General features: G+C 41.7%; 1 protein-coding gene and 1 long non-coding RNA gene across 2 annotated transcripts; both read left to right on the plus strand.

Moving 5' to 3' along the window:
• Positions 1-38,832: 38,832 nt before the first annotated feature.
• Positions 38,833-118,476, plus strand: LOC120066563 (zinc finger protein 609-like). Its single transcript, XM_039017989.1, has 3 exons — positions 38,833-39,122; positions 116,818-117,698; positions 118,291-118,476. Exons 2-3 carry the CDS (start codon positions 116,949-116,951, stop codon positions 118,474-118,476), a joined length of 936 nt encoding a protein of 311 aa, XP_038873917.1. The 5' UTR covers positions 38,833-39,122; positions 116,818-116,948.
• A 10,426-nt stretch (positions 118,477-128,902) lies between these two features.
• LOC120066085 lies at positions 128,903-132,533 on the plus strand. Its single transcript, XR_005478732.1, has 4 exons — positions 128,903-129,925; positions 130,060-130,122; positions 130,552-130,924; positions 132,133-132,533. It is a non-coding gene; the product is annotated as an uncharacterized LOC120066085 (long non-coding RNA).
• Positions 132,534-144,179: the final 11,646 nt, after the last annotated feature.

A 144,179-nucleotide genomic window follows, 5' to 3' on the forward strand; every position in this document is an offset into this window, starting at 1 on the left:
GTCCTCGGGAGCAGGCTGCATCTGTGGCACTGTGTTATCCTCAAAGCGGGCGAAGAAGTTGTTTAGCTTGTCCGGGAGCAAAATATCGGTGTCCGCGACGTGGCTGGTTTTCCCTTTGTAATCTGTGATTGCTTGGAGTCCCTGCCACATACGTCTCGTGTCTGAGCCATTGAATTGTGACTTTGTCTCTGTGCTGACGTTTTGCCTGTTTGATTGCCTTATGGAGGGTATAACAGCACTATTTGTATTAAACCATATTCACAGTCACCTTGCCGCGGTTTGGATAGGTTTTAAAAACCTAGAGCTGCCGCTTTCAAGTAGTGGGACTCTAACACAGAACCCAAACCGGCTGCGCGCGTGCGCCATCATGCGCAATCGTGCATACATTTATTTTGTCCCCCTACACCAAACGCGATCACGACACGCAGGTTAAAATATCAAAACAAACTCTGAAACAATGACATTAACTTGGGGACAGGTCGAAAAGCATTAAACATGTAATGCAATTTAGCTAGTTAGCTTACACTTGCTAGCTAATTTGTTTTATTTAGCTAGCTTGCTGTTGCTAGCTAATTTGTCCTGGGATATAAACATTGAGTTGTTATTTTACCTGAAATGCACAAGGTCCTCTACTCCGACAATTAATCCACACATAAAACGGTCAACCGAATAATTTCTAGTCATCTCTCCTCCTTCTAGGCTTTTTCATCTTTGAACTTATATGGTGATTGGCATCTACACTTTCATAGTATTACCACGACAACAGGCAAAACATTTTGTCTTTCAATCACCCACGTGGGTATAACCAATGAGGAGATGGCACGTGGGTACCTGCTTCTATAAACCAATGTGGAGATGGGAGCGGAAGGACTTGCAGCGCGATCTGCGTCAGAAATAGGAATTACTTCTATTTTAGCCCTTGGCAACACAGACGCTCGTTGGCGGGCGCGAGCAGTGTGGGTGCAATAATTGAGTAACATAGATTCCTAAATTTATTTTGCAACGCTCGCGACCGCGACGTGAGCGGTGTAGTCAGGGTATAACCCTGAAGCTTATAAGAAATCCCGCTATGCCTTCCAACAAACCATCAAACAGGCAAAGCATCAATGCAGAACTAAGATCGAATCGTACTACACCGGCTCTGACTCTTGTCGGATGTGGCAGGGCTTGCAAACCATTACAGACTACAAAGGGAAGCACGGCCGAGAGCTGCCCAATGACACGAGCCTACCAGACAAGCTAAATTACTTCTATGCTCGCTTCGAGGCAAATAACACTGAAACATGCATGAGAGCACCAGCTTTTCCGGAAGACTGAGTGATCATGCTCTCTGCAGCCGATGTGAGTAAGACCTTAAACAGGTCAACTTTCACAAGGCCACAGGGCCAGAAGGATAACCAGGACGTGTACTGCGAGCATGCGCTGACCAACTGGCAAGTGTCTTCACTGACATTTTCAACCTCTCCCTGTCCGAGTCTGTAATACCAACATGTTATAAGCAGACCACCATAGTGCTTGTGCCCAAGAACACTAAGGTAACCTGCCTAAATGACTACCGACCCGTAGCACTCACGTCTGTAGCCATGAAGTGCTTTGAAAGGCTGGTCATGGCTCACATCAACACCATTATCCCAGAAACCCTAGACCCCCTCCAATTTGCATACCGCCCCAACAGATCCACAGATGATGCAATCTCTATTACACTCCACACTGCATTTTTCCACCTGGACAAAAGGAACACCTATGTGAGAAAACTATTCATTGACTACAACTCAGTGTTCAACACCATAGTGTCCTCAAAGCTCATCAATAAGCTAAGAACCTGGATCCTGGACCTCCTGACGGGCCGCCCCCAGGTGGTAAGGGTAGGTAACAACACATCCGTCAGGCTGATCCTCAGTCCCCTCCGGTACTCCCTGTTCACTCATGACTGCACGGCCATGCACGAGTCCAAAACCATCATTAAGTTTGCTGATGACACAACAGTGGTAGGACTGATCACCTACAATGAAGAGACAGCCTATAGGGAAGAGGTCAGAGACCTGGCCTTGTGGTGCCAGGACAACAACCTCTCCCTCAGCGTGATCAAGACAAAGGACATGATTGTGGACTACAGGAAAAAGAGGACCGAGCACATCCCCATTCTCATCGACGGGCTGCAGTGGAGCAGGTTGAGAGCTTCAAATTCCTTGGTGTCCACATCACCAACAAACTAACATGGTCCAAGCACACCAAGACAGTTGTGAAGACGGCACGACAAAACCTGTTACCCCTCAGGAGACTGAAAAGATTTGGCATAGGTCCTCAGGTCCTCAAAAGTTTTTACAGCTGCACCATCGAGAGCATCTTGACGGGTTGCATCACTGCCTGGTATGGAAACTGCTCGGGCTCGTACCATAAGGCACTACATAGGGTAGTGTGTACGGCCCAGTACATCACTGGGGCCAAGCTTCCTGCCATCCAGGACCTCTATACCAGGCAGTGTCAGAGGAAGGCCCTAAAAATTGTCAAAGACTCCAGCCAGCTAGTCATAGACTGCTCTCTCTAGTCATAGACTGCTACCACACAGCAAGCGGTACCGGAGCGTCAAGTCTAGGTCCCAGAGACCTATACGACTCCTGAACATCTAATCAGATGGCTACCCAGACTATTTGCATTTGCATTGGTTAGGGGCTCGTAAGTAAGCATTCCACTGTAAGGTTTACACCTGTTGTATTCGGCGCATGTGACTAATAACATTTTATTTTATTTATTTACCTTCAGAGGAATGTATCAAACCAGTTTCTGTGATAAAAGTTTTGTTGTTGTTGTGCACTCTCCTCAAACACTAGCATGGTATTTTTCCACTGTAATAGCTACTGTAAATTGGACAGTGGAGTCAGATTAAAATAATTTAAGCTTTCTGCCCATATAAGGCATGTCTCTGTTCTAGAAAGTTTGCTGTTACTTGCAACGTCATTCTAGTCACATTAGCACACGTTAGCAAGAACCGTCAGGGTATAGGGACACCGTTCCTACAGGATCCTTAAGAAGTTTTGAATATTCACAATAAGAGCAACATTCCCTGTTGACTTCCTGATGAACTCAGTCACCGTGTCAGTGTATACGTCAATGTTATTCACAGACGCAACCCGGAACATATCCCAGTCCGTGCGATCAAACAATCTTGAAGCATGGATTCCGATTGGTCAGACCAGCATTGAATAGACCTTAGTACGGGCACTTCCTGTTTGAGTTTCTGCCTACAGGAAGGGAGGAGCAGAATGGCGTCGTGATCAATCACCCAACCTCAACCCAATTGTTAGGGTTTGGGATGAGTTGGACGGCAGAGTGAAGGAAAAGCAGCCAACAAGTGCTCAGCATATGTGGAAACTCCTTGAAGACTGTTGGAAAAGCATTCCTTGTGAAGCTGGTTGAGAGAATGCCAAGAGTGTGCAAAGCTGTAATCAAGGCAAAGGGTGGCTACTTTGAAGAATCTCAAATAGAAAATATATTTGTATTTGTTCAACACTTTTTTGGTTACTAATAGTTTTGATGTCTTCACTATTATTCTACAATGTAGAAACCCTTGAATGAGTAGGTGTGTCCACACTTTTGACTAGTACTGTATATACTGCAAAGTTGCTTAGGAGCTAGAAGCAGAGCTACCATGTCTGTCGGTGCCATCTGTTTGTTAACCAAATTCGACACTCTCTCATTGACCTCCATACAAACACTCCCAGGTTGGTGAGCGAAGAAAAAAAAACACCTGCTAGAGAACACAGATTTTGGCCTCAGTTATCCTTCTCGCTTCGCCTTTTTCTCTATGTTAAAACAAAGGCTTCAACGGAGCTCTGCCACAGTCTCCCAACAAACGTCGCTTTCGCTGGGCCGGCCACACCTCAAACAAATGAAACAAAGGTTACAGGGACAGGGAAAACAAGAAGCCAATCACGTTACTCAATAATTCAAGCAATAAACAAGCGCAAGAGCTCATGGGCTGAAGCATGCATAGTAATCAAGGCGGATTCGTCACACCAGTGACATGTCAATGACATCATGAACTTTACCCAGTACCAGGACATTATAGTCAAAAAGCCTCTGCCAGGAGGCTGAAACTTGGCCAAAAGTGGATCTTCCAGCAAGACAATAACCCCAATCACCCATCAAAATCCACAAAGAAACAATTTGCAATGGCCATCTCAGTCTCCGGACTTGAAACCCATTGAAAATCTGTGGTTTGAATTGAAGATGGCATTCCAAAAGCGCAGACGAAGGATATCAAGGATCTGGAAGGATTCTGTCAATTTTATGAGTTGTTTTCTCCAACTCTTAAAATATTTTCGAAAAAGGCTCAGTGCCGTTCTCCTCGAAAGGGGAGTTATTGAAAGGTATTGAAAACAGGGGTGTCAATCATTTTGTAAACCTACCTTAACAAATATATATATATTACTTGTTAAACAAAACGTTTATTTGAGCAATTGTATTACTATAAAATAATGAAAAAATGTTTAACAATTAAACATACTACGGGTTGCACATGGTACCCGGAGAAAAAACCAGCCTGGCGCATCACACAAACAATTCCACACAAAGACATGGGGGGAACAGAGTGAATATATATGTAGTGTGATTAGGGAATGTAAACCAGGTCTGCGGGAAACAGGACAAAACACATGGAACAATGAAAAGTGGAGCGGCGATGGCTAGAAGGCCGGTGACGTCGACCGCCGAACGCCGCCCGAACAAGGAGAGGAGCCGACTTCGGCGGAAGTCGTGACACACATTCAAGCATCTGAGCCGTTGTGGTCTTGAATCAAGCTCATAGATCTGTCATCCAAATGACTGATTTACAACTGTAAGTAAGGAAAATGTGTGCTCCTGACACAGCCTGTTAATTTAGGACTGCAGCCAGGTTTGCATGACAGACAGCGTGGCTCTGAGAGCAAATCAACAGTGCTCTGTTCCCTCGCTGGGCCGTCTGCTGTTTACCACTCAAACCAGGGAGAGAGGAGACATGGAGAGAGAGAGAGAGAGAGAGAGAGAGCGAGAGAGAGCGAGAGAGAGAGAGAGAGAGAGAGAGAGAGAGAGAGAGAGAGAGAGAGAGAGAGAGAGAGAGAGAGAGAGAGAGGGAGAGAGAGAGAGAGAGAGAGAGGCAGAACGAGAGAGAAAGAAAAAAAACAAGTCCTGCCTGCTTCAAAATGGAAGCTGTTCCTGTGTGTGGATGAATCGTAAGCCAGTGTGAGTGCAGTGTGCACAGAGCGGAAGAGGCGATGAGAAAATGAAGTGTCGACCCTGACTGCAGGCCTCACTATGTGAAAATGATCCCATTAATTCAGTTTCCCCTGGCCTCCCTGTGCCCACTGCCTCGCAGAGCCGACAAGATGATTCCCTCTGTCATGTTAAAGGCAACATGATCATATTCTTGTTGCTCGGATAACCAGCTCAGAATGCCTCTGTGGAGTGGGAAGAGCGAGTATCATCCCTCCTCCTTCCTGCTTTTCCTCCCACATTACAGAAGGAGAGTAAACACGAGAGGTTATCTCTGCGCTGCTGTGTGACAAATAGCATGACACGTTTGCTGTAATATGCACTGGTTCTCCCTTTCCTGCAGCTGTTGGTTGGTGTCTCTCTAATAACAGTGTGCTGCCCCCGCCATTAGCCTCTAACACACACTGAGTGAGCACTAACACTATCACCGAGGCATGGGTAGACCTTGGACAGCCTGCTCATTAATAAGGCTTTTCTGCTGGCATTAAAACTGGCAAGATCTGCCCTCACTTCAGCGGCTATGTCAACTGTAAAAATGAAGGTTAGAGGATTATTATGTGTGTGTTAATTTCGACCAACCCACCCAACTAAAAAAATGGTCCATCCCATCTGGCATTTGCCAGAATTGCCAGATAGCCAATCCGCCGCTGCACACACACACAAACACAGACACGTGGAGGCTGGTGACTGGGCGACCCTACTTTATAGGTGCAGACCGCACAGAGACGACAAGGCGTTTCAAAAATCATCAAAGACAAATCATTTTAACCTAAAACATTTAATAAAGACATTTATGGTAAACTATTATGGGGAAGGCTACTTGCAGGGTGTTGAGAAGGGATCACAGCAGTGATTGAATGAGGGTATGAGGCATGAGTTGAGGTGTTCAGAGGCTTGACTTCAGTGCAGGAAAGAGGTTGAGGGGTTCAGAGGCTTCAGTGCAGGACAGGATCCATCACGGTGGATGTGCTGGAGAAGAGCTCAACTCTTCCACTGATGGCAGGACAGGATTTGACTGGGAAGACAAAAACAATTACACAGTTACACAAAAGAGCTAAGAATGAGTTTGTCCAAATTGACTCTGCCATAGAGATCCTATTAAATTAGTGCAGATAAATTCTTCAAATTCATTATTTTATTTTATCTTATCACAGCACTGGCAAACCATGGTCGATCAACTCCCTGACCAAAATGGCTGACCTTTATTCCATCATAAAAAGGTTAATGTCCCTTCTAGTATTCTAATTCTATGAACTCTACATACAGTAATGAGAGAAAATTGACAGGTCTACTCACAGTGCTTGGAGAGGAAACATTCAATGTGCCAGGGGATGAGAGGGAACATGAGACATGGCTTCAGTTCATATCAGGAGAGAGTTCCCAGCTAACTACAAACGTTTAGAGAATGTTCCCTTAAAACTTCTTCAGGATTGGTGGGTTCCCTGTGGGACGGTTGAGCTAATGTAGGCAAATCCGATTATTATGAGGTTGTAAGTAACAAGAAAATTTCCCAGGACATAGACATATCTGATATTGGCAGAAAGCTTAAATTATTGTTAATCTAACTGCACTGTCCAATTTACAGTAGCTATTACAGTGAAATAATACCGTGCTATTGTTGGAGGAGAGTGCACAGTTTTGAACATGAAAAGTTATTAATAAACAAATTAGGTACATTTGGGCAGTCTTGATACAACATTTTGAACAGAAATGCAATGGTTCCTTGGAACAGTCAAAAACTTTGCGCGCACACTGCTGCCATCTAGTGGCCAGAATCTAAATTGCACCTGGGCTGGCATAATACATTGTGGCCTTTCTCTTGCATTTCAAAGATTATGGTACAGAAACAATATAAAAAAAGTTGTTTTTTTCTTTGTATTATTTTTTACCATATCTAATGTGTTATATTCTCCAACATTAATTTAACATTTCCACAAACTTCAAAGTGTTTCCTTTCAAATTGTACCAAGAATATGCATATCCTTGGTTCAGGGCCTGAGCTACAGGTAGTTAGATTTGGGTATGTCATTTTAGGCAAAAATTGAAAGGGGACAATTCTTAAGAGACTTAAGAGTCTCATTAGGTCATTAACTAGCGTTTCCAAAGGAATGTTCCTATGATGTGCAAGGAATGTTTCCAAGGGACCATTCCCTTAATGTCAAATAGTATTTACCCAGAATGTGGTTACCAATTTCTCAGAATATAAGATATTAATGTTCTAGGCACTATAAATAAGAACGTTGCAACATTCATGTGTCCAGTTCTGTGGGTTAGGAAAATATTCCATCAACGTCCCACAAAACATACACAGAACATGATTGCCATGTTCTCAAAATATAAGATATACATTTTCTAGACACGTTTCATGGGAACGCTGCAAGAACATTTGTGTCAAAATAAAAATTCATTACAACTCTTGTCGACCCAATCAAGGCCCTGATTGGATAACCACTGATCCACTGTGTGAGAGTAGGGTAACTCCCTTAGCCTGTGTTGAACCCAGGCCACCAACACTAATGACAAACACCCTAATCACTGTCCCAATAAGGGATATCAAATCAATCTGTATTTGTCACATGCTTCGTAAACAACAGGTGTGGTCTGCTTTCTTATGGGCCCTTCCCAACAATGCAAAGAGAAAGAAAATAGAGAAATAATAGAAAAGTTAAACACGTAATAAGTGATAATAGATACACAATTAGTAACGATGACTTGGCTACATACAAGGGGTACCAGTACCGAGCCAATGTGCAGGGGTACGAGGTAACTTAGGTATATATGTACATATATAACGAGGATTAATGTGACAGACAGTAAACAGTAGCAGCAACGTATGTAATGAGTCAAAAAGGGTCAATGCAGATAGTTCGGGTAGCTATTTGGTGAACTATTTAACTAACCATTTAGCACTCTAATGGCTTGGGGGTAGAAGCTGTTCAGGGTCCTGTTGATTCCAGATTTGGTGCATCGGTACCACTTGCCGGGCAGTAGCAGAAAGAACAGTCTATGACTTGGGTGGCTGGAGTCTTTGACAGTGATGTACTGGGATGTCTGCACTTCCCTCTGTAGTGCCTTGCGGTCGGATGCCAAGCAGTTGCCATATTTGAGCAAATCTTTTCTGAAGAGAAAGATGCGTTGTCTTGCTCTCTTAACAACTGTGTTGGTATATTTGGACCATGATAGATCCTAACTGATGTGGATACTGTACTTCATTACACCGCTGTCTATGTGAATGGGGGTGTGCTCGGGCCTCCGTTTCCTGTAGTCCATGATCAGCTCCTTTGTCTTGCTGACGTTGAAGGGGAGGTTGTTGTCCTGGCACCACACTGCCAGGTAACTGACTTCCTCCCTATAGGCTGTCTAATCGTCGTCGGTAATCAGGCCTACCACCGTCATGTCGTTGGCAAACTTGATGATGTTGGAGTCATGCACGGCCACGCAGTCGTCGGTGAATAGGGAGTACAGGAGGGGACTAAGCACACACCCCTGAGGGTCAACGTGGTGAATGTGTTGTTGCCTACCCTCACCACCTGGAGGCGTCCCGTCAGGAAGTACTGGATCCTGTTGCAGACATAGCTGAAGTAGGGATGCTGAGGGTAAAACATAAGAAATTTCTTCACAAAAGTAATGCACTGGGGTTTTACTAGTCCTGTATTAGCGGACCGATATAGCTATCTGTAGCACGGGTCAAAAATAATAATCTGCGCCTGCCCAATTCTCATGATAAGGGTATATTTTGACTGTATAGAGCAAACATACTATGGATAAAGCCACATAAAAAAATAACAGAAACCAAAACCCAGAAGTTACAGAATAAGACTATAGTATGATATGTCAGGAACTCTGACCAGATATATTCATACCTATGCCGTCTATGTTGCAAGATTGCTGTAATTCTCTCCACGTCAACAAACTCCCCGCATAGACCTAACCATATATCTTTTGAGGGTGTATGTTCATTTTCCCGGCATTTTGTTACACATTTCCTTGCTGCTGCTGAAAGATAACCTATTCATTTCAGTGGAGAGGATTGGAGTGTATCCACAAGAACAATACTGATAAGGAGATGACATGGGTCTGGTGGAATAATAATACCTGTGATGTCATGTATAACATGTAGAATTTCAGACCAAAAAGTGTCGGAGCAGTCTAAGGCACTGCATTGCAGTGCTAGAGGTGTTACTATAGACCCGGGTTCATTCCCGGGCTGTGCCGCAACCGGCCGTGGTCGGGAGTCCCATAGGACGGTGCACAATTGGCCCAGCGTCATCCGGGTTAGGGGAGAGTTTAGCCGATGGGGCTTTACTTGGCTCATCGCGCTCGAGCCACTCCTTGTGGCGGGCTGGGTGCCTGCGGGCTGACCCCGTTCGCCAGTTGAACTGTGTTTCCTCTGACACATTGGTGAAACTGGCTTCTGGGTTAAGCTGGCGGGTGTTAAGGAGGGTGGTTAGGCGGTTCATGTTTCGTAGGATGCATGATTCCACCTTCGCCTCTCCCGAGGCCGATGGGGAGTTGCAGCGATGAGACAAGATCGAAAATTGGGGAAAAATATTTTTTTTTATAGAAAAAAATAATAATAATTGTCCACACTGCCTCCAACACGTAGCAGATATTTCTTTGTTAATTTCATACATTTTATTACGGCTTATAAAAAAATTATCTGGAACTCCCTTATTCGTTTACATGTAGTAGCTTTGTATAGTGTTTTCTATACCCTTACAAAAAAATCCTGCAGGAATTTGACCCTTTGTGAAGGATGTCGTGTCTCTGCTATGGTTAAATGAGATGACATGCTATTTTCAAATCGATTACCTAATGTTTAATTGATTACATGATTGAATTAAACCATGCAACAATTAAACCATTAATAACCTGGGGCACCACGGAAGCATTAGTTTATATAGAGCGGCTATCTCCCGAATCCACTCTTAAAGATCTGAAGATCTTTTATATCAATAGCAGTCAATCATTAATTATGCTTTACCTTCTATCAGTCTCATCTGAATGTCGTAAAATTCTTGGTTATCTGCACGAACCCTAGCATAAATTATGAATCAGCAATATACAAATTGGCTTAATTATTTATTTAGTAACTAACTAAATAATCACAGAAATACACAACAAACAAACAGTAGATATTGGTTACTAACAAGGATAGGAAAGTCCCAAGTGGGCTAAGCCGATATGATGGCTTGGTAGACAAAGGGAAGGGGGTGTGGACTGAGAAAGAGCGGGAAAGACAAATGGATTCATTACACACAGTCTATAATTATATTAATTGAAATGCTAATCCTTTGCCCATGAACAGCCGCTCATTCTAAAAGAAATTGCAATTCAAATTCACGCCCGGATGTCGTTGTTGTCTTCTCTTTTGGAATCCGGTCCGTCTGCTGGAGAGTTCATCAGTCTCTTTGGTTAACTTTCAGTGAAGTCACAAAGCGGTTAGAATGGATACCCCAAAGTACCATTCAGAAATGTCTAATAGAATAATTGCTTCGGCGGTTGTCTGTATTCTCGTCCTAGGTTTGTGTAATTTCTAGCTGCAGACTAGTAATTATACGGCTAAGACTTGCTCTTATTCTGTACGGATCGATAGTCTCAGAGTTGAACCATTTCCAGCCGTGTAGCCAATGCTCCACGTGGCATAGTCTTGTCCTTTAGTAGAGTTGTAGTTTAAACCACTTCACACACCAGCATCACCCGGCATGTTTTGGTCTTAGAAATTCAACCATTTGCAACCTTAGGTTTGAGTGGTCTGGTGTGAATTTAATCCAGAGTGGGTTTTATACGTAACAGTGGAAAAGGGTGGTCCATGACTCCTAATGTGATGTCTGGGCTCACCGGGGTGTGGCCACTGACTAGTTAATCTTCATATGAAATCCATACTCTCATTTAGAAGGTTAATATCACATTACATCTTTTCACAAATAGTTCATGTTTAATCACATACTTTTCACAATATTTAGATGTAAACCTGACAGCTGGGAAATGTATACTTTAAGAGATACCGTCATGTGTGTTTCCTGTTCTTCAGGAGATCACCAAATGAAACACTCGTCATAACTGTCCCTTAAGTGTCCACGGACTATTCCCACATTCTCAAAAGTAGCAATATTGTTTAATTCTCCCATTTTGGGGATTAGGAGTTTGGCCAAGTCTCTGTTCTGGGAGACTCTCTCCCTCAATACTGCATGGTCATTTCTACCTGGGATTTATGACCGGAGGTAATAAACCTGGGTGAGGTGAGGGGGGGGGAGAGTGAGGGGGGGGGAGCCATGATCTACACCCAGAAAGGGCCACGTCATGACAGTCCGCCCCTGGTGGTTTAAATTGTGTGATTATCCTGCAAGTTACAAACCAACATAAAAAGAATGACCACGTGATGTCGTGGTTGTAGATCATCATTGCAGTCCCCCTCTGGTGGTTGACCTTAGTAGGCTCTCTGAAAGCAGAGCGGTCTACCACTAGGATGGGCAGTGGATGTCCGGTTGGTGATCGCCGTTGCAGATTTATCTAGTTTGGCGTTGACATCATCGTATTTAGTTCTGGCTGTAGAATGCGATTTTGTTCCTGTAGAAGAAGATTTTGTTGAAGTTTGTCGTCATATGTTTTTGCAATTACATTTAATTGTTCAGTTTTCACACACAGTTCCACAGCTTTTCCCTGTTCTCTCCACCTGTCCCTTTATGTCTACCGTGTCCTGCTCGTGCTTCAGCTGTGCAATGCGGTATTGGACCGATGCCAATCTTGGATGGCAAGACATCAGGGCTAAACTGGAGAGAACCTTTACAAGGCCTACACCCGATGGTTGATTTTGGAGAGCGTTTGTCGCAATTTCTACAGTTTTTCCGCTAATGGCATAATTAGGGTTGGTATCGCTGCTGAGGTCAGAGATCAATCCTTTAATGGGGGAGGTTTCACTAATTAGCAGGGGAGTGGGGGGGAACCATGATCTACACCCAGAAAGGGCCACATCATGACAAGGAATTGTGCAGGTGTCCTGCAGGAATCCAGTAAGATTGGCAAAATCCTGAAGGAAAGGTCATTGATGCTCTTACAGGACTTCTGCAGGAGTATGACTTGTCCTGCAGATATTTTGAAAATCCTGCACAACCAAGTACATTTCTGCAGGAATCCTGCAGGACCAAAAGCTGCAGGATTATGATATTCGTACAGGCAGTGGTAGAAAAAGTACTTGAGTAAAACTGTCATAATTGAATAAAAGTAAAGATACCTTAAAATAGAAAATGACTTAAGTAAAAGTGAAAGTCACCCAGTAAAATATTTATTGCGTAAAAGTCTAAAAATATTTGGTTTTAAATATACTTAAGTATCAAAAGTAAAAGTACAAATTATTTCAAATTCCTTATATTAAGCAAACCAGATGGTGCTATTTTTCCCCACATTTTCCTTCGGAAAGCCAGGGGCACACTCCAATGCTCAGACATAATTTACAAATGAAGCATGTGTGTTTAACGAGTCCACCAGATCAGAGGCGGTAGGGATGACCAGGGATGTTCTCTTGATAAGCGAGTGAATTGGACCATTTTCCTGTCCTGCCCTGCTAAGCATTCAAAATGTAACGAGTACTTTTGGGTGTACTTTTGTAAAAAGTACATTATTTTCTTTAGGAATGTAGTGAAGTAAAAGTTGTCCAAATTATAAATAGTAAAGTAAAGTACAGATACCCCCAAAAACTTCTTAAGTAGTACTTTCAAGTGTTTTTACTTAAGTACTTTACACCACTGCGTACATGATATGGCAATACCTGCAGGACCAAGTACATTCCTGCAGGAATCCTGCAGGACCAAAACCTGCAGGATTTTGATATTCCTGCAGGATATGGCAATTTCAAGCTAACTGCAGGATTTGAGATACAGTATGTTGTGACAACAGAGAAAAGAGACTTTTGAAATATAGTTCATTATCAGACATTTCAACTCAGCAGATGTGAGAAATGTAATAAATGATGAAGTTAAACTGTTCAACCTTTTCTCAGTCTACCTCCCACTTGTTGGGCTGTAAACAGATGTAGTTCCCTTGTACACCTGGGATGTCTTTCAGGTAAACACAGGTGGTACGGATGTCTGTGCCTTTGATTAACTGAACCTCATTTGAAATGCCAATCTCATTAAGAATCCCAGAGGCAGAGCCTCCTGTCTCTTGGTCTCTTATTGTGCATCTTGTTGTCATCATTGGGTCTATAGCAAACTTCACTCCCAACGTCAACAAAAGACCTGACCATCCTCAGTGACTCATGTTGTGTGACCACTACATGGTTTACTCGTTTCGATAAGGTACTTCCTGTTTTGGAATGAATGCGATCCCCATTAACGATCACTCTATGGTGAAATGTACATGGTTCTTTGTAAGTAACGTCTGACTTTCCAAGGAGAAAAGCCTCCCTCGATGTGGGGTTCCGTGCAACAGGATACCCTAGTAAAAATACACTCTTCTTTTTTTCACATTCGTTAGCTAGTTTGTAGCCCCTTAACATTTCTTCAACAAACCTCTTGCTAGCTTGGTTTGATTCTGTGCTGAATGTAATAGTGAGTTGTCTCGGGATGCGTTGGTAGATAGTGAACATTTCCACTATTTGGTCCTGGTAAACCTTGAGTGCCATGGAAGAGTTTACCGAGTCTCCAATAACCACTTTCAAAGATTAATGCACTTTGAGCCCACAGTCCCCCAGTTTCGGACAAATTTACATTACATTTACATTACATTTAAGTCATTTAGCAGACGCTCTTATCCAGAGCGACTTACAAATTGGTGCATTCACCTTATGACATCCAGTGGAACAGCCACTTTACAATAGTGCATCTAAATCTTTTAAGGGGGGGGGGGGGGTCAGAAGGATTACTTTATCCTATCCTAGGTATTCCTTAAAGAGGTGGGGTTTCAGGTGTCTCCGGAAGGTGGTGATTGACTCCGCTGTCCTGGCGTCGTGAGGGAGTTTGTTCCACCATTGGGGTGCCAGAGCGGCGAACAGTTTTGACTGGGCTGAGCGGGAACTGTACTTCCTCAGTGGTAGGGAGGCGAGCAGGCCAGAGGTGGATGAACGCAGTGCCCTTGTTTGGGTGTAGGGCTTGATCAGAGCCTGAAGGTACTGAGGTGCCGTTCCCCTCACAGCTCCGTAGGCAAGCACCATGGTCTTGTAGCGGATGCGAGCTTCAATTGGAAGTCAGTGGAGAGAGCGGAGGAGCGGGGTGACGTGAGAGAACTTGGGAAGGTTGAACACCAGACGGGCTGCGGCGTTCTGGATGAGTTGTAGGGGTTTAATGGCACAGGCAGGGAGCCCAGCCAACAGCGAGTTGCAGTAATCCAGACGGGAGATGACAAGTGCCTGGATTAGGACCTGCGCCGCTTCCTGTGTGAGGCAGGGTCGTACTCTGCGGATGTTGTAGAGCATGAACCTACAGGAACGGGCCACCGCCTTGATGTTATTTGAGAACGACAGGGTGTTGTCCAGGATCATGCCAAGGTTCTTAGCGCTCTGGGAGGAGGACACAATGGAGTTGTCAACCGTGATGGCGAGATCATGGAACGGGCAGTCCTTCCCCGGGAGGAAGAGCAGCTCCGTCTTGCCGAGGTTCAGCTTGAGGTGGTGATCCGTCATCCACACTGATATGTCTGCCAGACATGCAGAGATGCGATTCGCCACCTGGTCATCAGAAGGGGGAAAGGAGAAGATTAATTGTGTGTCGTCTGCATAGCAATGATAGGAGAGACCATGTGAGGTTATGACAGAGCCAAGTGACTTGGTGTATAGCGAGAATAGGAGAGGGCCTAGAACAGAGCCCTGGGGGACACCAGTGGTGAGAGCACGTGGTGAGGAGACAGATTCTCGCCACGCCACCTGGTAGGAGCGACCTGTCAGGTAGGACGCAATCCAGGCGTGGGCCGCGCCGGAGATGCCCAACTCGGAGAGGGTGGAGAGGAGGATCTGGTGGTTCACAGTATCGAAGGCAGCCGATAGGTCTAGAAGGATGAGAGCAGAGGAGAGAGAGTTAGCTTTAGCAGTGCGGAGCGCCTCCGTGATACAGAGAAGAGCAGTCTCAGTTGAATGACTAGTCTTGAAACCTGACTGATTTGGATCAAGAAGGTCATTCTGAGAGAGATAGCAGGAGAGCTGGCCAAGGACGGCACGTTCAAGAGTTTTGGAGAGAAAAGAAAGAAGGGATACTGGTCTGTAGTTGTTGACATCGGAGGGATCGAGTGTAGGTTTTTTCAGAAGGGGTGCAACTCTCGCTCTCTTGAAGACGGAAGGGACGTAGCCAGCGGTCAGGGATGAGTTGATGAGCGAGGTGAGGTAAGGGAGAAGGTCTCCGGAAATGGTCTGGAGAAGAGAGGAGGGGATAGGGTCAAGCGGGCAGGTTGTTGGGCGGCCGGCCGTCACAAGACGCGAGATTTCATCTGGAGAGAGAGGGGAGAAAGAGGTCAGAGCACAGGGTAGGGCAGTGTGAGCAGAACCAGCGGTGTCGTTTGACTTAGCAAACGAGGATCGGATGTCGTCGACCTTCTTTTCAAAATGGTTGACGAAGTCATCTGCAGAGAGGGAGGAGGGGGGGGGAGGGGGAGGAGGATTCAGGAGGGAGGAGAAGGTGGCAAAGAGCTTCCTAGGGTTAGAGGCAGATGCTTGGAATTTAGAGTGGTAGGAAGTGGCTTTAGCAGCAGAGACAGAAGAGGAAAATGTAGAGAGGAGGGAGTGAAAGGATGCCAGGTCCGCAGGGAGGCGAGTTTTCCTCCATTTCCGCTCGGCTGCCCGGAGCCCTGTTCTGTGAACTCGCAATGAGTCGTCGAGCCACGGAGCAGGAGGGGAGGACCGAGCCGGCCTGGAGGATAGGGGACATAGAGAGTCAAAGGATGCAGAAAGGGAGGAGAGGAGGGTTGAGGAGGCAGAGTCAGGAGATAGGTTAGAGAAGGTTTGAGCAGAGGGAAGAGATGATAGGATGGAAGAGGAGAGAGTAGCGGGGGAGAGAGAGCGAAGGTTGGGACGGCGCGATACCATCCGAGTAGGGGCAGTGTGGGAAGTGTTGGATGAGAGCGAGAGGGAAAAGGATACAAGGTAGTGGTCGGAGACTTGGAGGGGAGTTGCGATGAGGTTAGTGGAAGAACAGCATCTAGTAAAGATGAGGTCAAGCGTATTGCCTGCCTTGTGAGTAGGGGGGGAAGGTGAGAGGGTGAGGTCAAAAGAGGAGAGGAGTGGAAAGAAGGAGGCAGAAAGGAATGAGTCAAAGGTAGACGTGGGGAGGTTAAAGTCACCCAGAACTGTGAGAGGTGAGCCGTCCTCAGGAAAGGAGCTTATCAAGGCATCAAGCTCATTGATGAACTCTCCGAGGGAACCTGGAGGGCGATAAATGATAAGGATGTTAAGCTTGAAAGGGCTGGTAACTGTGACAGCATGGAATTCAAAGGAGGCGATAGACAGATGGGTAAGGGGAGAAAGAGAGAATGACCACTTGGGAGAGATGAGGATCCCGGTGCCACCACCCCGCTGACCAGAAGCTCTCGGGGTGTGCGAGAACACGTGGGCAGACGAGGAGAGAGCAGTAGGAGTGGCAGTGTTATCTGTGGTGATCCATGTTTCCGTCAGTGCCAAGAAGTCGAGGGACTGGAGGGAAGCATAGGCTGAGATGAACTCTGCCTTGTTGGCCGCAGATCGGCAGTTCCAGAGGCTGCCGGAGACCTGGAACTCCACGTGGGTCGTGCGCGCTGGGACCACCAGGTTAGGGTGGCCGCGGCCACGCGGTGTGAAGCGTTTGTATGGTCTGTGCAGAGAGGAGAGAACAGGGATAGACAGACACATAGTTGACAGGCTACAGAAGAGGCTACGCTAATGCAAAGGAGATTGGAATGACAAGTGGACTACACATCTCGAATGTTCAGAAAGTTAAGCTTACGTTGCAAAAATCTTATTGACTAAAGTGATTAAAATGATACAGTACTGCTGAAGTAGGCTAGCTAGCAGTGGCTGCGTTGTTGACTTTGTTAGAAAGTGTAGCTGGCTAGGTAACCTCGATAGCTAGCTAGGTAACCTCGGTAACTGGCTAGATAATTAGTCTAAACTACACAATTGTCTTAGATACAAGGACAGCAAAGACAACTATGTAGCTAGCTAACACTACACTAATCAAATCGTTCCGTTGTAATGTAATAGTTTCTACAGTGCTGCTATTCGGTAGAAGTTGGCTAGCTAGCAGTGTGACTAGGTAGGAGAACGGCAGCGCGGCGGACGAAAATAGCTGGCTAGCTAACCGATAATTACTCTAGACTACGAATGTAATAGTTTCTACAGTGCTGCTAACACTACACTAATCAAGTCGTTCCGTTGTTCCGTTGAATGTAATAGTTTCTACAGTGCTGCTATTCGGTGGCTAGCTGGCTAGCTAGCTAGCAGTGTTGACTACGTTACGTTACGTTAAAAGAACGAAAATAGCTGGCTAGCTAACCGAAACTGGCTAGCTAACGCAACTATCTTAGATACAAAGACAGTAAAGACAACTATGTAGCTAGCTAACAATACACTAATCAAGTCGTTCCGTTGTTCCGTTGAATGTAATAGTTTCTACAGTGCTGCTATTCGGTGACTAGCTGGCTAGCTAGCAGTGTTGACTACGTTACGTTACGTTACGTTAAAAGGACGAAAATAGCTGGCTAGCTAACCGATAGTCTAAACTACCCAATTATCTTAGATACAAAGACAGCAAAGACAACTATGTAGCTAGCTAACACTACACTAATCAAGTCGTTCCGTTGTTCCGTTGAATGTAATAGTTTCTACAGTGCTGCTATTCGGTGGCTAGCTGGCTAGCTAGCTAGCAGTGTTGACTACGTTACGTTACGTTAAAAGAACGAAAATAGCTGGCTAGCTAACCGAAATTAGTCTAAACTACACAATTATCTTTGATACAAAGACGGCTATGTAGCTAGCTAAGATCAAGCAAATCAAACCGTTGTACTGTAATGAAATGAAATGAAATGTGATACTACCTGTGGAGCGAAGCGGAATGCGACCGGACAGCAAGGTGGAAGTGGTAGGCAAATGTAGGTACTTGCAAAAGTATGTGGACGTTGTAGCTGACATGACATTTCACATACAATTGTTTAAACCTGATAACAAATTCTTGAAAGAACATCTAAGCCATATCAATGTCATGAGAGGTAACCGTGTCATTCAGTAGACAATAGGTACCCTGCACCAGTAGCAGCAAATGGTGTAAGTACTGCCTGGGTACAATCTCATTTAAACAGGGGAGGCTATAGAACAGCAGGAAGTGTCGGAACTCTGTGGCTTTCCAATATTTGAGTAAATTAATTGGTCTTGTCATATTTACAGGTGGTTTTGTGGCAAGCAATCTTTTGTTCATGCGCTCTATTTCTCTTCCAATGTACCAGGACTCAAAGTGTCACGTTCTGACCTTAGTTCCTTTTTTATGTCTTTATTTTAGTTTGGTCAGGGCGTGAGTTGGGGTGGGCATTCTATGTTGTTTTTCTATGTTTTGTTCTGTATGTTATATTTCTATGTGTTTGGCCTAGTATGGTTCTCAATCAGAGGCAGGTGTCAGTCGTTGTCTCTGATTGGGAGCCATATTTAGGTAGCCTGTTTTCTATTGTGTTTTGTGGGTGATTGTTTCCTGTGTTAGTACCATATGGTACTGTTTTGGTTTTCATTTGTTCTTTTGTATTTTGTATTCATTCTCTATTAAATTATATTATGGATACGTACCACGCTGCATTTTGGTCCTCCTCTCCTTCCACCAACGAAAGCCGTTACACAAAGGGTGATATTTGGACCAAGTAAGATGCAGTGCATGTAATCAAAAGCAAAACTTCCAATCATTTCGAAAATATTACGGAACATTGAAGAAGATGCATCCTTAACACCATGTATGACATTCCCTGACTCCACCACCAAGTCAACATCTCTGCGGTGTTTAGTGTCTGTGCGAGGCTCTGGCTCGCTCTCAAGCGGATACACTCTAGTGAACCCATTACCCTTTTCTACCACTTCTCCTTTGTGATAGCACCAGTTGCACCCATGTGTCACCATTGAATTGTTTGATATTCTGTACTTTGCAGCGAGCAGGGGAATTGCAAATACATAGTAAACTGTACACACGTACATTTGTGGGCGTCCCTCTCAACTGGCATGTCAAGCCCTCCCCCTCAAGTGAAACACACCAATCCACAAAGGGCTGAAGGAAATAATTCATTTCTGGGCTCTTTGGCCCAAACCACAGCCCCACAAGACAGATGTGCTTCATTCTTAAGTTCGGGGGTAGTTCATTAACTGTGACTTTTAGGGGCAATATGTGAAAGGGAGAGAACTTGAATATTGGAACGCCTTCCAAATTCCATGAGAGTGAAAGGTTCATTAAATCAGTGTCCTTACGGGCATCTATTGTACAGTGCACCATTATACAGTAAATGTCATCTATACTATCTGTGCTGCTCTTGGATGTAGAATACTTATATTCGAATGCGTTGCAGAATTTGGGGTCTGATAACTTTTCCTCTAGTTGTTTTTTGACTGACAATTTCATGAACACTGATCAACTCTTGACAAGAGATGACATATCCCCAGGGAGGCAAGCACATGATATGCAATGATCTGGCACTTCCCTCCCTGCCAAAGAAATACTGTCATGTTGGACAAATATACTGCGTTTCAAAAGTGTCCTTACAGTCAAAAGACTTCATACACCTGTAGAGACCATTGGGATGTATAATGTCTAATAAATCACTGAGAGCTATCTTGGTGGTTGTGTCTTTGAGCATAGCAGAGTATTGAGAGCAGAGACTCATCTTCAGACATTTTTACATTTGGATAGATTTAGACTTTTCTCACCCCACCCTGTCCTCCAACTTGATTTATGATGTCCCTGCCTTGTCCATCTCCTTTTTGTCCCTCTTGGGAATGGTGTACGTTCTTGGAGGTAGGCCTTCAATTCCAAGACTACGCCTATAGGCTAGATTAAATTAATGGGGTAGAATAGGTAAGGGGGAATTGAAAAGGAGATGAAAATAGCTAACCAAGATACTCAGAACAGTGTTTCCCCTAGGATGGTAGTAGGCGTGTCCAAAGACACCGTTTTAGAGGCCCTCTAGGCCGCAGAGACAACATTTTGCTGTTTTAAAAGTTTCCTGCAATTTTACACATTTTCCCATGTGGCGGAGAGAATGTTTTTAAGGTTGTTTCCTGCAATTCCACACATTTTGTCATGGCTTACTGTATGTCGTGTTCTTATGCTATTTACATTTTTTGTCATTTTTCAGGCTCTTATCCATTTCAATGATTTTACTGAGTTACAGTTCATATAAGGAAATCCGTCAATTGAAGTAAATTCATTAGGCCCTAATCTATAGATTTCACATGTCATGGGAGGGGTGCAGCCATGGGTGGGTTTGGGAAGGCATAGGCCCACCCACTTGCGAGTCAGGCCCAGCAAATCAGAATGAGTTTATCTCCACAAAAGGGCTTTATTACATACTCCTCAGTTTAATCAGCTATCAAGGTAGCTGGTCTCAGATGATCCAGCAGGTGAAAAATCTGGATGTGGAGGTCCTGGGCTGGCGTGGTTACACGTGATCTGTGGTTGTGAGGCCGGTTGTACGTACTGCCAAATTCTCTAAAACAACATTTGAGGAGGCTTAAGGTAGAGAAATTAACATTCAATTATCTGGCGTGGACATTCCTGCAGTTATCATGCCAAATGCAGGCTCCCTCAAAACTTGAGACTTCTATGGCATTGTTGTGTTACAAAACTGCACATTTTAGAGTTCCCTTTTATTTTCCCCAACACAAGGTGCACCTGTGTAGTAATCATGCTGTTTAATCAGCTTCTTAATAACCTGTCAGGTGGATGGATTATAAACATTTGAGAAATAAGCTTTTTGTGCATATGGAACATTTCTGGGATCATTTATTGCAGTTCATGAAACATGGGACCAACACTTTACATGTTGCGTTTATATTTTTGTTCAGTATACAGTATATATATAAATAAAATCAGTTCCCTCTCCTAAATGCATATAGGGGAAACACTGCAGAAATAACTGGCCTATCAGGCTCTGGGTTGAGACAGAGAACAAAAAACAACCCAACATCACCTATCCATTTAGGCTCCTATCCATTGAGGTGATGTTCCCTTTTGAGCCTATAGGGAAGAAGAGTAATTTTGTTTTAAAAATAAAACGGAGGAGTATAAGTATATATATTTTTTCTTAATTATTATTATTTATTTTTCTCATATCCAATTGGTAGTTACAGTCTTGTTCCATCGCTGCAACTCCCGTACGGACTCGGGAGAGGCAAAGGTTGAGAGCCGCGCGTCCTCCAAAACACAACCCGCCAAGCCGCACTGCTTCTTGATACAATGCACGCTTAACCCGGAAGCCAGCCGCACCAATGTGTCGGAGGAAACACCGTATACCTGGTGACCGTGACAGGGTGCATGTGCCCGGCCCGCCACAAGAGTCGCTAGAGCGCGATGGGACAAGGACATCCCGGCCTGCCAAACCCAGCCCTAATCCGAACGACGCTGGACCAATTGTGCGTCGCCTCATGGGTCTTCTCGGTCGCGACACAGCCCGATATTGAACCAGGATCTGTAGTAACGCAGCTAGCACTGCGATGCAGTGCCTTAGACCGCTGCGCCACTCGGGAGGCCGTGTATAAGTATATTAGCTAGCTAATTAGTATTTTCAGGTTATATCCCTACTCTTAGCTAACGTAGCTAGCTACTTAGCTAGCCTGCTATGTCATGGCTGTGTTTGCTAGCGTTAGCTAGCTAGCTACGTCATGACTGTGCTAGCTAACGTCAGCTAACATAAACACACCCCAGGCTACAATGAAAACGAATGGGACTGTCGTGACTGTGTTGGCATCAAAATCCGGGGTGTGAACTACGTTTCGATTCAACGTTGATTGACATGGTAATGGATTAACAGTATTGGAGAAAATATGAAAAAACTGACCCCTCTGACGCTGTACGTTACATCATGACGTGTCACTACGTAAAGTACAGCGCGTATTTGAAACTCATTTTGTGCCGTGCAGCCTCTTTCCACCAGGGGTAGCCCTTCTCTCGCAGATTAAAATCATGCTTTAAACCTCTTAGCACTAGGGGTCAGAATTAATTTTTTTCTTAAAATAACATTCCCAAGGTAAACGGACATTTTCTCTGGCCCAGATTGTAGAATATGCATATAATTTACAGATTAGGATAGAACACTCCAAAGTTTCCAAAGTTTCTCCAAAGTTTCCAAAACTGTCAAAATATTGTCTGTGAAACGTATTCAAAACGTATTCTGCAGATGAAAACCTGAGAAAATCTAACCCGGAAGTGATATTTGAAAAAGAAAATCTGTGTTTCCTGGACCGTCTTTTTTTCCATTTAAAGGGGTATCAACCAGATTCCTTTTCCAATGGCTTCCTCAGGCTGTGACCAGGCTTTAGACATAGTTTCAGGCTTTTATTTTTTTTAAATGAGCGTGATTTTTCAAAAGTAGTCAGGTGTCCTCCGAATAGTTCATGCGCGCGCGAGAGGAGCTCTCCATTTTCCTTTTCTCTCTTAATGAATAGGTTATGGTCCGGTTGAAATATTATCGATTATGTTTGTTAAAAACAACCTGAGGATTGATTATAAAAAACATTTGACATGTTTCTATGGCCATTACGGATACTTTTTGGAATTTGTCGAACGGAACAAGGCTTTGGTTTTCTGAACATAACGCGCAACCCAAATGGCGTTTTTTTGTGATAAAAGTAATATTTATCGAACAAAAAGAACATTTGTTGTGTAACTGGAAGTCTCGTGAGTGCAAACATCCGAAGATTATCAAAGGTAAGCGATTAATTTTATTGCTTTTCTGACTTTCGTGACCAAGCTAACCAAGCTAATATAAGGCTAACTGTTCTAGCATTGATTGCTACACTCACAAAAGCTTGGATTTCTTTCGCTGTAAAGTATATTTTCAAAATCTGACACGATAGGTGGATTAACAACAAGCTAAGCTGTGTTTTGGTATATTTCAGTTGTGATTGCATGATTATCAATATTTTTAGTAATATTTTTTAATCTGATACGTTTGGGAATTTTCTTCTTCCTTTCAGGACCGGAACGAGGCTGTAGTTTTCTCAACATAACGCGCAACCCAAATGGCGTATTTTTGTTATAAAAGTAATATTTATCGAACAAAAATAACATTTATTGTGTAACTGGGAGTCTCGTGAATGCAAACATCCGAAGATTATCAAAGGTAAGCGATTAATTTGATTGCTTTTCTGACTTTCGTGACCATGCTAATTTGGGGCTAGCTGTTGTAGCATTGATTGCTACACTCATAAAATCTTGGATTTCTTTCGATGTAAAGTATATTTTCAAAATCTGACATGATAGGTGGATTAACAACAAGCTAAGCTGTGTTTTGGTATATTTCACTTGTGATTGCATGATTATAAATATTTTTTGTAATATTTTTGCATTTGGCGCAGTGCAATTCTAGCGGTTGTTTAGGAAAGTGATCCCATAAAAGGGATCCGTAGCGCAGAGAAGTTAACCATATACACTTGTAAAAAAGCTTCATTATTCATGATTTTTGTCTAAATTAATATAATTATTGCTAATATTAAACTAATATTTCATGACTAGGGTGCAATTGCATTTTTTTTGCACGTCATTACTGCGAGCCATCATGACATTCAAAAGCCGGAACAGCTGCAGTTCACTTGTGAGGCTAATGTTAGCGCAGCCCTAAATCCCTCTTCAAATTCGACAACAAACCTTCAAACAGGTATGTGATGAAACATTACATAAACTCTTTGTTTTATTTACATTTTAAAGTTGATTAGTTGGACAAATCAGGTGAAAAAACCTGTTTCTTCACACAACATATTTCCCCCTTTCAAGATCACTTCGTAGCCTTCTTCTTCATTTGAGCAGTCCTGGAACGCCTCTTGGTCAATCACCTGTTCGTCAAGACGGAGAAGTGCGAATTCCAGGGAATTTCCAGTATCCTTCCTGGGTTACCAAATCAGCCCGCAGGGACTGAGGATGGAGGACAAGAAGGTAGATACGGTAAGGTCATGGCCAGTCCCAAACACCATCAAGCGGTTACAACGGTTTCTGGGGTTTGCCAACTTCTACCGCCGCTTCATCAGGAACTTCAACGCCGTTGCCGCCTCTCTCACCTCCCTCCTCAAGGATGGGCCTCGTAGGTTGGTATGGTCTCCAAAAGCAGACGAGGCCTTTCGTCTCCTCAAGGGGCGTTTCACCTCCGCCCCCTTGCTAAAACACCCAGATCCCATGCTACCTTTTGTGAGGTAGAGGGGTGGGGGCAGTTTTGTCACAAAGACAGGGTAACACATTGAAATTGTTTCCTTGTGCTTTTTTCTCTCCAAGAAACAAATCTCCTCAGAGAGGAATTACAACGTTGGGGGCTCAATGCGATGAAGTTGGCATTAGAGGAGTGGAGACATTGGCTGGAAGGCGCCAAGGAACCATTCGTCATCCTCACCGACCATCGGAACCTAGAGTACATACGGACAGCGAGGAGACTGAATCCGCTCCAAGCCAGGTGGGCACTTTTCTTCACCAGATTCGACTTCACGCTGACCTATCACCCAGGTTCTAAGAACATCAAGGCCAACGCTGTCTATTATCTACGATTCGGGAGAGGTTCCTGTCCAGAGGACACCCATAATCCCATCCTCCCGAGTTGTGGGTCCAGTGGTCTGGGACATAGATGTGGACAGCTCTAAAGAGGGAGTCTGCACACAGGAATTGACCTCCCGAGCGCATCTATGTTCCCACAGGGATAAGGGATCGGCTGCTGACCTGGGCACACACAGCTGTTGTTGCTGGACATCCAGGTATTTCTCGCACCATCCATTCCATCACTGAGAAATACTGGTGGCCCACCTTGGTGCAGGATGTCACTTGGTATGTCAACTCCTGTTCCGCATGTGCTCAAACCAAGTCCCCTGGAATGCTCCTGCAGGGAAGCTCCTGCCGCTTCCCGTGCCTCAGCAACCTTAAGTCCCATCTATCCATTGACTTTGTAACCGATCATCCCCCATCTGATGGTTTCCAAGTCATGTCGATTAATCCATCTTCCTGGTCTCCCCACTGCTCTCCAGGTTGTTGAGGCACTCTTCCAGCAGGTCTTCCGGCATTATGGCCTTCCGGAGGACATCGTCTCCGACCGTGGCACCAAATTCACATCACGTGTTAAAGGCCTTCTCGGGGTCACGGTCAGCCTTATTTCCGGGTATCGGCCTCAGTTCAAAGGGCAGGTGGAGAGGATGAACCAGGAGCTGGGGAGGTTCCTGAGTAGTCCCTGTTGGGATCGGCAGGGTGAGTGGGCACGATTCCTTCCCTGGGCAGAGTACGCCCAGAACTCCCTAAGTCACTCCTCCACTGGGTTGACCCCCTTCCAGTGTGTTTTGGGTTTTCAACTGGCCCTGGCCCCATACACCCTGGGCCAGACTGCAGCTCCTGCGATAGATGAGTGGTTCTGGTGCACGGAGGAGGTGTGGAGCGACACGCACGTGAGACTCCAGCATGCCATCCATTGTCAGAAGGAACAGGCAGACCACCACCGCAGTGAGACCCCTGTGTTCCATCCTGGGGACTGCATCTGGCTCTCTACCAGGAACCTCACACTCCGCCTGCCCTGCAAGAAACTGAGCCCCTGGTTTGTGGGGCCGTTCAAGGTTCTCCGGAGGGTCAACGAGGTGACATACAGGTTACAATTACCCAGTCACTACCATATCTCACCCTCTTCATGTCTCCCTTCTCAGGCCGGTGGTTCCTGGTCCCCTAGCTGATACTGTCCCCCATGACACACCCTCACCCCCCCTGGACATTGAGGGGGGTCCGGCATACGCTGTCAGATCCCTACTGGACTCCCGACGTCGTGGGGGCCGGCTCTAGTATCTGGCGGACTGGGAGGGGTATGGCCCAGAGGAGCGGTGTTGGGTTCCAGTGGAGGACATTCTGGATCTCAACATCATCTGTGATTTCCACCTCGGTCCTCGTCATCCCTCTGATCGGCGTCGTCCTGCGGCTGGAGCCGCGCGTCAGAGGGGGGGTACTGTCACATCTGCTCCTCCCCTCCGGCATACGACGTCGGCAGAATACTAACCGCCGGTCCTGGGATTCATCATTACACACATCTGTTAATCATTATTATTCACACATGGACTTCATTACCTTCATAATTTCCTCCCCTTTATATGTCACTCCCTTATGTTTTCTCACCAGTTGGTATTGTTCTTGTTTACTGGCATGTAGCCTTATGGAATTGTCTTGTTACTGGGTTTGTTTTATTAAACGTTGCACCTGCTTCCCGACTCACGGCTCGGTTATTACAGGGTCACTGCCCAACAATCAGCCCCTCGGGTTACTACCCAACCACCAGCCCCACAGATAAGTGCATAAGTGCCTTTCAAAAAGTGTGTTTGTCATCTTTTAATGTTGGACAGTGCTAAGATATTAGTATATGATTATTTTAACAGCTAGGACCATCGGCAGAGGGGATGACTCCTTTGGGCATAACAAATGCCACGCTGCAGGCTTGCAGTAAAGGTGGCATCTCCAGCCAACACAGCCATGGTGAAAGACCTGGCTGTGGTTGTGTTAGTCTCGGGAGGAGATTGCTACCCATATCTGGAAAATTGGGAACGCCAATAAAGGAACTTCAGCAAAGCCGGCCCTTAAAACTGGAGAGTGCGTAATTCAAATAAATAATCATAAGAATTATGGAAATTAAATATTAAGGTACATATAATTGTCTTATATCGGCTGAAAGATTAAATTCTTGCTAATCTAACTGCACTGTCCGATTTACAGTAACTACAGCGAAAACATGCCATGCGGTTGTTTGAGGACGGCGCCCCACATCAAAATATTTTTCCACCGGCACAGGTTTCATACATTCACAAATAATTATTAAATATTCATTCACTTTTGAAAATCTTCCTCTGATTTGTCATCTAAAGGGTCCCAGCTATAACATGTAGTGTCATTTTGTTAGATAAAATCCTTCTTTATATCCCAAAAGGTCTGTTTAGTTAGTGCCATCGATTTGAGTAATCCACTCGTTCAACATGCAGAGAAATTAATCCGAAAATCTACCCCTAAACTTTGTTTCAACAAGTCAAAATACGTTTCTGTTTACTCCTCAGATACCCTAAAATGTCATCAAACTACAACATTTCTTATGGAAAGAAGTATGTTCAATAGGAAACCGATTTTAGCAGGTGCGTCCTGTCTTCATGGCATGCGCAAACACGAATTTCCAAGACTGTGTCCCTCTACTAAAACTGATATTTCTTATTCGTTTTTGAAGTTACAAGCCTGAAACCTTGTACATAGACTGCTGACACGCTGTGGAAGCCATAGGAATTGCATCCAGGGAGCTAATTTTCAATATTACCTTTTACTTGCCTTTCTAAGAGGATGGTCTCTCAAAAACAAAAAATTCTGGTTGGTTTTTCTTTGGATTTTCTCCTACATTATTTTAACATTTCTACAAACTTCAAAGTGTTTTCTTTCCAATGGCATCAATTATATGCATCAGGGCATGAGCAACAGTCAGTTTACTTTGGGCTCGTCATTCAGGCGGAAATGGAGAAAAAAGGGGCCTAGCCCTAAGAAGTCAAATTGGGAAAAGTAAAATTGTTAATTGGTACGGGAAACGTTTAGACCGTAATGCTGCCCTAAAAAGTTACTTTCAGTGGCAAAACCAATTTATTAACTTATAAAATGTTTTACTTTGACCCGATTTGTAGAAACTGTGCAGAGCAAGTTTCCAGATATACCACCTCCCCAAATTCATCTGCGCAGCACTGAGTGAGAAGATGAATGATGAGCATAAACTTCACATCAGGTATAGGTTTACATACTTCCTTGTCAATGTGTAGGTGTGTTGATTGTTAATATTAAAATGTCTGTGGTTTTCAGACAATACGCAACCCGTAACCCTAAATGACCCCTTTTATTCAGTTAATAATATATAATATAACCCCTCTTTCACTTCCTACTTTTCCTGGGGGGGGGTCAGCTTTTTTTACTTTTCATCTGGAACGATGAGTGAAAACTTCACATCAGGTATAGGTCTATGCTGTTGTGTCACTTCAATGAGGCCATTTTCATGGTTCGGACCATGGTTCAGACGCGAGATGCGTTTTTTATTTTATTTTAGCATAGTGAGAAAAGATAATCAATATTTTTTTAAAGGAAAAAGAAACTTGTATTTTATTACGTAGGCTAATCATTACCAATGTGACTGAGTTGACAGCCTATTAGTAATAATGCATATATGGGCTTAATAACGTACAACCCCTTTCATTGAGTTGGATTTAAGATGGTAAGTACTATTCTGGTGAGTATATCCTAACCGTTACTTGTTATTTCCTTTGTCACACGCACACACACACAGTTTCTGTCGTTACATCCTATGAACTCTGCCCCTTATCTCTCTCCTCTCTTCCGCAGTTAAGACCGAGCCTATGAACAATAGTGAGACAAACTAACACAGGCAGCAGCACTGGACATCCATGCAGGCAAAGGTAACACAGCACACAGTTTCAGCTGTTATATACTGCATCCTCTGTCTCTCTCATTTCACCCATTTCCTAACTAGTTCAAACGGGGCCACGCACACACTGAGAGTTTCTGCTGTTACGTCCTGTGAACTCTGCTCCTCTCATCTCTCTCCTATCCTTCTCAGTTAAGACAGAGCCTGTAAATAACAGTGAGACTGACTACCACAGAAGGCAGCACTGGACAGCCATGCAGGGGAAGGTAACACCACACAGTTTCAGCCTCTCATTTCTCCCTTTAAAACGGAGCCTAACACACATGCATACTCAAAGATGTTGTTGGTGTACCAGCCATATTAAAACTATCACCAAGTTTACCATTGCAGACATTCCCTTCACACCAATGCACGTAAGCTGTTCATGTGATGTTACCATTACTCTCACTGTTGTTAAATAATATGCTTTGACCATATTTATTCAAAATCTCATATTTTCTCACTCCTAGGAATCATATTTTATTCAGTGCTGGTGAAATGGATAATCAAACATGTCGGCTGTTGCTTCATTGGATAATACAATGTCATCTTATATCTTGTGCAATCTGTCCATTCTTTTGAAAGAATGTGGATTATCCTACATTAAATTCTTAATGTAGGCCTTTTAAAATGATAAACTTGGATTAGCTAACACAACGTGCCATTGGAACACAGGAGTGATGGTTGCTGATAATGGGCCTCTGTATACCTATGTAGATATTCCATGAAAAAATCTGCCGTTTCCAACTACAACATTCAAATACAACATTAACAATGTTACACTGTATTTCTGATCAATTTGATGTTATTTTAATGGACAAAAAAATCAGCTTTTCTTTCAAAAACAAGGACATTTCTAAGTGACCTCAAACGTTTGAACGGTAGTGTGTGTATACAGTTGAAGTCGGAAGTTTATATACACTTAGGTTGGAGTCATTAAAACCTTTTTTTTCAACCACTCCACAAATGTCTTAACAAACTATAGTTTTGGCAAGTCGGTTAGGACATGTACTTTGTGTATGACACAAGTCATTTTTCCAACAATTGTTTAAAGAGTGCTGACATATAACTACCCATAAACAATATCCCACCTGTGAAAAAATTACTACTACTTAAATATGATCCCCAATTAGAGACAACGATTACCAGCTGCCTCAAATTGGGAATCATATAAATCACCAACATAGAAAAAAAATAAAAATAAAACTAGAACCCCACATAGAATATATAAACTAGACTAACCCCCCAGTCACGCCCTGACCTACTCCACCATAGAAAATAAGGACTCTCTATGGTCAGGACGTGACACCTCCACAAGTCTGGTTCATCCTTGGGAGCAATTTCCAAATGCCTGAAGGTACCACGTTCATCTGTACAAACAATAGTATGCAAGTATAAACACCATGGGTCCACGCAGCCGTCATACCGCTCAGGAAGGAGACGCGTTCTGTCTCCTAGAGATGAACGTAGTTTGGTGCGAAAAGTGCAAATCAATCCCAGAACAACAGCAAAGGACCTTGTGAAGATGCTGGAGGAAACAGGTACAAAAGTATCTATATACACAGTAAAAAAACGAGTCCTATATCGAGATAACCTGAAAGGCCGCTCAGAAAGGAAGAAGCCACTGCTCCAAGTCCACCACAAAAAAGCCAGACTACGGTTTGCAACTGCACATGGGTACAAAGATCGTACTTGTGGAGTAATGTCCTCTTGTCTGATGAAACAAAAATAGAACTGTTTGGCCATAATGACCATCGTTATGTTTGGAGGAAAAAGGGGGAGGCTTGCAAGCCGAAGAACACCATCCCAACCGTGAAGCACAGGGGTGGCAGCATCATGTTGTGGGGGTGCTTTGCTGCAGGAGGGACTGGTGCACTTCACAAAATAGATGGCATCATGAGGCAGGAAAATGATGTGGATATATTGAAGCAACATCTCAAGACATCAGTCAGGAAGTTAAAGCTTGGTCGCAAATGGATCTTCCAAATGGAAAATGACCCCAAGCATACTTCCAAAAGTTGTGGCAAAATGGCTTAAGGACAACAAAGTCAAGGTATTGGAGTGGCCATCACAACGTCCTGACCTCAATCCTACAGAAAATCTGTGGGCAGAACTGAAAAAGTGTGCGAGCAAGAAGGCCTACAAACATGACTCAGTTACACCAGCTCTGTCAGGAGGAATGAGACAAAATTCACCCAACTTATTGTGGGAAGCTTGTGGAAGGCTACCCAAAACGTTTGACCCAAGTTAGACAATTTAAAGGCAATGATACCAAATACTAATTTAGTGTATGTAAACTTCTGACCCACTGGGAATTTGATGAAAGAAATAAAAGCTGAAATAAATAATTCTCTAATTCTCTACTATTATTCTGACATTTCACATTCTTAAAATAAAGTGGTGATCCTAACTGACCTAAGACAGGGAGTTTTTACTTGGGTTAAATGTCAGTAATTGTGAGAAACTGAGTTTATATTTATTTGGCTAAGGTGTATGTAAACTTCTGACTTCAACTGTATATACACACACTATTATATAACAGTTATATGATCTACAGCATGGTCAATCAAGTTATTGTTTCCGATATTTTCGGACTACTAAACAACCATTGATTTAGAACCACTGAGAGTTTCCGCAAGTTCCGAAGAAAGCAGGAGTTGCCTCCACTATTCCAGCACCATTTCAACTTCAACATTCCAACATCATCAAATCACCTATGCTTAGTTTAATACAGTGACAACTAAAAGATAACAAAAACTATTTAGTCCAATCAATATAAGCTAAATGTGAAGTGGCTCTCCATGGTACTGAAATGTGTGTGTGTGTGTGTGTGTGTGTGTGTGTGTGTGTGTGTGTGTGTGTGTGTGTGTGTGTGTGTGTGTGTGTGTGTGTGTGTGTGTGTGTGTGTGTGTGTGTGTGTGTGAGTGTGTGTCAGTGGAGGCTCCCCAGGGGCGAAAGGGGAGGACCATTTTACTCAGTAGATTTCATGAAAATAATGAAACATTAAAAAATTCATCCGTATTAGATACAACTATACTAAATATATTCTCCTGTCAGCACATATCCGATTTAAACACACTGTTTTGCAATGAAGGCCTACAGTAGTCAGTCAATTAGGCCCGAATATATGGATTTCACGACTGGGAATACAGATATGCATCTGTTGGTCACAGATACCTTTAAAAAAGGAAGGGGAGGGGATCAGAAAACCAGTCAATATCTGGCGTGACCACCATTTGCCTCATGCAGCGCGGCACATCTCCTTCACATAGAGTTGATCAGGCTGTTGATTGTGGCCTGTGGAATGTTGTCCCATTCCTCTTCAATAGCTGTATGAAGTTGTTGTATATTGGCGGGAACTGGAACACGCTGTCGTACACGTCAGTCCAGAGCATCCCAAACATGCTCAATGGGTGACATGTCTGGTGAGTATGCAGCCTATGGAAGACCTGGGACATTTTCAGCATCCCGGAGTTGTTTACAGGACCTTGCGACATGGGGCCGTGCATTATCATGCTGAAGCATGAGGTGATGGTGGCGGATAACTGGCACGATAATGGGCCTCAGGAGGGGCTGGCGTGGTCACACGTGGTCTGCGGTTGTGAGCCCAGTTGGACGCACTGACCCCCTTTTCTAAAATGACATTGGTTGTGGCTCATGGTAGAGAAAGTCATATTAAATTCTCTGGCAACAGCTCTGGTGGACATTCCTGCAGTCAGCATGGCAATTGCACGCTCCCTCAAAACTTGAGACATCTGTCACATTGTGTTGTGTAACAAATCTGCACATTTTAGAGTGGTAATGATCATGCTGTTTAATCAGCTTCTTGATATGCCACACCTGTCAGGTGGATGTATGATCTTTGCAAAGGAGAAATGCTCACTGACAGGGATGTAAACTAATTTGTGCACAACATTTGAGAGAAGCTTTTTGTGCATCTGGAACATTTCTGGTATCTTTTATTTCAGCTCATGAAACATAGTACCAACACTTTACATGTTGCGTTTATATTTTTGTTAAGTATAGCTAAATATAGCAACAAAGTTGCTAAATTGTCAACACTGCTAGCTAATGCTAACAACAACATAGTGAATTTTTTGTTGAAGAACCCCGTTCATTGCACAAACTTCTGGGTTAAAGCCAACATCGACGAACGGCTGCTTATTCGAACTGCACAACACAACGAGAAGGTAAGAAAAAACAGGGAAACTGCATTTTGGGGCATGTAAGAGCTTTTACTAGGGGGCACGTTGCTTCTTCCTGAGAATTGTAATTGTTAATAATGGCTCATTATTTAAAATTAACAAGGTCGACTACAGGAGCTTGCAGAGGTAATTGCACGTTACGATGCTTTCCTTATGGACGTTTCTACTGTCTTCTCTGGGATGCCGAAATCAATTCAAAATGATTTGATAACTTCCATTCCATCATCCATTAAAAGTGAGATTAAAAGAGAGGTTGACGCAGCAAATGTCTCTGCATGGCAAATGGATGAAACCACAGACATCATGTATGTGGATGATCAGGGCTTTATTCAGGAACATTCCTTGGGCTACTTTGAAGTGTCAAGTGGGCGAGATGCGCCGTCTGTATTTGACTTTGTGAATTCTGAGATGTCTGAGTTTAACTTCATGGAGAAAATTGTTTCCGAAACCTTCAGTGGTGTGTACTCATATTGTCACACCATACCTGTGTTCTTGGGTTTTGTGTTGCCAGTTCGTTTTGATCATAACACCTACCGACGTTTGTTTCCCTGCTCCTGCCTGTTTTCCTGGTCCTGTTTTCCAGTCCTTCCCGGTTTTGACCGTTCTGTCTGCCCTGACCCTGAGACTGCCTGCCGTTTTGTACCTTACCCCACCGTTCTGGATTATTGATCCTTGTCAGCACTGAGACTGCCTGCCGTTCTGGACCCTTTACACCCTTCTGGATTACTGACCCCTGCCTGCCTTGATCTGTCGTTTGCCTGCCCCTGTGGTTGTTACTTCTACACCATCTGCATCTGGGTCTTACATAAACATGATACATATATGCCAAGGGAAGCCAATCTTCGCTAAAAAAATGTACTAATCAAAAAATCTAAAACATATAACAATGTATATTTTGTCTCTCTATGTTTCATAATTTTCCTTCAATTCGCAAGAGGCTCAATGTAAATGAGAACTTGTTCTCAACTTGCCTACCTGGTTAAATAAAGGTGAAATAAATCAAATAAAAATAACAAATAAATAAATAATAGAAAATCTGCGTTGAGCTAAACTAAGTGAGCTCAACTGTGAATGGTCCTGGTGCAACAAAAAAAAGTGTCAAGGAAGCCAGTTTGGATTTGGCTTTACACCAATCACATAAAGAACATAGTTTACAGGAAAAAAATCTATTTTTGTCATTGTCCTCCGGTGAATGGCTAGCTAGCTAAAATTGGCCCTTTCCTAAATTAACCAATAATGGAGATAGGGATTCGGACTTGTGGTTTTACTTAATTCTCCATACTGGCCAATGATTATAACAGCGATTCTTATCCAACCATAAATTCATACATTGTGCCCCTGGCCTGAGAGGATGGAAGTTCAATATGTAGCTAGATGTACTAGGTTAATGTTAACTAGTTGGTCAGGCACATCGTTGCCCATGAAAGAAAGTTAGGCTTGCGAGCAAGCAATTTAGCCAGGTAGACAACAAAAACTAAAAGCGTGTACTATATGACAGTCACAGACCGTTTCGGCAACATGAAAGATTGGGGCATGTCATTGACATTTCTCTACAAGTAGGGTGAGTCAACATGTTTGTTCTACTTGCACATGCACACACACACACATACTCCCACACAGGTGATCCGAGTGGCTGCTTTTCTTTAACAAGCTTGTTGATTTATCTGATCCCGTTCTCCCCACCAGGTACAATGTGTCACATTCAAGCATCTGAGCCGTTGTGGTCTTGAATCTAGCTCATAGATCTGTCATCCTAATGACTGATTTACAACTGTAAGCAAGGGAAATGTGTGTTCCTGATACAGCCAGTTAATTTAGGACTGCAGCCCTGTGTGCCTGACAGACAGCGCGGCTTGAAGCCTCCGATCTCTGTTCTCTTATTGTGTAGTCTGCTGTTCAGCACTCAAACCATGGTAAGAGGAGAGATGGGGGGAGAGAGAGGAGGGGGAGAGAGAGAGATGGAGAGAGAGAGATGGAGAGAGAAAGGCGAGAGAAAAAGGTGTGATGATGAGTGAGAGAGGAGAAAAAAAGGCAGAATGAGAGAGAAAGAAAAAAACGAGCCCTGCCTTCTTCAAAATGGAAGCTGTTCCTGTGTGTGTGGATGAATCGTAAGCCAGCATGAGTGCAGTGTGCACAGAGCGGAGGAGGCGATGAGAAGATGGAGTGCCGGCCCTGACTGCCGCTCTCACTGTGTGAAAATTATCCCATTAATTCAGTTTCGCCTGGCCTCCCTGTGCCCTCTGCCTTGGAGAGCTGCAGAGATGATTCCCCATAGAATTAGGAATTTGAATACTAGAATACACATGAACCTTCTTATAATGGGATAAAGGTCAGCCATTTTGGTCAGGGAGTTGGTCAACTATGGTTTGCCAGTGCTGTGAAAAGATATTATGTAATAATAATAATTTATTTTAGGAATGTATCGGCACTGTATGTTTGTTAGCTAGCTAGTCAGACAGTTTAAGAGGAATGAATCCATTATCATTCATAAAAAAGGGAAAGTGGTTGCAATCCAGCTTCAATCGCATCTGTCATCTAATCCGTTGTACGAGGTTTTCCAGTCTGGCTTCCGGCCCTTGCACATCACCAAAACAGCTCTGGTCATCGTTACCAACAACCTACAAATGGCTGCTTTGTCAGGATCTTCTAGCATTCACTTCCTCTTAGATATCAGTGCTGCTTTTGACAACGTAAACCACATCATCCTCCTGCTGCGTCTCAGAGAGCACACTGCTGTCTCTGGAACAGCTCTAAACTGGTTCTCCTCCTACCTCTCCAACAGGAAGCAATACATCACTATTGTAGAGTCCAGATCGGAGGAGTCTGCAGTCACATGCGGTGTCCCACAGGGGTCAGTGCTGGGGCCTATACTGTTTTAAACTTGCATGCTTCCTCTTGGCCAAATCCTCAGAGATTATAATTTAAATTTCAACTGCTATACTGACGATACCCATGTCTACATTAACATCAAACCGGACATTATCTCTGCCCTAGCTAAACTCAGCAGCAAGACTAATGCTATGTTTGTTGCGACACCCAAGCAGGTCATCGGTGCTGGAAACATCTGCCCTACAATCAACAGCCAGGCCATCCACCTGTCCTGTTTCATCTCCAACCTAGGAGTTAAGTTGGATCCTTCTCTGTCCTTCGATGCCCAAATAAAACAAATATTTAAAACATAATTTTTCCATCTTAAAAACATTGCCCGGGTCATACCATCACTCTCCCAGCCAGATGCAGAGAAACTCATCCACACCCTCATCTTCTCTCGGATTGACTACGGCAATGCGCTGTTTGGGGGCCTCCCAGCCAAATCACTACAGAGGCTCCAACTAATCCAGAGCAGTGCTGCTAGGGTTCTGGCCAGACCACATCACCCCGATCCTGGCCCAACTCCACTGGCTACCGGTCAACTACAGGATAAACTTCAAAATTCTCATGCTTGTGTTTAAAGCCTTGAATGGATTGAGCCCCATCTACATCAGCGACTTCATCTCAATCAGCAAACCACCCCGCACTCTCTGCTCGCCACTCTCTACTGTTTCAAGTCCCCGAGACACATCTCCAAACTATGGGGGACTGAGCCTTCTACCACTCGCCTATAGAATGCTCTTCCTGACCATCTGAGAGCCGCTCCATCACATTGAACATTTAAAACCGGCCTTAAAATCCACTTTTACAGACTGTAATTTCCGTAGTCCTAACCCCAATCTAAAATGGATTTAGCACCTAGCCCACTATTGCTATTTTGGTAACCCTTTACTTGACACCCAGTGCCATAACACGTTATGACACAGTCATAACCATGTCATAATATGTCATAACAGCTGACATAACTTCTCATAATATGGTTATAACACTGTCATGATACACATATTTAGACCTGTTGTGACATATATTGCGTTATTTTATGGCTGGTTATGACACCTACATAAGAGTGTCAAAACCCAAAAAAACTACCACACAAGGCAAAACATTCCATTACACCATAGCCTATTTGTCAACAGTATAATGTTATATAACATTTTCTGAAATTGACCATATTAAATTATCATTGTAATTGCGCACACATTTATGTCAGACATGCACCTACCTCAAATGCTTTGTTTCTTAAAACTGGGTGAATGCAGGAGCAGATTTCAGGTGCAGGACAAGACACCCTCTATTTGACTGATGACTGACATAAGGGTAAGTACGTGATAATGACACCGGACGGTCATAATGCTTCTTGAAAGTGTCATGAAGTTATTTAAAATATGATGAAAACAAACATGACTGTAAATAATTAATTACAACAACAACAATGGACTTAAGAAACTTCTAGGCAGGGAAAAAAGACATTTGAATAAATTATGGTTTTGACACTCTTATGTAGGTGTCATAACCAGCCATAAAATAACAATATATGCCACAACAGGTGTAAATATATGGGTCATGACAGTGTTATGACCATATTATGACAGGCTCTGACAAGTTATGTCAGATGTTATGACATGGTTATGACTTTGTCATAACGTGTTATGAAGCTGGGTGTCAAGTAATGTGTTACCGCTATTTTACATGCCTTGATTCTAAATGTATGTTGTTTTTATCGTATATATATTATTTATTTTTTCTCAGTAGAGCTTTGTAATGAAACTGTAATGAAAAGTGCTATACAAATTAAATATATTATGATGATTATTATTATTATTATAAATTTTTCAAATTAACTGCCAATATGCAGTTCAAACAATGCAGTAAATCCACAGCCATACACTGGATGAAATCAGTTGATGATAGGACTTAGACAAGTTCTAAATGCAACAAGTACTGATATTGTATCATATAATAAAACTCACAGCTTCCCAAGAAAACTAAAATTGAGACATTTATGGTCTGTTTACATATACGTAACCCTGCACTTTGGCTCAGAACTGGTACCCCTTGTATTTAGCCAAGTTGTCGTTACTCATTGTGTTTTTATTCCTTGTGTTATTATTTTTCTATTATTTCACATTTTTTTCTGTCTCTGCATTGTTGGGAAGGGCTCCTTAAGTAAGCATTTCACTGTTAGTCTACACCTGTTGTTACAACGCATGTGACAAATAAAATGTGATTTCATTTGTACTGTTTTTGGTATTTTACACAATCCTTGGTATCCATAGCTGTACTATCAACCCGAGGAAAGAAACATAAAGACACAATTGCACTCTGCGTACAATCTATAAAGTTGAAACAGAATTCTGAAAATCTTTTTTTTGTTGAATTTATTTGAAACAAACTCAATGTGGATAATATTGTATAAAGTTATATAAAATCAGACATCAATATTTTTTATTTTATTTCTTGTTATTTGTATTTCAACTAAATATTTTGTAGCGTTGCCTTGTTATCTCATATCAAGCACAACATACACGTGTGCATTTTGACAGCCAATTATCATTAATGTAGCTGTGTCTCTTTTTGCTGCCACGTATTTACCATATATATAACCATACTGTTCCTGTCATGCCAATAATCAAATTATCGGAGAGTCATTCCCCAACATTGGAGAGTCATTCACCAACATCCCCAATCCCCTTTAAACTCCAGTTCCGGTTCTTCTCAGCTAGTAGTGTACCTCCCCTAGCGGTTCATTCCACAAGGCTCTCATTCCTGAATTTGCAAATGACTCGTTCTGCTTGTTGGTTACATTGTATTCGCTCCCCTCAGCATTGAAAGATAAACAGCAATTAGATATTAGAGATTCAGCGAAATCAAGTCCAGTAATAAAACTGGTGGAAACCACCGGAATATCGGAATTTACAATTCGGACTACAGAAAGGATGTGCTATATTTCCAACCAGGCTTGAAACTTAATTTGAAATGCCCATCGTAACCGGTATATTTCAATTTTTAACAGGATCTCAACGTGTGATGATGGCTGCAGTCCAGTGAATTGGCATTTCCTTTTCTCTGCTGTTGGGATTTCTTGGGAGCGCGTTGATTGATTTGTCTGTGAATTTTAGCACGTTGGGGGTCATCAAAGTGGTTTTACCTTTACTATCAGGATCTATGGAGTGTACATAAACATTCGTTGGATTGGTGTTGGCAAGTGGGGTAAGTTAACAACATTAAGTTTATACTAGTGTAGGAATGTTTTCTATAACGTTACTTTAGAAACGCGGGACGTAACTAGCGCGCGAGCTAGCTTCCTTAGCTAATGCTAACCTGGAAAGGGCGCTAGCTAGCTAACAGTTAGCTTATCTGGCTAACAACTGCTTTCATGCATTGCTTTGGCGAACCCCTCTTTGTCTGAAGACCCAGGAGGAGCAGCTATTTCAACACAAGCACCCACGAGTTATTCGGCTCTTGTCCTAAAATGGTATTAGCTAACGTTCGCCATAGCTAGCAAATTATTCTAAGAAGTAGACATTTATGAAATGTCCTAATGCAATGTGTGCATTTTAGGGAATAATGTTTAACCGCCATCTATTTTCATCTTAGCCATTTAACAAGCCGTTTTAAAGAGTAACGTTAATTGTTAACATTAGCAACATATATAGCTATTCCTTTCAATTTGCTAGTATGGCTATTCTATGCCAATGCTTGTACACTTGTCCTCTGTTTCCCTAGGAAGTGACTTGATGATATTGCTATCCAACATTAGTTGGCTAACAGGGTGTCTATCTTAAACCAAGCTAGTGTGTGCTTTTAGTAGGTTGGCTCAGCCTTTTGCCAAGAACTTAATGATATGCAGTGTGCGAGAGCATATGTCACAGTATTTGCCTGGACAGCCATGCTACCTGACGCTAGAAGGGCCAGGGTAAGTGGGTTCCTACTTAACGTGTTCCTTTTAGTCGCCTTCAGACTTCTCTATATTTGATTGGATGACTCAAGTCAAGAGGCGTGGTGAAATCGCAATCAACCATCACATTTTATTCAATGCTATATTTTTGTGATAACAATGCAAGGCAATCTGGTTATTGTTACAATCCTGGCTCTCCCAAGGGAACTAGCTTCCTTGTAGCAGTGCTTATGGTTGCAGATTTGCTGTCCTGAGTTTGAGCCACACTCATAGACGTATTTCCCGTATGGTGGGGTTAGTGTAACGAAGCTGACATTGATAAGAGTGACCAATGACTGTTCCCCCAATAATTTGGCCGTTTTTTTTTAACCATTGGCCACGGCTGCTCGGGTTCGTGGCACTCATCGTCTCCCCTGGATTTTTACAGTATAGCGGTGCGTGGGTAAAATCACTGGGGAAGCCAAGCCAGGGGAAAAAATGCCATATTACAACCTATGTGTTGTGGTAATTGAGTTGTTTGCTCTAGAACCTGTTAGTTCATATGCCTTGCCACTATGATATATAGGCCGAAGGCTGAGACAATAAGAAGACACAGTGGCAGAAGAAATTAAACCACACCTTTATTTCATCAAAAACACATAGAGCATCAGAATCAGGATCAGAATCGCCGTTATAATCTTTGACCAACACGGAGAATTAAGTAAAACCACAAGTCCAAATCCCCATATCCATCCATGGCTAATTTAGGAAAGGGAACAATTTAACTAGCTAGCTATCCACCGGACACTCACACACTCAATTACACTCACTTACACTCACGCATACAAACATACAGAATTGATCTCTCTTCTCTCTCTACTGTCGAACTTACTATAATTCAATATGTTTTTGTGTATCTTGGTCTACATGTTTATCTATGTTTCCAACAAGCAATAGGAAGATGGCAGAACGGGGATGTTGGGGAATAATAACATCTTGTACGTGGTCTCGGTTTCATAATCATGTGAAACCTCAATTAGTATGGAAATACTGGGTTGTGTTTTTCTATTAAAATGATGTTTAATGCAACTGTGATGTTGATACAATGTGGATTACAATTATCATCCTGACTATTAAGACTACACTCCCTTCATGTTACACACAGACACTCAACCAAGCAAATTGGCTGGGTTATTATTTATTTGCACATTATAGTCTTGCTCTTAATCACATCCAATATCACACACATCAACCTACTCCGATCTACTACACACATAATATCCTGACTCAATTTTCTAACATCTGTGGCATTGGCTCAACAATCTAATGTAATATATTACAAAAAAATGAAGCAAACTAGATGGAATATGGAGAAAAATACACCAAATTCATCCTGAATCTTCAACACAGGAACGCTATCTAAAATAATTTGCAGGAACTCATTATTATTTCATAATAATAACAATAAAAATGATAAAGTTAACAAATGCACAAAAATATCAGTGCGAAGGCCGAATTACAGAGGAATAATTTGAGGCTATTAAATCCTTTCAGTCTGGAAAATCCAATTTTATTAGTCACGTACGCCGAATACAACAGTGAAATGCTTACTTACGAGCCTCAAACCAACAATGCAGTTCCAAAAAATATGGACAAGAATAAGAGGAAAGTAACAAGTCATTTAAGAGCAGCAGTAAAACAACAATAGCGAGACTATATACAGGGGGGTACCGGTACAGAGTCAATGTGCGGGGGCACCGGTTAGTTGAGGTGGGGGGGGCAATGCAAATAGTCTGGGTAGCCAGTCTTATGCCTTGGGGGTTGAAGCTGTTTAGAAGCCTCTTGGACCTAGACTTGTCGCTCCGGTACCGCTTGCCGTGCGGTAGCAGAGAAAACAGTCTATGACTAGGGGGGCTGGAGTCTTGGACAATTTTCAGGGCCTTCCACTGACACTGCCTGGTATAGAGGTCCTAGATGGCAGGAAGCTTGGCCCCAGTGATGTACTGGGCTGTTCGTGCCACCCTCTGTAGTGCCTTGCGGTCAGAGGCCAAGCAGTTGCCATACCAGGCAGTGATGCAACCAGTCAGGGTGCCCTCGATGGTGCAGCTGTAAAACTTTTTGAGGATCTGAGGACCCATGCCAAATCTTTTCAGTCTCCTGAGGGGGAATAGTTTTTGTCGTGCCCTCTTCACGACTGTCTTGGTGTGCTTGGACCATGTTAGTTTGTTGGTGATATGGACACCAAGGAACTTGACGCTCTCAACCTGCTCCACTGCTGCCCCGTCGATGAGAATGGGGTGTGCTCGGTCCTCTTTTTCTTGTAGTCCACAATCATCTACTTTGTCTTGATCACGTTGAGGAAGAGGTTGTTGACCTGGCACCACGCGGCCATGTCAATGACCTCTTCCCTATAGGCTGTCTCATCATTGTCGGTGATCAGGCCTACCACTGTTGTCATCAGCAAACTTAATGATGGTTTTGGAGTCGTGCCTGGCCGTGCAGTCATGAGTGAACAGGGAGTGCAGGAGGGGACTGAGCACGCACCCCTGAGGGGCCCCTGTGTTGAGGATCAGCGTGACGGATATGTTGTTACCTACCCTTACCACCTGGGGGCGGCCTGTCATGAAGTCCAGGATCCAGTTGCGGAGGGAGGTGTTTAGTCCCAGGGTATTTAGCTTAGGGATGAGCTTTGAGGGCACTATGGTGTTGAACGCTGAGCTGTAATCAATGAATAGCATTCTCACATAGGTGTTCCTTTTGTCCAGGTGCGAAAGGGCAGTGTGGAGTGCAATAGAGATTGCATCATCTGTTGGGGCTGTATGCAAGTTGGAGTGGGTCTAGGGTTTCTGGGATAATGGTGTTGATGTGAGCCATGACCAGCCTTTTCAAAGCATTTCATGGCTATAGACGTGAGTGCTACGGGTCGGTAGTCATTTAGGCAGGTTACCTTGGTGTTCTTTGGCACAGGCACTATGGCGGTCTGCTTATAACATGTTGGTATTACAGACTCGGACAGGGAGAGGTTGAAAATGTCAGTGAAGACTGAAGACACTTGCCAGTTGGTCAGCGTATGCTCACTGTACATGTCCTGGTAATCTGTCTGTCCATGCGGCCTTGTGAATGTTGACCTGTTTAAAGGTCTTACTCTCGTCGGCTGCGGAGAGCGTGATCACACAGTCTTCCGGAACAGCTGGTGCTCTCATGCATGTTTCAGCGTTATTTGCCTCAAAGCAAGCATATAAGTAGTTTAGCTCGTCTGGTAGGCTTGAGTTACTGGTCAGCCCTCGGCTGTGCTTCCCCTTGTAGTCTGTAATGGTTTGCAAGCCCTGCCACATCCCATGAGCGTCAGAGCCGGTGTAGTACGATTTGATCTTGGTCCTGTATTGAAGCTTTGCCTGTTTGATGGTTCGTCGGAGAGCATAGCGGGATTTCTTATAAGCTTCTGGGTTAAAGTCCCGCTCTTTGAAAGCGGCAGCTCTTGCCTTTAGCTCAGTGTAGATGCTGCCTGTAATCCATGGCTTCTGGTTGGGATATGTACGTACGGTCACTGTGGGGACGACGTCATCGATGCACTTATTGATGAGGCCAATGACTGATGTGGTGTACTCCTCAATGCAATCCGAGGAATCCCTGAACATTTTCCAGTCTGTGCTAGAAAACCAGTCCTGTAGTTTAGCATCTGCTTCATCTGACCACTTATTTATTGATCTAGTCACTGGTGCTTCCTGCTTTTATTTTTGCTTGTAAACTGGAATCCGGAGGATAGAATTATGGTCAGATTTGCCAAATGGAGGGCGAGGGAGAGCTTTGTATGCGTCTCGGTGTGTGGAGTATAGGTGGTCCAGAGATTTTTTTCCTCTGGTTGCACATTTAACATACTGATAGAAATGTGGTAAAATGTATTTAAGTTTCCCTGCATTAAAGTCCCCGGTTACTAATAGCGCCGTCTCTGGGTGAGCGTTTTCCTGTTTGCTTATGGCGGAATACAGCTCATTCAATGCTGTCTTAGTGCCAGCCTCTGACTGTGGTGGAATGTAAACAGCTACAAAGAATACAGATGAAAACTTTCTAGGTAGATAGTGTGGTCTACAGCTTATCATGAGATACTCTACCTCAGGCGAGCAATTGCTTAAGACTTCCTTAGATATCATGCTCCAGCTGTTATTTACAAAAATACATATTCCTTGTCTTACCAGATGCAGCTGTTCTATCCTGCTGGTATAGCTTGTAACCAGCCATCTGTATGTTGATAGTGTCGTCGTTCAGCCACGACACCGTGAAGCATAAGATGTTAGTTTTTAATGTCCCGTTGGTAGTTTAATCTTCCGCGTAGCTCACAATGTTATTCTCCAAAGATTGCACGTTTGCTAGCAGAATGGAAGGAAGTGGGGGTTTATTTGATCGCCCTCGAATTCTCTGAAGGCAGCCTGTCCTTTGGCCCCTTTTTCTCCACCGCTCCTTCACGCAAATCGCGAGTATATGTGCCTGTTCCTGAGAAAGCAGTGTATCCTTCGCTTTGGGCTCTTCAGAGTCGTGAAAGGGGAAAAAAAGGATTCTGCTAGTCCATGGTGAGTAATCGTAGTCCTGATGTCCAGAAGGGATTTTTGGTTATACGAGACGGTAGCGGCAACATTATGTACAAAATAAGTAAAAAAATAAGTTACCAACAATGCAAACAAAAAAACACAACAGATTGGGGACACGTAAAACGTCTGCCTTCCTCTTCGGAGCCATCTTACAATGGCTTGATGGCGTGGAGGTATATCAAGGCTTTTTTGATATACTCAAAGCTCCGTTATTAGCTTGTTTTAACTACTCCTATAGAAATGGTTGTCTGTCAGGTACTCAGCAGGAAGGTCTTACTTCACTATTATTAAAACAAGACCCGGGTGATAAAGATCCAGTCCATCTAAAAAACTGGAGGCCTGTTATAGATCAATGTTGTGATGTAAAAATTATACCGAAATGAATAGCACTCAAAATGTTTTACCAGGTATTGTTCATCCTGATAAGACATGTTTTTTTACATGGACTTTACATTGGAGATAATATACGACAACTACTAGAAATAATAGACAAACATAAAACATCTAAGAAGCCAGTCCTGGTGTTCATAGCAGATTTTGAAAAGGCCTTTAACCTTTTCAGACGTAAGTTCCAAATATCTCTACTGGTCGCCCCAACGTGAGTAGTTTTATGCACGTGATGTCATAATGCACTCACTGTTCCAAAATGTGATTGTTACGCAACAGGACAGTTAATCCGTGCTGCCTGCTAATTAACTATAGGCTATGTTTCAAGTTGTCAATTTCAAGTTATTTTCTAACAGTTTCAATTTAGGTGTGTTCCTCCTCCTCATTAATTCACATAGAAGTAGCACATTTCACTATTGTGGACAGTTTATGTTTGAGGCTTTACTGAGCCGGACAAACTTCTCTCTGAGGAGAGCCCAAGCACTTCCCTAGTGTTTCCGTAGATCAAGTATGCAGACATTTGCACAGTCTTGCACAAACTGACACATTTTCTGTCTGGTGCTTGTATTGCCTTCATTGTTGTTTTCCTTACAAATAATAACTGTGTGCTTTCCTATCAAAGTAAGTGCCTTATTTTCTCTATATCGTGTTGTCGTTTCTACAGTAGCATACAGTATGTATGTATGAAGCATAATGTATTTACAGTTTTATTCACATGTTTTCAAGAACTGGTGACAAATAAGACATTCCGATTATTGCAAAGATGGTAATGGACACCTATGATGCGTGTGTAAAATCCTTTTTTGAAGGTTGTACTGATTATGATGAGCTAATGCTAAGCTATTTGCCAGCTATGTGTGGTGCCATGTTTGTTGACATTATACAATGCGTTCTGTGTCACATAAACATCTGTCAGACCAAAGATGTGATAATGAGGCGTAGAAATGGTTCACTCTTCTTTCGAATAAACTTCCGGAAGTGAATGATCGTAGACGACACACCCCCTTCATCATGCATACTACAAACAGACCAAACTCATCTTGTCTCCTATTATTATCTTTGGTTGACGCGAAAAAACAAACATGGTGGCGCGCTCAAACTACCAATTGTTGGATTACTTTCAAATTTTAGAAAGTGTTGTACTCAATTATTTAGATCAATGTTGAGCTTACCCATGATCTGATGAGTTGTAAATACTAATTGCTATTAGCTAATTCATATTATGGTCTGTCAGCCAAGAGTTCTCCAAATATGACCGTTTGTGTTACGTTAATCTTTCCACAGTTAGCACTGGGACTAATGTAGACTACATTTTCCAGGTTTGGATGATTGTGTTATGCTGTCGTTTCTTCTGTGAATGTCTGAACATTGCATCCATAACTGGTCACATTCAGGACATGACTTTGTAAGGACTGTGTTTGTGCAAAATGTTTCTGTGGAAAAAGTGTGGCCAGCTCAAATGTTGACTTTTACGTCAATCGAAACTGGACGTTCTAAATAAGCGTTCTAATCACACCGGTTTGAGCGCACGCTGCAGGGACCGCTGGTGAATGATCACACTTGTTTGTTGGTATGTGTGAAAAGGTAAATAATGTAAGGCTGGGTTTTATTTATAAATGCCTGGATACATTTTTTTTTTGGTGAGTCTTATTCAATGGATAAAAATAATGTATCACAACCCCAGGTGTAAAATAGTAAATAGCGGTTACTTCTCAGAGTTTTGAACTTGTCAAACAAGGGTGTCTGCTGTCACCATATCTATTTGTTATGGCCATAGAAATGATAGTTATTAAAATCAGATCAAATAACAACATTAGCGGATTAGAAATCCAAGGCTTAAAAACAAAGGTGTTTATGTTCGCCGATGACTCAAGATTTATATTAAGCTAGATCCCTGCAATGTCTCATTGAAGACCTAGATAACTTTTCTGGCCTCTGGACTAAAACCTTATTATGATATTACATATTGGATCTTCATATTACGTATTGGATCTTTAAAATACAACTTTTACATTACCTTGCAGTTTACCTATAAAATGGGCTGACGTCGAAGTAGACATACTTGGTATTAATATCACAAAATATATAAATGAGCTCACCACAGTGAATTTCAGTAAAAAACTAGTAAAAATAGACAAGATTCTGCAACGATGGAGAGGTAAATAATGGTCTATTTATGGAAACATTACACTGATTAACTCCTTAGTCATATCTCAGTTTACTCTCTTACTAATGGCGCTGCCTACTCCTGATGATTTTGTTTTTTCTAATCATATGAGAAAAATATATTTACATTTATCTGGGATGCTAAACCAGACAAGATAATCTATAATGAATATGAACTGGGTGGGCTGACATTATTAAACATAAAAGCACTAAGCCTCTCTCTAAAAGCTTCACTTATTCAAAAGTTTTACTAGTAGATTACTAAGAAAAACTCATCCCTTGTTTAAAAATGACCTTTGTGCAGATTGCCATTTCTGATTAATTGAAATTGAAATCTTATTCAAAGTATCTATTTTTCAAACAAGCAATGCAGAGCTTATATATACAGGTGTGTGCCTATCCAAATCATGTCCAATCAATTGAATTTACCACAGGTGGACTCCAAGTTTTAGAAACATCTCAAGGATGATCAATGGAAACAGGATGCACCTGAGCTCATTTTCGAGTCCATAGCAAAAGGTCTGAATACTTATGTAAGTAAGGTATTTCTGTTTTTATTTTTAATACATTTGCACAAATGTCAAAAAAATCTGTTTTCGCATTGTCATTATGTTGATTTATATATATATATATATATATATATAATTAAAATAAAGCTGTAATAATTAAAATAAAGCTGTAATGTGCGTGTATATATATATACACGCACATTACAGCTTTATTTTAGAATAAGGCTGTAATGTAACAAAATGTGGAAAAAGTAAAGGGGTCTGGATGGTTGGAAGCTTGGGCCGGTGGCCAAGAGGTCGCTGGTTCGGGTCCCTGATTTAACTTGGTGGGAGATCTGTCTGTGCCCTGGTTGCTCTTGCCCTGGTTGCTCTTCTAAACACGCTCTGGATCGGAGTGTCTGCTAGATGACTGAATGTAATGTAAATGTTGAGTGGCTTCATTGCAGGTAGATTGTATGTTAAAAAAAAATAATTAAAAAATAAGCTATCCACCAGAGGACAACCACACAACGGGATGCAATTAAGTCAGTTATATTTTGCTTTTGATGCGATTGGTGTGTAGCCAAATCCAAACTGGCCTCTGTTGACCCTTTTTTATTGGTGCTCCAGGACCATTCGCAGTTGAGCTAACTCAGTTTAGCTCAATGCTGATTGGCTATTTATTTTTTCTATTTTTTTTATCAAGGGAGGCCAAATGCTCGCTGTCTTCCTTTTCATTTAATGCTACGGGCGGGCAACAATGTCATACTCTTTTTGATCAGACAGCATCAGATGGATGGACTACATACAGAGACAAATGTTTTTCTTTTTTTCTTGGTAATTATTTTGGCGGAAGCCTGGCATCCATAAATACACATCACTGAGTATTGTCTACTTGTGGTCTTCTGTAGCTCAGTTGGTAGAGCATGGAGCTTGCAATGCCACAATAGTGGGTTCGATTCCCGGGACCACCCGTATGTAAAATATATGCACACGTGACTGTAAGTCGCTTTGGATAAGTCTGCTAAATGACATATTACTGTATAAAAAGTGAACTGTTTTGTTTGCTCTCTTGGCGCACTCTGTCATTTTCATTCTCCCTGCAGCTGTTCAATGAACTACAAACACAAATGGGTTGGTTATGGTCACCATGTTATATCTCTGAGCTGGTAATTCTGGGCTATTACATTTGATTTTTTATACTACATATGTGTAGAGAATCCATTCAGCCTAGTTGACATCAACAGCAGACACACAATTCAATACAATTATTGTTAAGTTTTGAGAAAAACTTAATTGGTTCTTCATGTTGCAATTTGTTATTTCCCAAGTCAAACAATGTTTGAATTAAGTGGCATGAAGCATATTTTGTTGATTCAAAATAACATCACCATAATGACCTTTAAAACATTGTCATGCTAAAGTGCTTGCAGTGGCAGATCAAGACCAGACTAGCTCTGTTTCATTGTTAAAAAATAAAAACTTCCAAAGGCATTTGTCTTTGAACTGATGTATGTCAAATTAACTTCTGGATCATCTGTGCTAAGTGGAGTTGAAGGAAAAGGCAGATGTTTGCTTACTAGGCGACTTGTCTATTTGTTTACCGTGAAGTCTGATTACCGCCCACTCACACCTCTCATTGTTGAGATGTTGCTGTGAGTTTGCAATCCTGTTTGAATTGAGAATAAAAAGCCCACACGTGTAGGTATGAGGCCCCGCATGTGTAGGTATTGAGTTATAAACCATTTCCTCATTATTATTCTTGGACATGGATATTAACTTATTTGTTGTAGTCAGAGATCATCAGTGAAAAGAGAGTAACTTAAGTCCTTTAGGGCTATTTCTGTCATTGTAGAAATGTATTCTCCACCGTATCCATCCTCAGTGAAAGCAGACTTTATTCTCAGAGGGCGAACTGCGACCCTTAGGCCTATACCTAGATGTAGGCCCTAAGCTGAATAGATTTCAAAGTAATGTAGGAGTAGCCTATTTCCCTAGACTCCTCGCCTTGCTGTTGTTTGAAAACCATTTCAGAGACACTTTGAATTCAAGACATTTATGAAAGTACATCATAGTTGCCTATGTTTTCACTCTTTTTCCTCTTGTTTATGATGATCTTTGTCAAAGGGCCTAAACACTTCTCACTTACAAACGGAACCATTGCAACAGCACAATAATTCATGAACATAGCCTATTTTTTTTATACAAATAAATTATACCGTAATTTTCTGCCTAATTTCCAATCGCCCATATATTTTTGGGGTTACATACATATAAAATGCATGCACAAAATGCATGCACAAATGAAGTCGGAAGTTTACATCCACTTTAGCCAAATACATTTAAACTCAGTTTTTCACAATTCCTGACATTTAATCCTAGTAAAAATTCCCTATTTTAGGTCAGTTAGGATCACCACTTTATTTTAAGAATGTGAAATGTCAGTATAATACTAGAGAGAATGATTTATTTATTTCAGCTTTTATTTCTTTCATCACATTCCCAGTGGGTCAGAAGTTTACATACACTCAATTAGTATTTGGTAGCATTGCCTTTACATTGTTTAACTTGGGTCAAACGTTTTGGGTAGCCTTCCACAAGCTTCCCACAATAAGTTGGGGGAATTTTGGCCAATTCCTCCTGACAGAGCTGGTGTAACTGAGTCAGGGTTGTAAGGCCTCCTTGCTCACACAAGCTTTTTCAGTTCTGCCCACAAATGTTCTAGAGGAATGAGGTCAGGGTTTTGTGATGGCCACTCCAATACCTTGACTTTGTTGTCCTTAAGCCTTTTTACCACAACTTTGGAAGTATGCTTGGGGTCATTGTCCATTTGGAAGACCCATTTGCGACCAAGCTTTAACTTCCTGACTGATGTCTTGATATGTTGCTTCAATATATCCACATCATTTTCCTGCCTCATGATGCCATCTATTTTGTGAAGTGCACCAGTCCCTCCTGCAGCAAAGCACCCCCACAACATGATGCTGCAACCCCTGTGCTTCACGGTTGGGATGGTGTTCTTCGGTTTGCAAGCCTCCCCCTTTTTCCTCCAAACATAACAATGGTCATTATGGCCAAACAGTTCTATTTTTGTTTCATCAGACCAGAGGACATTTCTCCAAAAAGTACTATCTTTGTCCCCATGTGCAGTTGCAAACCGTAGTCTGGCTTTTTTGTGGCGGTTTTAGAGCAGTGGCTTTTTCCTTGCTGAGCGGCCTTTCAGGTTATGTCGATATTGGACTCGTTTTACTGTGGATTTAGATACTTTTGTACCTGTTTCCTCTAGCATCTTCACAAGGTCCTTTGCTGTGGTTCTGGGATTGATTTGCACTTTTCGCACCAAAATACGTTCATCTCTAGGAGCCAGAATGCGTCTCCTTCCTGAGCGGCATGACGGCTAAGTGGTCCCATGGTGTTTATACTTGCATACTATTATGTGTACAGATGAACGTGGTACCTTCAGGTGTTTGGAAATTGCTCCCAAGGATGAACTTGGCTGAATTCTTTTGATTTTTCCCATGATGTCAAGCAAAGAGGCACTGAGTTTGAAGGTAGGCCTTGAAATGCATCCACAGGTACACCTCCAATTGACTCAAATGATGTCAATCAGAAGCTTCTAAAACCATGACATCATTTTCTGGAATTTTTCTTGCTGTTCAAAGGCACAGTCAACTTAGTGTATGTAAACTTCTGACCCACTGGAATTGTGATGCAGTGAATTATAAGTGAAATAATCTCTGCAAACAATTGTTGGAAAAATGACTTGTGTCATGCACAAGTAGATGTCCCAACCGACTTGCCAAAACTATAGTTTGCCAAAACAAGAAATTAGTGGATTGGTTGAAAAAATGAGTTTTAATGACTCCAACCTAAGTGTAAAACTTCCCACTTCAACTGTACACACACACACACACTGCCGTTCAAATGTTTGAGGTCACTTAGAAATGTCATGGCCAAAAGTTTTGAAGGACACAAATATTAATTTTCACAGTCTGCTGCCTCAGTTTTTTATGATGGTAATTTGCATATACTCTAGAATGTTATGAAGAGTGATCAGATTAATTGCAAAGTCCCTCTTTGCCATGCAAATGAACTGGATCCCCAAAAAACGTTTCCACTGCATTTCAGCCCTGCCACAAAAGGACCAGCTGACATCATGTTTTCAGCACTTTTATTTCCCTGACTGATCAAAACTCTTTTTCTCATGCTCTCTGTTGTCTCTCTGCAGCAGACATATAGTGAGCAATTTGTTTGGAACATCAAATTGCCATACAATCGCATTATCGAATCGCAATACATAAAGTCGTGAGAATTGCAAACCATATTGCATCAGGACCTAAGTGTTGTGATAATGTCGTATCGTGAGGTACCTGGCAATTCCCAGCTCTACCTCCTGACTCATATCCAGTTAGAAAAATCCTTAATGCATGTATTTTCATGTGGCTAGGCCATGACTATTGCATGTAACATTGATTGATTGCATGAGTAAAAATATCATGACCAACATTGGGCCTTGGAGATGTTGAAAATCAAATCTTGAGGTGTCACCAGACATATGATGGGCTACATTACGCTGTTTTCATGTTCTGTTATTATTGTGACAGTTCATGACCTCATTTATTTGAGTTGAGGCCTATGATCTGATTAAATCACCCAAGTCATGCAAAACAAGGCCTTTGATGCCTGAGGTGATGTTAGGATGAAGGTCTGCTAAGTCACTCCCTTTGACATGCTGCCTCTTGGCTAAGACCCAGGTGGCCTCTGGATGAGGAGATTTGTTGTCAGAGGAACAAGGAAACTGAAATTGCCCAATATCAGGGCATATCTATTGGCCCCCATTCTGAGAGGGAGACCAAAGAACAAGCCACTAACATTTTGGAATGGCTGGCCAGTGCTGAGCCTCCTTTTGTCTCTAGTTTTGTTATCTGAGATCTGCCTGTCAGCTCAAAGTTTTAGTGTGGTCCATAAGGGCTTCTGCTACCCAAATTTCCCTGCTAAGCCCTGGTGTTCTTAGCTCTGAAATTCTCTGTTCTCTTGTCAAAAACAATTCCCTGACTGGCTCTGAACGAGGCGAGAAGATTGTACCAGATATCCTTTCCCTTTTGGGTTACCTGAGGTAGAAAACGGCTCTGAAAAAAGCAACCCCGGGCTTGTGTATCTCCAATCCATTAGTCACAGCAAATTGAATTTAGGATGAGAAGGATACATATATCTGTGTAATCAGACTAGCATTTCAATTGCCGGTGCCCACAAAGGCCTTTTTGAGAAGACCTTATTTGAAAGACTAAGTTGTTTTCACTGCAGAGCCGAGCTAACTGGAGAGTGGGTTGCAGCCTATATTCTGCATACTCTTTTCTCTAAGCCTCTGTTGGAGTAGGCTACAGAAAGGAAAAAGGCTGTTGAGAAAGCCTAGATGAAGGCTTATTGAAGTGACTAGGATATGTAGGCTGATATGCAAGCAATTGCAGATAGTGGATGTCCAGATGATTTGCAAAGCAGCATACTGGAAGGAGTTGTTGACACTTTAAAAAGCCTAGAAACTGGCATTCCCATGGCGTGACACATTTTCTCACCGCAAACCTAGTTGAGAAATCATCCAGTGCATGCAATCAGACTGGCAACTCCTATGCAACCTAGGATTGAGGATAAACAATGCTATTTGTGAAGCTTTCATTTACAAAGACTTGAACAGAAAGCAAGCTCCTTTCCATTTCCCACAGGACTTCCCCATTTGAACGGGGAATTTAAAACGGTGGTTGCATGGCAGAATGTAGGCCTTGCCTAACGCTAACAGCAGTAAAAGTCCTCTACTTGTTATGACAGCCGTGCATTACATTGTATGCTAATGGCCCATGGGACTGTGGTTTATTTTTTGTATGGGGCTCACCATTTTATTGTATTTGCCATTTAACTTTGATAGAAGTTTACGCTCAAAGAAGCATTAGGTCTATATGGGTTATAAAAAAGGTTGAGGTGCGCCAGCAGTTTTGCAGCTCAATACCTCCATGGCCTCCCAGCTCCAAAACCCTTTCTCACCAGTAAAAAGAACCAGACAATAATCAATACTTTTCAATAATATGAACCAATAAAATTGGTATTTTGTCTCCTATAGGCTATGTCACATAGCCATAGGCCTACAAAGAGGAAGTGTTGTTGGGAAGTGAGACGCCGTCATCGAATTATGGGAATTTTCAGTCCTGTCTTAGGCCTACAAGGTTTTCTATCTAGGCCTAGTCCTAACCTAGAAAATGCTTGAGGCTAAATGATGGAGACATTTTTGGATGTTTGAATTGATTCGGTAGGCTAAATAAGGTTTAACTAGGGCTTTAAAAGGATGGTAGAATGCTGGTCCCCTAACGGTTTCCCCTCTGATAAATTTGCCAAGTGGTATGTTCTGTCTTGGTGACAAATTGAATGAATAGTTTTGATGTCGTTGATTTGAACATGGCTCTTTTTAACCCCATGCTACGCCCCTACACGGACGTAGAGCGAGAAGGACATAATCAGGAATGTATTAAGTGTCGTGCCTCTACATGTCGTTGGTCCTGAAGACTAAACATGTGTGACTGACAGTATACCTTCGCAGAAGATCAGTTGCACTGGAATGAGCCATCAAACAAGATAGGATCTATGTGCTCAAGGGGACTGCCTGAGATCCCAGAAAGGGCAAGAGCTGAGGTAGTACTTAAAGCGAGCCACAACTTAAATCCAACTCAGAAGGTTCCCGATGCCCATTAAGTGTAACAGTTCATAAAGCATTCCTAAAGCGGATATAAAGCTGAGGCATAATTATGACATGATTTCTGATGTGTTCTGCATGATGTAGAGCAAATCATGTGTTATGACGTGTGCAAGGCGGTGACATTTTGATGTAATATCTGAGCCAGAAAGACAAGTGAGCCTGTTGAGCAGTAGCCTATAGGACGCGTCGGCCTTCTGTGTCATTATGCACAGGCCTAGCCAAATGAATTCATTCATGATTTAAGCTAGGTCTATTTCAGTCTGGTTTCTTACGTGTATTAAAAGGTTATGGTAAGATTATACATCGCACACATTCGAAATAGCATTATTGTAAATGTTTTTCTTACCAGGCTTTAGATTAGTAATTTAGAAGACTAAAGAGATGCTGCAATGCCAAATGAACACATAGTTGTGTGTTCTTTTCTGTGTTTCAGGGTGTTTTCGCACTTGTTCCCTTTCAGCCAATTTTTGCGGTTCGCTTAATTGTTTGTGCAGTGTGAACAAGCCAAAGGGACTCCTCAAAAGAGTCCCGACACGAACCCGAACTGAGACATCTCAGGAGTCTGTGATTCGTTTCCCTTTTTTAGTGCAATGTAAACACTGCTCTCCAGGTTCAGTTATCAGTATTTCCACACCAAGCACTATAAGTTACTCTAACACCGTTTCCCCTGCCGTAGCCATAAACTAAAAAAAGATGATGTGCAGGTTGGCGGTACAATGTTGAGTATAATTAAAGCATTATTTCATCTGCAATTATTATTTTGCCATTTATCCTGTTTTTTTTATTATTTTTTATTTTTTACATGTAAATTATATTATATTTATAATTAATGTCTTATTTTGTAACAAAACGCTAACTATTAGCTTTCAAAATGTATGTCGTGACATCCCTGGCTGTCCGATAACCGGTTCTGATAGTATGGCTTGTCCTGCAATGTGCATGTATTTACACGGAGTGCATTGAGTAAATGTTGGAAAAAGGATCTTGGTTCTTTTCTAAACGTGGCAATGTGGATGCAAAGACAACTCAGACCACAAACATTTTGAAGTGAACCGGCAATAGAGCTAAGTCCGGATTCAAAGGCTAAGGCAGTGTGATTACAAAGAGACCTGAGTTTTTGCTTTTTGTTCACCCCAGTGTTCACTGACTGAGAGTGCTTCTTTTAAAGAGGACTGTATGTGAAAACACCCTGAGTTCGGTTCACTTGAATTCCGCCGCCCAGTTCCCTTTTTTAGGGCAATGTGAAACCAATGCTCCCCAGGTTCGCTTGTCATTATTCCCTTACCACATACTAGACTACTGCAACATTGTTTCCCCTGCCATAAACCGTCAAATTGGTGCCACAAAATAGAGAAGTTGATAATGTGCACGTTCACGTAAAAATGTGTACTGTTTTTGGATATTGATTAGCGATTGTTGTAAAGGATGCACAGAAATTCCAAAATATGTGTGGAGGTTTTAGTTCAGATTATTTGTTTGCAATATGTGATCTATAGGCTAAGAGAGCTTCATCAGCTGTTTATTCCATTGTGGGGTTTGAATAGTGTTAGAAGACAACATATTTGATGAGAATCAACACATATGGTACAAAATCAGTTCTAGCTCCTAAAGGGACAGTAGACTACGTTGCATTCGGAAAGTATTCAGACCCCTTCCCCTTTTCCACATTTTGTTACGTTAGTCTTATTCTAAAATTGATTAAATCATTTTTTTCACTCATCAGGCTACCCCATACCCCATAACAACAAAGCAAAAACGGTAGTTAAAAAAAATATTTGCTAATTTATTAAAAATAAATAACAGAAATACATTAATTATTCAGACCCTTTGCTAGGAGACTCAAAATTGAGCTCAGGTGCATCCTGTTTCCATTGATCATCCTTGAGATGTTTCTACAACTTGATTGGAGTCCACCTGTGGTAAATTCAAGTGTGAATACTAAGAGAACAGAGTTATTTAGCCTTTTTTTTTACCTCAGAGTTCACTTTAAAGAGGACTGAGATCGGTTCTTTTAAAGAGGACTTTGTGAAACAGCCGTATGCTTTTATCTTAAAGCTGCAAACGCCTATTGATTTTAAGGACTTGGCAAGGCTTTCTTTTTATGGAATGGATGAAACTTTCTGGGTCATTTAGGCCTAGGCTATTTCCACATATTCTGTGGTTGTTCTTGTTTGAGTACTTTTGACAAACCATTTTCGTACGTTTTACTGAACTATATCACAATTACACCCTTGCCGTCTAGGTGTCTGAAACTTGTTTCCTCTGTGCTTTAAATAGCCCACTATTTTAGTCTGGAGCTCTCTCGCTCTTGCCTTAGCAGTGCTGACCTGTATGCCCCTGCGCTTGAAGGGAAGGTAACATTAACATAACCAGTTATAACATATGGATTTGCATTGGTTAATGCATCAAAAGTCCCAATGCAAAGTTAAAACTCACTTTTCTAATTTTGTATTTATTACGTAATCGGAACCGATCAGATTTCTGAAGTCAGAACAGATTTTTTGGGAGGGAGGGATGATACGTCATTAAGGGCTCCCGAGTGGCGCAGAGGTCTAAGGCACTGCATCTCAGTGCAAGAGGTGTCACTACAGTTGCTGGTTCGATTTCAGGCTGTATCACTTCCAGCCGTGATTAGGAGTCCCATAGGGCTGATTTGTATCAATCGCAGGGCATTTGTTTTGTAACTCTGCAATCACATGTAGCCTACACTGTACATTGTACAGTACAAAAACACTGCAAGCCAAACAACGGTCTCTTGATAGGTGCCTACTTGAATTTAAAGGCAACTACACCCTCCCTAGTTTTTTTTTATTGTTCCCAGACCTCAAAAATGTTCTCCTGATGTGGTTTAACACTAGAACCTCTGGGGCTCGAGGGACCCCTCTTCAAGCTAATGAGCAGTCATTCTGACTGCAACATTCTAACATTGTAATTAATACATTTCCTATATGCTATTGCAAAAACAATCATTTGGTTGTGTTTATAAAGGCATTGGGTAACATTAAAATAAGGTTTTTATTTCAAATAACACAATAGCATTTTCATTAGTTTGTTACTGTAGGCTATATGTAAAAACAAAAGCACATTCAAGTATTCATTACATTTTATTCGTGGAGTGCCTTTGTTACAACTATGAAACAGAAAGCATGTGTTGGAACACGGTAACCGTTTTTTAAATTATAATGACATAATAAAATCAATACCCCCCAACCACCAAGATGCACAGTCAGCAAGACATTAAAATGATGAAAACATCAGTAGCCTAAACATCATTATAGGTGCCAAGCGGCCTTGGTAAATAATAAAAATCAGCACAAAAGCAATAATGGCATTATAATTAAATGTGTTGATATGACATCAGTCAAATATTGTCAGCTCGTGCTTACATTGTATGCATCTTCACACAATGCTATCAGTTGGATTTCATTTAGCTGTTATCCCTTGTCCTAACAGTTGACACATCTTTAACCTGCACTTCCTTGACGCACTTTGACATAGTTTTGTTTGGTTGTAGTGCGCAACAGTCTCCGGTTTTCTCTTTTACTGTGTCCCAGTCGTCTTATCATTCTTCAGCACCATTGTGGAGTACAACGGTTATGCAGGTGCCTTATTTTGTGCAGAGGGAGGGAGCTTCCGTCTCACTTTGTTCATGGTGCAGGCCAATGACAGTGAAGAAATTGTCCATGGTGACATTTCTCCCCTTGCCAATTTGAAGGTTCCACAAGCCTCATCACCACATTCTGACACTTGCTCACCTGCTGCCCGATGTGGATCTTTTCCCAGATATTGAAAGCCGTTGAGCATTACAATTTACGCACGCTTTCACTGTGTTGCCTACTTCAAGTAGGCCAGAGTAGAGTGATAAAACTGTTTTGGATTAGGTGGATTGATATATGGTACATATGATTTTGAGATTATAATTAGAATATACCAATACAATAGAATGGCCTGCCCTGTTCTTCATTCACAATTGGTGATTACATAATTATGCATCGTTCGCTTCCCCTCACTAATCAACTCCCCCATTCACCCCTTTCTCCCCATCATACTTTACTTAATTTATCTAATCTGTTATATGTGTGAAATTAGTGTCAGTATAGTTTAGGTTCAGTTTTGAGGCAATTATCGGGGTAATTATCAGCTGGGCACTGCACTTTCAACTGTCAGAAGAAGGAGCGCTGCAGACCTTACTGTTGGGAGGAGGTACAACGGGGGAAAACCATTTAAAAAATGACATGCCCTCCTAAAACTGGTTATAACTCCAATTCTGTTGATATTAAGATTTGAACACCGACATAATTAGGAAAAGCCAAGGACGACGGGGGGGGGCATGTAAAAAAAAATAATGGATTTTACCAAAAGATAAAGCTGATTTTATAGGGCACTACAACTGTAGAGGTAGTGTTCAAAATCACTAACAATAACACTCTTTTTGAGATCGAGGAAAGGTTTTATTTTTCCCCCTCCAAACAATCAATGTAAATATGATATTGTGAAGTTAAAGGTAGATGCGACCAAATCATATGATGGTGCCATCAACTGAGAAAGTTGATGCCACCAGTGGAAAAAGTTTGTCTAGAGCCCTACGGCGAGGATTATAATACCGCATTGATGTCATACAAGCAAGCCAAGCACCCGTGAATCCAAATGTGCACTTCACATTTCCATATCGTAAAACCCATGTCATATACAGCGTCAATGTTTGTGATCACTATGTTTAATGTACAGTTACTTACAAGATGACATGGCGTCATTCCGTGGGTTTTTCTGAACAGAGTGAGCCTATTGTTGTCTATTGTGAAGAGATTTGCCACGAAAACACCCACCTAAAGGCACACATGACTCTTTTCTCGGGTTGGGTGGTATGTAAAAAAAGAACAACAACCCAAAAGCGTCACTTACCAGAACTACGGTGCTTGCTCTCGTTCCTCAACGGCACCTTTTAGTTGAAGACTGTTCCTTTGAGTCAAAAGTGAATTGAAATTACTTAGGTACTGTGCACACTTTGGAGAGCTGTGTGGCCAATGGGAGTTAGTCGTCTCACTCAAACCCTTGTCATTTTTTAAATTAATAAAACTGATGGGAAGCTGTTCGTTCATTATGTTGATTATTTATCACACGCACGCTGCACACACACAGCCTATAGATAATCTGTCGGGCAGAGAGAGCTTGCAGCTCTCAAACAGCTGGTTGTTGCGTGGAGCAGCTCACTGAAGACCAACAGCGGTGGGGGTAAGAAAACGGTTTGAAATATGTTCCAATTTATGATATCTACCGGTAAATTCCAAGGCAAGAATGGGTATGCAAACTAGGTATTTGAAAAGTTTTGAAGTTATGGTAACTGATTTAGGAGTTCTACTGCTCCAATATAATTATGTCATGATTTCATTTCTGCCCCAAAAAATGATGAAAGATGTAGCCGCTTTTGTTTGTTTCCCGCCATTCCAATTGAGGGGTGTTGCGTTTCCTGCAGTAAAACCATGTGCTGTTATTTTTGAGCAAGTCAACATTGAATTTTGTCTTCAAGTTGGCTTTCCATACAAAGTGTTCCGTTATTAAGGGAACCCTGTTTTTGGTCGCTTTCTCGTTTTTAAAACATGATACAATAACCCCTCAATAACTCTTCAACATTTCAAATGGCAAGACATACTAGCTTAAAAATAAAGGAGAGCCGCACACTCTAGGAGCTCCGATGCAAAAATTACCAACGTCTCGACAGCCAAGAAGACCCTGTCTTCATCAGGGTATAGACATACTACATACTAGCTACCACATGGACAGATTTCATTACTATGTTTGTGTTGGGAGCATGCTGTCTAATTTAGTCAGGCAATGCCCACATTATTCTGACATTTTAGAATGTAAAACTAATTTGGATGTCAATGCACAATTCCATTGGGTAGGCCTACAAAAACAATCATTATTCTTGTTGGTAATGCATACATTCTTTTTTTTCCTTTTCTATAGGCTATGACAACAATTAAATATATAATATAGGTCCTTGAAAATTACAATTAAGTGCTTGAAAAAGTCATTGAAAGTCCTTCAATTTTACTTGCCAATGTCTGTATGGCCCGGCGTGCCACTGGCAAATTTACCTGAATGTCGAGCCCTGCTGTGTGCAGTGCGCTATATGTATACAACTTTGTGTATCCGTTAGCGATACTAATGGTACCGTTTTTGGGTAGAAGAAAGCATTTCAAAGGTAACTACAAAGTAGCCTATTCCTACCTGGCAGAATCATGATTATTGTGCATCAATCCAGTAGCAATTTGTTTTGTAAACTCTATCACAAGTGTGCTACAGAAACACACTACTGTCTGGCTGGTGCTCACAAACATTTCTCAGACCTCAAAAATGGTCCCCTGAAGTGGTTTAAGCGTTGTTGTGGACTTAGAACATCCCATTTTGTTGTTTTTTCCCACAGAAAAAAAATTGTTATTTTGAGAGTGAAAACCTGAAAAATTGGGGAAATCAGATTCCTATTCTGTCCTCTAGAGGATTTTGCAGAAAATAACACATAGCACTTTGAAATCTGATTTAAGTCTCTTTTCTTTGCTGTTACAGTAGGCCTAAATCTATCCAAATCAATGTAAGAACACGCTAATTTAAAAGATGGCTAATCATTACACATGCATATACACACACTCTCATTCAAATTAACATACAAGAACACACACATATATGTAATAGTGCCAGACATGCACACACACACAAACAGTAGGCATTGCTGTTATGATTGCAGTTGTCCTTGATGCCCTTTGTTTTAAATGTATTATATATATTTTTTTTTGCATTGTAGTTTGCTGTTTTCTTCTGTCTTTTCCTTTTTTCTCTTTAGTTCATTCTCTTGGTTGTTGGTGCATTGGGGGGTTCTTGAGGGTGGGGAATGGAATTAATTAAATTTTTTATTTATTTTCTTCGGGGGGGCTGTGGGATGGGTCTCGAATGGTTGAGGGACAGCTATTGGGGAACTGTGGGGGGATCTTGGAGGGTTTGGGTTTCACAAGATTGTGATCATGAAAAAGGAAACTATGACATATTTTATATCACTATCACACTATCATGCACACGCACTCTCTGTTGCGGAAAGACTGATACATGTTTGATAGTGTCTTGATGCTGTATTGTTTGTCCTTCATGTTCTAATACTTTGTTACCCCTTTAGGGTTAGGGCTCAGGATATTACATTTGTAATAAATAATAATAAATCATTTAAAAAAAATCATTACTAGCCTGGTTCTGTATGGAATGCAGGCACGTTATGGGACACAGGCCAGGTCATTATCAATTATTTAAAAAAAAATTGGTGCGACCAAATCACTAGTGGAAATAATGTGTGTAGATCACTGCTTGCAACATACCTTTGCATAGCACAGCTCTTGACAAAACCAATAGGCTTTCATAGTCCGGAATAGGTGGGGGTGAATCGCTTGTCGTCTAGCACGGGACCTCCATTTGGCTACACATTGAGATAATTTGCCAAACAAGTGGTCTTGAGCTCACGGAACAATCACATAATGATTGTGTTCATCCTCAGGGGACTGGTAAGAACAGCCTTTGAATAAATTGGCCCCTAATGAAGCTTTGTGTTTCAATCTATTCAGTGTCCCTAACAGAACCTTCTAGAGTGGCCTAGGAGAGCTTTATGAGTCCTTTCTGAAAGCATAATGGTACTACTGTGCAAGTGACTCAAAATAAATAAAAATATGTGAGGTCTGTCTGATTACTTCTGGTTCAACTATTAAAGCCGTCCGTGATGGACACTTCTACCCATCGCTGGTAATGCTAGGATATTAAGAGCACTCATTACTCTGCTTGCCTTGGTAGACCAGTCTACAAATTCTACAATATTGCGTGTCTGCCTTACTGTCACTCTCTGAGCATAACCGGAGGACTTATTTGGTTCTCCTCCACCCACTCATTTATCTCTGTTTTAAGCCTTTTAAATAGAGTTCCGTTTTGAAGGCTGGCTGTACTCCTCAGCTCCTGGGGAATTCATTGAAAGCGTTCTTCTACTCCTTCTCCTGACTGCCTGCTGAACCCTGCATCTTTTTTTTTGGAGAACACAGTGTTGAGGGAGACGGGTAGAGAGAATGAAAGCGAGATGCCAAGCCTTTCTGTGACAGTGCAGACCTGTGACAGGAGTTCGGACACTTGCAGTGTCTCATCTGCCACCTTGCAGTCCCATCAACAATGGTCCACGTAGGGAATGTCAAATCATCAAATCAAATGTATTTATATAGCCCTTCTTACATTAGCTGATATCTCAAAGTGCTGTACAGAAACCCAGCCTAAAACCCCAAACAGCAAGCAATGCAGGTGTAGAAGCACGGTGGCTAGGAAAAACTCCCTAGAAAGGCCAAAACCTAGGAAGAAACCTAGAGAGGAACCAGGCTATGAGTGTTGGCCAGTCCTCTTCTGGCTGTGCCGGGTGGAGATTATAACAGAACATGGCCAAGATCTTCAAGTGTTCATAAATGACCAGCATGGTCAAATAATAATAATCACAGTAGTTGTCGAGGGTGCAGCAAGTCAGCACCTCAGTAGTAAATGTCATTTGGCTTTTCATAGCCGATCATTAAGAGTATCTCTACCGCTCCTGCTGTCTCTAGAGAGTTGAAAACAGCAGGTCTGGGACAAGGTAGCACGTCCGGTGAACAGGTCAGGGTTCCATAGCCGCAGGCAGAACAGTTGAAACTGGAGCAGCAGCACGGCCAGGTGGACTGGGGACAGCAAGGAGTCATCATGACAGGTAGTCCTGAGGCATGGTCCTAGGGCTCAGGTCCTCCGAGAGAGAGAAAGAAAGAGAGAAGGAGAGAATTAGAGAGAGCATATTTAAATTCACACAGGACACTGTATAAGACAGAAGTACTCCAGATATAACAAACTGACCCTAGCCCCCCGACACATAAACTACTGCAGCATAAATACTGGAGGCTGAGACAGGAGGGGGCAGGAGACACTGTGGCCCCATCCGATGATACCCCCGGACAGGGCCAAACAGGAAGGATATAACCCCACCCACTTTGCCAAAGCACAGCCCCCACACCACGAGAGGGATATCTTCAACCACCAACTTACCATCCTGAGACAAGGCCGAGTATAGCCCACAAAGATCTCTGACCACGGCACAACCCAAGGGGGGGCACCAACCCAGACAGGAAGATCACGTCAGTGACTCAACCCACTCAAGTGACGCACCTCTCCTAGGGACGGCATGAAAGAGCACCAGTAAGCCAGTGACTCAGCCCCTGTAATAAGGTTAGATGCAGAGAATCCCAGTGGAGTGAGGGGAACCGGCCAGGAAGAGACAGCAAGGGCGGTTCGTTGCTCCAGAGCCTTTCCGTTCACCTTCACACTCCTGGGCCAGACTACACTCAATCATATGACCCACTGAAGAGATGAGTCTTCAGTAAAGACTTAAAGGTTGAGACCGAGTCTGCTTCTCTCACATGGGTAGGCAGACATTCCATAAAAATGGAGCTCTATAGGAGAAAGCCCTGCCTCCAGCTGTTTGCTTAGAAATTATAGGGACAATTAGGAGGCCTGCGTCTTGTGACCGTAGCATACATGTAGGTATGTACGGCAGGACCAAATCGGAAAAATAGGTAGGAGCAAGCCCATGTAATGCTTTGTAGGTTAGCAGTAAAACCTTGATATCAGCCCTTGCCTTAACAGGAAGCCAGTTTAGGGAGGCTAGCACTGGAGTAATATGATAATATTTTTGGGTTCTAGTCAGGATTCTAGCAGCCGTATTTAGCACTAACTGAAGTTTTATTTAGTGCTTTATCCGGGTAGCCGGAAAGTAGAGCATTGCAGTAGTCTAACCTAGAAGTAACAAAAGCATGGATTCATTTTTGTCCCACCTGCCAGCCATCACACTGCTGCGGTAGCCAAGCAAGACCCTTCTGGGATTTTCTGGGATGGCTGGCAGGTGGGTGATGATGTAAGCCCAGGCCCTATGATGTCATTCTGGTCTGTGGTTAACACTGGGAGTCATGACCTTTTTCATTTTTGATTGACAGACCACGGAACTGACCGCTCTCATTTTCTGTTCACCCTCGATGTGTTCACCCTCGGTGTGTTCACCTGTGTTCACCCTCGGTGTGTTCACCCTTGAGCGTTTGACAGCGTTGGACTGTAGGCTATTTCTCCCCTAGATTACTTGAGTGTCTTTTTAAGAGTTTGTCAGACCCATGTTCCTTTTTAGTGCACATCAGCACTGTGGCAATAAATATTGTCCTGCTCTCCCCAGTTAATATAGTTTCTCCATAATAAGCAGCTTTGTTCCTTAGGCTGATGTGATAAAGTGTTTTTGAGTTAGACACCCCGAAGATACTGAGAGAGCGATCAGGCAGCTGAATGAATCAATAAGATTGAGTGCCCTCTAGACAGAGAAGTAGCTTTGTTTACAGTTTAATGTGGGACTCTGGATTCTTTTGGTAATGTCCCTGGCTAGGATGACTTTGATCGATAGAACAAAACTTTTTTGTGCTAGGCAAAATTGCAATTGTGCAAACAGTGTCTTTTCAGTCTACTCATTTGCAATCAAAACTATGGGTTAATCTTTACTTAATACCCATCCCGGATCCGGGAGCATCCTCATCAAAAAAGCTGACTAGCATAGCCTAGCCTAACGGGACAGGGATATCATATAATATAATTTTCATGAAATCACAAGTCCAATACAGCAAATGAAAGATAAACATCTTGTGAATCCAGCCATCATTTCCGATTTTTTAAATGTTTTACAGCGAAAACACTATGTATTTCTATTAGCTAACCACAATAGCCAAAGACTCAACCGCATATTTTCACCATGTTTCTACCGCATAGGTAGCTATCACAAAACCGACCAAATAGAGATATAATTAGTCACTAACCAAGAAACAACTTCATCAGATGACAGTCTTATAACATGTTATACAATACATTTATGTTTTGTTCGAAAAATGTGCATATTTGAGGTATAAATCATAGTTTTACATTGCAGCTACCATCACAAATAGCACCGAAGCAGCCAGAATAATTACAGAGAGCAACGTGAAATACATAAATACTCATCATAAAACATTTATGAAAAATACGTGGTGTACAGCAAATGAAAGATAAACATCTTGTGAATCCAGCCAATATTTCCGATTTTTTAAAGTGTTTTACAGCGAAAACACAATATATATTTCTATTAGCTCACTACAGTAGCCAAACACACAACGCAATTTACTCCCCGCAAAAATAGCTTGCACAAAACCGACAAAAGAGATAAAATTTATCACTAACCTTGAACAAATTCATCAGATGACAGTCTTATAACATCAGGTTATACAATACACTTATGTTTTGTTCGAAAATGTGCATATTTAGAGCTACAAATCCTGATTATACATTGTGAATACGTAGCATCGATTCACCAGAATCTCCAGAGATATTTTGGACACTCACCTAATCTGACCAAAGAACTCATCATAAACTTTACATAAAAATACTTGTTGTATGGCAAATGAAAGATACACTGGTTCTTAATGCAACCGCCGTGTTAGATTTTTAAAAATAACTTTACCATAACAAACAGCTTGCGTTATTGCGAGACAGCGCTCGCCAAAACGGCAGAGAATAGGAATCAACATTTTCCACAGAAATACGAAATAACATCATAAATTGTTCTTACTTTTGCTGAGCTTCCATCAGAATCTTGTACAAGGAGTCCTTGGTCCAGAATAAATCGTTGTTTGGTTTTAGAATGTCCTTTTCTTCTGTCGAATTCGCGCCACAATGCTAGCCAATGTTGATAACGTTCCCATTTTCTCTCGACGCAAAGAACGGAAAACTCCAAAAGTCCCAATAAACGTTGAATAATCTGATTAAACTCGGTTGAAAAAACCTACTCTACGATGTTATTATCACATGTATCAAATAAAATCAGAGCCGGAGATATTCGCCGTGTAAACCGAGCGCTTATCAGAAGACAATATCGAGGTGCTTCGCGCGCCTTGGTAGACAAAGGAAATTCCTGACCTGCCACTCCAAAAGCTCTTGTTCGACCTCAGATCAAGCTAGACACCCCATTCCACCTTCCACTGCCTGTTGACATCTAGTGGAAGGCGTATGAAGTGCATGTATATCGATAAATATAAGCCAGTTGAATAGGCAGGCCCTGAAACAGAGCCCCATTTTCAGAATTTTCACTTCTTGTTTGGAAGTTTGCTGCCAAATGAGTTCTGTTTTACTCACAGATATAATTCAAACAGTTTTAGAAACTTGAGAGTGTTTTCTATCCAATAGTAATAATAATATGCATATTGTATGATCTAGAATAGAGTACAAGGCCGTTTAAATTGGGCACGATTTTTTTCAAAGTGAAAATAGCGCCCCCCTAACCAAATTCCAATTCCCATGGCATTTACACACACTCACTGTAAAATTACACCAGTGTCTGAAGGATAACATATGGCCTGCAAATGATAGCAGTAGAAAAGAGCTAGGCTATAGAGCAGGGCTATTCAACTGGTGGCCCGATGGCCAGAACTGCCTGTTTATTAATTTAGTATGGCCCTTTGATCAATTCTTAACATCTACTAAAAGATTGCAAAAAATCCCTGCCAAAATCTGACGTTCAGTGGCAAAATGACAAGCACTATTGTGATTTGAGCGGGTTTAAGCGGTTTCTAGCGCCTCTGTGACCTGTTGATTTTTTTTTTTTTTCTTCATATGAATTTGGCTCTAGCGTTTGAATGGTTTCAGCTTCAAAATATTATGACCCCATTCCTGAAAGCTTCTCAGGAACACGTATGTGCCTTCTGTTTTACTCTGATGCTCACAAGAACTCGTTAGACGGGAATGTGACTAAAAAGCACCTAATGATTGAGGGAAATTAATTCAAAGCATACGTCCTTCAGACTGGAATTTGGCATTACCTGATTTGACATATCTTTGTAATATATTGAGATGCTTAGTTTTCCTTTTCAATGATTATCAAATATTTTGGCTGCACCTCAAAGTGCTTTATTGGTGTGTGCGTGCATGCGTGCGTTGCTTAAAAAAAAAAATATTCCGAAGAATATTCGCATGTGGAAAATGTCCGACCCCTCTGCAATTCACCTTTTTTTAAATATATATATATATATTTTTTTACATCTGGCCCTGCTATGGAGTTTCTTCAGGTGCATTCTTTACTGACTAGTCAACCCCATCAGCTAACAATTAGTGTGGATTAGTTAAACCAGGCCTTATAAACTATGATAATAGGCCTAAGTGATGAAGTCATGCTGATGCTAGTTAGCTAAAGTCATTGACTTAAAATGATCTTGTCAGTTTTGAATGGATTCCAATGAATGGGATATTTTGTACTGGGGAGTGTCGCGTCACGATACTGCCATCTTGTTAAAAAAGGTGTAAACGTCATGTGCACTCAGTGCTTATTGGAGGATCTTAGTTCTACAATGAGATGAGACACTTGAGGACGTCATGAGCCAATTAAGTACTGGAGTCGATGCTTGTACTTCACTTGACATAGTGATATAAAGGAGTACTTATAGTTGCCCCAAGTGAAATTACACAAGGGCAATTCCACAGTAACAGAATTACGCTTTGACTTTGATCTTTCACTTTAAAATGTATACCAAACAAAAACCAAAGATTTCAAAGTTTAGCAAACTATACAACTCTATGCACAACGACTACATTTCATTTACACAGAACATTTTTACAAAAACACATTTACTGGAAGAACTGTGCAGATGTAAAGTTTGATAACAGAATTACGTTTTTTATGCAACCACATTTACCCAAAACTCGCTTCAATATCTGCTTCAAAGATATCTGCAGAAAGAATGGGGTGTTAGCTCTGACAATTACACCTCGAGTTTGAAAATAAAATATTTGGGCTGTTGAACTACAGTAGGTGAAATGGATCTATATCCGGTAACGGAATTACATCATGGGTCTCTGATCTGTACTATACAGAAATGCATAATTATAGATAGGATATCACTATGAAGAGAATGATATTCATGAATACAAAGGTAGAAGTATACACTATCCTTATTTTGCATATTTGGGTATTATTCTACACACGGGCTATTGTAATGATCTCTGTCCCCAAACAAGACCACATTTGGTTGATCCAGACCAGATCTGAAACAATCATAGAAATCTTTTTTTTTTCATAAGTTTGGACAGTAGGTTTATAGTAAAATACAGTGCATTATACTGTACTCTTGCATGCTCTACTGTACTCTACTTTTCTTTGCTTCACTGTACTGCACTGCTCTGTTCTCTACTGTGCTGTCCAAACTTGTGAAACATAGACGTCTATGATTGGTTTAGATTTGGTCCAGCCAGGGCGGACAGACTAAATTTCAGCGTCAATGGATGTCCGGTGTCGGTCGGTGCGCGGCGGGTACGGATGCTTGTTATAGTAAATGTAAAGAGGGTACTGATTTGGTAACGGAATTCCGAGTTTTAATCACTTAATAAATCCTAAACTTGATATCAGAAAAAACACTAACTAGGCCTAATTGGTAAGTCTATCTTAACATACTGTGAACTTTCCTTATCCTCCCTCCCTCATGAGGGAGAAATGAGAAAATATCTTAAAGATACAGTATGTGTGTTTTAGTAGGTAATGGGTAATGTTTCTTAAATTTACAGAAGGCAATAATTTCTCAAAATATAAATATAAGTGTTGATATTAGTTGGTAGGGGTCTTCAACATTATTGTGTTTTGATGTATTTCTAATACCTTTTAAGACTTTTTCTGGTAGATGTTGTCTAAGATCCCTATTTCTATCTCTTTGAGCAGAAATCAAAGCCTTTTCTTATTTCAAAAATATAGACTCTTGGCTTTCATTTGACATGCTCCTAATAACTTCTTGTCGGTGCTCATGCAACATTTTAGATAGAAATACCCTTATAGAAACTGTCGATCCTTTCAAAAATTAGAGAACGTGAAATTAACATATCCCGATAATTTAACTAACTTTGACAGCTTTCACCTTGTAATCAGGGCTGTAATGTGTATCTTAACATTTTGCTGTGTGACCAGTACTTTTATTTTGGGAGTAAGCGTACATTGTTTACAAATCATAACCAATCATAATGTGACAAATGTTTTTTTTAAATAGCTAATTAAACCAATTGTATGCCAGGCACAAACGATCCCTTTTCGTGTAAACTTTCCCTCAGTACTGTGTGAAACGTTCCCCCTCCCTGTCAGCTATATGGCATTAGCTAGCGAGCTAGCTAGAACGACAACGAAACACGGTGGAATTTTAAGCTTTCTTTAACAAAAAAAACTAAAATGATCAACCTGAGGGATATGAGGACAATGTCAGAGATGCTGCTACCGATCCACCTTCTCAGAAAAAGAAAGAGTTATTTCGAGAGGGGTTACTTTGCAAATTCAAGTGGCTAAGGAGTAGAGGTCTTCACAGATAGATCCAAACTCGATTACCCGAGATCTGACAAGGTATCCGAATGGGTTGGATCCAAAATTCTGTAGTTGACCCTCAGATCCCTGATCAGATCTCGCTTGGTGGCCATGGATCTTGGATCTGTCTGAAATTATGTGAAATGCCGATCGGATCAAAAATTATAGCACATTTGAAGAAAATATCCTGATGAATATAAATATCCCCTATTAGTCACATTTGCCTACGAATGGCAGTTGGTTCGGTCAATAGCATTCATCTCTCTCCTCCTGTCTGCCTCTCTTTCTGTCTGGGTTGAGCTCTCCTTATAGTGAACTTGCAACATTGTTTCAACTCGTTTCTTGCTCCAATGAGCTCTGAACAGACACCACTGTACTTTGCACAAGGGAGAAGTGTTCAGCTAGCCTAATTTATGACATTTCCACTGGAGATATGGGATCAGCAATGTGTGGTGGTTACTTAGGCCTATGGAAAAGTAGTGTTGGAAAGGTTTTCAAATACAGTGAGGAACTATTGTCATTCGCAAAGGATGTAAAACACTCTTGACTTTCTGTGTGAGGTGACAAAGAAAATACTTTGAGAGTTGGTGGGTTAAGACAATCAGAAATGGGCCTACTATCAGACATCCCAAATTGGGAACTTGTATAGGCCTACATTTGTGCACAGGCCAGGTACTATGCGTGCTCTAGCAAACTATAAAAAATCAGGGGCAAACTATTCACACCATGAATGTGCATGAATTCGCAGGAGAGAGGGCTCATTCTGGAGAGAGACGTGCCTAATAGTGCCACACAATTCCCTTGTTCTTGTGTCGACATTTTTAATTAGGGATGTCTTTTAGGAAAATACTAAGCTGTAGGGTAGACCACAACTCAATTATTTTAGCTAGGGCTACAACAGGAAATGCATGTGAAACGTTAACGTTTACCTGCCAGACAAGTTAAAACAAATTTTACTTTTAGCAATAAAGCTGCATTCTTTTTTTTATCTTTCAGATGCATTTGGTTCCAATACAGACCCGACCTAATTTGGATCTGATTCTCCCTCATCTCAGACATATTTTGGGTCAGAATCTGGTCCACCTGGGATCTGAATCAGATTGGGTATTGATTTTCAAAAAAATTCCGAGGTCCTGTCTGTGTTGGCTGGGAATGTCACGGGTCCGATACGGATCTCAATTTCAGGATCAGAGAAGACAAAACTAGCAACACAATGTTCTGCGAGAACTGTTGAAAGTCTGTAGTAATGGCAGCAGGGAAGACTTATTTTGCTACTGGCTGAAGCCACCTAAAACATAACTTAAGCCAAAAGCACAAGTGCCAGGACAAATGAATCGAGTCTGGAGCAACACCACTAGTGTACTACCAGGCAGACGTATTTGACAGGCAACTGGTGCCAGCCCAAGCCGGTCAACAGGCTGAGCTAACTCAGCTAGAGGTAATGAAATTTAACACCACTTACTGCATTGCCAAAAAGGAGATGGTTCGTACCAAATTCAGACCCATGTTACTCACCCACCCAGAAAATGAATGGATTACAAATGAACCCGACACATGGAAACGAGGTGTCCCGCACAAAAATGTTTGTGCATTCCCACTGATAAATGTACTGGAATGGGAGGGAATACATTTCAACTTTCAAATGGTACCAGAAAGATGTTTGGAGGTCCACACTTCAGAGAATGTTGACTTGAATGGGAATATCGGTTTTAAATTGTACTGTCAATCCTCCATAGGAACCTATTGAAATCATTAGAAATATACAGTGCCTTCAGAAAATATTCGCACCCGTTGACTTTTTCCAAATGTTGTTGTTTACAAAGTGGATTCAAATGGATGTAATTGTCATTTTCTTGTCCACAATCTACACAAAATACTCTGTCATAGTGGAAGAAGAATTCTAACATTTTTATTAATGTAAAATAAAACACTAATATATTTTGATTAGATAAGTATTCAACCCCTTAAAGTTCTTCAAGCTCTGTCAAGTTGGTTGTTGATCATTGCTAAACAGTCATTTTCAAGTCTTCCCATAGATTTTTCAAGCTTATTTAAGTCAAAACGGTAACTAGGCCACTCAGGAACATTCATTGTCGTCTTGGTAAGTGTATAATTGGCTGCGTTTTAGGCTATTATCCTGCTGATGGGTGGATTTGTCTCCCAGTGTCTGTTGGAACACAGACTGAATCAGGTTTTCCTCTAGGACTTTGTTTGTGCTTAGCTCTATTCCTTTTCTTTTTATCCTAAAAAACTCCCTAGTCCTTGCCCATGACAAGCTTACCCATAACATGATGCTGCCACCACCATGCTTGGAAATATGAAGAGTGGTACTCAGTGATGTGTTGGATTGGCCCCTAACATAATGCTTTCTATTCAGGACAAAAAAAGTATTTCTTTGCCACATTTTTTGCAGTATTAATTTAGTGCCTTATTGCAAACCGGATAATTGTTTTGGAATATTTTTATTCTGTACAGACTTCCTCCTTTTAACTCTGTCATTTAGGTTAGTATTGTGGAGTAACTACATTGTTGTTGATCCATTCTCAGTTTTCTTATATCACAGCCATTAAACTCTGTAACTGGTTTAAAATCACCATTGGCCTCATGATGAAAACCACGAGTGGTTTCCTTCCTCTCCGTCAACTGAGTTAGGAAGGACGCCTGTATCTTTGTGGTGACTGGGTGTATTGATACACCATCCAAAGTGTAATTAATAACCATGCTCAAAGGGATATTCATTGTTTGCTTTTTTTTACCCATCTTACCAATATGTGCCCTTCTTTGCGAGGCATTGGAAAACCTCCCTGGTCTTTGTAGTTGAATCTGTGCTTGAAATTAACTGCTTGACTGAGGGACCTTACAGATAATTGTATGTGTGGGGTACAGAGATGAATCATGTTAAACACCATTATTGCACACAGAGTTAGTCCATGCAAATTATTACCTGAAGGTATTCAGGCTTCCCATTTAACCTGTTTGGGGTGCAGCCCGACACCGGTACACTTATGACAACATCCAGCTCAAGTGCAGGGCGCGAAATTCAAAAGATATTTTTTAAAAATATTTAACTTTCACACATTAACAAGTCCAATACAGCATATGAAAGGTACACATCTTGTGAATCAAGCCAACATGTCCGATTTGTTAAATGTTTTACAGGGAAGACAAAATATGTAAATCTATTAGCTAACCACGTTAGCAAAAGACACCACTTTTCTTACTCCATCAGTTTTTTACTCCATCAGTAGCTATCACAAATTCGACCAAATAAAGATATAAATAGCCACTAACCAAGAAACAACTTCATCAGATGACAGTCTGATAACATATTTATTGTATAGCATATGTTTTGTTCGAAAAATTTGCATATTTCAGGTATAAATCATAGTTTACATTTCAGCTACAATCAGAAATTGCACCGAAAGCAGCCATAATATTTACAGACACCAACGTCAAATACCTAATTACTCATCATAAAACATTTCTGAACAATACATAGTGTACAGCAATTGAAAGACAGGCATCTTGTGATTCCAGACAATATTTCCGATTTATTGAATGTTTTACAGCGAAAACAAAATGTAGCGTTATATTAGCGTAGCCACAATAGCCAGAAACACTTGGGCGCCCACGACCAGTTCACATGCACGACAGATATTAGAAATAGCATCATAAAATGTTTCTTACTTTTGGTGATCTTCCGTCAGAATGTTGGACAAGGTGTCCTTTGTCCAGAACAGTCGTTGTTTGGATCTGGAACGGCAAATTTCCCTCTTCATTTAGCATGGGCACTTGCCAAGTGCTACGGATCTCTCCAACGTCAACAAAGTCAGAGAACGGAACACGGCAAAACTCCCGAAAAAATTTAAATAATCTGATTAAACTATATTGAAAAAACATACTTTACGATGATATGGTCACATGTATCAAATAAAATCTAAGACGGAGATGTTAGTCGTCCATAACGAGAGCAAAACAGAAGGCAAATCCATGCCCTCTTTCGCGCGCTCCAGAAACAGGAAGTGGACGGTCACGTCAAACAAAGAGCTTTAATTCCACCTCAGACCAAGATAAACACAAAAATTTTTCTCTCACCGCCTCTTGACAACCAGGGGAAGGTGTATGAAGTGTATGTAGACTCTTACGTATCATGCCCATGTATAGGCAGGGAGTAGAAGAGAGCCTCGGTTTCAGACATTCCACTTCCTGGTCAGGAAGTGTGCTGCAGAATGACTTCTGTTTCACTCAGAGAAATAATTCAAACGGTTTTAGAAACTAGAGAGTGTTTTCTATCCAATAGTAATAATAATATGCATATTGTACGAGCAAGAATTGAGTACGAGGCCGTTTGAAATGGGCACGATTTAACTGGCTACTCAATACTGCCCCTTGCAGCCATAACAGGTTAACAAAGGGGTTGAATACTTACTGACTCAAGACATTTCAGCTTTTCATTTTTTATTAATTTGTAAAAAATGAAATAATAAAAAACATAATTCCACACTGGCATTGTGGGGTATTCTACATGTAATACATTTTAAATTCAGGCTGTAACACAATAAAATGTGGAAAAGGTCAAGGGGTGTGAGTACTTTCTGAAGGCCCTGTATAGAATAGAAATGGCCATTTAAGATTACATTTGACGGTGGGTGGACCGGTGATCATCTTTGTGGTAGTAATTAGTAATAAACATTCAATGAAAATGCCAATGCTTTACTAGCTAAATTGTAGTGGTCTGAAGGGAGAGGTCCATTCTATGAATTCTATTTCTATTATTGAAATTACATATAACATGCTCTAGAATACAGGGTATGTCTCAACCGATGGCTGTCACAACACAAATAACTTAGATGTGAAATTTAAAAAATCGGAGTTCACACGTTTATAATTGACGTTAAATGTTTAAAAATATATATTTTGGGGGGTTTTAATACATTAAAAAATGAAGTAGTTTGACAATGTTTGTAAGCTTTTAAATTACATCAAACTCAACTGTTTATCTTTTCCAGTGATGAAGACATGGATGTCTCATGGTATGGTCGGGTATACAAAATGGGTTAACTTTATCTCCAAAACTATACTTTGACCACTTTTTCTATGGGCAAACATGTATGGAAAGTTTCTTTAAATTGTAAGGGATGCTGTCAAAAAGTGATTCAAATGGATTTACCCTATAGGGGAAAAACACGGCTTCTTAATAGAATTGCTGAATGAGATTGAAAATAGCTCCGGCAGTGTGAAGCGAAGTAGCCTAAGCATGATCAACTTTGCCTTCTGGTTATAGCTTGCAATGTAATTTGAAACTTTTCCATCTTTCAAACAGGAAACCTTATTTTGACATCAATAAGCCTAGGCTTAAAACATATTCTATCAATGCAGAGAAGCACCTGTGTCAACTGTCTTCTTTATCTTCTTATGGCTGCAAGGGAAAGTATTGAGTAGCCAGTGAAATCGTGCCCATTTCAAACGGCCTCGTACTCAATTCTTGCTCGTACAATATGGATATTATTATTATTATTGGATAGAAAACACTCTCTAGTTTCTAAAACCGTTGGAATTATTTCTTTGAGTGAAACAGAACTCATTTGGCAGCACTTTCCCTGACCAGGAAGTAGAATGTCAGAAATATATGCTCTGTTCAACTTCCTGCCTATACATGGTCATGACACTTAGGAGTCTACGTACACTCCATACGCCTTCCTCTGGGTGTCAAGATGATGTGAGAGAAGAAATTTTGTGTTTATCTTGGTCTGGGGTGGAATAAAAGCTATTTCTTTGACGTGACCGTCCACTTCCGGTACTCTGAAGGGCGCGACTTGGAAGTGCGATTGCCTTCTGTTTTGCTGCCGTAATGGATGACAACTATCTCCGGCTCGGATTTTATTTGATACATGTGACCATATCATCGTAATGTATGTTTTTTCAATATAGTTTAATCAGATTATTGAAATTTTTTCGGGAGTTTTGCCGTGTTGCGTTCTCTGACTGTGTTTACGTTGGAGAGATCCGTGCCACTCGGCTAGTGCCCATGCTAAATGAAGAGGGAAATTTGCCGTTCTGAATCCAAACAACGACTCATCTGGACAAAGGACACCTTGTTCAACATTCTGATGAAAGATCAGCAAAAGTAAGACCCAATTTATGATGTTATTTCATATATCTGTTGTGCATGTGAACTGGTCGTGGGCGCCCAAGTGTTTCTGGCTATTGTGGCTACGCTAATATAACGCTACATTTTGTTTTCGCTGTAAAACATTTAATAAATCGGAAATATTGTCTGGAATCACAAGATGCCTGTCTTTCAATTGCTGCACACTATGTATTTTTCAGAAATGTTTTATGATGAGTAATTAGGTATTTGACGTTGGTGTCTGTAAATATTATGGCTGCTTTCGGTGCAATTTCTGATTGTAGCTGAAATGTAAACTATGATTTATACCTGAAATATGCAAATTTTTCGAACAAAACATATGCTATACATAAATATGTTATCAGACTGTCATCTGATGAAGTTTTTTCTTGGTTAGTGGCTATTTATTTCTTTATTTAGTCGAATTTGTGATAGCTAGTGATGGAGTAAGAAACTGATGGAGTTAGAAAAGTGGTGTCTTTTGCTAACGTGGTTAGCTAATAGATTGACATATTTTGTCTTCCCTGTAAAACATTTTAAAAATCGGACATGTTGGCTTGATTCACAAGATGTGTACCTTTCATATGCTGTATTGGACTTGTTAATGTGTGAAAGTTAAATATTTAAAAAAAAATATCTTTTGAATTTCGCACCCTGCACTTGAGCTGGATGTTGTCATAAGTGTACCGGTGTCGGGCTGCAGCCCTAACAGGTTATTTACCTTCCTGATGATATAGGCTATTCTATCATGATAATACGATGTCATCATAAGGTGCTTTTCTCTCCATTGCTAATGGCACACAGCTGTCTTGGAGATCTCTAGCAACAAACACATTTTGAATGACTAACCAGGCAGACAGAAAGACAAGTGTAATGGTGCCAGAGTGTTCTCCTTTCCCGTTGATCTGCCTCCGTTGTTCTCTACAGACCGGGATCTTCTCATGATTTACACCTACTTAGCAGGGAGATTGTTTTGTGAAATGCATATTTATCTCAAAGGTGTCTATTTCAGAATGGAGGGGGAAAATGGAGGGGAAAAAATATGACTGTTTATTTAGGGATAGCTTTTGTTAGTATCGTTTGTCTTACTAATGCCTTAATCAGGCTGTTATGATGACCTGTAATGACTCGGATTGTGTTACAATTATCCCACAAGGCCTTTCAATCTCTTGGCATGTCAACCCTTTTCCGCCCTAAATTGCGTTTTTTGAATGTGCGAGTGATACATTGATTGGTTTAACTATGATCCCTTATTGATGTCACTTGTTAAATCCACTTCAATCAGTGTAAGTGAAGGGGAGGACACAGGTTAAAGAATCATTTTTAAGCCTCGAGACAATTGAGACATGCGCTGTGTTCGAATACTCATACTAACCGCACTAACCATACTATTTGTGACATAAATTGAGTATGTAGTATGCTTATTAGTCATAGTATGGATATAGTTACTATGCCAAAAGTTCCCGGATGTCATACTACATTCGCCAAAATACGAAGTATACAAGAAATGGACACTATTTCCATGATTTTAGGCCCATAATGCAATTCTTCATAAAATGTGCGTGGCTTCACAACGTTTTCAGATTTGAAGAAAAAGGCAGAAAATATGCAGCCGAAGTCCGAGAGCGGGTACAAATTCGTTGCATTAACTAATTATGACAAATGTTTAGCAATGTAATAAAGTAATGACTTCAAATAAGTTACTTTATACGTTATGTTGGCTGACAATTTGTTAGCAACGTTATCCTTACCAACCGCATAGCATTACAGCAGTATGTACCAGGTATGTTAGCTAGTTACTGTAACTCTAGTTGGCTACTAATACATAGAACTTGCCAGTATATTTACTTTATGCTATCTAACTACCCAACGTTTATTGACTTTATTATTTACGTCGTTCATAGCTTAGCTAAGTGGTATAGTTGTTCGGGTGTGTTTGTAAATTCGCTCTGGCTATCTACTCTAATTTCAGAAGACACTCGTCTGACTGTGCCAGCGTGCAGAATAACTGATGAATTTACGAACACTCAACACCCGTTCAATGTGGCCGGTGTCAGTAAACGTTGTCAAAAAAAGTGTAATTAAGTTGTTGCCAGCAGCACAGTTATAGTTACCAACGCTCTGGATAACATGGACACTGCCTAACCAGCTCGGCTAGGGCAAGTAAAATGGTCAGAGTGAGGTGTTCTCTCATTTGTGTCTGGAAGTAGTTAGCCATTTAGCCAGTTAGCTTGACTGCCGTTGTGAGGTCAGAACGCTCGGATCAACCCTACTCCTTGTCCAGTGTGCGCTCTTAATTTACAAACAGATAACCTGACCACACCCTGAATTTACGAACGCCCAGAGCGCACTCTGCCACTCCAGATTTGAATTTACGAACACACCCAAAGTTTAGCTAGTCATTTTTATGCTAACAAGCTAGCAAGAGGTTGCATAGCAGCAGCATCAACTTCCGGTAGACAGAGTACGCTCAGCTGAAAGGATACCATTCATTTACAGTATACTAAAATAAAATCTTAGTATGTAGTGCATACTCATTAAGTATGTGGTATACAGTATGTTAGTATGGGTATTCAAACACAGCTATAGATTGTGTACGTGCCATTCAGAGGGTGAATGGGCAAGAAAAATATTGAAGTGCCTTTGAACGGGCTATGGTAGTAGGTGCCAGGTGAACCGGTTTGAGTGTGTCAAGAGCTGCGGGGCTGCTGTTTTTCACGCTCAACACTTTCCCGTGTGTATCAAGAATGGTCCACCACCCAAACGACATCCAGCCAACTTGACACAACTGAGAAGCCGTAGGGTCAGTATTAGGAAATTGTTCTTAATCTTTTGTACACTGTGTATATGACTACGATTGTTTAACGAGATATAGGATACAAGCCAATCTCTGCAAGTCTAGTGAATTAACATTCTGGTTCAGTGGAAGCTTATATCAATTCTCTTCATTTGGCTAGATTGTAGACTACAATCAAACTTCCTTGGTAGGTTGACATTGAGAGGAATATAAAACATTACTTGAGACATCTTTATAGGGCTGTTAGTTTTTCCCTGAACTTCTATTTGTTTGATGGAGAAGGACATCCATGTCCGGATAGGTCCGTACTTGCGTGCTAAATAGTAGGCCGTTTGGGTATGTGAAATAGAACGTTTTCTAGTGTGTGAAATTTAGAAAATTTGATCATTTGAATGCCAGGATGTCATACCCATTTCGGCTTTTCATCTAGTATGAATTCACTGCATGCTATTGAGGAAGAATGGCTAATCGTCTTTTCAGACCCACATGTGTTTGACAGCAGCTGATTAACGACTGATAATCAGATAAGGGGACGAGATGTACCAAAATGAAGGAAAAAATGTAATTGCCATTAGATGACTCATTTTCAGTATGGGTGAGCCTAGTATGTTCATATGTGTTGCTTACTGCATACATTTTTAGTACAGAGTATGTCCTCAATAGTATGTAGTATGATGAGTACACAGTATGTAGCCTAGTTTTTAATAAGTAGTAGGCAATTTCAGACACAGCACCTGTCTACAGTTGACCCATATGTAATGCCTTAACTTATCTGGGGTGTTTTTTGTTCATTACATTTTTGTTGTTGCAGAAAGGCCTTTCATGTGCCTTAATAACAAACTCGTACGTGATCTATAATTATGAAGAAAAATGAAAAAAACAGAACGTGTTTAGCCATGGAGAAAGTACAGAATCTTGCCCAGCCATGATTGGTTGAGATAATGAGGGGGCTGGGACATTCATGAGAGAGTCGTTATTGTTATGCAAATGACCCCAGTTATTGTAATTTTTGGTAAAATGTTTTGAGGTTAGAATGCATCTTTGAAAAATAGCTATGACATACCTAATGAATACAACAGCTTTGGTGACATCCCTGTCTCAAAAACGAATGGTTCTGACCATTTGGAACTTTTGGAAATGAAGCTTCTCCTCCCGACGGTGCTGTTCTACTCGTAAAATGATTACCAACTGCTATTGGGTGAACTATATCTACTTGAATATAAGGTTGGATCCCCCCTAGTCTGAAAATGAATATTAAAGACGATTGTGGTGATTGTTCGTGGTTATTGAACATAATTGTCGGTTATATGATAATTCTACCAGCCCTACGTGGAAGGAAATCGTCGCCTGGTTGATCCTGAGTGGGAAGGATATTTTGAAAGTGTTCGTCTGCCGTGATGAATCATAATCCATTGCCATAGCCACGCAGGTAAGAATCTACAGTTAAATAGCTTGCTAGCTTCAAGTGCATACTTTATTAGCTAGCTCACACAGTTTCATAAAGTCATTTTCATTACTAGCTATTGCTGTGTAGGTAAGCAGTTGCATACAGGTAGCTAACTAAAGATTGGTTAATGTTTATATTGCTGATGTGTTAAACCATTCATGACATGATGATAATCCGTGTGATTTGTGTCATTTTATGTTCAACCATCGAAAAGAGCCACTGTGGTGCAAATGCTAACAGACACACAGGCTAAGTTTTCTAGCTAGCAAGCCACGATGAAATGATAGCTAAATAGCCATCTAGGTTTTTTTTTTTAACTGGTTAGCTAGATGAATATAATTTACATCTAGCTAGCTGGTAATTACGAAGTTAAATGTTCACTAAATCAGTTGTCAGCATTACCATCGTTTGGCTGGAAGCAGGTTGAGTACACGGCTTGTGTTTTAGCTGGTGAAGTTTAGTACAGCTGTAGCAGTGAACAGACAAAAACAATCCATAAGAGATGAATCAATTCATGTTTTTAATTCTAACCTATTTCCTGGCATTTTTCTTTCAGCACAAGAAGAATCTGCTCTCCTCTACTAGTACAAGGAGATGAATGAGGGTGTACAAGAGGCACTTCAGGTCAGGGTGGAAAATGTTACCAGCTACTCAAATCTATTACCAGGGGGAAAAAAATTGTACCCCACCCCGCTTTCACCACTGTAGCATTGAGATTCTCTTTTCCAGAGCTGACACACTACAATGTGTACACTACTGTTAAAAAGTTTGCGGTCACATAGAAATGTTCTTGTTTTCGAAAGAAAATCAAAAAAAATTGTCCATTTTTAAAATAACATCAAATTGATCAGAAATACAGTGTAGACGTTGTTAATGTTGTAAATGACTATTGTAGCTGGAAACGGCTGAATTTTTTAATTTTGGGGGGGGCGGGGGGATATCTACATAAACGTACAGAGGCCCATTATCAGCAACCATCACTACTGTGTTCCAATGACACATTGTGTTAGCTAATCCAAGTTGATCATTTTAAAAGGCTAATTGATCATTAGAAAATCCTTTTGCAATTATGTTAGCACAGCTGAAAACTGTTGTGCTGATTAAAGAAGCAATAAAACTGACCTTCTTTAGACTAGTTGAGTATCTGGAGCATCAGCATTTGTGGGTTCAATTACAGGCTCAAAATGGCCAGAAACAAATAACTTCCTTCTGAAACTCGTCAGTCTATTCTTGTTCTCAGAAATGAAGGCTATTCCATGCGAGAAATTGCCAAGAAACTGAAGATCTCGTACAACGCTGTGTATTACTCCCTTCACAGAACACAGCAAACTGGCTCTTACCAGAATAGAAAGAGGTGTGGGAGGCCCCGGTGCACAACTGAGCAAGAGGACAAGTACATTAGTGTCTAGTTTGAGAAACAGATGCCTCACAAGTCCTGAATTGGCAGCTTCATTGAATAGTACCCACAAAAAACAGTCTCAACGTCAACCGTGAAGAGGCGACTCCAGGATGCTGGCCTTCTAGGCAGAGTTCCTCTGTCCAGTGTCTGTGTTCTTTTGCCCATCTTAATCTTTTCTTTTTATTGACCAGTCTAAGATATGGCTTTTTCTTTGCAACTCTGCCTAGAAGGCCAGTCGCCTCTGCACTGTTGACATTGAGACTAGTGTGCTCTCAAAAGTGTGATTTAAAGGGGAAATGAGAGAACCCCCCCCCCCCCCCAAGTAAATTACTCACCACCCTAACATGTGAATTAGAAAAAAAGCAATTAAAGATAACATGTTTTCCAACATCGGTACAACACAAGTTTTTTGGGTGAGACGGAGGGCTCTGAGACAGAGATGATGGGTCCTTGGGGCTCCGTATGGTCTCTGGGCTGTCCACAATGCCATCCCCCTCAAATACCTGAAGGGAAGTATTTAAACTTGTTTTAATTGTTAACTTGAAACTATTATTCAAGATAAACTGGAGTCTATGTTGATTAATCACAGATCACAATTCTACAATAAAGAGAGGAAGGGGATATGCCTTTAATTTGTCTATGTTCTCAAATGAACATTGACTTTTTCTAAAGTTGTAATAATGCCAATTTGTTTTATTTGATTGTCACTCACAGGATATCAGCCATGTGAACCCATTTTGCAGCTTATCAAAATGGCCTCTGCCATGGCCTCTGACCCTTCAAAATATTGACGCTCATAGAGCAGAACAGGGATCTTGAACGGTCTCATCTACACTGAAATAGTTGCATGTTGCGTTTATATTTTTGTTCAAAGTTTTTCGAGTTACAGTTCACATAAGGAAATCAGTCAATTTAAATGAATTCATTAGGCCCTAATCTATATATTTCACATGACAGATATGCATGTGTTGTTCACAGATACCAAAAAAAAAAAAAAAAAAAAAGTACGGGTGTGGATTAGAAAACCATTATTTTGTCTCATTCGGCGAGACCCATCTACTTCACATAGAGTTGATCAGGCTGTTGATTGTGTCTTGTGGAATGTTGTCCCATTCCTCTTCAATAGCCGTGTGAATTTGCCGGGTATTGGTGGGAACTGGAACACGCTGTCGTACCCGTCGATCCAGAGCATCCTAAACATGCTCAATGGGTGACATGTCTGGTGAGGAAGAAAGCCATGGAAGAACTGGGACATTTTCAGCTTCCAGGAATTGTGTACAGATCCTCGCAAATTGGGGCTGTGCATTGTCATGTTGAAACATGAGGTGATGGTGGCGGATGAATGGCACGACAATGGGCCTCAGGATCTCATCATGGTATCTCTGTGCATTCAAATTGCCATCGATTTAAAATGCAATTGTGTTTGTGGTCCATAGCTTATGCCTGCCCATACCGTAACCCCACCTCCACCATGGGGCACTCTGTTCACAACGTTGACATCAGCAAACCGCTCGCCCACACGACGCCATACACGCTGTCTGGCATCTGCCCGGTACAGTTGAAACCTGGTTTAATCCGTGAAGAGCACACTTCTACAGCGTGCCAGTGCCCATCGAAGGTGAGTATTTGCCCACTAAAGTCGGTTTCGACGCCGAACTGCAGTCTAGACACTGGTGAGGACAATGCGCAACCAGATGTGCAAACCCACAGTTTCATCAGCTGTCCAGGTTGATGGTCTCAGGCGATCCCGCAGGTGAAGAAGCCGGATCTGGAAGTCATGTGCTGGGGTGGTAACACACGGTCATGCTGTTTTTGAGGCCAGTTGGACGTACTGCCAAATTCTCTAAAACGATGTTGGAGGAGGCTTATGTTGGAGAAATTAGTATTAAATTATCTGGCAACAGCTCTCGTGGAATTTCCTGTAGTTAGCATGCCAACTGCACGCTCCCTCAACTTGAGACATGTGGCATTGTGGGGTGTGACAAAATTGCACATTTTAGTGCTTTTTATTGTCCCCAGCACAAAGTGCACCACTTGTAACCAACACTTTACTTTGCGTTTTATATTTAATAAACCCTGGTACAGTAAATTCCAACATTTCTACTCCATACTAGTCACTTGTTTGCATTTCTTTGGAAGCCCGCTTGTCCCTCAACAGCCTTGCCAAGCAGCTTAGAAAGCTTTCAGCACTGACCTTTTTTTGCTGTTGCATTTTGCGAAGGCAGCTCATGCTGGGATAATGTGGTGTTAGGAAGGCTGAGACCGCTGTGATTTTTCAACTACTCTGGGGAGACGTGAAAGACCAGGAGGCCTTTGAACAGGGCTGCCTCTTGCACCAAGGCCTAATGCACGCTGTGCTGTGTGCCCCTGGTTGACATGTGTGGCTAATGTCAAGAGTTACCTCTGTTATTGGATCCAATCTTCTCTTGGCTGGCAGCCTACCAGTCTCGCCAATGACTGTGTATGTGGACAACTTTATTGGAATTTCTGAATCTAAAATCAATTTGCACCTTAATAACCCATTCATGTCTATAACGGAAATGTATACTTTCCTTTAGTACACTTGTTCTTTGAGCTTACTGATGGACAAATGTGAAGAAACATTTTTAATCGGCCAAAGCGTTTGTTTACTATGTGAGTTTTTGATATTGTACTATGTTTAGTCTTTGGACACATGTTTACTGTGTTTTTTTTGTTTTTTATTTACATATCATGAATCAAGTCCTGTGAATACATGTTCAAACGATCAGATCTTAATACATTTTGTTTATAGATTGTCCAGACCAATATATACAGTATATACAGTGCTTTCATTATTAAGTATTCAGACCCGTTGACTTTTTCCACATTTTGTTACATTACAGCCTTATTCTAAAATGGATTTCAAAAATAAATAAAAAATCCTCAGCAATATGCAGACAATACCCCATGATGATGAAGTGAATATAGGTTTTTAGACATTTTAGCAAATTTGTAACAAATAAAAACAGAAATACCTTATTTACATAAGTATTCAGACCCATTGCTATGAGACTCGAAATTGAGCTCAGGTGCATCCTGTTTCCATTGATCATCCTTGAGATGTTTCTACAACTTGATTGGAGTCCACATGGTAAATTTAAATTGAGTGGACATGATTTGGAAAGGCACACACCTGTCTATGTAACTGGTCCCACAGTTGACAATGCATGTCTGAGCAAAGATTTGTCCGTAGAGCTCTGAAACAGGATTGTGTCGAGGCACAGATCTGGGGAAGGAACCCAAAAAATGTCTGCAGCATTCAAGGTCCCCAAGAACACAGTGGCCTCCATCATTCTTAAATGGAAGAAGTTTGGAATCGGCAAGACTCTTCCGGACAAACTGAGGAATCGGGGGAGAAGGGCCTTGGTCAGGGAGGTGACCATGAACCCAATGGTCAATCTGACAGAGTTCTAGAGTTCCTCTGTGGAGATGGGAGAACCTTCCAGAAGGACAACCATCTCTGCAGCACTCCACCAATCAGGCCTTTATGGTATAGTGGCCAGATGGAAGCCACTCCTCAGTAAAAGGCACATGACAGCCCGCTTGCAGTTTGCCAAAAGGCACCTAAAGACATGAGAAACAAGATTCTCTGGTCTGATGAAACCAATATTGAAGTCTTTGTCCTGTATGCCAAGTGTCACATCTGGAGAAAACATGGCGCCCATCCCTACGGTGAAGCATGGTGGTGGCAGCATCATGCTGTGGCAATGTTTTTCAGCAGCAGGGACTGGGAGGCTAGTCAGGATCGAGGCGAAATTTTCAGCTTCCAGGAAATGTGTACAGATCCTTGCGACATGGGTCAATACATATAATTATCATGCTGAAAGATGGAGTGATGGCGGCAGATGAATGGCACGACAATGGGCCTCAGGGTCTCGTCATAGTATCTGTGCATTCAAATTGCCATCGATAAAATGTAATTGTGTTCGTTGTCCATAGCTTATGCCTGCCCATACCATAAACCCACCGCCACCATGGGGCACTCTGTTCACATCGTTGACATCAGCAAACCGCTCGCCCACATGATGCCATACATGTGGTCTGTAGGTGTGAGGCTAGTTGGACGTGCTGCCAAATTCTCTAAAACAATGTTGGAGGCGGATTATGGTAGAGAACATTCCATTTTCTGGCAACAGCTCTGGTGAACATTTGTGTAATCAGCATGCCAATTGCGCGTTTCCTCAACTTGAGACATCATTGTGTTGTGTGACAAAACTCCACATTTAAGTGTCCTTTTATTGTCCCCATCACAAGGTGCACCTGTGTAATGACTGTGCTGTTTAATCAGCTTTTTGATATGCCACACCTGTCAGGTGGATGGATTATCTTGGCAAAGGAGAAATACTCACTCACAGGGATGTAAACAAAGGTGTGCACTGAATTTGAGAGAAATAAGCTTATTGTGTGTATGGAACATTTGTAGGATCTTTTATTTCAGCTCATGAAACATGGGACCAACTCTTTTTACATGTTGCGTTTATATTCTTGTTCAGTGTGCACAAACACGGTGAACATGTGATTTAATACATCTGTAAAGTAAATGTACTTGTAATGTGTGGTCAACCTAATGACTCTGCGTTGACAATAGATGCGGTTTGAATGACTGGTTATTCACATAAGTCTCCACTTCCGCCCTCTGTCAACAAAAAGTATATTACCCTCTTCATATGTCACTTCAGTTCCATTCCATCATCACCCTTGTCAAACAAAGTGGATGGTAGTAGCTAGTCAAGTCATATTTCCATGAATTTGTGGAATTCATGATCCTTAGCCAACAGTTGATTGTCTGGAAACAGGATGATGCTAGGTATGTAACTTACTAGCTAATACAAATGTGTGTCCTAGCAACCTAGGTTCATACAACAGACGTCTACAAAACAGTTTAATTGTGTGTGATAATAGCAGAGCGTAGGTTTACTTAGCGTTCTTAATATTGTTTCCAGAGTTTGATGGAGGAGATAACATTTGGGTGCCTTTCAACTTTATTTCTGACATTTATTTTGACAGTTGGATACAATGTTTTGTTGATTAGAGAATTATAGTTTCAACCGTTATACTTAATGTGTTTCTATTAGGTGATTTTTAAAAAACATTTTTATTTTTTTGTCAATGACTGTGGGATCAGATTTCTGTTGTACTTGGAGAATAACTGCATTCAGAGCTCATGCTCTCATGCCTCCAAACTGACTTTGTGGGCCTCCGTTGGACCAAAAGGGACGTTTTTAAAGCAATGACGAGAAGTGTTTGGAATGGGTCGGTTCAGCAGGGAGGCTTGCTGGGTTAATGAGTGCCGTATGCTCTCAGACATGGGCCTGTATGTTCTCCTGTGCCATTTGGTCATGGAAAGACTGGCTTGGACGAGGCTGGGTATGCAGGCAGCTGGCTCTCATTTTCATGTCTTGCATGTCTGGAAACCACCCATTGTCACATGATCAGGCGTGTAAAGCATTAGCGGGGATCGGGGTTGCGTATGAATATCGCTGGTGGTAGATTCATATTTATGATGTTTTTTTTGGGGGTTTGGGGAAAAGTGTACAAATTTAGATAAACTTCAATAAAGCCACCACCTGGAAGGCAACTTGACTTGAGAGTTTTTTTGAGTGGGGCATTGCCCAATAAATAATTGTGGTTGCAATTAAAGTAATCTAGCAAAGTCATAATCCAAGGTGATTAGAACTGGGTGGTTTTTGTTGTCAGGGATGTCATTTCTTGGCCGTTTGGAATGTTTGACTTCACTGTTGTGCGGGGTATTTGTGGACATTTCTTTCAGTTTATTCATTAAGGCTGGCTACTTCACCATTGTGACAACATCCTTGTCAGTTCATCCCTTGTCCTGTCATCAGGCACTGGAAAATCATTGCACAGGACTAAGTTCACAACATGATTTCAACACCTGCTAATGGTTGACTTTAGCTTGCATCAATAACATGCAATCAAGACACGGAGGCAGTTTTGTGCTGATTTTAAATGCCAGAAATTCCACTAGAAACCACTTCTGAACTTAACTCTCTCTCCTGGGTGTGACTTAAATGCTAAGCTTTCCCAGTGTGAGCCAGCCAGGAGGAGCTGTGCTCTATGCTGTTCCTGCAGCAACAGCTGGTGTGTGGGGGATGGGCCCTAGTTATTAAAGGTGATTTATTGAATTACGGTCTTTTGGAAATCAGTGGCGGCCTAAACTGGTCCTTTAGGACCGAGGCATGCTGCACTTGACTTCATTTAAGTGTTTAATTGCTTAATAATGTTTGCAACCAAAACAAAACTGAGCCTAGTGATTTAGAGAGCTGGGGTTAAAGTGAACTGAAGTGTGAGCTGCAGACCAGTAGATTTACAGTGGAGGAAGCCAGGCTAACGGGATCTATGGGAAGCCTGTCTCTGTCTGCCTCCTGCACTCCTAATCGTGTGCATCGGAGTGTAAAGCGCACCTCTCATGTTGACTGACTGTCTTAATTCCCCCCGACAACTGCCGCTTGTTCTTTATATAACCAATTACTGGAATCTCTCACTTAGGCCTAACTGACAGATCTTTGCTCTAAATCCGTTTGGCAAAATCCAGTGTTTAGCAATAGGTCTGGCTGGACGGTCGTGGAGTGAATATGTTAGAAACGTAGACCCCGGCAGTGTTTTCCCGAAGCACCGGCCCTTGGCTAAACAGCCGGTGACAGACTTATTTTAAGCCGGCTACTTTTTCCCACCTCAAATTAACTGCTACTTTTTATTTAAAAGTTTCAATTCGCTAGTCAGAAAATGTTCAGTTCGCTAATCATCCCATGTTGTGTAAGTGGTAACAATGTGTCACAATACACTTAGCCGAATGATTGTTTTCTGGCACATTCGTTTATTTTCTGTTGCGTGTCTCCTATAGCCAGCCACAGAGGTGTGGCGCAGCGCTTAGGCTGTTTACTGTGCTTTGATTGACAGCCGAACAGCAAGTGTTTTGTAAATGGTGTCAAATTGACTATATCCCTTTGCAATTCATAAGTCATACAACATACTTATATGTCCATGGTATCGCACCGGGACAAGTATTTAAACCAAAGATCTCGTTTGTATTTTCCTAGAATATGAAGTCCAAATCAGGACTTGCCAGACAGTGACGCGCGAGTGACTCGTCAGGGAGCCGTTCAGGCTTTTTGGCAATTATCTGCAGATAAATTATGAAATCATTCAATGAAGATTGTGAATCCACACTGCAAATTGTAAAGTCATGTCTTTTTACACAATACCAGGGATGGGCACGGTTATTCGAATATATACATGGACGTTAATATTCAATTACTTAGGAGAGAATGGGAACATTTTTGAGAATGGGGGGGAAAAAAAGGATTTGTCATATTTTTTAAAATATTTTAATATTGCTACATAGCCTACAATGATGGACCATTACATTTGAAATGTTTATAAAACAATAGTTTTATGACAAATTTTACGAGTGCGCCCCATAAAGACGCACCTGTAGCTTACACACGTTTCACAAGTGTAGCTTGTTGTTGTCGGTCAGTCAAAGCAGCGCTTGAGGCTCTATGTTTAGCAAGTGAATTGAGAGATTTATAATCAATGCATCAACAATGACATAATTAATTTGGCTAAATGACGAGTGGGCTACAATGATCAACCATCAGGTAAACTGTTGTTTCATATCGATGGAGTTGTTGTAGACGACCTCAAACTAGCCTCATTTAGCCTTGCTACGTTAGCTAGCAAGCTGGCTAACTTAGCTATCTACTGTAGCTAGCTAGCTTTTTTACATTGATGTGAGGCAGTCAAGACCGACAATACCAGATGTTATGATAGACAAACCGGTGCGCCTGGCACCTACTACCATACCCCGTTCAAAGGCACTTAAATCTTTTGCCTTTCCCGTTCACCCTCTGAATGGAACATGCACACAAGCCATGTCTCAATTGTCTCGAGGCTTAAAAATCCTTCTTGATTTGAAGTGGATTTAACAAGTGACATCAATAAGAGATCATAGCCTTAACCTGATCAGTCTATGTGATGGAAAGAGCAGGTGTTCCTAATGTTTTGGACACTTAGTGTATTTCGATTATAGAATGATATAATTTGAATAGTGAAATAATTTCAAATGCCCATCCCTACACAATACCACAACAAATTTTACCAATCTAGGAGGTAAACTCGATAAAGTATTAAATGATTTCGCTGTGTATTTCGGATGGAATCAAGGCATTAGAATGTCCCAGAGACACCCAAAATAGAGCTTGTTTGGCAAAATAAAATTGGAGCCCGGAAAGGCCTAGCTACTTTTTCTATTTGGCTGGCTACTCTATGTAGTTAGGGGAAAATACTTCCCTAGTCTTAAGTTTATGACTGAAGGTAAGTTGTTGAACATTGCCCCCGGGTCTATTAAAAACTGTTGTCTTAGGAGTGCATTGAACTCCCCAGCACATCCATGACACATCCTTGACAGCTGTCGTGCCTTGACTAACCTAGGTTGGTGTAGGGCAATACCACAGTCACACAATGACGCTGAGATTTCACTTTAGAAGTAGGCCAAACAAAAACCATTGATTGCAAAGTGAAACAAACCATTCAACTCCATGCATGTACTGTTTTAACAATTTCCCCCTGAAAATGTTACAAACACACATTTAATCGAAGAACAGTGCAGTGTGCAGATGTCAAGTTTGGTAACAGAATGACAGTAACATCTCCCTCAGTTTATATGACCACGTTTTCCCAAAACTCTGTTAAATATCTACTCTGAATTAAGATTAAAAGATGTCCGCAGAAAGAATGGTTTGTCCGCTATTATATGACATGGTTATTGAACTACAGTAAGTGAAGTCGATTAACACCCGGTAACAGAATAACAGAATGTCATAATGGGTCCCTGATCTGTACTATACAGAAATGCATAATTATTAATATCATTCTCTTCATGGTGATGTATCCTGAATAGGTACACAAAGGTAGAAAAAATGTAATATCCTTCTTTGCATGTTTGGGTATTATTCTACACACTGACTAGTATTATAATGTGCTCCGCCCCCAAAAAAGACCGAATTTGGTTGTTCCAGACCGTACCAAATCTGTACCAATCATAAACGTCTATGTTTCACAAGTTTGGAGATCACAATACAGCACAGCACTGTAGATTATAGTTCAGTACAGTAAATTATACTGTACTCTACTCTAGTGTGCTCTACTGTACTGTTCTAAACTCTACTCTGTACAGTATTATATGGAACTATACTCTACTTTCCTTTACTGTACTGTGCTGTCCAAACTTTTGAAACAGATGTCTATGATTGGTACAGATTTGAACTACTTTTCAATGTCCATGTAAGTCCCGTGTTGGCCGGTGCTCAGTGGGCTGGTTACAGTAAATGGAAAGGGAGGGGGCTCATGGGTAGGTGTCAGTAAGCCGGGAGAGGTGACATTTAACTGTAGAGAGATAAGAGAGACCGGAAGAGCGAGAGGAAGGGGTTGTCCAGACTCTTTTCACACTCTTCCTTTCACCATCCACGGGACAGAAAGAGAAATAAAACAGAATGAGCTGAACATAAGAGTATGCCAGTGGAAGGGAGGAAAGTAGCAGGTGACCAAACTGGTTTGTGATTGTCCTATTTGTAGCCAATTCAGCTGCAGTCATTCTTTTAAAGATTTTTTGGTCATTGTGTTTCGATTTGGTAACAGAATGACATGTTTTAATCACTTAATAAATCATAAACCAAATGTATCAGTAAAATCACTAACTTATTGGTAGGTCGATATTTACTTGTAACTAATGTGAACTTACATTATCCTCCCTCATTAGAGACAGAAATGAGAAAATATCTTAAAGATTAGTGTTTTCACAAGCCCAGAATTTTGACTTCGATACCAGGTTTTGTATCAAAATACTGGATCATCACGATACTCGATACCAAAACGATAGTAGTGAATTGATGTTAGTTTCAGCTGTAAGCTAGCAAGGAATTTAGCCAACAAAGCTGGAAGCTGCCGGTGTCTTCTTGCATTGTAAATTGTAGCCTGTATGGACATTGTTTTACAAACAGTAATTATCCGTTTCAATATATCTACATGTCGTGTCATATTATCAAGTGTGTTAACTCCTGTGCAGCATGAGTGGGGAGCTAAACATGATACAGCCCAGACTCGCAGTGCAGGCTAGCAATGAGTATGTGGAGCAGGCACGGTGCGCTTCGTGGGACATTGACTGCGCTGATAGACAGACTTGATCCGTGAGACATATTTGACAGAAGTACCGAAAGTAACACAAATTCTAGTACCAAACCATTTTTCATGTTCAAGTATCGAAAATGTACAGAAGTTTTTGGTATACCGTGCAACGCTATTAAACGTGGGTTTTTGTTAACAGAATGACAAGAGAGTAGGCAATATTTATTTCACTTACAGAAGGCAAATCATTTCTGCTAAACTAATTATACAGGGTTCTTTACTTCAACGTTATTGTGTTTTGAGGATTTTTGAATAGTCTATATATGCCTTCGGGAAAGTATTCAGAGTTCAGACCCTTTGACTTTTCCACATTTTGTTATGTTACACCCTTATTCTAAAATGGATTAAATAAATAAAATATCTTCAGCATTCTACACACAATACCCCATAATGACAAAGTGAAAACAGGTTTTTCGAAAATGTTGCTAATTTAAAAAAAAAAATACCTTATCTACATAAGTATTCAAACCATTTGCTATGAGATTCGAAATTGAGATCGGGGGCATCCTGTTTCCATTGATCATCCTTGGAGTCCACCTGTGGTAAATTCAATTGATTGGACATGATTTGGAAAGGCACACATCTGTCTATATAAAGTCCCATAGTTGACAGTGCATGTCAGAGAAAAACACTAAGCCATGAGGTCGAAGGAATTCTCCGTAGAGCTCCGAGACAGGATTGTGTCGAGGCACAGATCTGGGGAAGGGTACCAAAACATTTGTGCAGCATTAAAGGTCCCCAAGAACACAGTGGCCTCCATCATTCTTAAATGGAAGAAGTTTGGAACCGGCAAGACTCTTCCGGCCAAACTGAGGAATCGGGGGAGAAGGGCCTTGGTCAGGGAGGTGACCAAGAACCTGATGGTCAATCTGACAGAGCTCTAGAGTTCCTCTGTGGAGATGGGAGAACCTTCCAGAAGGAAAACCATCTCTGCAGCACTCCACCAATCAGGCCTTTATGGTAGAGTGGCCAGACGGAAGCCAAAAGGCACCTAAAGACATGAGAAACAAGATTCTCTGGTCTGATGAAACCAAGATTGAAGTCTTTGTCTTGTATGCCACGTGTCTGGAGAAAACATGGCACCCATCCCTACGGTGAAGCATGGTGGTGGCAGCATCATGCTGTGGGGATGTTTTTCAGCAGCAGGGACTGGGAGGCTAGTCAGGATCGAGGCAAAGTTGAACGGAGCAAAGTACAGAGATCCGTGATGAAAATCTAATCCAGAGCGCTCAGGTCCTCAGTCTAGGGGCGAAGGTTCACCTTCCAACAGGACAACAACCCTAAGCACACAGCCAAGACAATGCGGGAGTGGCTTCGGGAATGTCCTTGAGTGGGGCTGCCAGAGCCCGAACATCTCTGGAGAGACCTGAAAATAGCTGTGCAGCAACGCTCCCCATCCAAACCTTACAGAGCTTGAGGATCTGCAGAGAAGAATGGGAGAAAGTCCCCAAATACGTGTGTGCCAAGCTTGTAGTGCCATACCCAAGAAGACTGAATGCTGTAATCGCTGCCAAAGGTGCTTCAACAAAGTAGTGAGTAAAGGGTCTGAATACTTATTTAATATTTGTTTTTTATTTTTAATACGTTTGGAAACATTTCTTAAAACCTGTTTTTGCTTTGTCATTATGGGATGATGTGTGTAAAAACTATTTAATCCATTTTAGAATAAGGCTGTAACGTAACAAAATGTGGAAAAAGTCAAGGGGTCTGATTACTTTCCGAAGGCACCGTATATACAGTACCAGTCAAAAGTTTGGACACACCTACTCATTCCAGGGTTTTTCTTTATTTGTATTATTTTATACATTGAAGAATAATAGTGACGACATTGAAACTGTGAAGATAGCCCTATTTGGTAAAACTCCAAGTCCATATTATGGCAAGAACAGCTCAAATAAGCAAAGAGAAATGACCGTCCATCATAACTTTTAAGACATGAAGGTCAGTCAATCTGGAAATTTTCAAGAACTTTGAATGTTTCTTCAAGAGCAATTGCAAAAACCATCAAGCGCTATATTGAAACTGGCTCTCATGAGAACCGTCACAGGAATGGAAGACCCAGAGTTACCTCTGCTGCAGAGGATGATTTCATTAGAGTTAACTGCACCTCAGATTGCAGCCCAAATAAATGCTGCACAGAATTCAAGTAACAGACACATCTCAACATCAACTGTTCAGAGGAGACTGCGTGAATCAGGCCTTCATGATCGATTTGCTGCAAAGAAACCACTACTAAAGGACACCAATAATAATAAGAAGAGATTGTTTGGGCCAAGAAACACGAGCAATGGACATTAGACCCGTGGAAATCTGTCCTTTGGTCTGATGAGTCCCACATTTGAGATGTTTGGTTCCAACCGCCGTGTCTTTGTGAGACGCAGAGTAGGTGAACGGATGATCTCCGCATGTGTGATTCCCACCGTGAAGCAGGTGTGATGGTGTGGGGATGCTTTGCTGGTGACACTCAGTGATTTATTTAGAATTCAAGGCACACTTAACCAGCATGGCTACCACAGCATTCTGCAGCGATTTACCATCCCATCTGGTTTGCACTTAGTCCCACTATCATTTGTTTTTCAACAGGACAATGAGCCAACACACCTCCAAGAAGGAGAGTGATGGAGTGCTGCATCAGATGACCTGGCCTCCACAATCACCCAAACTCAACCCAATTGAGATGGTTTGGGATGAATTGGACTGCAGAGTGAAGTAAAAGCAGCCAACAAGTGCTCCGCCTATGTGGGAACTTCTTCAAGACTGTTGGAAAAGCATTCCAGGTGAAGCTGGTTGAGAGAGTGCCAAGAGTGTCATCAAGGCAAAGGGTGGTTATTTGAAGAATCTCAAATATAAAATATATTTTGATTTGTTTAACACTTTTTTTGGTTACTACATGTTTCAGTGTTTTGCTGTCTTCACTATTATTCTACAATGTAGAAAATAGTAAATAATAAAGAAAACCCCTTGAATTAGTAGGTATTCTAATACTTTTGACTGTTTTGTGTGTGTGTGTGTGTGTTAAATAAATAAAGGGTTAGGGGCTCCCGGCTACAGCCGGATCAATCGAACCGCAGGCTATAGTGGCGCATCAGCACTGTGCCTTAGACCGCTGTGCCACTCGGGAAGCCCCTCTTATAGGCTACTTTTTAAGATTTTTTTTTCTGCTAGATGTTTTCTAAGAGTGCTTACCCATCTGTTTGACCAGAGATCAAAGCCTTTGCTTATTTCTCATTTTTAGGCTGGAGAATGGTTGAATAATGTATATATATATATATATATGCCTTATTTCTCTAGAATATAGACTTTTTGCTTTCATTTTACACCAAATTTGATGTGCTCCTATTAACTACAGATTTTGGTGCTCATGGGGCTTTTCACATGGAAATGCCCTGTACAGTCCAATGCCTTTGGAAACCCTCACATGGGAGGTACAAAAGTCATAGTTGAGAGGTGCCTGTTAAGAAAAGCAGCATTAACGAACCCCTAATCTCATCAGAGGAATTTGCCTCTTAAATATTGAAGTACTTTGGTCATTCCCTGCATGCCTGGGAAACTAGGGAGTTTGCCCCGGCCAAATGTAATGGATAAGCTAATGCACTGTTTAGATAAAGAGAAGAGGGATCTTAATCATAATGATTTCCGAACTGCCATAAAAAAAATTGCATAGCAGTCTAGTCCTCAATTTGTTTGTAGTTGAACTATCTCAAGATATGACAAGGTTTACAGCAGCAACATATTTGCATATGTATCAATGCATATTTTACAATTGTGTCTTAACTCTCCATGGCAGCACTGCGAGTTTAATAGCACGGTCTCTATGGGAAGCAGCCACTTCATTCCCCATTAGCAGTATCTTGTTTTTATTGAGTTGTAACAATAGGCCACTTTTGCACAATCCAATCATTCTGTACATCCATTGGCACAGTTTGACTACCTGAAACTTGCCCGATGCAATTTCAGTGCTAAGAAAGGGGATGGTTAGGCCTGTTATTTGAAATACTAGTTTCCTTTAACTTACTTGTAATTCTGCTAACAATAAATGTAAACTATACAAATATTAAGTCAGGCAGACATAAAAAACTACATAATTAGAGATGGCTTAAATGTGTGTTGTAATTTATTTAAGATTTTTTTTGTTGTCACATACTGACTGTTAGAACTGATAAGGCTCCATAGATGAGGAATTGAAAAACTGTATGGTTGAAAGAGATGGGGCAAAAGGAGTGGCTAATAAGTCTGGCTGCACATCTGACTGACTTACTTGCAAATTGAGAAATTATGTGACTAAACTCAACAAAAAGAAGAAGAAACTGTATTATGAAGCCAAGATCAATGATGTAAATAATGATGGAAAAAACGTGAGTACTTTAAATTAAATTGTAGGCAGAAAGACATTCACCTCCATCTTCTATTGAATCAGATGGCTTATTCGTCACAAAACCATTTGACGTTGCCAATTATTTTAATGATTACTTCATTGGCAAAGTGGGCAAACTTAGGCAGGAAATGCCAACAATGAACAGTGAGCCACCATATTCATGCATTAAAAAAAACAAGTAAAGAAAAACAATGTAAGTTTGAATTTTGTAAATTTAGTGTGGGAGAGGTGGAGAAATTATTGTTATCGATCAATAATGACAAACTGCCTGGCATTGACAATTTAGATGGAAAGCTACTGAGGATCATAGCTGACTCTATGGCCAATCCTCTATGTCATATCTTTAGTTTGAGTCTCGAAGGTGTTTGTCCTCAGGCCTGGAGGGAAGCCAAAGTAATTCTGCTACCCAAGTGTGGTAAGTGGCCTTTACTGGTTATAACAGTAGACCTATAAGCTTGTTGCCAGCTCTTAGCAAACTGTAGGAAAAAATGTGTTTAAACAAATTAACAACATACTTTCAGCATGCTTATAGAGAAGAGCAATTAACTGCGGTACTGCACTGACACAAATGACTGATGATTGGTTGAAAGAAATTGATAGTAAGAAGATTGGGAGCTGTACTGTTAGATTTCAGTGCAGCCTTTGATATTATTGACCATAACCTAAGGTTGTTAAAAAGTATGTGTAATGGCTTTTCATCCTCCGACAGATCTGAATTCACAATATGGCAATCTAATAGAACTGAGTTTAAACATTTTTTTTATGGAAGCTTCTCTAATGTCAAACATGTGAAGTGTGACGTACCGCAGGGCAGCTCTCTAGGCCCTCTTTTCTATTTGTACCAATAAATTGTTTGCATAGTCAACATACAAACAGCACTGACACACACACACTTACCCCACCAGACATGCCACCAGGGGTCTTTTCACAGTCCCCAGTTCCAGAACATATTCAAGGAAACGTACAGTATTATACAGAGCCAAGAGTGCATGGAACTCCCTTCCATCTTATAAAGCGCAAGTGAACAGCAAACCTGGTTTTAAAAAAACAAATAAAGCAACACCTCACGGCACAATGCCTCTCCCTTGTGTGTATGTACTGACATGTAAGGGTAACTGATAGATGCGTGCACAAAGACTACATGTTCATGTTTTTAAATGTATGCAAATTGTAAAGTCTTTAGTCTGTCATTTATTTTTCGTTATGTGTCCGACCCCAGTAAAACTAGCTGTCGCTAGTGGGGATCCTAATAAATCCAATACACCGGATAGGTCCAAGGAAATGTGTTGTTTTACATGGTCAGCCATAGTAGTACGGTGCGCCTGGAGCAAATTAGGGTTAAGTGCCTTGCTCGAGGGCACAACGATTTTTCATTTTATCAGCTCGGGTATTCGAACCAGCGACCTTTTCGGTTACTGACCCAAAACTCAAACCTGGAAAACATGGAAGAAAAATGATATCGGAACATGTGAGGGATAAAAAAGAATTGTAAGGCCACTTATCTCTCCGCTCCTTGGCCCACATCTGGAGCTTTGCAGTGGTAGCTGTGTGGTTGATAGCTAGTGTCAGGAACATTCTAGTCTGTGCTGTAACATTTTATTTCAATGGACAAATTAGCCTGCGTAATAGATCTGGTGATAGGGCTGCATTTCTGCACCAGTTGTGTCTCGGCTAGCTGCACGTTCGGACTTAATTGTAATCGACACTGCTCGAGTCAAGTCTCGGAGACTAGTAAAACATGACACACTTGATTGCACTGTGCTTCAGAGATCCCAGAAGTGTCACTAGGCTACTGATAAGTTGCACAGTGGTACTCTCCGCTGTAGTGTAATGATCAATGGAGCTGTTGGAGGCTGTCTGAACTCACATGAGAGACAGGAGAAAATGGCCCACTGTCCTTGAGGCTGAGGATTGTCTCCGTGTCCACCTGGACCCTTCTGGTCACTGGGTTGATACGGGGACATTTTAGTGATCTCTAATGGAGCCTCCTACACATACTCCATAGCTGCACTTCACACTTCTGGGGTTATCAATCTGGCAACATGTCAGGTCTGTGAAGGTGGGGACCTCTGTTTGGCCAGAGGCATCGGCAGAGCATGGTTTCTGGGCCGTGTGTAAATGGTCTGGAAATTATCTGTGACATGGCGGCTGGGGCTGCACGCGCTCCCTCTGTGAACCTATTACCCAGAGGAGCTCTCATCTCCCCTGCCTGCCAAATAGTTTTCTCTCTCTCCACTCTTCTTTGGATTCAGCCACCGATCATGATGGAGTGAAATCTGATGCAGCCAGACTGCCCTGCTTTATTCATATGTATGTGCCATGGGAATGGAGATGAAAGCAATAGGAAATGTTTCATTTCTGCTTCTGCCGTGGCTTATCTGGAAGCACAAGGGGTATTGTCAAAGTGTTTCTCTGTGGAGACTTCACACAATGTGCAGCGACTGGAGCAGAGTGGTCCAGCTGAACTAAAAAGCCACAACCAGAAAATAGAGACTCGTACTTATACGTTTAGGGCTGACCGATTTTCAACACCGTCTTAGACACGGCACCCAAACAGTACGCATGAGGGACTGAGTACCTTTTAAGTCCTGCACTCTCTTGAGGTGGCTGCTGCCACCCTTCTGACATTTAGCTGAGATGGAGCTTGGCTGACCTCCCTGGGTACTGATGATTCCCATCACCTGGAGGCTGGCCGGGACATTTCTATTTTAGTCAGCAGCTCAAGCACACAATCCAATTACACGGGCCAGCATCGGTGTGGATCCCTGCACGGAATACCTGTCCCTCACCAGCAGGCCCACTGAAAATACTCATTAGCCAGGTCCTGCACATGTAATAGAAGTCCTTATTGAGTTGTTATTCCTCAGTGTTAAAAATGTATCTTTGGGCTAAAGGTGCCAGCCACAGAGGTGAAAGCTCTCTGATCCAGGGGCTGTGTTATCAAGACCGGGTCAGTTTTTATCCACCCTCTATCGTGCCGGCTTTCATCACCACTGGCATGTTGTGAAATTGGTATCAAAATTGAATTTTTCATTCACCTGTTGCCATGGATACGCTGTGCAAACGGGGGGTTTTGCCGAGCGTTATTGAAATGACAAATTGCAGTTGGAACCCACTCTCCAACCCTGAGGGAAATGGTCTGCTGCTCTTTTATTCAGGAAATATTGATTAAATGAGAGATGTTTGAGAATGGTGAAAACAGAATGTTGTGGATGGATTGGAAAATTATATACTGGAACATTGCCTTTTCAGATTTTTCCTTTCATCCCTCAGTACTTAACTACACTACAGTGGGAGGAAATGCACACAGGCTCAGTAAATGCAAACCCATTATTAAGATATGAAAACACTTGAGGTGAAAAGCTTTAGGCCAAGATGGTAGGCTCCACAAAATAATTGGTGAATGAGGTCATGCGAAGTGACAGATTCCCTTTGGCAGGTAGGGATAATCTTTGTGTTTTAACCCCAGGAGATTGATTTGATGAGCGACTCTCACCCGAATGGACAGTATTTAACCTGGCGTGGGATGTTGAAACAGCTTACAGTGCTTTACTGGTAAGGGCAACACGGTAAGTCGGGTACACATAGGGTTTCCAGCCCCCTCTCAACCCTACCAGACGGGACAACCCCGTGCCCCCTTTGCCCTCTTCCTCAGTGAGTATCCTCTCGTGGGTGACGGTACTAATGTGGCTTCTGATGGTGGCCACTGTCTGTAAAGGGCTGAATGTGAAACCGGTGAGTTATGAGCCTGGCAGACAAAGCCCGGCGGACATTGGGGATCCGCCTGTCCCTGTTAATGAGAGCTGAATAATGCAGGCAGGCGAAGCTCCCAGGTCGGGGCGGCAGGAGCGAGCTGCCGAGCACACTCAGCTAGCAGCCCGTCAATAGCCGAGCAATCAATGCCTGCCTAGTGCAGAGCTGACTGAGAGCTGAGCAGAGCAGGTTTCGGGTCTGCAAAAGCAATAGGTCCGTCTGTATCGCTCATTGTGTCATCTTTGAGCAAAGGCTCGATAAATCCACCCCCGGCCTGTCACATTGGAGGGGCTCTATCTTCTAGTGATCTCTGTACACTAGCTTTAGCGAGTGAAACAAAAAGGAAGATGAAAACCAGAGCGGCTCTTTCATCTGATGCAACGCACCTAATTTAACCAAGGGGAAGTGCTTCTGCCTGCACTGCACTTCTTCTCTCCCCCCCCCACCCACCACCTCCCTCCCGAACCTCTTCAGAGAACTCTCTGTGATTCACACAGAGCCTGTCACTTTCTCACACAGAGCCTGTCACCCATTCTTTATTAGAGATCCTCATTTACTCTGCAGTGACGGGGGAATTAAAAATGAAAGGCGGCACTGTGCAGATGGAGGCAGAGCTCTCCACAATCAGGTCAGAGGTTCTCTTATGTAATCTCGTGCCCTTGTTTTCCTCCTCGCTCTCTTTTTTTTTTTGTCATCCGCCGCGTTAGATGTTTCCTCCCCCGCGTTGAAAGCACCAAAGAGGGCCCTGACAGAACCGCGGTTAGAATCGATCTGATCCCTCAGTCTGTCATCGCGCTGTGAGAGGCGTCCCTGCCCTGTGCCTGCTTCATTTTCCCTTCACGTTTCTCATCAGCAGAGGCGTCCGTTACAAATGCCTGTATTAATCAGGCCCTTGTAGTGCGGCAGGAGGGGCTGGGTTGGAGGGGCTGGCTTGTCTGCCCAGATTCACTGGTGCCTCTCCTCCCTGCGCACTCCCAAGACTCACTGGCATGTGGCAGGGAAAGCCAAATTAGTTTAGAGACGTTATTTACAGCCGCTGGAAGGGCACCAGTTGCAGCAGGACGAGCCACCAGGGTTTATGTGTGACTGACTGGAGGGGAGAGGACAGCCTTTTCTGGGGCTAGCAGTAGAGCACTGCAGCGCCAGGAGAGTACACTCAGTACACAGTGTGCCGGAGCTAGCTAGGCTAACCATCGAGCAGGCAAGCAATCGCAGCAACTGCGTCTCTCTATTTAACGGGAGCCTTGCTTTTGCCACATCAAGATGTTTAATGGAATAATACTTTCCATGGAGGTGCAGCGAAATCGTAAAAAGGAATGATCTGTCGGAATAGGACGTATTAAACAAGGAATATGTTTGATGTGGCAAGATCAGTGGGATGAAACGCGTGTGCGCCATATGCTTGTGAAACTCCTGAGCATAGCCCAAGTTTAATGTTTGCACCAGCGCACGTGAACATGGAGCTTGTAGTAAAATAGAGATGGCATGTTCATGGAGCGTTAGAACCCAACCATTTCCACACTGCTGTAGTCAACAGTCTATCTCCAAGCAGTCACCAGTCCTCTGACAGTTGAGTAAAGCGTCTTACATTCCCCCCTTTCTATTGCCAAGAACAACATCTGTCTGTCAGATTTTCACCTCATATCCTGAATCTTAGTCTTCTGGGAAATCGTGGGAGTAGTCTACTAAGTTGCTATGGTATTGGACTTGACTTCAGATAGTTCAGGACTAGTATGAAGCCATTATCTCAAATTGAAGGAGCATTTCCAGCAGAATGATAGCCTGTGGAATTCTAAGCCCTTGGAAACGATGGCGCATTAGTTCTGTGACGGCAAGCTGTGTTGCGCCTTAACATGACCCCCGTGGTTTTGAAATGGTTAACTGTTGCTGTTCTCAATCACCAATGGAGAGCGAAGTGGGGAGAGCGAGAGAATCGCTTGGAACAGTTTGCCCCCGTGTCTGTCAATCAGGATCTTCCCATGTTGCCACAGTAATGACGTAGAACAGGATTTGTGACCGCGAATACAAAACGTCATGGATTGGTGGGGAAATTCGAGGTATCTGGCAAGGGATGAAAAATGGCTATTATTTAAGACACCCCCCTCAACCCCCATGTCCACAATAATAGGAATACTTTCAGGTGACTGTTTGGGAAAGGGCATGGTCTTGATGAATGTTGATTAACTAGACTGAGAAGTTTTGTTTTATCAAATCTGAGGTAGTAGCCTCTAAGCTAGACCGAGTAAGTGCCAAATAAAATATCACCATTTTGTTTAATATATCTTAATTTGCCATTTGGGTCACGTCAAAGTTATAAAATAAGCTTTGTTTACAAATTGCAGGTCAGATCTCTCCAGATAATTATGTCACATAGTTTCTTAGGCACATTCTATCAATAAGGCCTATCTGTTCTGAGCCATCCACGACTACAGCAACAATACAATTAAGCCTATCTATATCCCTCTGATTATAAATAGCTCATTATAAATTAGAGTTGGGGTACAGAATATAAGTGTAATTTATCGGACAAATGCGTGTGGTAACGGTTCATATATTGGCTCTGTCTACACCTTTTTGAAACGTAATCCGTGATCAAACCCACAGAGAAGTAGTCAGTCTGTCAGCTGATGATTCGTAGCAGAGTATTTTTGAAAACACCGGTTTTTGAAAACACTCAGTAACAACTGACAGTTGTTACTGAGTTTGGCTTTAATGGGCTATAATGGGTTTGTTTGATAGTGGAGTGATAAGAAAATGTATGTTTGCTTTGATGTAGCCTAGGCCTTTTGGCCAGTTTTGGCCAGTTTTTAAGCCTAACAAACACAATTTATGTTTTATACTCCACTCCACTTATACTCCACTCTACTGTGCTTAAGTGTACTGTACTGTCATATTGTGGAAAATAGACATCTTTATGATTTGGTCCTGTCACCAATCATGGACATCTATGTTTGGGTCAAATCAAGGCCGGTCCGGATCAAAAATCTACGTGATGTTGAAATCGAGGCTCGATCGGCCCTCAGAAAACAACTTCTGTGGACGTTGAAATCAAGGCCAGGGGGGACTGACCAACTACTTTTCAACTTCCATGGACCTCCGGTGTCGGTTACTTCTCAGTGGGTGCGGATGCTGGAAAGAGGGGGCTCGTGGGTAGGTGTCAGTAAGAGCTGGAGGGGGTGTAACGTTAATTGGTGAGAGAGGGAGGGGTTGTCCAGACTGTTTTCACACTCGCTTTGGCCACCAGACGACGTAATTGAAATAAAACTGTTATGAGCTGGAAGGAAGGACAGTAGCAAGTGACCCAACTGTGGTTTCTGAATACTTTCCCATTGTAACCAATTCAATTGCAGTAATTCCGTTACAGACTTTCCGATAATTTTTTAAAATAATTATTTTGCCAATTTGAATCAAACAATAATTAATTAATGTACCTAACTTTACTTCTACCTTTACTTGTTACTTCTGTGAACTTTCATTATTCTCCCTCCTTATGAGGGAGAGATTTGAAAATATCTTAGATGTGTGTTTGTTTTTGTAACGGAGTTACAATGCACAAAGCAATGTTTCTTAAATTTACAGAAGGCAAATCCTTTCTCCAAAACTATACTGAACAAAAATATAAACACAGCATGTAAAGTGTTGGTCCCATGCTTCATGAGCTGAAATAAAAGATCCCAGAAATGTTCCATATGCACAAAAAGCTTATTGCGCTCAAATTGTGTGCCACGATAATCCATCCACCTGACAAATGTGGCATATCAAGAAGCTGATTAAACAGCATGATCATTGCACAGGTGCACCTTGTGCTGGGGACAATAAAAGGCCACTCTAAAATGTGCATTTTTGTCACACAACACAATGCCACAAATGTCTCAAGTTTTGAGTGAGCGTGCAATTAGGTTGGCAGATAGGCTAGTGGTTAGAGCATTGGGCGAGTAACCGAAAGGTTGGTGGATTGAATCCTCGAGCTGACAAGGTAAAAATCTGTCGTTCTGCCCCTTAACAAGGCAGTTAACCCACTGTTCCTTGGCCGTCATTGTAAATAAGAATTTGTTCTTAACTAACTTGCCTAGTTAAATATGGTTAAAAAAATATATATATTGGCATGCTGACTGCACGAATGTCCAACAGAGCTGTTGCCAAATAATTCTATGTTAATTTCTCTACCATAATCCGCCTCCAACGTTGTTTTAGAGAATTTGACTGTACCTCCAACCGGCCTCACAACCGCAGACCACGTGTAACCACGCCAGCCCAGGGCCTCCACGTCCGGCTTCTTCACCTGCGGGATCGTCTGAGACCAGCAACCTGTCTGTAATAAAGCCCTTTTTGTGGGGAAAAACTAATTCTGATTGGCTGCGTCTGGCTCCCCCAGTGGGTGGGCCTGGCTCCCAAGTGGGTTGGCCTATACCCATGGCTGTGCCACTGCCCAGTCATGAGAAATCCATAGATTAGGGCCTAGTTGAAATACTTTCAATTGACTGATTTCCTTATATGAACTGTAACTCAGTAAAATCATTGAAATAGTTGAATGTTGCGTTTTTATATTTTTGTTCAGTAAAAATAAGTGTTTATTAGTTGGCAAGGGTCTTCTGAAGGCGAAAGAAACACACACCTGTTTAGGCGAGGTGCTGGCTAGCGGAGTAGAACACTTGAAAAAGAAAAGGAGAAAAAAAAAACACTCTAGGAGCTCAGATGCAATAATTTAATAACCTGATGAAGACTGCTTGTCTGTCAATGTTGGTTATATAGACTCTTAGCTTTCATTTGACACCCAATTTGATATGTTGGTGCTCATGGTCCTTTTACATGGAAATGACCGGGTTCACTGTGGGATTCTTTTGGAACACTTTCAATTTGAAGAGAGTGTTACTGAATGACAATGAGAAGAGAGCGGTGAGTGGACTTTTTGTAATCATGTCTCATCCTGCTGAAGGCCTCGCACTACGGTTAGTTGAATTAGTGTAAGCGTGGAATTAGAGGCAGTTCACCAGAAAGGCAGTTCTTAGAATAGCTCTGGCATTCTGCATGCCATGGGATAGTCTACTGGGTCATTTCAAGCAGCACAAATAGTTTTATTCCATTTTGTTACCTTTTTGAATACTGTATTTTCAAAATCCTGACCTTGCATAATGGAGTTCTTCGAATCCTATTACTCTTTCTCACACACTATTCCCACTCATTTACCATGCCTGCTTCTTTTTGCCTGCTTTTTTGTTTATCTGAAAGGGTTGGGGTGTAAAAAAAAAAACATGGTAAATTAAAACCCACCAAAATACCTAGACATGAGTCCTGCATTTTAACAGACCCTGGAATAGAGGTCGACCGATTAATCGGCATTGCACTCCACGAGGAGACTGCGTGGCAGGCTGACGACCTGTTACGCGAGTGCAGCAAGGAGCCAAGGTAAGTTGCTAGCTAGCATTAAACTTATCTTATAAAAAAACTATCAATCTTAACATAATCACTAGTTAACTACACATGGTTGATGATATTACTACTTTAACTAGCTTGTCCTGCGTTGCAAATAATAAATGCGGTGGCTGTTAATTTATCATCAACATCCTACTTCGCCAAACGGGGGATGGTTTAACATGCGCATTCACGAGGAAACCACTGTCGTTGCACCAATGTACCTAACCATAAACATCAATGCCTTTCTTAAAATGAATACACAAGTATATTGTTTTAAACATGCATATTTAGTTAAAATAAATTAATGTTAGCAGGCAATATTAACTAGGGAAATTGTGTAATTTCTCTTTTTGGGCTGCCTGGCTCGTTGCGAACTGTGAAGACCACAAAGACCGTAATTAATTTGCCAGAATTTTACATAATTATGACATAACATTAAAGGTTGTGCAATGTAACATCAATATTTAGACTTATGGATGCCACCCGTTAGATAACATACGGAACGGTTCTGTATTTCACTGAAAGAATAAACGTTTTAAACGAGTTTCCGGATTTTACCATATTAATTTTACCATATTAATTTCTGTGTGTTTATTACATTATAATTACGTCTATGATTTGATATTTGATAGAGCAGTCTGACTGAGCGGTAGGCAGCAGCAGGCTCGAAAGCATTCATTCAAACAGCACTTTCCTGCGTTTGCCAGCAGCTCTTCGCAATGCTTGAAGCACAGCGCTGTTTATGACTTCAAGCCTATCAACTCCCGAGATTAGGCTGGCAATACTATAGTGCCTATAAGAACATCCAATAGTCAAAGGTATGTGAAATACAAATGGTATAGAGAGAATAGTCCTATAATAACTACAACCTAAAACTTCTTACCTGGGAATATTGAAGACTCATGTTAAAAGGAACCACCAGCTTTCATATGTTCTCATTTTCTGAGCAAGGAACTTAAACATTAGCTTTTTTACATGGCACATATTGCACTTTTACTTTCTTCTCCAACACTTTGTTTTTGCATTATTTAAACCAAATTGAACATGTTTCATTATTTATTTGAGACTAAATAGATTTTTATTGATGTATTATATTAAGTTAAAATAAGTGTTTATTCAGTGTAATTGTCATTATTACAAATATATAAAAATCGTCCGATTAATCGGTAACGGCTTTTTTTGGTCCTCCAATAATCGGTATCGGCGTTGAAAAATTACCAAACTACAAGTAGTAGGTCTTTGTGAATAGTTCTCTGCTTTTTTTGTAGGTCAATTCATTAAAAGTGGACTGAGCTTCCTGATTTGGCTTTGTTTTGATGCTTGGTCATTAAGAAATGACAGAGGCCCTCTCTCTCACTCACTCATCTTCACTCGCTCCTTGGAGCATAGGGCCTTGACAAATGGATCTCCACACTCTCCTATTCTGGGCCAGGTCCCAGGCCGATGTGGTGTTGAGTCCCAGGTTGTGTAGGTCCTCCAACTGGTCGGACCACCTGGCCCTCAGTCTTCCTCTTGGGCGTGGCCAGTTGGGTTCAATTAAGGGCAGCCTCCAGAGGATAAGGGCAGCCTCCAGAGGTGGGTTTGATCGGACCGGTTGACAGTCAGTGTCAGGAGGCTCTGACCAGGGAGGAGACGGAGTTGTTCCGTCTTTTGCAGTATTGTGGAGTTTGGGATTCGGTCAAGCCATATGATTCCATTATGCGGCGGAGGCACTTGGAGTCAAAGGCATCCAGATGGCGTGAGGGTCCATGACTCTGATCCGTACATCAGGATGGAGATGACCAGGCTAAGTTTTGTTTTCAGATTAGAGAGTTGTTTCCAAATGATGTTTAAGCTGGCCATGGTTGAGGCTGACCGGCTGATGCGTAGGTGATGATGTTTAAGCTGGCCATGGTTGAGGCTGACCGGCTGATGCGTAGGTGATGATGTTTAAGCTGGCCATGGTTGAGGCTGACCGGCTGATGCGTAGGTGATGATGTTTAAGCTGGCCATGGTTGAGGCTGCCCGGCTGATGCGTAGGTGATGATGTTTAAGCTGGCCATGGTTGAGGCTGACCGGCTGATGCGTAGGTGATGATGTTTAAGCTGGCCATGGTTGAGGCTGACCGGCTGATGCGTAGGTGATGATGTTTAAGCTGGCCATGGTTGAGGCTGACCGGCTGATGCGTAGGTGATGATGTTTAAGCTGGCCATGGTTGAGGCTGACCGGCTGATGCGTAGGTGATGATGTTTAAGCTGGCCATGGTTGAGGCTGACCGGCTGATGCGTAGGTGATGATGTTTAAGCTGGCCATGGTTGAGGCTGACCGGCTGATGCGTAGGTGATGATGTTTAAGCTGGCCATGGTTGAGGCTGCCCGGCTGATGCGTAGGTGATGATGTTTAAGCTGGCCATGGTTGAGGCTGCCCGGCTGATGCGTAGGTGATGATGTTTAAGCTGGCCATGGTTGAGGCTGCCCGGCTGATGCGTAGGTGATGATGTTTAAGCTGGCCATGGTTGAGGCTGACCGGCTGATGCGTAGGTGATGATGTTTAAGCTGGCCATGGTTGAGGCTGACCGGCTGATGCGTAGGTGATGATGTTTAAGCTGGCCATGGTTGAGGCTGACCGGCTGATGCGTAGGTGATGATGTTTAAGCTGGCCATGGTTGAGGCTGACCGGCTGATGCGTAGGTGATGATGTTTAAGCTGGCCATGGTTGAGGCTGCCCGGCTGATGCGTAGGTGATGATGTTTAAGCTGGCCATGGTTGAGGCTGCCCGGCTGATGCGTAGGTGATGATGTTTAAGCTGGCCATGGTTGAGGCTGACCGGCTGATGCGTAGGTGATGATGTTTAAGCTGGCCATGGTTGAGGCTGACCGGCTGATGCGTAGGTGATGATGTTTAAGCTGGCCATGGTTGAGGCTGCCCGGCTGATGCGTAGGTGATGATGTTTAAGCTGGCCATGGTTGAGGCTGCCCGGCTGATGCGTAGGTGAGCGTTGTCATTGCTCCTGCAGTCAGTTGTTTAATGTGAATGAAAGTTGTCTTTGGGTTTACATGTTGCCATGGAAATGTTATAAACTGAGTTGAATACCTGGTCTTGAGTCAGCTCAGCTGTCCTACAGCACATTATTCTAATAATTGGGTAGTTTTGTCTCGTCTCTCCTTATGTCCGCTGTTAGATCTTTCCCAGGGGACAAATCCCAGAACTATTAATATCCCTTCAGGTGTAGGCTACAAGTTGTGGCCACTTGCAAAACTCAACTTTATGATCAAAATGATCCTATTTACACTTCGTAGTACATTTTGACACTAAAATATATGTTTCCGACTCGATGCCACGTAGGCTATTTTCTATGAGGTAAGTTGTTTAGTTGCTCTTTAAAAGGATACTTCGGGATTTTGGCAGTGAGGCCCTTTTATCTACTTCCCCAGAGTCAGATGAAGTCATGGATACCATTTTTATATGTCTGTGTCTCCAGTATGAAGGAAGTTGGAGGTAGTTTTGCATTAGCACAATGACTGGAAGTCTACGGGTATTAGCTAGCATGCTGAAAAATCCAGAAGTATCCCTTTAACACTTCCATTGTTTAACACCTCCCTAATTTGGAATGCAAACAAGCCAATGGTTTAACAACACCCTCCAACCCCCACCACTTCCAATTTGCCAGTTACCCACTGATATACAGTACCAGTCAAACGTTTAGACACACCTACTCACGCCAGGGTTTGTCTTGATTTTCTTACTATTTTCTACATTGTAGAATAATAGTGAAGACATCAAAACTGGTGGGACCAGGTCTGTGTGGAAAGAGAGAGTGGAGAGGGATGACTCAAGTGGCGGAGTAAACCATAGAAATGGATGTATCACATTTAACAAACCAAACATTCAAATACCATTATAGAAGTTAAAGTAAAAACCCACACCGGTCCGTGCATCTATACCGGTATATAGTTAAATACGGTATAACGCCCAGGCCTACTATTCCCCACGCAATTTGATACGTCAGCCAAAGGGGTGTGTGTGTGTGTTCTGGATTTGGAATAGCTAATCACAAACAAATCGCAGTAGCGAATTACAATTCATAGAGAATCATGAGAATCTCAATGCATATCTTATCCTTACCTAATTATTGTGATAATATTGTATCGTGAGATCCCTGGCAATTCCCAGCCCTAATTGATAGTCAGACAGCTAGGCCTACGTGTTTATCAAATAGAACCCATCATTTTGTGCCGTTATGCTTTGCTGTCTTTTTTGTGACAAGATTCCTCCTGGTTCTGTGGCCTCTTAGGTCTTTGTGTTGGGATTTGATTTGATTTGAATGCTAGCAGCTCTCATCAGGCTCGAGCCCTGTGACTATCTAAAGGATTAGACCAGACTATTGGAGAGTTTTTGTCACCCCTGTCTGACCATCGAGCCACACAGCCAATCAAGCTCCAACAGAGCATTTGAACCTGCCTCTGACCGAGCGTGTCAGAGTTCAGCTGAGCACTCAGCAACACAGCCAGAGCTAGATAGAGCAAGGGTCCAATGCTGACCTAGCTGTAAATAGTGGCTATATGGATGGATACCTATCCACTGACTATCTCATTTTAGCCTGTAGGATCCCTGGAGGATTTTGTGTGTTGTGATTCAATTGTCAGCCTTTGACAAATCGACTTTCTTCTCAGTATGCGGCATGCATCTCTATCATTCCATGCAAACGTCCCAAGTTCGAGTAGGAGAATTGAATCTGAGATTTATTTTCTGACACATAGCCAGGGGTTTAATTAGCATCTTTGATAAGTCAATAATGGCATGACATACTTTTTATAGGGTCCTATAAAATCTGTTTTATTTTTCCAGCTTTCCGTTTTTCCATTTCCCCCCCCCAGGTTTTCACTCTCAAAATCACACCTTTTTAATAGGAAAAACAACAAAAAGCGATGCTCTGAATCAGGGATGGGCAACTCCAGACCTCGGGGGATGGAGTGATGTCACACTTTCCCCATCCTTAGCAAACACTGCTGATTTAAACTAATTGCATTCTAAACTGAAGATAGTGATTATTGGTGTCAGGTGTGTTAGCTGGGGCTGGGACAAAGTGTGATACCAATCAGGCCCCCGAGGATTGGAGTTTACCATCCCTGTTCTAAATCCACAACAATGCTTAAACCACATCAGGAGACCACTTTTGAGGCCTGGGAAAAATAGAAGAAATTTGGATTTTGGGGTGTAATTACCCTTTAATCCAAGTGTGCACCATCAAGAGACCTGTTTCGTTCGTTAGTTGCACCCGTGATTAGAGTTTGCAAAACAAATGACCACTGGATTGATGCAAATAATCATGATGGCATTAGGTAGGCATATTCTACTTTGTAGTTAACATTTCATTTGGGAAAGCCTTTCCATCTCTACCAGAGGAAGGTTATCATTAGCATCATCTTTAACGGCTACACAAATTGTAAACATATGCGCGCACCGCAAACACAGACAGGGGAATGCCCCTGTGCCGTTTCAGAAAGTTCTAGGAAAATACAAATCACTGATGCGTTTGGTTCATGTCTGATGATTAACTTAGGCAAGTTCATGAATTTTCTAGTAAGTTCAATAAAAAAAAAAATACATTGTTGAAATCCATTTTATAGTCTGGATTCCGTCCGTGTCCTCTGCAACGCAGATTTTATAGGGCCCTACTTTTAATCCTTACAGTAGCCCTAAACTGTAGGCTATGATGGGGAATCTGACCCCTCCTCACCCAGCTTGTCTCTCTCGCTCTCTCTGTGTGTGAAAAGCCTTCCATTGTCATGAGGGGCGAAGCGGTTACACCAATGCTTTCATACGATAAGTGCCTTGAAAAGAAGGCGTGTGAAAGAGATGCTCCTATTCCTGCACACAAGTTGTTTTTGACCCAGTGTTAGGAAAGCAAAAGCGGCAAAGGGCTGTGATTTGCCTCAATGGAGGCTTTGTGTCAGGGCCCATAAAACGCCTGGGTCTTGTTTCGCTCTTTATTGGTCTGTCACATGTAAATAGGCTAGGGTGAGGGATACCAATAGCTCAGAGCAAAACTGGTTATGAAGACTGTCTTTCTTTGCCTTACGTTTTGGTCTGTTTGATGGGACAGGCTGACTGAGATCAACCAGAACTTCCTAACCAAGAACAATGTCAGTGTCAGTGTGTCCTTTGTAAGTCAGGACCTCCCACCCCCACTGATATGAATGCAAATCTCTTTGTGTTACATGAAATGTCTCTCACAATGGAGAGGTAGGCCTAGTAAGAGCGTGGTTGCCTCCATTAAGACCTTCATTAATGCTGACGTGTTATTCATTCTCTTCCATTAGCTTCAGTCTTGGGGCTATGGCTCATTCCGACTCGAGATAGAGAGCGAAGAGGGCATGCAGGCTTTGACGCCAGCAGTAGAAGTCAACCTTGTTTTCGTGCTGTTGTTGACCTCATTGGATTGATATGTCAGGGTGTTAATTAGACTAAATATCCTGTGGCGGGGGAGCTCTGGTGAGGAGAAAGGAGATTGATCTCTGGGTCGGGGCTTGTGGCTTTGATTTCAGAGGTCTTTTTAGTCCTGCCTGACGTCAACCTGCTGGTAAAAGAGGAAATGGACTCCATATGTGTTTGGGGTTTGTGGAAACCTCACCCTCCCTGGCAAAGCCCAGCTCACTGTTGGCATACATGTGGCTTATAAACCCAAAGGGAGCTTTCTCCTTGAACTTGAGTGCATCGAGAAAGCTTGGTTATTGTCTTTTCTTTGTCAGGAATGGTACAGTTTATAATGAGCAAAGCTGTTGCAAAAACCGTACACTTTACACGTAGAATCACGCAAAAATGTTGACAGTCAGACGTCAACAGTGCTCTGAACGATCTGTAGACCAACCGGAGATCCACATTCGGTGGGTTGTGTGCGACCCTTTAAGTCAAAGAGACTGTTTAGAAAGTATTCTCTGTACAACAGCTTTAATATTGCAGATTTTGGCTTCTATCAATGGAATTGCATCATTTCCAATCCCCCATATTACATTTTTATGTAAATATATACAGTACCAGTCAAAAGTTTGGACATACCTACTCACTCAAGGGTTTTTCTTTATTTTTACTATTTTCTACATTGTAGAATAATAGTGAAGACATCGAAACTATGAAACAACACATATGGAATCATGTAGTAACCAAAAAAGTGTTAAATCAAAATATATTTTAGATTCTTCAAAGTAGCCACCCTTTGCCTTGATGACAGCTTTGCACACTCTTGGCATTCTCTTCCCACATATGCTGAGCACTTGTTGGCTGCTGTTCCTTCATTCACTCTGCGGCCAACTCATCCCAAACCATCTCAATTGGGTTGAGTTTGGGTGATTGTAGAGGCCAGGTCATCTGATGCAGCACTCCATCACTCTCCTTCTTGGGAGGTGTGTTGGGTCATTGTCCTGTTGAAAAACAAATGATAGTCCCTCTAAGCGCAAACCAGATGGTATGGTGTATTGCTGCAGAATGCTGTGGTAGCCATGCTGGTTAAGAGTGCCTTAAATTCTAAATAAATCACTGACAGTGTCACCAGCAAAGCACCATCACACCACCTCCATGCTTCAACGTGGGAACCACACATGCAGAGATCATCCATTCACCTACTCTGCGTCTCACAAAGACACGGTGGTTGGAACCAAAAATCTCACATTTGGAGTCATCAGACCAAACAACAGATTTCCACCAGTCTAATGTCCACTGCTTGTGTTTCTTGGCCCAAGCAAGTCTGTTCTTCTTATTTGTGTCCTTTAGTAGTGGTTTCTTTGCAGCAATCCGATCATGAAGGCCTGATTCACACAGTCTCCTCTGAACTGTTGATGTTGAGATGTGTCTGTTACTTGAACTCTGAAGCATTTATTTGGGCTGCAATTTCTGGGGCTGGTAAGTCTAATGAACTTAAACTCTGCATCAGAGGTAACTCTGGGTCTTCCTTTCCTGTGGCGGTCCTCATGAGAGCCAGTTTCATCATAGCACTTGATGGTTTTTGCAACTGCACATGAAGAAACTTTCAAAGTTCTTGAAATGTTCCTAATTGACTGACCTTCATGTCTTAAAGTAATGATGCTTATTTGAGCTGTTTTTGCCATAATATGGACTTGGTCTTTTACCAAATAGAGCTATCTTTTGTATACCACCCCTACCTTGTCACAACACAACTGATTGGATGAAATGCATTAAGGAAAGAAATTCCACAAATGTACTTTTAACAAGGCACACCTGTTAATTGAAATGCATTCCAGGTGTTTACCTCACGAAGCTGGTTGAGAGAATGCCAAGAGTTTGCAAAGCTGTCATCAAGGTAGAGGGGAGCAACTTTGAATAATCACATACAAAATATGATTAGATTTGTTTAACACTTTTGTGGTTGCTACATGATTCCATGTGTTATTTCATTTTTGTCTTCACTATTATTCTACAATGTAGAACATAGTAAAAATAAAGACCATTGAATAAGTAGGTGTCCAAACTTTTGACTTGTACTGTATATATTGTTTATGCATTTTATTTCTTTATTCTTTTCCCCTAACCTTACCACCTCTTCCCTAATTGGAGTAAACTAATGGAAAACAATACTTAGGATTCTACTTCCAGCTTATATATACTTCATACTTTTTACAGACACAGTATATTTTACATGAGTTATCTTTTGTTTATTTTTGGTCCCAGGCTTCAGCTACCTCCCATCTATCCCTGAAGACCATCCAGTTTTGATTTCTAGCTCTGCCATGATGTTTCACAAAAGTTCTGAATCTTTCTATTCTCCTAGTTTCTACAGATTCTCTGTATGTTAACATTGTCTGAATGTGATTTGGAGGTTTGGCAAATGTCTACAATACTTTCTGAAAGTGGATACTTTCCAGGGCTCGAAATGAACGCTTGTCCTGATGTCTGGGGGAAGAAAAAGTCGGTCAAGAAGAATATAGATTTAAGTTTTATGAATGGATAAGTAAAAAAAAAAAAATCATCACATCACAATATCAAACAATTATTCTGATAAGAATTGGATCAGAGTGGCTAACATGGAATAATATTAAAATCTATTTTTCATGTAGGCTACATAAATGAAAAAGCCTACTTGCATATTGGTTACAGACTCATGTCCAAAACGATGCTAACATGAGGGATGCGCCAGAAAATTGCGCCAGACAAACTTAAATGAGACTTTTAATTACAGAAATATTGCGCACCGCACATCATCGACCTTGAATCTGAGGGGCGGTGGTCAGCATTTAGAAACTATTTAACTATACATTTAATTGTTTAAAACGTAGACTTTTTATGTCATTTTATGAAGCATGCCTTACCTTGGTTGTCAAATCAATTATTGAGAAAAAAAAATGGCCTTTTATAAAAGTTTCATGCAATTCTACATTATTTTACATATTAGCTGAATCATATTTTTTTTTATACCACACAAATTACCTAAATTACTGGCAAAAAATGGACAGAGAGAGAGGCCTATGTGTTCATCTTATCATATTTGTCAAATCAGTGTGTTGTTTGCGACGAAGCTGTCCCTGTTTAAATTATTTGCAATCTGAGACGTCATTAGGAATCTGATCATGGTACTTTCAAAAAATTTGGCCTACCTTTCCACCCCAGACAGAGTAGGCCTACCTTTCCACCCCAGACAGAGTAGGCCTACTGACACAGGAAAAAGTAAGCTTTAACTGCTGGCTACTCTTCTTCCGTGGCTGAACCCAACGAGAGAAGGTCACAAGTGTTTCCCTAAAAGCTGTCTGAGTTTAAACATCTTCTATTGGACAGAAAGTGACTAGCTTAATCAATTGATAGTGAAAGAATTCGATTACTTCCCAAGCAAAGTAAAAATAATTGTCTCCCCGCTATAGTAGGTTGTAGCTCAGCCTCTGGCATACCCTCTCATACCCCATCAAAAACATTGCAAGGTGAATGGAGGAAATGACCGACAAATCTATGGATAAAGCAGCCTATAGCCTCATTTTGTCTGTCAAACAGGTAGGACGACCTCTTAGTTCTTAAATGGGGACAAATAGGCTTTCAACACAAAGCCCTCTTGTTGTTAGTAAAGTCTAATTAAAATGAAGACGATTTAAATGAATTATGCCTCCTCGAATTTGCTTACTTTCAGCACCATTTCCAATCGATTGTGCCATGGCCATTGGTTAGGCAGCACACAAAAAAAGTATTTGATCAGCAAGAGCAGGCCAGGGCTCAGGGTTGCAATATCCATTGCAGTATGTAATGAAGCTTAGCTGCTGGGATGGTGTAAATAAAACTATCTTAGAAATATAACTTTGCTCTGTGCTTCTCCAAGCATGAACTTCGAAGCCTATAGCAGCGTTTCACCAAACTCGGTCCTGGGGACCTCAAGGGTGCATGTTTTGCATTTTTCCCTAACACCACACAGCTGATTCAAATAATCCAAGCTTGTTGATGAGTTCATTATTTGAATCAGCTGTGTACTGCTAGGACAAAAAACCAAAAGGTGCAGTTTGGGAAACGCTAGCCTATAGGCTATGGATTATTTGAGACCCCACTAAATAGCCTATAGGTGCACTTGGTATTGCGCGCCCAGCGGAGAATCAGAGATGAGGGTCGGCATCGGGCACACATCGATATGTAGCCTAATGAGCAACTAATTCTAAAACACTGATAAATACTGACATTTCATCAATTACAAATGACATGACCCTCCCCTGGACTAGATTGAAACAATATTAAACCTTCCCCTGGACTGGAATTGAAAAAGCATGACCCTCATTTTCCTGCCGGTATCCATTGTGTACATTTCAACCCATGCAAGTTGATGCATGTTTAATCAAATCAAATGTATTTATTTAGCCCTTCTTACATCAGCTGATATCTCAAAGTGCTGTACAGAAACCCAGCCTAAAACCCCAAACAGCAAGCAATGCAGGTGTAGAAGAGCGCCACTTATTTCTTAATATCTAATGGATATTTTCATCTATGTCACATGAAACCGATCACACGTGCGGTGCGCTTTTGAGAACTGTGTTTTACCGCCAATTGTAATTTGGAACATTTGTGTGTAGGCTACAGCCATATGCGCATTGTTGAGCTTATAATATGAAGAAATAAAACGTTGTCAACATTTGTAAGGTAAATGGTCAGATCTGTTGCATCAGCCTCATTGCTTTTTAAAAATGTTTTTTAATGTGCAGTGGTTGTATGAATTTTGGTCTGTGGTCCTAGAACTGTCGGTTTTGAACCGTAGATATATTTTTTATCGTCCCGGGGACGATGGGACGGCCTTAATTTCGAGCCCTGTAGGGAATGGTTTTATAAAGACATAAAAAGTATTTAGTTGTGTTGCAATATTTTATAGCCTACCAAGGTGGGCCAACCATCCTACCAAGAGAGCCTAGAAAGGAGTGTTGTATTTTGAGACTGGCTTGAATATGCAAAGAAGCCAATAGACACAGTGTAACCTACATTTTCTTCTGATAGTAAAAGATAGTAATGCATTTTATGTTGTGGCACTGTACAATGTTGTAATAATGGTGTTACAGACCTTTTGGGGGGGGGGGACAAGTGGCCTCTCAAAGGTTAATGTCAAGCCCTGATTTTCTTCCTGCTATACTTTCCTGTGTGGCATGATTCAAATCTCTAATGATCTCATTATTGTTTATCTTGGTATGTTAAGAGCTTCTGACTGCAGAATTCTCACACATTTTCTCTTCTCTTTACAGTGCAACAATGTGGGTTACTGGGAAGGGGATACCGAGAAGACCCTAAAGCTGCTGTAACCCTTCTCCCACTGCCTCCAGTAGTCTGAGAAGGTCAGACTTAACTGTGGCGCGCCTGGGCCGCTGGCACTAAGATGTCCCTAAGCAGTGGCACTGCAGGCGGGAAAGGTGTGGACTCTAATGCGGTGGACACTTATGACAGCGGTGACGAATGGGATATAGGTGTTGGCAATCTGATCATTGACCTTGACGCAGACCTAGAAAAGGACAAACTTGAGATGTCTGGCACTAAAGACGGTGGGGGCATGGCTGCCCCTCCCAGCGCTGTAGCAGCTCTACCCGACAACATAAAATTTGTTAGCCCCATACCCGCTGCTCAAGGTAAAGAGAGTAAACCCAAATCCAAGCGAAGTAAGAACTCAAAGGAAAGTAGCAAGGCCTCGGTTACAGACGGGGCAAAGAAAGAGGCCCAGGTGCGAACCCAGGGCGAGGTTACGGGACCCGGCATTGGCACAGGTCCCACAACAAACACCAACTCTGGAAAGGGTGCTGAGAAAAGCAGCAAAGCCTCCCGTAATGTTCCTAGTGGAAAGAAAGACAAGGAGGTGGGCTCTGGGAAAAGTAAGAAGGAGAAAAGTGAAGTTGTGGCTACAGGAGTGGCTAATACTGAGAAGGAGTTAGGTGCCCCAAATCTGCCTTTGGGGGGCCCTCGTAGCGTCCCATTTGAGGGTACGCAAAATACAGACTTGGCTGTGGCCGAACCACTTGGGAATATCGCCCTGGATTCCACAGGGATTGTTGTACCACCGTTAGCCATTAAAAGTGATCCAGAAGAGATGGACAACAGTGAATGCAGAAACCTGAAGAAAGTGAAAAGTGAAAAGGTAAGTAACAAGCTGTCTTGTCTTCGATTTTGCGCTTGGCTGCTGTTAAGTCAACTGCTTTGAACTACAGCAGATGCTGTCTGTTTGTTTGCTGCTGGAATATTAGCATATCTAGCTCGCCTTGACAAGTGATTTATTACGTTTTAATGTAGCACTTTGCTTTCAAATTGAGTGAGCTACAGACGTAATCTGGTTCTCTGTGTGGGGGATAAGAGCTTTGTACTGTCTCGAAACCTCTCATGTAATCACTGAATTTGATGGGTGTGTTAAGTAGTGCATGAGGCTCCATCTTAACACTAATGGCTCCTCAGGGGACTTTCACGCTGCTGTACTCACCCCATAGCCCAGAAACAAGTGAAGTATGTTATGCAAGACCCAACATAAGCGTCAGTCTGTACCACTACATATTGCAGATGCCTGTCCTTTTATGTATGCTAGTCATTTCAACAATGGGTTACTGCTCAGACCCTTCACTGCCATTCGTAAAAGGCCTGCGCAGTAACCCAGGCCCCCGTTTTCGAACCTTCTAGAAGATGTTCTCAGGCACTCAAATGGGCAGCCTTGTTTTTACACAAGTTGCTTGTTGACATAGCGGGGGGAGGGGGTGGTGGAAGGCTTCAGCATGTCGGATGCCAAAGATGTGACATACCTGAGTGCTGCTGCTCTGATAAGGTTTCTGACAGACACGCTGGAGAGTATTGACAAGCCATCTCTAGAAGAGGCTTTGCACCAGGAGATCAGTTCCAACTGTCCGCCATATGTCACCGCCATACGCTGAGACAAAAGTGAAGCTCAAGGGGCAGTGTTGGATGTCTTGTTCTGGCAGCAGATTTTTGGGGGGGAGAGTGTCGAAGAGCTTTAGCATTTTCCAGCCTGCAGTTAGTCAGCTGGGGGGCACTTTCAGGGTAGAGTTACCCATTAGACATAATTACTGGCCACTCTTCTCCATGTCATCTTGATAGTATGCTTTTCAAAGTCTTCATCGGATGGAACTTGGTAAGATCGACAGGAAAAGGTATCAAAGTTTCATTTGCTATGAGCTGTGTGATAGCTGCTTCTGCTGTATAGAATAGGACATCCATCTGTATTCCATTGAGGGGGTTTTCTGCTTATCTTTGGAGCTTGGGGAGTGCTGAACTCTGTGGCGGGAGGTTTCATGTGTCATCTTGCTCCATTTTCAACCTCTATCATTCAATGGTAGGGGGCATTCAGTTCAACTCATTCTCGCTGTGTCTGTCTTGGGTGGGGGAGGAGGAGAGGAAGCAGTTTACTCCCTCTGTGAGGATCATGCCGGCAGGCCAGGAAATCCTGCGACTAAAGGACAAGATATCTCTGTCGTCTGTCTAGGGTCAATAAGTCATCCTTTGTTTAGACACATTAAAGGCTTGGTCGCATTAAAATGACATTATTCTTTAGCAAAAAACATGGTATCATCCAGTGTGGCCCTTAAGATCTCATCAATAGGCCATTTCTGACATTACGTAGTCGTCAGCAGCTGACACTGGCTAGCAGCACCCATTCTACAGTCATGACCTTCACATGCCTTTCCTGTTTGGACAACACAGGGAATTTGCAGTCCCCTATACAGGCATTAAACCTCAGTGATGGTGATTGCATGTTTCCACTGTGTCAGAGATGGAATTACTTGAGGTGAATGAGAGACTCTCTTTTTGAAATCCCTCGTAATCCGCTTTTGCCGATTTTATTTTAATGTCTCCTGGTTGTCTACAGTCTGTCTCATCTCTTTAGACAATATAGGCTGTCATAAAAACCTCATCACTTACGTAATTACACTTTTTCCTACTAAGCGCCCTGCCGTAAAATGGGGATCATTCTACCACAAAATGTCTGCATTTGCTTGCACAATGCTCTAAACAGGGCATTTAAAATGTACTGTGGCCTGTGGTAGTTGGCCTTTCCTTAAAGTTCAGGAGTTGAAGTTCATTTCTGGAAGTCAAGTGAGCTTCTGTTGCCAATAGGCTACCTCCTCATTAATTAGCCATGCAAGCGGTTTCTGTCATTTCCCAGCTAAATGCCAACCTCACAAAGAATGAGCCGTCATTTTGAATCTGCACCAGACACCTTCCTCACTGCCAGTTACCGCAACCTGCGTGGAGATCAATGGACTCTACTGTAGCGAAGGTGCTGTATGCACAAGGGGTTTAAAGCTTTCTAGCATTCCTCGCTCAGCAGTGAATCCAGACATGATTTATTTAGACTCATTTCAAACAATTTTACTTTCTTATCCCGCTGCCAAGTTTGATTGATAGTCAGTCAGGGCTCAGGTTTCTCATCCAGTCTTTATTAGACTGTCTATATTTTCACTCCTTGAATTAACTCCTGGAGCAGTGGTTTTAATGAATAGGTATTTTTGGATCTCTTTCTCTCTTTTTTTTCCCACTTCTCTCCTTTCTCTCGAGTGTGGAGTATTCTGTAGGGAATGTGTCTGGGTGTAAGCAGCGCCTGTGAAATGTCAGGCTCCAGCGCTCTCACAGTCAAATCCAGGGCTTTATAGCGTGACAGGAGGTCTCCTGTGCACCTGGGAGCAGCCCTTCTCTTCTCAATAGTTTCATTTTTTTTTTAAATTTCTCTTTCCCTCTCTCACTGCCCATGGTGACTTATGACTGGTGCTATTGTATTACAACTCAGGGTTAGTCAGGGCTGTGCAAACGGGGAGGAGGGGTGGCGCAGGGAGAGACAACTTGGACTCTCTCCCATTTCCGTGTCCATTTCTCTGGATCCATCCTATCAAGTGACCGGGGGGACCGGTTTTGCAATCTTTCTCTGTTTTCTCTGCATTCTGGCGACCTTATCGGAATACGGGTTCTGGGTTTAAACTCTAGAAGTCAGCCATTGTGTACGTGCGTGTATTTTCTATGCGACCCAGACGGGGAAAGGTGGTGCTGTACCACAACCCTCGTTTCCTTCTCCACAGTAACGCCACATAGCAGAGCTCCAGTGGAGTGCATGCCTGCACGAGAGGCCTGCATCATGAAAAATGTCAACCCCGCCGCAATGATCTCTTTTGGGACCTGACAGAGATCATTGCGGCGGGGTGGTCATTTTTCATGATGCGATTGTGAGTGGGCGGTCAGGCAGACAATTTTGAGATTAAAATATGTTTGTTGTTCCTCAGAGTATTTGTGAACGTATTATTTTTGCACACTTTGATATTGCTTATAGGGTGCAAAATTGCTCGGACCATGGCTGGCACGTGAACTGTGTCACATACAGTACCATTCAAAAGTTTGGACACCTACTCATTCAAGGGTTTTTATTTATTTTTACTATTTTTAACATTGAAGAATAATAGTGAAGATATCAAAACTATGAAATAGCACATCATGTAGTAACTAGAGGTCGACCGATTATGATTTTCAACGCCGATACCGATACCGATTATTGGTTGACCAAAAAAAAGCCGATACCGATTAATTGGCCGATTTTTAAATGTTTTTTTATTTATTTGTAATAATGACAATTACAACAATACTAAATGAACACTTATATTAACTTAATATAATACATCAATAAAATCAATTTAGCCTCAAATAAATAACGAAACATGTTCAATTTGGTTTTAATAATGCAAAAACAAAGTGTTGGAGAAGAAAGTAAAAGTGCAATATGTGCCATGTAAGAAAGCTAACGTTTAAGTTCCTTGCTCAGAACATGAGAACATATGAAAGCTGGTGGTTCCTTTTAACATGAGTCTTCAATATTCCCAGGTAAGAAGTTTTAGGTTGTAGTTATTATAGGAATATTTCTCTCTATATTATTTGTATTTCATATACCTTTGACTATTGGATGTTCTTATAGGCACTTTAGTATTGCCAGTGTAACAGTATAGCTTCCATCCCTCTCATCGCCGCTACCTGGGCTCGAACCAGGAACACATCGACAACAGCCACCCTCGAAGCAGCGTTACCCATGCAGAGCAAGGGGAACAACTACTCCAAGTCTCAGAGCGAGTGACGTTTGAAACGCTGTTAGCACGCACCCCGCTAACTAGCTAGCCATTTCACATTGGTTACACCAGCCTAATCTCGGGAGTTGATAGGCTTGAAGTCATAAACAGCGCAATGCTTGAAGCATTGCGAAGAGCTGCTGGCAAAACGCACAAAAGTGCTGTTTGAATGAATGCTTACGAGCCTGCTGCTGCCTACCACTGCTGTCAGACTGCTCTATCAAATCATCGACTTAATTATAACATAATAACACACAGAAATACGAGCCGTAGGTCATTAATATGGTCCAATCCGGAAACTATCATCTCGAAAACAAGACGTTTTTTCTTTACGGGTGGCATCCATAAGTCTAAATATTCCTGTTACATTGCACAACCTTCAATGTTATGTCATCATTGAATTACGTAAAATTCTGGCAAATTAGTTCGCAACGAGCCAGGCGGCCCAAACTGTTGCATATACCCTGACTCTGCGTGCAATGAACGCAAGAGAAGTGACACAATTTCACCTGGTTAATATTGCCTGCTAACCTGGATTTCTTTTAGCTAAATATGCAGGTTTAAAAATATATACTTCTGTGTATTGATTTTAAGAAAGGCATTGATGTTTATGGTTAGGTACACGTTGGAGCAACGACAGTCCTTTTTCGCGAATGCGCACTGCATCGATGATATGCAATGCAGGACAAGCTAGATAAACTAGTAATATCATCAACCATGTGTAGTTATAACTAGTGACTATGATTGATTGATTGATTGTTTTTTATAAGATAAGTTTAATGCTAGCTAGCAACTTACCTTAGCTTCTTACTGCATTCGCGTAACAGGCGGGCTCCTCGTGAGGCAGGTGGTTAGAGCGTTGGACTAGTTAACCGTAAGGTTGCAAGATTGAATCCCTGAGCTGACAAGGTAAAAATCTGTCGTTCTGCCCCTGAACAAGGCAGTTAACCCACCGTTCCTAGGCCGTCATTGAAAATAAGAATGTGTTCTTAACTGACTTGCCTAGTTAAATAAAGGTGTAAAAAAATTACCGATTTCCGATTGTTATGAAAACTTGAAATCGGCCCTAATTAATCGGCCTTTCCGATTAATCGGTCGACCTCTAGTAGTAACCAAAACAGTGTTAAACAAATCACAATATATTTTAGGTTCTTCAAAGTAGCCACCCTTTGCCTTGATGACAGCTTTGCACACTCTTGGCATTCTCTCAACCAGCACTCCATCACTCCCCTTCTTCAAATAACCCTTACACAGCCTGGAGGTGTGTTGGGTCATTGTCCTGTTGGAAAGCAAATGGTAGTCCAACTAAGAGCAAACCACATGGGAAGGCGTATCGCTAGAGTATGCTGTGGTAGCCATGCTGGCTAATTGTGCCTTGAATTCTAAATAAGTCACAGACCGTGTCACTAGCGAAGCACCATCACACCACCTCCTCCATGCGTCACGGTGGGAACCACACATGCAGAGATCATCCGTTCATCTACTCTGCGTCTCACAAAGACACGGCGGTTGAAACCAAAAATCTCAAATTTGGTCTGATCAGACCAAAGGAAAGATTTCCACTGATCTAATGTCCACTGCTTGTGTTTCTTGGCCCAAGCAAGTCTGTTCTTCTTATTGGTGTCCTTTAGTAGTGGTTTCTTTGCAGCAATCCAATCTTGAAGGCCTGATTCACACAGTCTCCTCTGAACAGTTGATGTTGAGATGTGTCTGTTACTTGAACTCTGTGAAGCATTTATTTCGGCTGTAATTTCTGAGGCTGGTACGTCTAATGAACTTATCCTCTGCAGCAGAGGTAACTCTGGGTCTCCCTTTCCTGTGGTGGTCCTCATGAGAGCCAGTTTCATCATAGCGCTTGATGGTTTTTGCAACTTCTCTTGAAGAAACATTAAAAGTTCTTGACATTTTCCGCATTGACTGACCTTCATGTCTTAAAGTAATGATGGACTGTTGTTTCTCTTTGCTTATTTGAGCTGTTCTTGTCATAATATGGACTTGGTCTTTTACCAAATAGGGCTATCTTTTGTATACCACCCCTACCTTGTCACAACTGATTGGCTCTAACACATTAAGAAAAGAAATGCCACGAATGTACTTTTAACAAGGCACACATGTTAATTGAAATGCATTCCCGGTGACTACCTCATGAAGCTGGTTGAGAGAATGCCAAGAGTTTGCATAGCTGTCATCAAGGCAAAGGGTGGCTACGTTGAATCTAAAATATATTTTGATTTGTTTAACACTTGGTTGCTACATGATTCCATATGTGTTATTTCATAGTTGGGATGTCTTCACTATTATTCTACAATGTAGAAAATAGTAAAAATAAAGAAAAATGAGTAGGTGTGTAAACTTTTGACTTGTACTGTATGCCTAAAATAACATTGTGGGACTGGTGTTCAAGACCAGTTCTTGCATTAGCGCGTGAGAGTCTGACAGAAAGCCAGCAAGTGTGAGTGGGTGCATTATGAGAAGCTGCAGGAGCGGGAAGAATAAATCAGTCCCACACAGACCTCTGGCCTGCACCATCAGACAGAGCCACAGCCATAGCTTTGAGAACAGAGCCTAACAATAACTAGCTCACACCACTGAAATTGTATTTTTGCTCACAGAGGAGCAGGGAGACAGACAAAAATAGTATAAACCTAGGCACACACCCACCAGCACTAGCACACTTGAACTCAGCGTAGCAGGGACACACTATCTCTCTCATACACGCACACGCCCTCAGAAGAAATGAACCTTTTGATCTGAAATCTCCCTTGTGATCTAGTAGGGTTAGCCCTCACATTAGAACAGCCTCTGACTCGTGTTTCTGTTCCAGTCCAGACTCCCTCTCCTCCGCTCCTCTGTCAGGGTGTGTAATCCAAAGACCGGGGTTGTGTGTAGAGATCAGACCCACCATTCGTTTTCCAGCCATCTGTTCCGAGATGCCTGAGTAACATTCTGATTACTGCAGAAAACTAGGCAGCAAACTGGGCAGACAAAGCTCGCCTCCTATGTTCCAATCTCGTTGAGCTCTCAAATGGCCACCCCACGCGTCTAATGGAAGGGCAGTGCCTTCCCCCTGCCTGGCTGCAGTGGAACAGCGATTCCTCTTCATCAGCAAAAGGCTAGCTCCGGCTCTCACACAGGGCTTTTATACAGCCTTGCATTCATAGCATGTACAGCCCTTGAAATGGAGTAGGCAAGACAGAAACCTTGAATGCCAAGGCCGTCTAAGTCAAACGGGAGAAGTAGGCCAACATTTTTGTCGTCAGACTCCATGGGAGACATTTCCATTTGTCATTTTAAGACGAAAATCAGCCTTTCCTACCCACAGATCACAAGCTATAATGCCACCACCATCGCAGTCCCTTTTCAGAGAATGTAAAACGGCCTCATTGTGATCGGTGCAGGCTGTCTCCCTTTTTTTTGTGTAACACAGTTCAGCCCCGAATCGGAATCATTGAAGTGGATGCCTTTCTTGAAGTTGAGTGTTTGTGACTTCCTTTGAAACGGGGTGGCGGATAATTGAAAACACACAAAGAAAAAGCAGGGCCTGTGCCAAGTTTTCCTTTTCTGGCGAGCTGCTCTCGTCGAATGGAACCGTTTCAATCAATTTTCCAACCATGCCGCGGTCCACTCCAGATCGAACCAGCACAGTCAGCTGCTCTGCATTAGACATGGATCACATCCATAGCTGCGATTCTTTCAGCGTTTCGTCATTTCTACACACCAGTCATTTTGGTCAAAATAACGTTAGCATTTTAAGTCTGCCAGATCAAAACAAATACTTGCCTCAGTTGGCCTTTGCAGCTTCAAATGGATTCTAGATTGATGAAATCAAACGGCCTTTCTGAAAAAAGAAATGTGGAAAACACCAAAGCTAGCTCTCTGCCCCAAGGAGAGGTTGCTTGTTTTAGACCAGCATTTCGTTTTGTCCATTTGAAAATGAGTTTGGCTGTGCAGTACCTACAGATGCTGCCAAGACAGACTTAGTGTTGTCACGATACCTGCATTTTTACTTCAATAATGATACCAGGTTTAGTATCACAATACTCGATACAATCACGATACTCAATACCAAAATGATACCAGAACTAAAAAAGGCGTATTAGCCAAAGTCACAGAATGACACTTGATCCAGACAGATACAGTGCCTTCAGAAAGTATTCATACCCCTTGACTTATTTGACATTTTGTTGTATTACAGCCTGAATTCAAAATTGATCAAATTCATTTTTTTTCTCACCTATCTACACACAACACCCCGTAATGACAAAGTGAAAACATGTTTTTAGACATTTTTGCTAATTTATTGAAAATGAAATATAGAAATATCTCATTTTCATAAATATCCACACCCCTGAGTCACTATTTTGTAGAAGTACAGTTGGGATGATTATAGCTGTGATTCTTTCTGGGAAAGTCTCTAAGAACATTCCACACCTGGATTGTGCAACATTTGCCCGTTTTATTCTTTTCAAAATACTTCAAGCTCTGTCAAAATGGTTGTTGATCATTGCTAGACAACCATTTTCAGGTCTTACCATAGATTGTCAAGTAGATTTATGTAAAACTCGGCCACTCAGGAACATTCACTGTCTTCTTGGTAAGCAGGTACAGTGTAGATTTGGCCTTGTGTTTTCGGTTATTGTCCTGCTGAAAGCAGGGTTTCCGTTAGGAAAATGTGGCCCGTACATTTGACCGGCAACATTTCAATTTACCGGACATTTGAGAAATCTGCCGGACCCATATGCATTGGGTTCGTAACCTGATTAGGGCGGGCACCCATGGTGCTCAGAATGACAGAAATCTCATTTTGATTATGATAATTAATATTAAAAGAACATGGAAGTTGAGGATGCAACAATGTGCGGTCCTTCTTACTGAATTCTCATGTGCACTTTGAAAAAGATGGTAGAATTAGGCTTGGGCGGAATCCAGATACGTTCTGGGATATTCGGTAATACCGGCACTGAACACAGGGGCGCTGTTTTCAATCCCCACTGGTACTGTGTAATCCAGAGGTAAACAATGCTAATAAATACATGTAAAATCCCATACAGAATGCTAACTATGTTAACTAGCGCATTGTGAACATTTTAGACAGTGTCTGACCTAAACTATAAAAGTAACAAAAAAATTCTACATAGTGAATGCTTGATAATGGAATAAGCAAACCATTTAGATAGATAAAGAACTAGCTACTAAATTAGCAAACTAAATGCACAACTGCAATGCATTTAGCACATTTTAGACAGTTAACTTAATAGTTATAAGATAACTAGCTGGCAAACATTTAGTTGTGAATTCCATAGTGTAATTAGATCACCTGGCGCATGCTGCACAACAGTGAGTGACGCACAAGGCTCCGGTCTCTCGCCGTTGTCCCCTGGCTTTTTCTAAATACCCTGGTATACTGTATATACGGTATACCGCCCAAGCCTAGTTAGAATAACAAACAGCAAAATCACTGGCCTATATCAATATGGAAGACCAAAGCTGCCATAATTAGAATTAAATGAATAAATACATAAATGCACACATACAGTGCATTCGGAAAGTATTCAGACCCCTTGACTTTTTCCAAATTTTGTTACATTACAGCCTCATTCTAAAATAGATTAAATATTTTTTTCCCCTCAATCTACACACAATACCCCATAATGACAAAACGAACATTATATATATATATGTTTTTTATTTAGCACATTTATAAAAAAAATAAATACATACCTTATTTACATAAGTATTCAGACCCTTTGCTATGAGACTCTAAATTGAGCTCTGGCGCATCCTGTTTTCATTGATCATCCTTGAGATGTTTCTAGAACTTGATTGGAGTCCACCTGTGGTAAATTCAATTCATTGGACATGATTTGATTGGTCCCCAAGAACACAGGGGCCTCCAGCATTCTTAAATGGAAGAAGTGTGGAACCACCAAGACTCTTCCTAGAGCTGGCCGCCCGGCCAAACTGAGCAGTCGGGGAAGAAGGGCCTTGGTCAGGAAGGTGACCAAGAACTCGATGGTCACTCTGACAGAGCTCCAGACTTCCTCTGTGGTCTGATAAAACCAAGATTGAACTCTTTGGCCTGAATGCCAAGCGTCATGTTCGGAGGAAACAGTGAAGCATGGTGGTGGAAGCATCATGTTGTGGGGATGTTTTTCAGGGACTGGGAGACTAGTCAGGATCAAGGGAAAGCTGAGCGGAGCAAAGTACAGAGAGATTCTTGATGAAAACCTGCTCCAGAAAGCTCAGGACCTCAGACCAGGGTGAAGGTTCACCTTCCAATGGGACAATGACCCTAAGCACACAGCCAAGACAACGCAGGAGTGACTTCGGGATAAGTCTCTGAATGTCCTTGAGTGACCCAGCCAGAGTCCGGACTTGAACCCTATCGAACATCAAAAATAGCTGTGCAGCGTCGCAACCCCATCCAACCTGACAGAGCTTGAGAGGATCTGCAGAGAAGAATGGGAGAAACTCCTCAAATACAGGTGCGCCAAGCTTGTAGCGTCATACCCAAGAAGACTGTAATAGCTGCCAAAGGTGCTTCAAGAAAGTACTGAGTAAAGGGTCTGAATACTTATGTAAATGTATTTTGTATACATTTGCTAAAATTCTAAAAACCTGTTTTTGCTTTGTCATTATGGGCTAGTGTGTGTAGATTGAGGGGGGAAACTATTTAATCAATTTTAGAATAAGGCTGTAACTAAACAAAATGTGAAAAAAGTGAAGGGGTCTGAATACTTTCCGAATGGAGTGTAAATGGATAAATAAATGCACAAATGGAAAAAATAAATGATTGCACACAAGTAGATGATTATTAAATAATTAATCCCACTTTTCGTTCCATGCGTTGATATTTATTTTATTTATTTCTGTATTTCATCCTCCAATATAATAATGAGGAGGTGTCAAACGTATGTGGGTGCTATCTAACACACCATTGGTTGATCAATGTCATGTCACTTTGAACGATTGCATTTGCCTGGGCTGCGTTCAGTATGACAGAATGTGTTTAAAGGACATTATTTCACATTGACACCCCACCAAACAATATTTTTTGGGGCAAATTGTTTATCAAATTTATTATATGCTGGTCTCCCGAGTGGCGCAGTGGTCTAAGACACTGTATCTCAGTGCAAGAGGCATCACTGCAGTACCTGGTTCGGATCCAGGCTGCATCATTGGGAGTCCCATAGGGCGGCGTACAGTTGACCCAGCGTCGGCCGTCATTGTAAATAAGAATTTGTTTTAAACTGACTTGCCTAGTTAAATAAAGATTACATTTAAAAAATAAATAAATGTGCCTCACGTGCACCATAAAAAGAACAAATGGAACATTGTCCTTGCTTGACGTAGATACAGGTGAACAGTTTTGGCTGTGTTACTAGTGGGTTGCTTTTGACAAATAGGCATCGGAATACAGCCATATAGTTTTGAACCGAGAAGAAGACCAAGGGACAAGGAGTCGCAAGAAGGAGTCGACTGGGATGAGCGAGAGGAATGTCCAGTTGTCCAGAAAAGCATGGTAAGCTAACGTTACCGAGTATCAAGCTAGCTAGCTTGGCTATGAAGTCGAGTGGGCTAGCTAGCTGCGTTTTACAGCCAGACTCGGTTTTACATGTAGCTAGCTAGCTAGCTAGATAATGAACTAATTGCAATTATCAGAAATCATTATTATCTAGGTAGCTAAATATCTGTCAGATGTAAAGCAAGCAGAATCGTGACATGTCAGAAGCAATGCATGTTGACTTGCTCACATTAACTAGATCACTCATTAAGCAATAGAGTGGATACTTAATTAATAAGCTAGCAGCTAGCTAACTACAGCCAAGTAAAGAGGAGCATGTTGTCATGATGGAGTAAATCACCTATGAGAAGCTTTCCACAGTACGGTTTAGCCACAATAGTGGAATTTACTGGTCGCTTTAGCAATTGTTAGTGAGATGGTGCAATAAAATATAAATTATATCTTAGGTAGCTATAAATTCACATGTATGCCATGTAATTTGTCATAGCCATTATCACAAAATGGCATGCATACTTTTAATCAGATCTATTGTCATTTACAGACATGAATGTGAAATAAGCATACTGATATAGGAATCCTAAATACAGGTACCATTTTCTTGTTAATCACTGCCGGTTTGTCATCCGATTTCTTGGAGCCTGGCGGAGATGGATGCAACCATACTACAAGGCAGGACATGTCTCTGCATCCAGGTTGAGGCTTGCTACCAGCAGGAATATGGAGAGCACTCTGTCAGTAAGTCATGATATTATTGTTTTCCTTTACATGATACTAGGCAGGAAGCCATGGGCCAGTTGGAGGTCAGGGGTGAGGACGCTCTCTCTTTCTAGCGCTCACTATCTCTATCCATCTCTCTCCAACTGCTGCAGAGACAGAGTGGGCCAAGGACCTCCAGAGCCTTCTGACCAACTACCTGCAATCTCTCCAGAGCAGTAAGCTACACTCATAATAGAATACTTGATGCACCATGTAAACCTCCTTCACTATGGCAGTCTTACCTGTGTGATTACAAAGCATATGTGACCCATTTCAAGAAGTTATGTCTCACGTCACTTTTTCACAGGAGAGGCATTTTTGCCAGAAATGTCTTCTGGAACATGTGAACTTTCATGTGCCTTAATAACAAACTTGTATGCCATCTGTAAATACGAATACAATTCTTAAATTATGAGCCTAGTTGGTTAAGCCACGGGAAAATACAGGAGCCTTCCCACTAGCCATGATTGTCAGAGATAATGGGCTGGACATGCCGACAAATGAGTTTGGATTGGTCTGCCATGTAGCTCGCTTCTGTCTATAACATAAGCTGCTTAGTATGTGTGGATTAATCCTTTCTACCAAGTCTTTTTTTTTATTTTTAGATCTCATGAAGCACTGAAAACGCGTTGCTGAACTACTTTCTGGAGAACAATCGTGCCACGCTGACTCTCTGATTCTGAAAATGAATCAGACAATGAGGAAATCCACGATTTTAGGTAAAAACATGCTCATTGAACCAGACATTGTAGAGTCTTCTGATGACAGTGGTGGGGGAAGAAACGGTGTCAATGTCATCGAAGAAGTTGAGAGTTTTGAAATCAATAGAATGCACAGTGGAAGCAGAGAGATGGTTGCCAAATGCGAAGAGTCCTAAATAGAACACAGAAGGCTGTTGTAATCCGGAGACAGGTGCTTTCTGCATATTCAGACATTGTATACATGACAGAGGGAGAAGCGTTCATCCATGTTATACAGGTAAGAGTCTAGCTACATTTTCAGATATTATACATTTCTAATTTTGTCAGAAAGTTGTTTTCATTGCAAGTTAAAGCGTACTGTTAGCTATGATCTGTGTAGTAATAATATTTGTATATCAGAAATCCATTTGCATTGCTAGTAATAGCCTAATGTTAGCTAGCTAGCTAACATTGAACCTAGTTGGTTAGCTTTAACTACCTGCAGATTCATGCATGGTAGTATTGCCGCATTCAAAACAACTGGGAACTCTGAAAAATACGAGGTCAAATCATGACATCAGTGATCTTCAGGTTGGAAAGTCGTAGCTTTAGAAAGATGCCCGAGTTGATGAGTTGGTATTCCGAGTTGGATGACCGATTTTTTTATTTTTTATTTAATTTTTTTATTTCCCATTCCGAGCTGTTTTTTTTGCATTCCCAGTTGTTTTGAATGCACTGAAGTCTGAGATTTCCGAGTTCCCTGTTGTTTTAAACGCGGCATTAGAGTTGGGATTTTGGTTAATTGTTTAGCTAGCTAGCTACACATCTAAACAAAATAATCCACTATGCAAGTAACCATTTATTTCACTGTACCGTTTACACCTTCTGTATCCTGTGCATGTGAAAAATAAACTTAGATTTGATTTAATATAGTGTGTGTGTTTATCAGAGATGGTAATGTGAAGAACAACATGACCTGCACCAAAATCAAATTAGGAGATAGGCCAAGGACTAGATAAAGTGTATTTGTACTACTACTTTTTGCTACTACGTTCACTTTTAGCCTTAACCTTTGGTTGTTTGCTACACTGTGAATCCTTAGAGATGGGTGGGGGCTAATGCTTAAGAGGGTGTGAACGATGCTGAATGGGTGTAGACAAAGAAGAGCTCTCCAGTACGTGTACCAACACATTCACAGGCCATTTTCTCAAAAGTTTCGTTAGAAGTTTATCAACTTTCAAAGCAGAATTACTCTCCCATTGTTCCTCAACTGCAGTGTATGATATACAATTTTCTAGCTCTGAGTCTTTACTTTTATCCAATGTAAACAACACCATTTCAAATTTTGCCTCATAGGACCGAATCCAGGTGGCGTGTCACATATTATCCAGAGCCACTGGTTGAATTGGGTTCACTGTACTCATGCCAAAACTCATGCTATCTTCTCCCTGTAAAAGTCTCGCAGTCTCCCAGACAAAACTAACACGTCCATCCCCCTATCCCCAGGTGAGTTTGCTGGGCTGTGGAACTCTAGAGCAGCACATGAAGAATCCTGCCACCTTGTTGTCAGCTATCCGCAGACAGTTCACTGAGGAAGGATGCAACTATTAAGGCTTTTAAAGGCCACATTTAGGTGGTGACCAAATGCAATATAGTTGTATAAACTCAATTGAATTGTATTGTTAGATTAGAAAACAATTTTTATATGCATGTTTGTCACATTAGCTTTGACTAACTTCTGTGGTAGCTTAAACACAAAGACAGCCCTTGATGATTCTAAAGTAAATACAATTCTCATGTCCAGGGTGAATACATTGTTTATGTATATCAGACATCACACAGGATTGGCAACTAAAATATGTTTCCCAGACAAGATTGAAGACTGCGACAAGTGAATAAAAGTCTGTGCTTGTGTCCGTAGCTGTTGGTGTGAATTTGAGTGGTTACATACATGTTGACAGAAAGGCTGTGAGACCGAGAGGGAGACTGTTGCTGTATTCCCAGGTAAGGCCCTTGCTTCTGCTACCAATGAAGGCTACAGTCTTCAGTCCGGCAGCTTGAAGATGTGTCACCATCCAGGCCCGTGTCACAGCATGCAATCAGTGGCCTGATAGGGAGATGACAATAAATGCATGATGTACCTTTCATCACCAAAGTCGTGTTAGCATTTACTGCAAATATCGCTGAACAATTCAACCCTTTTGTTAGTGTCATTGATTTATGGAAATTCACATACAATATTGAGTTAATAAGCATTGACTAATACCTCTAGGGCAAGGTGCCGCAGGCACTTCATGTTTTTGATATAACCGACCTGGAAAACTGGTTGTTTTGAATTTAGGCAATCACTCAACTGATCAATTAGTTCAGGCGGTCAGGGCTGTATTCAGTACATACAAATGTAAAAGAATGTTCAATTGAACGGAAACGGTGCTGTACTGAACGACTAGTTGAAAAATGGGGAGGGTTTGGGTTGTGGGTTCAAAATGCACCGCTGCCCTTTTAAATACTAAACTCATTGCTTCAAGCCACACCCCGGCACACCCACTGATTGGAGCAAAAGTATCTGTCTGTTCAAGAATGTTTTGAGAAAACGTGGCTGAACTGAACGAACGCCTGTTGTGCCTAGTTGAAACTAAATCCTGCAGTACCTGAGGCACTCCAGGAACAGGGTTGCCTCTACCCCTGCTCTAGGGGTAAAATGACTGTGCAAGGAATTGGGCAACAGCTTTCTTCCAGGGCCTATATTCACAAAGCGTCTCCCACTAGGGATAGTGGTCTAGGATAACCTCCCCCTTGTCAATGTGAAGGCAAAACGTATCCTAAAATCAGTACTCCTCTTGAGATTCTTTGTGAGTATGGTCCCTGGCCTGTCAGCAATGCAACAACAACAAAAACATGAACAAGAATTAGCTCAGTCGGTAATGTGTAATTTTAAATGTGCACAGCCCCCTAATCAGTCAAATTATATGAAAACAACAGTAAAATTAGGAGGGGCATTTTTCTTGCCGACTTTGTCATTAAAGCATAAACAAACAGGCAGGGGAACAAAGTAGTTTGACAAAAACTGTTCAAATAGTCAGTAACTAGCTACCAATATAGCTAGCAATTATATAGCTAGTTATTTTCTAGAAACCTAGCTATAGTCCACTTAGCTTGCTAGCTAAGGTGAACTGTTGGTGGGGGTTAGCAAGCTAGCTACGGTGAACTCAGTTGGTGAGGGTAAGTTAACGTTAGCTAGCTAAGGTGAACTGTTGGTGGGGGTAAGCTAACGTTAGCTAGTTTTCCCCCAGCAGTTTCAAGATAGCTGCTTAATGGAACTTTATCAATAAGATGAATAGCTAGCAGATATATTTGTTAACCTATAAGTTCCTTGTAGCAGCTAGCTGACCCAAGTTTTCGATGCATACCTCCACACGGAAAGCAGGTAATCTGTTTTCAGTATCGGCCAGCACTGTATGTAAAGCTAAACACACATATTTTTGCGGTTCACCTTCAAAATAAACGCCCCGTATTGAAATGGGCACATTGTGAAATCATGCCATATTTGCGCTAGATACTGCTAAACAAGTTATATAAATTCAACAAAAGACTAAGTTAATTTGACCAAAAAATGGCAAATCATTTGAAGTCACACTGTGGATTTATTAGACTGCATAATTGCATTGGGGGCACACTTATATTTCACTGTACAGCCTTACCTATGGATTGTGGATCAATGAAATGTGGTATCTGTCTCAGTGACACCCACAGAACACAATTATGAAGAGTGTACCCAAATATTACCATTGTAGCTTATATTGCAGGACTTTGACTGTGGGAAATCACCTCCCCAGGCAGTCTTGTGTGTATTGGACATTCATACTGCAATGTACAGCATTACCTATTGTAAAAAATGGCTAGCTGGAGCTGTCTGGGCGGTCGGCTGGGAATGCCCTCACCCGCTAGTAATTAATGTGATGTAATTGGTTCTGACTCGCTACAGGCTGTCCGGCAAGAACAGTACAGAGGCTTCTTAGTCCAGGACTTTTATTTTCACCATCACACACTATAGTATTCACACTCACACAGACATCTCCAGTTTGCATAGAATGGAATTGTGGTTCTGAAAGGTAAGAACAAATATACAATGTCGTAGGCTATGCAATAGGAATATCTACACAGGAAAGAATGGCATAGCATCTATACAGGGATATTCACATTACAGCATACACATTTACAGCACTATATGTATAAACAAATCATGGAGAGAGAGAGAACTAATTAAGACAGGCAAGATTTATGGCCCTCTCTCAGAACTGGTGGATATCTGATCTGTGTCTGGTGCCACAGAGTCATAAATCTTACTGCGGGGGCAGGCGGGAGCACTGAGGACCGCCTATGAAACATCTAGAATTTCTTGCCAGGGCTTAACAGTACTATGATAATCACATCAAATTGTATTTGTCACATGCGCCGAATACAACAGGTATAGTAGACCTTACAGTGAAATGCTTACTTACAAGCCCTTAACCAACAATGCATTTTTAAGTAAATATCTAAAAAAGTAAGAGATAAAAGTAACAAATAATTAAAGAGCAGCAGTAAACTATACAGGGGGTACCTGTACAGAGTCCATGTGCGGGGGCAGCGGTTAGTCGGGGTAATATGTATATGTAGGTAGAGTTATTAAAGTGACTATGCATAGATAATAACAGAGAGTAGCAGCAGCGTAGAAGGGATGGGCAATGCAAATAATCTGGGTAGCCATTTGATTAGATGTTCAGGAGTCTTATTGCTTGGGGGTAGAGGCTGTTTAGAAGCCTGTTTGACCTAGACTTGGTGCTCCGGTACCGCTTGCTGTGCGGTAGCAGAGAGAACAGTCTGATTAGGGTGCCTGGAGTCTTTGACAATTGTTAGGGCCTTCCTCTGACACCGCCTGGTATAGAGGTCCTGGGTGGCAGGAAGCTTAGGCCCGGTGATGTACCAGGTCGTACGCACTACCCTCTGTAGTGCCTTGCGGTCGGAGGCCGAGCAGTTGCCATACCAGGCAGTGATGCAACCCGTCAGGATGCTCTCGATGGTGCAGCTGTAAACCTTTTGAGGATGTGAGGACCCATGCCAAATCTTTTCAGTGTCCTGAGGGGGAATAGGCTTTGTCATGCCCTCTTTACGAATGTCTTGGTGTGCTTGGATCATGTTAGTTTGTTGGGTGATATGGACGCCAAGGAACTTGAAGCTTTCAACCTGCTCCACTGCGGCCTCGTCGATGAGAATAGGGGCGTGCTCGGTCCTCTTTTTTTCCTGTAGTCCACAATCATCTCTTTTGTCTTGATCACGTTGAGGGAGAGGTTGTTGTCCTTGCACCACACGATCAGATGTCTGACCTCCCTATAGGCTGTCTCATTGTTGTCGGTGATCAGGCCTACCACTGTTGTGTCATCAGCAAACTTAATGATCGTGTTGGTATTACAGATTCAGACAGGAAGAGGTTGAAAATGTCAGTGAAGACACTTGCCAGTTGTTCAGTGCATGCTCAGAGTACATGTCCTGGTAATCCATCTGGCCCTGCAGCCTTGTGAATGCTGACCTGTTTAAAGGTCTCACTCACATCGGCTGCGAAGTGCGTGATCACACAGTCGTCCGGAACAGCTGATGCTCTCATGCATGTTTCAGTGTTACTTGCCTTGAAGCAAGCATAGAAATTATTTAGCTCGTCTGGTAGGCTCGTGTCACTGGGCAGCTCTCGGTTGTGCTTCCTTTTGTAGTCTGTAGTAGTTTGCAAGCCCTGCCACATCCGACAAGTGTCGGAGCCGGTGTAGTACGATTCGATCTTAGTCCTGTATTGATGCGTTGCCTGTTTGATGTTTTGTCTGAGGGCATAGCGGGATTTCTCATAAGCTTCCAGGTTAGAGTCCTGCTCCTTGATAGTGGCAACTCTTGCCTTTAGCTCAGTGCGAAAAAATACAGATGACAACTCTCTAGGTACTCTGTGGTGGTCTACAGCTTTTCATGAGATACTCTACCTCAGTTGAGCGAAACCTAGAGACTTCCTTAGATATCGTGCAGCAGCTGTTTACAAATGTACATAGGCCGCCACCCCGTGTCTTACCAGAGGCTGCTGTTCTGTCCTGCGGATAGTGTATAACCCGCCAGCTGCATGTTATTTATGTCGTCGTTCAGCCACGACTCATAAGATGTTACAGTTTTTAATGTCCCATTGGTAGGATATACGTGCTTTTAGTTCGTCCCACTTATTTTCCAGCGATTGAAGGTTGGCTAATAGTACGGATGGCAAAGGCAGATTAGCCAATCGTCGTCTGATCCTCACAAGGCACCACGATCTCCTTTCGCAAAATCTCAGTTTCTTTCTCCTGTGAATGACAGGGATGACGACCTGTTTAGCTGTATGGAGTATATCCTTCCCGTCCGACTCATTAAAGACGAATTATTAGTCCAAACCGAGGTGAGTTAATCGCTGTTGTGATGTCCTGAAGATCCTTTCAGTCATAAGAGACAGTAGCAACAACATTATGTACAAAATATGTTACAAACAATGCAGAAAAACAAAATAGCACGGTTGGTTAAGAGCCAATAAAACAGCAGCCATCCTCTCCAGTGCCATCATCATTTTTCATATATCATCATAATAAATGCAGCGGTAAAGTGCGCATACAGGCTATAGGAATGAACCATCTCTAAACAATAACATCTAATGCAATACAGGCACTTATAAACGTATTTGAAATATACGTAAGCTGCAGCAGTACTATACAGCTACAGATGTGACAAGGTTATTAGGCCTAAGGTAATTGCTTTCAGTCAGTCACCATAATTTAGCATTAACCCTCCCGACAATAAACCTCACAACTCACTTCTTGAATGCATACACAATCTTACTAAAATAAACAGACTGATAACTTGGTCGTCAGCCAAACTTGTGTCTTCTTCTTTGGGATTGGGTTGGTGGATCGCATCCAACTTTTAAGGCCTACACCGCCATTTACTGTACTTGAGTGTGAGGCCAGTCACGGACTACCCAGATTAAATTCTCTTCATTTGTCCTGTTCCTCTAAGAAAGTGAAATAGAGCCCTAGACACCACTAACTTTCCCTTTCCTCCCCCCACTACACCAACCAAACCCCAACCCCGTCCAAGCCTCTCTAACCCTTTCACACAATCTCTCCCTATCTACGTCATACAGTTCACAAAATAACACATGCTCCACTGTTTCCTCCACTAAACATTAATCACTTGCATCTTTATCTGCTGACAATGATAGCCACTCTGACCTGCAGTGGGAGGGGTCAGAGTCCAAATGTGCTTTCAGGCACTCTGATTGGTGGAAACCAGGAAGCTGTGATAGACAACTGAGAAGGGGAGAAAACATCCTAAGGGGACTGTGGGGAAAGTCACATGTACAGGCATTTTTTAAATTATTATTTTGTTTTACACCTTGGGTCCATTTAAATGGAGTATCAGCCTGCTCACTGACACCCACAGAACACAGCTGTGAAGAGTTTACACAAATATTAGCATCATAGCCCATATTGCAGGACTTTGACACTACTGTGAAATGAGCCACATTAGCTCACCAGTAAACCTATGTGTATTGATCATTCATATTGCAATGTACAGGCTTACCAATGGATCTTGGGTCCATGAAATGGGGTATCAGCCTAACAAATTCTTATTTTCAATGACGCCCTAGGAACAGTGGGTTAACTGCCTTGTTCAGGGGCAGAACAAAAGATTTTTACCATGTCAGCTCGGGGATTCGATCTTGCAACCTTTCGGTTACAAGTCCAACGCTCTAACCACTAGCCTACCTGCCACCATGTAGAGAAAAGAAATGAATATGTAGAGAAAATTAATTTGTCAGTGTTTTTGTATTTTCCTGCTCGTATATTTATTTATGTGTGGATTTATTTATCTATTTATAGGTGCATTTATTTATTCAGTCATTTAATTCTAATTATGGCAGGTTTGGTCCTCCATATGTCAAACTACTATCCTGCATAGTAGAGAAGTTGACCTATTCTATTGGTCAGCTTGTCGAGAAAAGTAGCCTAGCCCAGTAAGGCTACATAAAAAAGATGTATTCAAAATGTATTCAAACGTCAAGGTTTCAAACAATTAAGTAGATTTTTCCAAAATTCGTAGCCTACAGCCACCAGCTCATTGCAAATTGGTGTGTGAAGCGCTGATAAAGCCTATCTTCCGTTGCCATTTTAGATGCTGCAGCTTCTCCCGAGCTCTCTGACAGATTTTTCGCTCAGACTGTTTCTGTATGCTGTATGCATGTGAAAACTAAGATGCATAACGAATATACTGTAGCCTACACGCACCGATTTAATTCAAATAAATCATGCAAATTAACCTATAGACCGATAAGCATTACCAGTCAAATGTATTTTCATCAATGAATAGACAAAAAAGCGTCTTCTCCAAGACAATTGGCCGGTGCCAATTTTATTTATAGGCTTTTCAATTTCTCTAGGCCAAAATCCATCTATGACCGGCTAACGGAAAACTTGGCTGAAAGGTTAATTCATCTCCCAGTGTCTGGTGGACAATTTCCACAATATTCATTACAAGATGTAGTTGAGGTTTAGGGTTCAGTGAAAGATTTGTTCCAAATACAATGCTTTTAGTTTTTGAAATATTTAGGACTATCTTATTCCTTGCCACCCATTCTCAAACTAAATGCAGCTCTTTAAGTGTTGCAGTGATTTCACTCGCTGTGGTAGCTGATATGTATAGTGTTGAGTCATCCGCAAACATTGACACACTGGCTTTACTCAAGGCCAGCGGCATGTAAAGATTTAAAAAAGTAAGGGGCCTAGACAGCTACCCTGGGCAAGTCCTGATTCTACCTGGATTATGTTGGAAAGGTAAAGAACACTTTATTTGTTCTGTTTGACAGGTAACTCTTTATCCACAATATAGCAGGGGGTGTAAAGCCGTAACACAAGTTTTTTCATCAGCAGACTATGATCGATAATGTCAAAAGTCACACTGAAGTAATTTGTGTAAGTGCTGTGCTTGTTGAATGTCCTTCCCTATAAGTGTGCTGAAAGTCAATTCGTTTACAGTAAAATATCATTGTGTCTGGTCAAACGTAATTTTTTATTTTCTTATTTTAAACAGGCTGATTGGTTGGCTATTTGAGCCAGTAAAGGGGGCTTTACTATTCTAGGGTAGTGGAATTACTTTTTTGTCCCTCCAGGCCTGAGTGCACTCACTTTCTATTAGGCTTAGATTGAAGATGTGGCAATATCATCCTCTATTATCCTCAGTAATTTTCCATCCAAGTTGTCAGACCCCGGTGGCTTGTTGATAGAGAACACATTTTTTTTCACATCCTCCACACTCACTTTACGGAATTCAATAATACAATGCTTGTCTTTATACTTGGATGTGTAGTGGCAGCGTTTGTTGCTTGCATGTCATGCCTAAATTTGCTAATCTTGCCAATGAAAAAATCAGTGGCTTTTGTGATCATTGGGCCATCTGATTCAATCAATGATAGAGCTGAGTTGACCTTTTTGTAAAAAAAATCATTTAAGGTGCTCCAAAGCTTTTTACTGTCATTCTTTATATAATTTATTTTTGTTTCATAGTATAGTTTATTTTTGTTTTTATTCTGTTTAGTCACATGGTTTCTCAATGTGCAGTACGTTTGCCAATCGGTTGTGCAGCCATTATTTGCCATTCCTTTCGTCTCATCCCTTTCAACCATACATTTTTTTCAATTCATCATCAATCCACGGGGATTTAACCGTTTTTACAGTAATTTTCGTAATGGGTGCATGCTTATTAGTAACTGGAATAAGCAATTTCATAAATGTGTCAAGTGCAGCGTCTGGTTGCTTCTCATTACACACCACAGACCAACAAATATTCTTTCCATCAACAACATAGGAATCACTACAAAACTTATTGTATGACCTCTCATACACAATATATGGCTACTGTATCGTGATCACTACATTCGATGGATTTGGATGCCGCTTTAACCTCTCTTGGGTACGTGAGACGTTAGCGTCCCACCTCTTCAACAGCCAGTGAAACTGCTGGGCGCTAAATTCAAATACAGAAATACTCATTATAAAAATTCTGAAAACAAAACATATTTTACATAGGTTTAAAGATTAACTTCTTGTGAATCCAACCACGGTGTCAGATTTCAAAAATGCTTTACGGCGAAAGCATACCTTACGATTATTTGAGAACATAGCCCAGCAGACAAATCATTACAAACAGTAACCAGCCAAGTAGAAGTTACACAAGTCAGAAATAGAGATAAAATTAATCCCTTACCTTTGATGATCTTCATATGGTTGCACTCAGCAGACATTCATTTACTCAATGAATGTTCCTTTTGTTCGATAAAGTCTCTTTTATATGCACGTTTTCTTCAGTAATCCACAGGCTCAAACGCAGTCAAAACAGGCAGACAAAAATTCCAAATTGTATCCGTAAAGTTCATAGAAACATGTCAAACGATGTCTATATTCAATCCTCAGGTTGTTTTTAGCCTAAATAATCGATAATATTTCAACCGGACAATAACGTTGTCAATATAAAAGGTAAACAAGAAAGGCACTCTCTCGGTCTCGCGCATGAAAAAGCTCTGTGACACTTTAGGGTCCACTCATTCAGACTGCTCTTACTTCCTCATTTTTCAGAATACAAACCTGAAACAATTTCTAAAGACTGTTGACAGCTAGTGGAAGGCATAGATACTGCAATTTGAGTCCTAAGTCAATGGATACTGTAATGGCATTGAATAGAAAACTACAAAACCAACAAAAAAAACTACTTCCTGAATGGATTTTTCTCAGGTTTTCGCCTGTTATACTCACAGACACTATTTTAACAGTTTTGGAAACTTTAGAGTGTTTTCTATCCAAATCTACCAGTTATATGCATATCATATCTTCTGTGCCCGAGAAGCAGGCAGTTTAATTTGGGCATGCATTTCATCCAAAATTCCGAATGCTGCCCCCTACCCAAGAGAAGTTAAAGCAGAAACACCAGTGTCAACGTCAACAGTGAAGAGGCGACTCCGGGATACTGGCCTTCAAGGCATAGTTCCTCTGTCTCGTGTCTGTTCTTTTGCCCATTTTTTATTTTTATTGGCCAGTCTGAGATATGGCTTTTTCTTTGCAACTCTGCCTAGAAGGCCAGTATCCCGGAGTTGCCTCTTCACTGTTGACGTTGAGACTGGTGTTTTGCGGGTACTATTTAATGAAGCTGCCAGTTGAGGACAGATGAGGCGTCTGTTTCTCAAAGTAGACACTAATGTACTTGTCCTCTTGCTCAGTTGTGCACCGGGGCCTCCCACTCCTCTTTCTATTCTGTTTAAAGCTAGTTTGCATTGTTCTTTGAAGGGAGTAGTACCCAGCGTTGTACGAGATCTTCAGTATCTTGGCAATTTCTCGCATGGAATAGCCTTCATTTCAAAGAACAAGAATAGACTGACGAGTTTCAGAAGAAAGTTCATTTTGAGCCTGTAATTGAACCCACAAATGCTGATGCTCCAGATACTCAACTAGTCTAAAGAAGGCCAGTTTAATTGCTTCTTTAATCAGCACAACACTTTTCAGCTGTGCTAACATAGTTGCAAAAGGGTTTTCTAATGATCAATTAGCCTTTTAAAATTATAAACTTGGATTAGCTAACACAACGTGCCATTGGAACACAGGAGTGATGGTTGCTGACAATGGGCCTCTGTACGCCTATGTAGATATTCCATAAAAAATCTGCAGTTTCCAGCTACAGTAGTCTTTTACAACATTAACAATGTCTACACTGTATTTCTGATCAATTCAATGTTATTTTAATGGACAGAAAATGTGCTTTTCTTTCAAAAACAAGGACATTTCTAAGTGATCCCAAACTTTTGAACGTTAGTGTACATTTGCTGAAGTATTATGACAACTCAGCGACACAATGGTAGGGATTAACTGAGCTGGGCGTGGGTCATTGACAAGTCATTGTCTCAACACGGCCTTATAGTGCTGTGAAAGGATCCAGGAACCCAGATTATTTGGGTGGATCCCATCCTCCTTATAAAACAAGCTATTGTCAATAAATGTTACAATGATCGTGTAGCCAGTTATGGAGGGCTAAGAGTTTGCTGACATGTTCAGTGCCACGATTTAGGGAGTGCACAGGGCCAGATATTATGGGGAGTTTGTAGGTGTCGAGTAGAGCCCCAATAAGTTCTTTAAAATCCATCTCCAGCTGTTCTGAGCTGCTCTTCATAAAGTCATTGAATCCCACATGAACAATGAAAGATGCAGGTTTAAAACGTTTGGGAGCAGCTTATTGATGTCCTATACTCGTGTTCCTGGATAGCACAAGGTTTTTGCGCCAGGGACTGAGACATTTCTCTCCATTGTACTGCCCAATACAATGGCTGGAGAAATACGCCCATTCCTACCCCTCACACAATTAGTGGAACCTTTCACGGGCCCATGAGAAGCAGAATAGCATACACCCGCATTTCACCATTGGCCTCATGGTAAAATCCCTGAGTGGTTTCCTTTCTCTCCGGCATCTGAGTTAGGAAGGACGCCTGTAACTTTGTAGACTGGTCGTATTGATTCACCATCCAAAGTGTAATTAATAACTTCACCATACTCAAAAAGGATATTCAGTGTTTGCTTTTTTTTTTTACCCATCTACCAATAGGTGCCCTTCTTTGCGAGGCATTGGAAAACCTTCCTGGTCTTTGTGGTTGAATCTGTTTGAAATTCACTGCTCGACTGAGGGAATTTTTGTGTGTGTGTGGGGTACAGAGATGTTAAAAACTATTATTTCACATAGTGAGTCCTTGCAACTTATTGTCAAGCAAATTATTTCTCCTGAACTTATTTAGGCTTTCCATCAAAAATGGTTTGATTACAATTATTTATATTTTTGGGAAAAACACAATTCCACTTTGACATTATGGGGTATTATTGTGTGTAGGCCAGTGATTCAAAAAATCTCAATTTAATCAATTTTAAATGCAGGGTGTAACACAACAAAATATGGAAAAAAGGAAAAGGGTGTGAATACTTTCTGAAGGCACTGTAAGTTTTGCTACTGTTCAATTGTTGGGCATATTTTGAGTTCAATATCATTACATTTGAAAATGTTTGTCAATTCTTTACAGACAGCAATGTATGCATTATGACTCCGTTATACAATCATACAATCAATTTGACTTTGTTTGTACCAATCTGACTACAAAACAACAAAATGGTAATCATTTACAGTTGAAGTCGGAAGTTTACATACACCTTAGCCAAATACATTTAATCTCAGTTTTTCACAATTACTGACATTTAATCCTAGTAAAAATTCCCTGTCTTAGGTCAGTTAGGATCACCGCTTTATTTTAAGAATGTGAAATGTCAGAATAATACTAGAGAGAATGATTTATTTCAGCTATTATTTCTTTCATCACATTCCCAGTGGGTCAGAAGTTTACATACACTCAATTAGTATTTGGTAGCATTGCCTTTACATTGTTTAACTTGGGTCAAACGTTTTGGGTAGCCTTCCACAAGCTTCCCACA

This window comes from Salvelinus namaycush, chromosome 21 (genome assembly GCF_016432855.1).
Source record: "Salvelinus namaycush isolate Seneca chromosome 21, SaNama_1.0, whole genome shotgun sequence".
In the NCBI taxonomy this organism is placed as follows: Eukaryota; Metazoa; Chordata; class Actinopteri; order Salmoniformes; family Salmonidae; genus Salvelinus; species Salvelinus namaycush.

What these genes read in the sequence shown, in the direction of transcription:
- LOC120066563 (XM_039017989.1), top strand. Translation starts at nt 116,949, where the DNA reads ATGTCCCTAAGCAGTGGCACTGCAGGCGGGAAAGGTGTGGACTCTAAT. An exon ending in AGAAAGTGAAAAGTGAAAAG is followed by an intron (nt 117,699 to 118,290) that starts GTAAGTAACAAG and finishes TTGTTGACATAG; the next exon opens with CGGGGGGAGGGGGTGGTGGA.